This window comes from Erpetoichthys calabaricus, chromosome 10 (genome assembly GCF_900747795.2).
Source record: "Erpetoichthys calabaricus chromosome 10, fErpCal1.3, whole genome shotgun sequence".
NCBI lineage: Eukaryota > Metazoa > Chordata > Cladistia > Polypteriformes > Polypteridae > Erpetoichthys > Erpetoichthys calabaricus.
The window spans coordinates 36,582,973-36,704,868 of NC_041403.2; the positions used below are offsets into that span (position 1 = coordinate 36,582,973).

Sequence of the window (121,896 nt, forward strand, 5' to 3'; positions counted from 1 at the left end):
TCCTGTTGGGTCCCACAGGCACCGCCAGGGGGTGCTGTGTTTGGGACTCCTGAGCCCATGTGGGCAGCATATGCATCACACCCGAAAGTGCAGCTGGAACTCAGCGATCAAACACCTCGAGCACTTCCAGGTGAACGATAAAAGGAGCCAGCGACCACCACTCAGCAGCCAGAGTCGGGTGGAGGAGGACAAGGTTACCTGGGAGGAGTGGTGGTGCCAGAGTGGAAAGAGAAGTGCTTTGTTACTTGTGTGCTTGGGACTGTGTTGTGTCTGTAGGTATGGACACAGGAAAAATAATATATTGTATTAATGGATCTACTTTTTTGTGGTGTATGTATAATGTTAACCATTATGTGTGCATATGCGCATTGATATAACGAAGAAATAGACGAAGAAAAATAAAAGTCTTTATTTTACACGTGCCTCCCGTGTCCAATCTGTGTCAGGTCGGGCGCATCCATTCTTACAATACACACATAGATAGCTGCAGATACCCCATTCTCAAACCTGTCTTTAGGTCAAAATAGGATTTTATGTTAGAAACATTTATTACAGTATGTCTTTTCAATCAGCCCCTCTACCTAAGGGCTAATAATGACTCAGTTGGTTGCTCCGGTCAGAGTAAGGTGTCCTGCACCATGTTGCTACGGCCCTTACAGTACATAGGTAAATTTATGGAGTGTGAGGAGCCACCTGGTCCACCAGCAGAACATCTTCAATCAACAAATGTGAGTGAACCTGAAGAGGTATGAGGGGTTGACTTGATTGGACCACCTCCTTCTAGTAAGACCCAGAAGACCTACTAATGGTGGTAGTCAGTTACTCCTCAAAGTGGGTAGAGTTATTTACCCTGACAAATACCATCACTACTTGGACAACCTGCACCCCAAAGAATGATATAGTCACACAATAGAGAGTCCCAAGGACCATCATTTCAGAAAGGGGTCCTCAAGTCACAAGCACGAAAATGTAAAGATTCTTAAAGGACTTGGTTGAAGGGGTGTTATGTATATTGTGTTAATGGATCTACTTTTTTGTGGTGCATGAATAATGTTAATCATTATGTGTGCGTATGCGCATTGATATAAGTTCTCTTGGTAATACAACAAATTACGATAAAAAGAAGAACACTGAACGTAGTTATCACACAGTGTTTTTCAATTTCATATAAGGTAAAATGTTGTTAGACACAACAACCGGCAACGGGATTTACATGCACCTTTGTTTTCAACATACTATCGAACCAAAATTGAATTTGTACGGAGCTATTTGAGAGCTATATCAAGAAAGCAATGGGGAGAAACGAGAATCGAAAAGCAGGTGCATTCGCAGGAGTCTGTCTACCCAGGATATGCAGTGCAAAGAGTGACTGTGAGTAAAACAAATTAAACAACCGAAAAAGTGAACAGAGCAGAGAGGAAAATGTCTGGTTGTGTGGGGAAAATGGACAGTTTTGATAGTTCGGTAGAGGAGTGGGTCACATATGTTGAAAGACTAGAACAGTACTGCCTGGCGAACGAGATTAATGACGGAAAGAAAGTTGCCGTGTTACTTAACTTAATGGGAGCTAAAACACATAATTTGCTTTGCAGTTTAGTGGCACCAGCGAAACCAACCGAGAAAACATTCACCCAGATAGTAGAAGTCTTGCAAAATCATTTGAACCCTAAACTGCTTGTAATTGCAGAGCATTTTTGCTTTCATAAACGTAACCAAACAAAGACGGAGACTGTAATGAAGTACCTGAGATGGCTCGCAGAGCACTGTGAATTCGGAGAAAACTTGTCAGATTCTTTAAAAGACAGGTTTGTGTGTGGATTGCATAATGAAAATATACAAAAACGACTCTTGACTGAGCGTACGTTAATTTCTACAGTCCAAGACAAATGTTCACCCTCTGATGGGCTGGCATTTCATTCATTGCAGGTTCCTGGCCTGCTTCTGGATAGGTTTGAGCTTCCTGTGACAGAAAAGAACGCAACACTAATGATGAAAAACCCACCATTTAAGGTTCTTTGCATTATTAATTAGAGGCAAACGTGGCTCAGTACAGACTCAGTTGTCTGTGTGTTTTAGAAAACACAGCCCCTGCAGTGAAAAATGATAAGAACCTTTTGGGCTACGGGAAAGGTCATTTAGTAGGTCCAGTACGTCCACAGAGAGTACTGCAAACACAAGTGTAAGTTCAAACCCTGGAAGGTAAACAACTTGCGGAAGTGTTTTAAGTGCTGTGGCATTCTTTTAAAGGAATATTTTTTACATTACCTCATATAGTTTGTAGTGATGGCTGAGACAAAGAAAATGAATATCAGATTTTTGTACAGAACGGACAAACCAAAGTTTTCTGATAGAACAGGAGCCAACAGTGACCAATGCTGGACAACAGCAAACGGTATGAAAAAAAATCCATGAAAAAATGTAATGTTTCTTGTATCGTATAATCCACATGTAATGTCATTCAGTCGTATGCTCACAACAGGGAAATCACATGTATTTTTTTTTTATTTAGTTAAATAAATAACTCCAGAAAATGAAAGTAGTCTAGAAACAGGAAGCCCCTTCACAACTGAATTGAGGACAAGATTCTTGACCAATGAATGAGAGGGAGAGGCGGATCTTCAATTCACAAAGTCAATCCCATGTGATTTGCATTATCTGTGCACTTATGATGTGCACTTACTTTTCTGGAAATATCTATTTAACAGTATTTTAGCAAAAAATTCACGTTTTGTTAGCTATGAGCATATACAGGTAGTCCCCAGGTTACGGACATCTGACCTACGACTTACGAACGAGGACGCAGCTGCGATGCATGCACCTCAGTAACTGCCGCTCCATCATCTTCGGCCTGGGGATGCTGCAAGCGGTGGCAATTTCGCTGCTCATGCAGTGTAGTGTCCTTCGGGTGGCTCCTGGCGGCAAGCGGTGACCCGTGGTCCATAGTCACCAGGGCCACAGCTATCAGTCGTGTGCAGGATGATGTTTCACTGCCCGCCCACTACGCCGCCACAGCTACTGCTTCTGGATGGAGCGGAGGGGGGCGTTTCACTACCCGCCCAGCACACATGGCTGGTAATGCTGCAAGCAGTGACCCGGTTGTGGCTGAACGGGGCGGCGGGGGTAGCATTGTAGTGTGCCTCGGATGGCTTCCTGTTAAATTGGAGTTGGGCGATTCACTACTCGCCTTTGGCCGCACCGTGTTCGTTCTACAGCATACTGTAGTGGAGGTGACTGTGATGTGGGCTGGTGGTGAACCGCCCCTCGCTGCCACCATTCATTCTCAATAGCAATCCTGCTTGTACTGTTATGCACATAGCAGGAAGTTGTCTCTTGTCAGTACATCAGACGTGCTGACGACTGGTGCCTTCCTGCTGTGATAGCTGTACAGTGCTGTGCAGAAGAGCTCATCTTAACCTTTTGTCTTCACCATGTCTGTGAAACACAAATCTGATGCAAGTGCTGGTGATACAGTAAAGAAGAGAAAAACCATCACCATAGAAAATAAAGTAGAAATAATAAAAAGGTCAGAGAGAGGTGAAACTCCATCATTCATTGGCAGAGCACTTGGTTACAGTCGGTCAACAATAGCATTTATTAAAATAATGTACCTCTTCCAACTTACATACAAATTCAACTTAAGTACAAACCTACAGTCCCTATCTTGTACGTAACCCGGGGACTGCCTGTAATTCAATAACTGACATGTGGATTATGTGGCACAAGAAATGTGAGATTTTTAAAAACTTTTTCCTTGGATGTTTTCACTTTGTTTGCCACTGTACAGTCTTGGATGCCACTGGCTTATATAATAAACTTTTTTTTTTATCTCTGTTCAGCATTAAAATATGAGGTTAAATGTTTTTCTCAGCCATCACTACAAACTATTTGGGGTAAGTAATATATTAAAAAAAGATCATTTTTGGATGGAGTATTCCTTTAAGGATTGAAAATATTGGGCTTTTTTCTGTGGTTTGAGTAGTCTCTTTTCTTTGGCCTAGAATTGAACCTTAAATTCTGAATCCAAACACTGGACTCTGCTAACCACACTGTCTCCATGTAACCTTAAAAGAGATTTTGCTTTGAAAAATTAATAAAATAAAATAACCAGGGATTGAGGAGTAAAAGGATAACTTAATATGGTAAATAACAGACTTGCCCCTTCTCCCACGTGGAATCTCCTCTTTACTTTCTCAAATAACACAAAAATGATCTCCCACTTGTCTCCACTTTTTCAGGTCTCTTTCTTTGTGTCTGCCCACTCTATGTTTTAGCCAAAGATACCTTTGTCAGGAACTCAAACTTGACTCCTTACTCAATTTGGCACGTATGGGTAACATCTGTGGCTACAGGTGCCCTAAAAACCCAAATGACCACAAGATGGTCTCTGCTGTCACCTTTTATCCTCTGTGACTTAAAAAATAAGTACTGGTAACAGCTTTCAGGCTGCTTGACGTCAACTAGTATCACCTTGATGACTCTTACATATGCCTGCTTTCACTTTAGCACAATGATTAATAATTTTGGCTTCCTTTCAGTCCAGTTTTCTCTGTCTCAGTCCAAGGCTCCTAGAAGAGCTGCTTTTTTGAAATCTTTTATATCCACATGGCTCCCCCTGGTCTTTGTCTTATGCGTATGCCATACAGCAATGTTTCCCGTTTGCAAATGCAGGTTCCCAAATATCAAGTCCTTGCTCTGTACTGTGCCATATCCATGCCCTTTTTGCACTGGGCAAATATTTACATTAGGCACAAGAATGACATACCTTAGTTGTATCTAAAGTCTCTGCCAATCACAAAAATCATCATAAACAAAATCAGTAAAAGTATATTATATCTGGTAGAGATTTCAACTACATGTACACCTGGCTAACATATATACTGAAATTTCTGCAAACATCCATCTATCCATCCATCCTCTTCCGCTTATCTGAGATTGGGTCGCGGGGGCAGCAGCTTGAGCAGAGATGCCCAGACTTCCCTCTCCCCAGCCTCTTCTTCTAGCTCTTCTGGGAGAATCCCAGGCCAGCCAGGAGACATAGTCCCTCCAGCGTGTCCTGGGTCTTCCCCGGGGCCTCCTCCCGGTTAGACGTGCCTGGAACACCTCACCAGGGAGGCGTCCAGGAGGCATCCTGCTCAGATGCCCGAGCCACCTCATCTGACTCCTCTCGATGCGGAGGAGCAGCGGCTCTACTCTGAGCCCCTTCTGGATGACTGAACTTCTCACCCTATCTTTTAAGGGAGAGCCCAGACACCCTGCGGAGGAAACTCATTTCAGCCGCTTGTATTCGCGATCTCGTTCTTTCGGTCACTACCCATAGCTCATGACCATAGGTGAGGGTAGGAACATAGATCGACTGGTAAATTGAGAGCTTTGCCTTGTGGCTATGTTTCTGCAAACATATTTGGGGCTTTTACTTGATTTTACAAAAATTAAGATAAAGATGTTGGTAGTTTCTTAAAAGACAATTCAATCAATTCCAAGTAATTGACCCATGACTGGTATATTTTCCACGGTTGGTCCCTTGCTCGCCCATAGCTGTCACTAGGATTTTTGACTCCTTTCAACTCATAAATGGAAAAAGTACTTCAGTAAATTGACGGATGGTTGACATTTATCACTTAATAATATTGCTTATACATATGACTGCAGTACATTTCTTACAATAACGAGAAAGCTGAATGTTTAACTATCTATACTGTAGTGATAAATGTGTGTCTTGTTATAAACAATTGCTAAGATACTGCAATGCTGATAAAACTGCAGTGTTATCTATACTTAAACCAAAGTGCATTAGAAACAGGAAATATAAGAATTTTGCAATGGGAAGCTTAACACGTCAGAAATATTATATTCTGTAGCTTAAAAAGAACCTAATATTGTGAAAGAGATTCATACCGTTACACAGTTGAAAATGATCTAAATGAAATTATTTGTGATGTATACCATATGAATTTATTTATACTGTAAAGATTTACCAAGCTGGGAAAGAGATGCCAGAATAGAATTGGTAATAAATAAGCATAAGATGAAAAATCTGTCAGAGGTATTTAGAAGAGAGAAAATGTACAGCGGTGACTGCAGGGCCCCTGTACAGCAGGAAGGTAAGCCATGTAGGTATAGAAGCTGTCATACAGAGCATTTACATGCTGTCACAAAAGCCACAAAGAGCCATAGCAAGGTTTGGGGCAGCCACCCGTATATTTGGTTTCCTGGCTGCAAATTGTTGTTTAAAGGATAGCACTGCTGTGTACAAAACCGAGTCCAAAACAGAACTGAGGGAACAGGGAGAAGGTGGAGGCTTTTAAAGGGGAAGACAGGAAGTGAGGTCAAGGGGTTGGGCTCATGAAGGTCTTCAGCCATAGGGTCGAGCCCGGACGTGACATCACAGGGGCCGGAGCCTGCAAGGTCTCTTTCCATTGGCTCAGTCCCGGAAGTGACGTCAAGAGGACCAGGTGGAATCTCCCGTGAATGGTCTGCAGACAAGGGAGAAAAAGAGTCAGTGCACTCTGCCACATCCCAGTATGACTCGGATTTGCCCTCACTCAAGCCGTTTAGCTGCCTTCCATGCGCACGTGTGTGACAATGTACAACAAATAATCGTGCTAAGGTGAATAACTTGGTTAAGGTAGAAACCTGTTTTTTTTTAAATTCGTATTTACATGTGCAAATAATCCTCTGGAGTTCTCCTTTGCCAAAAACACTCCAACGTCATTAAAATGCACAAAAAATATTTAAATATCATCAACAGCCACCATGAATCAGAAAATAAGCATTATGTCTGTGGTCATTTTCTTGTGTTTTATAAATATGTTTAGTTTGAATTGATGCCTTATTTGTAGGTTTCTGCCTCTTATCTTGTAAACACTCTTATCTTGATTGGCTGTGGTATTGCGCCCTGAAGAAGACCCAGTGCATGTGCTTCTTGTCTTAATCCCTTTGCTGCTGGAATTATAATAATGCAGGTATTTTTACTTCAGTAAGGTATGAATTGGGTTACTTGTTGCTTTAAAAAGTAATTGGACTATGTAATGCTTGTTACTTAACACATTTACCCTACTGGTCTTGGGTGGAGTGGTTTCTCTGAGGCTAGGGATCTGCGCCAGAAATCAGAGGGTTGCCAGTTTGAATCCTGTAAATGCCAGAAGTGAGCAGGGCCCTTAACCTGCAAATGCTTTGTCCTGGGTATGATGTTAACCTGCAAGCAGGTCCTCCAGCTTACAGGGAGAACTGAGGGTTTGGTGGCAGTGTTGGCACTCCAGACACTAAAAACCTGTTCTAGTGTGGTGCTGAGGTGTTACCCAATGCACTTGGGTCCCAGTCCAAGTGGTTCGTCAGGTGGTGGGTGCGACAATGCATTCTCAATGCATGCTCCCAACCTCTCTACCAGTCATGAAATTGTTTCCAGCTCATCAACATAAATTCAGCAATTTCTGAAATAGGTTTTATTCAACCAATAGAAAGAATAATGTGATGAACATTTGACTACATAATCAGATCATCTGAGGAGAAATCTACCTAGTCAGGTTTCTCAGAAGCCAATGACCCGATTGCTTTAATTGGAATAAAGGTTTGTTTACATGGCATTTGAAAAATCAGGTTTCTGCGAATATTCAGGTTGTAGAATAATCAGAGAATGTAAATGTGCTAATTGTAGAAGCCCCTACTAGGACACCAGATTGAAAATGTCCTTGAGGGACTGGAATAAAACCAGCTGGTAAAGGGACAGGGATGTTTATGTGGAAAGATCTCTTTATACAGTGTAATATAGACGCTATATAGCGCCTGACCCAGCACAGACTACTCAGAGGCACGTACTTAAACAAAGCAGGTTTTTTATTTTTCTTCAGCCGTGGGGCACGCCTTCCCCGTGTCCCACAGGCCCAACACAGTCCCAAAACACTCTCAAACTAACCACAACACTCTTCTCTTCTCTTCCTTTACCACCACTCCTCCTCAGGCTTAGTCCTCCCCCTCCCGACTCTGGCTCTCCCAGTGGTGGTGGCTGGCCTTTTTTATACCCCACCCGGAAGCGTTCCAGGTGCTTGACCACCTGGTCCTAATTGCATTTCCGGGTGGGGCTGAAGATTCGACCAGCCGGGCTGCAAACTCCATGCAGCTCCCCCTAGTGGCCATCCGAGCCCCCAACCAGGCTGTGGAGGACTCCATCTCCCATGGAGCCATGCGCCAGGTTGGGGAATCATCGTCCGCCAGGGAGGCTGCCACCAAGCGTCCTGGGAGAGGTATTCAAGTGTCCATGGCTGCTCCCCCGGAACAGATGCAGCAGGGGCGTCCCTGCCGGGCATGGAACCCGGCTGTCCTTTACAACAGACAACAGACAGCACAGACGATTCCAAGGATATTGTGCCCTTTATGAAGGCTAGGGGACTTACACATTCAGCATTTTAAAGAGTTGAATTGTGTAGGGATGCATGATGACCACACATGCCATACTTCTTGGGACAGTCATCAATGTCAGACCTAACTTTAAGCAAACTGACTTATCTTATTAAATAATCTTGTTTTATCCAATATTTTAGACATGACTAAATTTGTCAACTAGATTACTTATGAAGACATTACACTTTGCTCAATGTTATCCACAGATCCTTGCTGATTACGTGGTTCACTCACTATATTTAATCAACAACCTAAGACGATCACACTTCAGGTGTTAAATATGGCCTTTATGCAAAACCACCATCCTGGCAACTCTAACTATGAAAGAATATTTTGAAATTCTGAGTTTGTTAATTAAAATGCAAGTTTCTGTGATAGCAAATGTAACATTCCTGACTGATTTTGATGTCAAGTTGTTGGTCAGCATTTGTGTGCATAACATGCTATTTACAGTGCACTAATACAGTATATAATTTGAAAAATTATGGAGGACTACATGATATTTCTTAGCAGTGGTTGTAAGTGTAAGCAGTATTAATGCAACTGGAACATATTGGTATAAAATGCATTATAACTAAGAGTATCAAAATATAAAAAAATAAAATTAATTGTATAAATCATTATAGGCTAATCAACTGATGAACATCTCCACCCTTCTTGATCTTTAAGTAATCTCTGGATGAGAATTAAAACTTCTCCCTGACTCTGCCTAGCAGAGTTGGAGGTTAAGAAGCAGGAACTAGAATGGAGAACACGAATGGGAGATGAATGAGAGAGATATAAGTGTGGTTGATTAGTTAGGTTTTTAGATGGGCAAGTGTGAGATCCACCTCACAAAGTAGAGAGGGACTGGAAGCAGCATATTACCTACTGCGTTCATGGCTTTATGGATTATTATAATGCTGGCTCTGTCAAACACTCATTAATTTCACAAACAGGGTCACCTTCACTTTGACACTATTTAATGTCTGGATCTGAACCTGCAGTCTTGGTGTCATGATCCTCCTTGCACAGTAGACATGACATTTTACTCATTCCAGCAGATGATTCAGTCTGTCAAGATTATGTCACCCTATTATCCCATCTCATTTTTTTTTCTGGAAAATGTCATTTATTCCTATGTTGCAATTAGTAGTATTTCTCTGTACGTTTTAGAGAGTCACACAAAGATTTAAAACTCAAAATGTAATTGCATTAACACAGTATTTTGTGGGGTTTCAGCAGAGCCACCCATAATTTACATCAGCTTATTGTATAATTGATTCATTATGCAGATCATAACTCAAGAAATATTTATCCAAGACATATAGCTGCAGCTACTTCTGCTTGACAATTTTCCATTAACATTAAAATTTTTGCTGTGTCTGTTCTACCAGATTTTCAAACCCAGTGGTAAGAATTGCCTAAAGTGTTTTAGCCTTTTCATTTCAATGCTGCTCCAGAGCATTCTTCTAGCTTCATACAGGTGGACAAAAGTTTGATATATGGCACCTTTACATTGTGTGCTCCATGCTAGGGTACCTTCTATGTCCTCAATCAGACAACTCCTTCCATGTGAAGTTAGCACTACTTAACAGTCAAATTTCCATGTACCTTCAGTGTTTAAAAATGAAAGCACACTCCTGTCTGAAAATGATTTTATAATGGCAACCATTAACCAATAATAACACTAGCAAAAGAATATATTTATTGTACTTTTGTATTCAATAAAACAATCTACAATTACAGTACATCATCATCTTCTTCTTTTGGCTGTTCCTGTTAGGGGTTGCCACAGCAGATCATCTTCTTCCATATCTTTCTGTCCTCTGCATCTTGTTCTGTTACACCCATCACCTGCATGTCCTCTCTCACCACATCCATAAACCTTCTCTTAGGCCTTCCTCTTTTCCTCTTGCCTGGCAGCTCTATCTTTAATATCCTTCTCCCAATATACTCAGCATCTCTCCTCTGCACATGTCCAAACCAACGCAATCTTGCCTCTCTGACTTTGTCCAACTTGAGCTGACCCTCTAATGTCCTCATTTCTAATCCTATCCATCCTCATCACACCCAGTGCAAATCTTAGCATCTTTAACTCTGCCACCTCCAGCTCTGTCTCCTGCTTTCTGGTCAGTGCCACCGTCTCCAACCCATATAACATAGCTGGTCTCACTACCATCCTGTAGACCTTCCCTTTCACTCTTGCTGATATCTGTCTGTCACAAATTACTCCTGACACTCTTCTCCACCCATTCCACCCTGCCTGCACTCTCTTCTTCACCTCTCTTCCACAATCCCCACTACTCTGTACTGCTGATCCCAAGTATTTAAACTCCTCCACCTTCGCCAACTCTCCTCCCTGCATCCTCACCATTCCACTGACCTCCCTCTCATTTACACACATGTATTCTGTCTTGTTCCTACTGACCTTCATTCCTGCTCCCTACTCTCATTACAGTACATCATACTTCCCTAAAATATTATATATATGAGCTTTCTTTTTGTGCATAACTAATTTCTCTTTACATTTAGGGTTGAACAATTTGAAAGTTTTTTTAAACTTTGTAGATATATTTATCATTGTCACTCTCATTAAATTTACTAGATTCATTTTACAAGCTCTTTTGCTTTAAAATATATATACAAAGCGTGCTTTTCCAGTTAGCTGAACAGCAGGCTACACTATATTATAACAATTTCTATTGCCTTTCTCAGTACAATAAGGTATTTGGGAATTACAATTCAACTGTAAATGAAAGATTTTTTTTTATGCTTAATTTTCTTGCTTGATAGAAAGCATTAAACATGATGTTAATAGGAGGTCAACACTTCAGCCCTCTCTAGTGGGCAGAATTAATATTGTTAAAATGAATAATCCTTATTTCCTTTTCTTAGTGTTTCAGTATTTATTAACAAATCATTTTTTTTAATACTCAAATGTTTTGTACTCTATTAAAAATAAAAGTCCTAAAGTGGTTCTTCAGAGTGGTGCTGTTTCCAAAAAGCATCCACATGAAGATTCCAGAAAGAACCTTTATTTATATCCATAACAGGCTCTCACTACATTAAACAACACAGAATAAGATCATATTTTTATAATTTGTTCTTATCCTGCAAAGTAGTCTGCTATATATATATTAAATATTTCTGATTTTTCCACAGATTAGGAATCTTTTCAAAGCCGAACGAATCCATTTCATATGAAAAAGAACACTTAACAGGGGTGGCACGGTGGCGCAGTGGGTAGCGCTGCTGCCTCACAGGAGACCTGGGTTCACTTCCCGGGTCCTCCCTTCATGGAGTTTGCATGTTCTCCCCGTGTCTGTGTGGGTTTCCTCCCACAGTCCAAAGACATGCAGGTTAGGTGGATTGGTGATCCTAAATTGTCCCTAGCGTGTGTGTGTGCTCTGCGGTGGGCTGGCACCCTGCCCGGGGTTTGTTTCCTGCCTTGCGCCCTGTGTTGGCTGGGATTGGCTCCGGCAGACCCCCGTAACCCTGTAGTTAGTATATAGCGGGTTAGATAATGGATGGATGGAAGAACAATTAACAGAATGAAATGGTTCTGTCAAGCAATGGCTCAAAGAGGACCCACACTACCCAGTAAAGTGCCATTAAAGAACAATTATTATTAAGAGTGTAATAATATGAAAAGCAAATAGGCCACAAACTGCAAACATCAAAACAGCATGTGGCAAAGTGCTACCTGACTGCTAATTTTACTACTAGGTTGTGAATATTCCTAATTTTAAACAGCCGAAGGAGAAAGAACTGACTGAGAACTGTTTGGTTGGTTCTCGGAACACAATCTTGTACAAAGTCCCCCTTTAATGCCTTGCTTTGTGAGCCAGTCATCAATAATTATCGTTAATTTACTTAGAATCAGATCAATTACTGTTAATTTCTAGAAAACACTTTAAGACAGAGCTGCTGGTCTCTGCAGACTCATTACAGGATAATATTGTGTTCTAGGCCTCCTTTAATTACATAATAGTCAATTTATGGAAATCATTAGATACCACGACGTTTAGAGATCTTTATATAAATAATATGTTTTTGCTTTTTAATCAATTTTTGTTGTAAATATGGAATTCCCTCCACACGTTCATTTTTGTACTTACAAGTCAGAAACCTTGTAAAAAGATTTTTCTTAGCTTCTCTAATTCTCCATTTAGTGTGCACACTTGAAAATGTTTTAGCTACTACTGGGGAGAATATTGGTAGTTTTTCTAGACTTGATCAAATATTGTCACTGTGCACACCGCTAAATGAAGTTAAGTTTGCCTGAAAGAGACCTCTTCATTAATATCTCAGGAAAGGAGAGAAATTCAGTTATCCATAACATACAGTTTTCATCAGCCTGTATAAAACTGGCTGCAATTCTTCTTAAATTTTACATTGGATACATCTCTCCAGATTAAAATGATCTAAAATATTTCAGGGGTCGGGCCCTAATAGTGAATGATGGTGTATAACTCTGACCTTGCTAGGTCCTAATGCTTCAGAATTGTCCTAAATTAAGACCTTTTAGAAAAAGGCATTTGCTTATCGGTAAGACATCTTCAGATTTACAGGTAGCCTAAATCCTTTTAAAGCAGTGTTTGGACGTGATTAGACTATTTACCAATAAAATTACTGCAATTTCCTACACTGCACTGTTGGCACATCAGCTAATTTTGCTCAACTGGAAGAATCCTAATGCACCCTCCATAACTCACTGGGAAAATAATCATTTTAAAACTAGAGGAAAAGCTAATTCTGCTTGTGTGCAACTGAGCAGAGCTTCTGACAAGAACTCATTAAAGTTATTCTGGAATAAGCCTTCTAGGCTTCTGTCAATGTCTCTGTTGTATTAATCAATGTAAGGAAGTATAATATAATGGGCCTTTCATTACTAATTAGCTCTCTGTGTTGTGTAAGGTTGGAGCTTTTACTGCTCTTTATCTTTTGTTTAAAGCAACATGGGGTTTGTTTGTTCGATTAAAGCTCTGTTATTGTAGTGCATATACAGTATATGGAAATCAATGCAATTTAATAAAAAATATAATTATAGTTTGTTTAATAAATGGACTCTGCTTTTGTATTCCTGCAGGTGAGGGGACGCTGGCGCACGCATGTTGTTGCAGCTCCTCCCTGTTAACAACACTTTCCGCAAAATTCGCCTTAATTCTACACTTTCTTACGCTTGTTTTATTTCTTTTATTGTTGGCCCCTATGTATAGTTCGTGGATACAGCTGACTCGAATTGTATGGATTCGGTTTAATATTTACAGATTTTATGGACTCTACTTTGACTGGGAACAGCTGAGTCTGTGGATCAAGGGACGAGAACCTACGAACATTTCTTTGTACCTGGCAATCTAGGACCTCAGGATGATCTGTCTCCGTGATTATATTAAATTCGCTATGCTGATCTGCTCCCATTTCATCTTACAGTACTCTACGACTGGGAACTGATCTGATGTTCATACTAATCTGGCTTTTGGCTCCGGGGCGATCACGCCTGAAACTACCAAGCGTTACTGTTTGTGGCTGTGTATTGGAACCTCCAAATCCTGCTACCTCCTCCTGCTGTGCTTTCTGCTGCTTGCTATTGCCACTCACCTACTCTACCACAACCGCCTGTCCTACCGGTTCCGCTGTGCTGTGCTGCTTCTCCACTGCTATTCAGATAAGTATTGCCCAGTATCATGCTAAAACACTCTCATGACAAACTCCTTCTTATTAAACAGTTTGTCGAGAGCAAATGGTCTGACTGGCACATCCTAAAGGACGCCGGTATTTTGCAGCGCCCGAAATATATACATTGTGGGTCAGGTCGCCGCCACTGCCGGGCTGCGAATGAAAAGACCACCGGCAGCATTTGCTCAGGAATACGCCGTCCTTCTCATGAACCTGGAAATAGAAGTGTCAGTGTGCCAAATTTGCATTATGTGGAAATAAACTGTGCAAAAAGTAGCCTCATTAACTAATATTGCACTGTTTAACTCGAGGCCTCTTAATGGCAAAGCATTGGTGCTGTCAGAACTCATCACTGACACCAAACTTGATATACTGTATTAAGTCACTTTGCCATTCGTGTTCTTGGTAGTTGATAGAATTGCAGGACACATCTTTAATAAGATGGTTTGGTGTTATTAGAGGTCAGCTCTTTTTGCTGTATCCATTGCAGATAGATAGATAGATAGATAGATAGATAGATAGATAGATAGATAGATAGATAGATAGATAGATAGATAGATAGATAGATAGATAGATAGATAGATAGATAGATAGACGAACAAACATACAAACGAATGAATTAACTTTATTTATCCCCAGGGGAAATTCGGCTCTTTAAATAAAAAAATACATAAATAAATCTATTTATATATATATATACTCATATACCTGTAGTATGGTCTGAATGCAGACTAGAATGACGAAAAAGGAAAAACATTTAAAAAGAAATGAAACCTCTGATTTGGCAGTCCCAGTCACAGTGGGTCATTATGCAGACATAATACTGTTGTTATAAAGGAGCCCCCATAGCGTTTCCTGACGTGCTTCTGCTGGTTCACTGAAAGTCCTCAGTGTTAGTGTGTCACAGAGAGAATGTGTAGCTTTGATCATAAAGCACTCAGTTTTTTTGCTACAACCTCCAGGGGGTCCAGCGTGTGTCTTATAACTGAGCCTGCACTTTTAATTAGCTTGTTGATTCATTGGGCCTCTCTTGAAGTGATGTAACCAGCACTGCACACCACCACATTGCAATGGTCATCACAGAGCTACAGAAGATGTGAAGGATGTCACATCCCACATTAAAGGAACACAGAGTCTGCTCTGCACTTTCTTATATAGTACCTCTGGGTTCCAAGACCAGACCAACCAGTCATTGATGTGGACCCCCAAGCACTTGGAGTGCACCATCACCACATCCACTCTTTGAATGGTGAGCAGATGTAGAGGATCTTTAGTGAGGTGAAAGTCAATAACCGTTGCCTTGATTTTGCTGATGTTAAGACGCAGACAATTCTTTCTGCGCGAAGAAACAAAGTTCTCCACCTGACTCCTCTGCTCTGCCTCATCCCCCTTATCAATACACCTCATAAGTGCAGAATCATCTGAGAATTTCCACAAGTGACATGACTGGGTGTTGTATTTATAGTCTGAGGTATACAGAGTGAAGTCGCACAGTCCTTGAGTCTCATGAAGTGTGATCTACCCAATAGACAGTCCAATATCCTGGACACCATGGGCTCATCCACCTTCAAATCTCTGAGTTTACCCCTCAGTGGGGATGGCTGGATGGTACTAAAGGCACTAGAGACCGAAAGGCAAGCTGCAGCTGTCCAGGTGGTCTTCCACAAGAGGACTCATATAGTCCAGGGCCAGGTCTTCATGATGTGACGTGTAAGTGCCACTGATCTGTCATCCTTAGGTGAAGAGGCACCTGCTTTCTTTGGAACATGAACAATGCAGGATGTTTTCCACATTGGCGATACTTTCTGGAGCCTTAGAGACAGACTGAACAGGTGACAGAGGATTTATAGCCTAATAGAATTTAATATGGTCATGAATATGTAACATACTCTAAAGGGATGTTTGCAAATACAGACATAGAATTTATTTTATATGTACAGTATCATATGCACAAAGTAAGTAGATATACAGAGATTTTAAGTATTTCATTGATTTAAAGTGATTAAGTTACAGTTGGTGATTGGTATAACTCTAATGGGCTATGAGATAAGAGTCCCCCAGTGAATTTATATATTTGTATATGCCTCGAGAATGTTTATTTTTTAAATTGTGGGTTTTATGATGTTCAGTATTTGCAATGTAAGTACCCTTGGTGAACATATGGTATAGTATATCTTCTTGTTCTTCTTTTGGCTGCTCCCGTTAGGGGTTGCCACAGCGGATCATCTTCTTCCATATCGTCCTGTCTTCTGCATCTTGCTCTGTCACACCCATCACCATCATGTCCTCTCTCAGCATATCCATAAACCTTCTCTTAGGCCTTCCTCTTGCCTGGCAGCTCCATCTTTAGCATCCTTCTCCCAATATACCCAGCATCTCTCATCTGCACATGGCCAAACCAACGCAATCTTGCCTCTCTGACTTTGCCTCCAAACCGTCCAGCTTGAGCTGACCCTCTAATGTCCTCATTTCTAATCCTGTCCATCCTCGTCACACCCAATGCAAATCTTAACATCTTTAACTGTGCCACCTCCAGCTTTGTCTCCTGCTTTCTGGTCAGTGCCACCGTCTCCAACCCATATAACATAGCTGGTCTCACTACTGTCCTGTAGACCTTCCATTTCACTCTTGCTGATATGGTATAGTATATAGATCTGTCAAAAATGTTAAGATTTGTTCAAAATTATGTTTAACATGATTTAAGAGTTATCCACTACTGTAACGTTGTTTGGCCATGACAAATAAAACAAAATTTCAAAATCCCAATCAGTCTGACAGACACCTCTGAATATTAACTATTTGGACTTCATAAATTTTAATGCCTTCTTTTACATCCTATGGCTAGTACAATTAGCTCTAAATACCACAAGCACATTTCTGCTCTTTTTCCAGAATGATCCAGAAAGGCAGCACAAAGTGGCCATACCCAGGAAGGTCCTGATGACATCCTGTAAGCACACACGACCTGTGAGGTCCACAGGAAGACAATCTAGGATGACCTCTTCTGGCCACATGACCTGAGATTGAACTTTAAAAGGAGCTACAGGAAAAATGTCAGGAGTTCTTATCTGGCTGCTACCTATGGTGGAACTTCATCCTACGACAAGTATCTCATCTGCCTGCTCTTGGATTGAGTTTATAAGGAAAATAAAAGAAACCTTCCTTTCAAAAGAGATATTGAATTGCTCTATAATAACTCTAAGAAAGCCTTCTGGGCTATTAATGATAATCAGGAGTAAATAGCCCTAACCTTTATACGTTAAATGTTGAGTTTGTAGCATCCTTCCTCTGCATTAATTTGACCCAGATACTGTATAGGGTAGCTATGCTCACACTGGAATCTACTGCGGCTCAAACACGTTATGTTTTATGAAGGTTTAAGATAATTGTAGTTTGTTTGAAATGCATACTACTCTTTAATTAAATGATTCTGTTGTTATGATTGGTTGTTACTAGAATATCAATAGATGTCTTTAATAAGATGTTTTGTTATTTATGAACAACAACCATTTTACCTACCGTCATAATATCACTTAAAAGATGCTTGCTCATGGGTAACAGTGTTGCACATGACCAAGGGCTGGGCTAATGTCTTAGTAGATAGATAGATAGTAGCTGAGGTACAGCACTATAAAGCACAAGGTTGCCAGTCCAATCTGTACCTCCAACTTGCTTTGTGATGCTCAACATGGCACCTAATGTTCTTGTGCTTTAAATGCACAAGAAGGTCAAAACAATTGGAAAGCATTCTGCCAAATCATCAGTACATAGCTCTAGAATGTTTTGCCTCTGGGTTCATGAAATGACGCTTTTTTTTGTTTGTGTCTTTACTGTCCCCGACAGTTTGACTTAAACCAGGGGTGTGCAAAGTCATTCCTGGAGGGCCGCAGTGGCCGCGGGTTTTTGTTCCAACCCAGTTGCTTAATTAGAAAATAATCCTTGCCAATAATTACATTTCATGGCTTGTTAGTGCTTTAACTCTGCTATTTCAAGTCATTCTCAAATCCTAGATTTTTTTTTTTCCATTCTAAAGATATCATCCAAATATTTTGAAGTGTAAAACGGATGGGTAATTCTCAGTCCTTTTTTCTCTTCTCTTTCCTTCCAAGTATTTAATTAAACCAAATAGTGCCTGATAAATACACACAGGCGTAAAGGGTAACAAGCAAAATGGATAACTGCTGGTTTCTTTTGTCATTTGCATCTTCTTGCTAATAAGGAGCAATTAAAAACCAAGAATGCAGCTGTTTAAGACTTAAATAAGCAATAAGGGTTCAAAATCTTAACGAGGAAGATAACTAAAATGAAGCAGAAGTGTTTCTAGAGCAATTTGTGCTTCTTATTAAGCAATTGGGTTGGAGCAAAAACCTGCAGCCACTGCGGCCCTCCAGGAATGACTTTGCACACCCCTGACTTAAACTTTTCACTACAGCAGGTCTGTTAATCAGTCTCATATTAGTGAGGTTAGTTTATTTACTACTTTTTTTCTACACACATTTACATAACATAATCAGAATTTAAGCCATTATGTGAACCTACATTTTCTATTAACTAGTTGTGAAGCTCATTTTGTTTATATTCTTTCTGAAAAGTGTAATAATTCAGCCAAACAGCTGCAGGTGTAAATCTAGAAATAGAGCAGCACAATTTATAACTTTTCAACCCTACCACTGAAGATAGATAGATAGATAGATAGATAGATAGATAGATAGATAGATAGATAGATAGATAGATAGATAGATAGATAGATAGATAGATAGATAGATAGATAGATAACTTTATTAATCCCAAGGGGAAATTCACATACTTCAGCAGCAGCATACTGATACAAAAAACAATATTAAATTAAAGATTGATAATAATGCAGGTAAAAACAGACAATAACTTTGTATAATGTTAACATTTACCCTCCCCGGGTGGAATTGAAGAGTTGCATAGTTTGGGGGAGGAACGATCTCCTCAGTCTGTCAGTGGAGCAGGACAGTGACAGCAGTCTGTCGCTGAAGCTGCTCCTCTGTCTGGAGATGATACTGTTTAGTGGATGCAGTGGATTCTCCTTTACTGACAGGAGCCTGCTGAGTGCCCGTCGCTCTGCCACGGATGTCAGACTGTCCAGCTCCATGCCTACAATAGAGCCTGCCTTCCTCACCAGTTTGTCCAGGCGTGAGGCGTCCCTCTTCTTTATGCTGCCTCCCCAGCACACCACCACGTAGAAGAGGGTGCTTGCAACAACTGTCTGATAGAACATCTGCAGATGTTGAAGAACGCCAGCCTTCTAAGGAAGTATAACCGGCTCTGTCCTTTCTTACACAGAGCATCAGTATTGGCAGTCCAGTCCAATGTATCATCCAGCTGCACTCCCAGGTATTTATAGGTCTGCACCATCTGCACACAGTCACCTCTGACGATCATGGGGTCCATGAGGGGTCTGGACCTCCTAAAATCCACCATCAGCTCCTTGGTTTTGCTGGTGTTGAGGTGTAGGTGGTTTGAGTGACCTCCTTTTAAAATTCCCTTAGGTGAAAAATATAAATTGGTATTAAATAAGCATGGCAAGTTAAAGTCTTTGTAGCAAAAATAAATAAATATTGCCACATTTTACATAATGTACATTATATGCCAAACAAGAGTTGGTGAACAGGGACAGGCAGTTTGATGACACAAACAAATCTTTCTTACTCCTGTATTTAAGGGGAGTACTCAGATTTACTGTGTTTTTGCACCTGCTATACTGGATCTTTATGAATTTTCTTAACTGGATCTATTGTGCTGCATGTGGCTAAATAAAAGACTCAAGACTTTACGTATTAATACTCCTTTGATAAATGTAAATTACAATAACCTCTTGGTGAGACACCATTATTAAGCTGTATTACAATTGTTTATTGCAACATCTGAGAAATAATTGCTATTATCTATTCAATAATTTTAAACACTATCTCTCAAATAAGCTTTATTCTTACATTTTTTGGCTTAATTTTTGTACAACCATATATTATTTATTCGTTGCATGAGTAGACATACTTGCTTGAATCCAAAATTATATCTGAAAGGGAGGCTACACTCTTAAAATTGAACATGTCAGAGCAAAGCCATATGGGAGCCGTATAGTACTCAAAAGACCGGCCCACATGAAAATTCCAGAAAGAACCTTTACTTATTTATATAAGTAATAACAGGCTCAATACTACAAGGAACCACATCAGCCAGTAAAGAACCATAAAGTGACATTAAAGAACCATTATTTTTAAGAGTGTAGTGTGCTTTCCTTTTGTATTCCACATTTGTATACTGTATATATTACCCGGCTGGGACAACTCCTTAATGGAAGGACAGGGGGAGATGACTTATGAAGGGCACTATCTCCCCTGAGCTGCTATTGGGCAGCCTGCTGGGGTGCAACAATGCCTTGGATTCTCACAGGGCTATATGGAAGTTGGTATTTGTTGGCTCAGCCCTGTTAGGGTCCAGAGATGCTGCCAGGGGGTGCTGCAGGTGCTACAGAGTCCTATTTTATTGGGCTACTGCCACACCTGGGAGGACTTCTCGATATCACTAACAAGATCCAGAGCTATATATCCAAAACATATATATATATATATACAGTTAGGTCCATAAATATTTGGACAGAGACAACTTTTTCTAATTTTGGTTTTGTACATTACCACAATGAATTTTAAATGAAACAACTTCAGATGCAGTTGAAGTGCAGACTTTCAGCTTTAATTCAGTGGGGTGAACAAAACAATTGCATAAAAATGTGAGGCAACTAAAGCATTTTTTTAACACAATCCCTTCATTTAAGGGGCTCAAAAGTAACTGGATAAATTAAATAACTGGAAATAAAATGTTCATTTCTAGTACTTGGTTGAAAACCCTTTGCTGGCAATGACAGCCTGAAGTCTTGAACTCATGGACATCACCAGATGGGTTTCCTCCTTTTTAATGCTCTGCCAGGCCTTTACTGCAGCGGCTTTCAGTTGCTGTTTGTTTGTGGGCCTTTCTGTCTGAAGTTTAGTCTTCAACAAGTGAAATGCCTGCTCAATTGGGTTAAGATCAGGTGACTGACTTGGCCATTCAAGAAATTTCCACTTCTTTGCTTTAATAAACTCCTGGGTTGCTTTGGCAGTATGTTTTGGGTCATTGTCCATCTGTATCATGAAACGCCGCCCAATCAATTTGACTGCATTTAGCTGGATTTGAGCAGACAGTATGTCTCTGAACACCTCAGAATTCATTCTGCTGCTTCTGTCCTGTGTCACATTATCAATAAACACTAGTGTCCCAGTGCCACTGGCAGCCAAGCACGCCCAAGCCATCACATTGCCTCCACCGTGTTTTACAGATGATGTGGTATGCTTTGGATAATGAGCTGTTCCACGCCTTCTCCATACTTTTTTCTTGCCATCATTCTGGTAGAGGTTGATCTTGGTTTCATCTGTCCAAAGAATGTTTTTCCAGAACTGTGCTGGCTTTTTTAGATGTTCTTTAGCAAAGTCCAATCTAGCCTTTCTATTCTTGAGGCTTATGAGTGGCTTGCACCTTGCAGTGCACCCTCTGTATTTACTGTCATGCAGTCTTCTCTTTATGGTAGACTTGGATATCGATACGCCTACCCCCTGGAGAGTGTTGTTCACTTGGTTGGCTGTTGTGAAGGGGTTTCTCTTCACCATGGAAATGATTCTGCGATCATCCACCACTGTTGTCTTCCGTGGATGTCCTGGTCTTTTTGCGTTGCTGAGTCCACCAGTGCTTGATTTCTTTCTCAGGATGTACCAAACTGTAGATTTTGCCACTCGTAATATTGTAGCAATTTTTCGGATGGGTTTTTTCTGTTTTTGCAGCTTTAGGATGGCTTCTTTCACCTGCATGGAGAGCTCCTTTGACCGCTTGTTGTCTGTTCACAGCAAAATCTTCCACATGCAAGCACCACACCTCAAATCAACTCCACGCCTTTTATCTGCTTAATTGATAATGACATAACGACGGACTTGCCCACACCTGCCCATGAAATAGCCTTTGAGTCAATTGTCCAATTACTTTTGAGCCCCTGAAATGAAGGGATTGTGTTCAATACATGCTTTAGTTGCCTCACATTTTTATGCAATTGTTTTGTTCACCCCACTGAATTAAAGCTGAAAGTCTGCACTTCAACTGCATCTGAGTTGTTTCATTTAAAACTCATTGTGGTAATGTACAGAACCAAAATTAGAAAAAAGTTGCCTCTGTCCCAATATTTATGGACCTAACTGTATATATATTTTTTTTTTTCCACACTATACAATACACTATACAATTTAATTTGAAAAAGTAAAAAGTAATTGTTCCCTCTTTCACTTTGATGGTTTTGTATATCATGACATCACTAACAATAGCCTTTTACATGTTAAATGAATAATGAGAAAATAAAATCTGTTCCACTTTTATTTTTACCTCTGGATAGATTTATTTAATTGAGTGGTTTTCGGAGTAGGTAGGCAGTATGACTTAGTGGCTGAGAAACTGAATTCTAAACCATAATGCTGTGTGCTCATTATCTGCTCTTGGCTCACTGTGCAACCCTCAGCCGGTAGCTTAACCTCCAGCTGTGGGAAAAAATGCATGTAAACAGTGTAATGGATCTGTACATACAAAGTGAGTTGTCACGGTGTTTGCTATAGAAATGTGCTATGCAAAATACATTGGTTTGCTTGTTCAGATAGTTGTTAGTTATAACCTGCTTTATAAAACTATAGGACTGACAGATTGGTCGGGAGGGAGTGCTGGCACTAACCTTATCTTATTTTGTTCCCTCCACAGTGCCAAGAAGACACCCAGTGAGGGCAATTGACTCTGCTCCTTCCAGTCCTGCTGCTACATATCCCATGATTACCAGAAGAAGTTGTCAAGAGAATGCACCACAGGACAGAGCTCCTTCCCATCACGACTTTAAGAGGCTTCATCAGCCAAGAAAGTTTCCTGAACCAAGTACCTTAATTTTCCGTTTGTTTGGTGTGATTGAGCGCACATTTTTGTTTGATTTCAATTAAACAAAGACAACTGGGTTGGCGTCCCAACATTTCACCTTGTGGACCTGCAATTCCTCCCATTGACCACAATGTATGGGTATAAATATACACAACTCGTAGCTTGCTATTTTTGTTACAGTTCTGCTCCCAGTTATTTTTTTGTGATGAAATTTTTATTTATAAAATGAAAAAATAATACAGTAAAAGGAAACCAACAATAACACCCCAACCAATTTTAGTTCTAAATTTGTCTTTTAAAAATGTCTGATATACAGTGGATGATGTGATGAAACGCTGGTTCTGCTTACTGCACCAGAACAACACAGCTTCAGTTAAAGATATGAATTGTTCTTGAGAAACTGATCGGAATGAATTGTTTGACAATTTTAATGGAATGAAAAGACCGTGGTATCCCCCAAGGTGCTCTGGACTGAAGGCAGGGATGTATCTGTAGTAGGAAATATCCCCTGCCAGCAATCAATCAAGCCATCAATATTTTATTTCTGTTTACTTTAGAAATCATAGTAGCATCTGAAGGAAACATATAATGGAAACAATAGCAGAACCAGGCTTAGCTTGTTTATTAGTGCTGGCATTCAAGTGTGGCAGTCACTCATGAGCAGAATTATACCTATAAGAGGTCATTTGTCTGATCTTAATGGCTAAAGAATCCAATGGCGGAGTGGTGGCTCTGAGGCTAGGGAATCTGCACTGGCAATCGGAAGGTTGCCGGTTCGAATCCCGTAAATGCTAATAGGGACTCTGCTCTGTTGGGCACTTCAACAAGGTCCTTAACCTGCAATTGCTGAGCGCTTTGAGTAGTGAGAAAAGCACTATATAAATGCAAAGAATTATTATTATTATTATTATCCTGAGGCAATAAATCTTGGGAGAGTGGGGACAGAAGAGTCTGTTTGAGAATGACTTCCTGAAATCTGCATTTGTCTTTTTTTGTCTTCCATCACTGTATTGTAATTGACTCAGCAGAGAAGGGTTACATTTCAACATAAACTGTCACTTCATGAATAATATAGTTCCAGGACATTTGCTTTTTGGATCTCCCAGTCCACAATGTATAGTGGGCTTTTTGTAATGTAGGGCTTTAAGGGTTTATTTGAACTGCTTCTACATATCATATGAAAGGATCACTGCATTAGTAGCAAAAATCATCAACACTGAAGCCATAATCCTGCAGAACCAACTTTGGTGGACAGGACATTGCCTCAGATAGCCCACACTGGTCTCCTCAGTCAAAGCTTAAGAATTTCTACAAAAATAAAATAAAACAAAATGTTTGATGTGGCAGTATGAGAACACTAAAAAGTCCTATAATTAAATAACACGATTTATTAAAATCAAGATTTGTCTCTAGATTAAAAAAATCAGTTCAAATGAAAGCCAAGAATTGTATACAGATTAAGAAATGTTTTGAAATTAAAACAGAACAATTTACGTTAGTGAGAGTTAAGAGGTGGCAATAGAGAGGTCTACGATAAGCTAAGAAAATTTTGAAGTAATAATGGAAAAGTGAAGGGGAAAAAAATGAAGGTAGATGAAAAAGAAAGAAATAGTAAGGCAGTGCCAGAATATACTGTACAGAGAAAAACTCCAAGTGTGCCAAGAGGACATAAATGGTAGGATAAGATTAGGGGTGAAGATCATTATGTGGTGCTTACTCGGGTAAAGCCTGTGAAGGAAAAAAAACATACATTGTATAGTAAGCAAAATTTGGTGCTGCATCAACTTGTGGACGCATGTGCAACTTGAATTTTCCACTTCACAAATGGGGCCTAAATATCATTACCCGCATTAAAATGAGGACCACCTCTTGTGTTGTTTTCTGAGGACCACCTCTTGTGTTGTTTTCTGTTTTTTTTTTTTTTTGCATTGTTCACAAAACATTATGCAACAGTTTGATTTTCACCCACCGATGAGGAGGACTTTGCTAAATCTAAAAATGTGACCAAGGAAAGAGACCTAAACATGGCAGTTGTGGGATATGGCCGGGCAACACCCCCAGGCTGCCAGATGGAGCTGTCCCTGCGGCATGGAAGTGCCCCGAATACCAGCAGGGAATCATGGACGATGGAGTTTTCCTTTACAGCCCTGCTGGATACCACAGGGGCCAACAGATGATGCTGCAGGGAGGCCCAGAGAGTTGTTTGTGCCCTATAACCCAGAAGTACGTCGTAGGCAAGGCGACAAAGGAAATGACGTGCTTCCCGGATGAAGAAAAGGACTTTTTATCTGACCCGGAAGTGATAAGGAATCACATGGACTGTAGGGTTGGAACCACTTCCAGGTCAGGGAATATAAAAGGACAATGGGAAATCCCAGACGCTGAGCTGAGCTGGGTGGAAGGGTGGCAACGCGTCTGGGAGTGGAGGATTGTTTATTATTGATTATTGTTCTTGGATTTATTGGAGTAGTGTGGAGTAGTGGTGCTTTGTGCACTTATTATTATAATAAATATTCATTTTGACTTTTATCTGGTGTCTGACGTCTGGTCTGAGGGTTCAAGGGGTCACGGGGACCCTTTAAACTGTCACACAGTTTACAGATGCTTCCCATCCAATTGAATGAGTGAGGAAGAATGGGACAAACTGCCCCAATTCAGGTGTGCAAAGCTTGTAGAGACTTGCCCAAGAAAACTGGAAGCTATAATTGCTGCCATAGGGGCATCCACAAAGAACTGAATTAAGAGTCTGAATGCTTATATGATCCTGCGGTGGGTTGGCACCCTGCCCGGGATTGGTTCCTGCCTTGTGCCCTGTGTTGGCTGGGATTGGCTCCAGCAGACCCCTGTGACCCTGTTTTCGGATTCAGCGGGTTGGACAATGGATGGATGGATGCTTATATGAATGACAGATTTCAGTTTGTTATAAATTTGCAAACCCTTCTGAAAGCATACTTTCCCTTTGTCATTATTGATGTGCAAGATTGTCAAATTTACCCATTTATAATCTACAACACAATAAAGTGCACAGAACAAGTGAGGGTGTGAATACTTTCTGAATCCAGTGTCTGTTGCTATTACAGAACAAATAATTTCTTTTTAGCGTCGCCTAAAACATGACGTAGCTTTATTCATTTACATTTATTTGCTTAGAAGATTGTTTTCTACAAAGCGACTTACAAAACAAAGGTGAACATAATCGAGTCAGCATCAGGCTGGGGGGCTAATTGGGAACAAGTGCTACAGGACAAGGGTACAAAATTGACCCTTACAAGTGAAGAGCACAGAATAAAATGTAAGCAAGTTAAAATTCCTAGGTTACAAAAACTTAACAGTTAATATCACTTAGACAGAAATTCACCAAACAAGAGAGCCTTCAAATGCTTCTTAAACACATTAAGGGAGTCAGGATTTCGATTATGGGTGGGCAGCTTGTTATACCAGATAGGAACTACACATGAAAAGAGTCAGGATTGAGATTTCATGCCATGCCTTCTGCAGACCTGAGTGGACAGAAGGAGCGTGGGACCTCACAAGTTTCACTATATACAGTATAGGGGTGTTGACCCATTGACTAATCTGTAGGTAAGCATTAAGGATTTAATCTTAATACATGCCACTGCAGGGAGCCAATTGTTATCTAAAAAGACAAGTGACACCTGCCTGCCTCAAGTAATTGAATGATGTGATAAGCTGTTTACTTTGCATTTTTAACTTTCCTAGTAACTTTCCATTGTCTATAAGATGGTTTACTGCTTGTTAGCTGTCTTTCTTATTTATGTCTATATAAGCCTAGGAATGACTTTGTCTAGATAGAATGGCAAAAGTAGAACAGAGTTCACTGTTCAGAGTTCACTGATAAGAGCTGTTCAGTCCCTGTACGATCGGTGTCAGAGCTTGGTCCGCATTGCCGGCAGTAAGTCGAACCCGTTTCCAATGAGAGTTGGACTCTGCCAGGGCTGCCCTTTGTCACCAATTCTGTTCATAACTTTTATGGACAGAATTTCTAGGCGCAGCCAGGGTGTTGAGGGGGTCCAGTTTGGTGGACTCAGGATTGGGTCACTGCTTTTTGCAGATGATGTTGTCCTGTTTACTTCATCAGGCCGTGATCTTCAGCTCTCTCTGGATCGGTTTGCAGCTGAGTGTGAAGCGGCTGGGATGGGAATCAGCACCTCCAAATCTGACACCATGGTCCTCAGCTGGAAAAGGGTGGAGTGCCCTCTCAGGGTTGGGAGCGAGATCCTGCCCCAAGTGGAGGAGTTCAAGTATCTCGGGATCTTGTTCACGAGTGAGGGAAGAATGGAGCGTGAGATCGACAGGTGGATCGGTGCGGTGTCCGCAGTGATGCGGGCTCTGCATTGGTCTGTCGTGATGAAAAAGGAGCTGAGCCATAAGGCAAAGCTCTCAATTTACCAGTCGATCTTTGTTCCTACCCTCACCTATGGTCATGAACTATGGGTAGTGACCGAAAGAACGAGATCGCGAATACAAGCGGCTGAAATGAGTTTCCTCTGCAGGGTGTCTGGGCTCTCCCTTAAAGATAGGGTGAGAAGCTCAGTCATCCGGGAGGGGCTCAGAGTAGAGTCGCTGCTCCTCCGCATCGAGAGGAGTCAGATGAGGTGGCTCGGGCATCTGATCAGGATGCCTCCTGGACGCCTCCCTGGTGAGGTGTTCTGGGCACGTCCAACCGGGAGGAGGCCCTGCGGAAGACCCAGGACACGCTGGAGGGACTATGTCTCTTGACTGGCCTGGGAACGCCTTGGGATTCCCCCGGAAGAGCTAGAAGAAGTGGCCGGAGAGAGGGAAGTCTGGGCATCTCTGCTCAAGCTGCTGCCCCCGCGACCTGACCTCGGATAAGCAGAAGAGGGTGGATGGATGGATGGATGGAGTTCACTTGCCACTTTCCAATACAGTATATCTATTGAATAAAATATACACCCTTGTGCAAATTAATTGAAACAAACTCTGAAAACAACAAAATCAGTATTGCACAATTTTTTATTATGAATAATATTCACATACTCACATCAGTATATGATATGACCTCCTCGACTCTTGAGAAGCATCTGGATGCATTTGGGAATGGAATACACCAATTTTGAACAGTCTTGCAGGATTTTGGGGTCTGTCTACCAAAGTTGAATTAGGGCCTGAATCATCTTCTGCATGGTTGTGCAGTCCTTTTCATAAAGGAATTGAAAAGTCCTTTTCATTTTTGCTTTGCACTCACCCTGACCATAACCTATCATCTATGGGGTAGGAGCAAAAGCTTTACATTCATCAAAAAAGTCTGATTTCCAGTTTTCGACAGATCTTGATGTTTTAGGGTCCTCTGATACTGAAAATATTGATATCTCATGATGGGTGTGTGTCTGTCTGGGTGTCACAGTTTCTTGACGACAGTCTAGAGCTAAAATGGCTATATGGAAAAATAGCAAACTTGAAACTTAAGCCTGTTATGAGATGACAATGTGCTGATTAGTTTCTGAGCCAAATCGTGCAAAAGAAGGTGGCACTCTAGAGGAACTCTCAAATACCATAATTCTGCAGTTAATTAAGAATTATTCTCGTCAATTGCTATTGTAATGACCTATTTTATGATCAGAAAGATCAGCATCAGAGTGGTAAATAATTACATAAAAGTTATAGAAGAGTTTGGGTAACGTGGTTCTGTCGTGGTAAAGCCTACTGATGTTCATGTCTGAATTTTTGTTGTTTACAGAGTTTATTTCAATCAATTTGCACAAGGGTGTATGTACATGAAGACCTTTGCAGAATGTCTTTGGAACATTTATTAATAAGTAAAACAGATTTATTTATTAAAAAATGGAAAGATATACACAAAGACCATTGCAAAGTGAATTTGAAGCATTTATTTATAAGTAATCCGTAACACAGGCCATTCACTGGTATCCCATTGGTTGACTTATTTGCTTGTGCTGTGAAAATCATGTGAAATTGTATGTTTCGCTCAAAGCCAGTCAAACTATCAGGCGACATAGGTGATCGCTGTCATCTAAGGGGCGTCATTTATAAAAGTTAAGGAGTGCAGGGAGAACGCTCGTCCAACCCTGATAATACTGAGTGTATGCCGTTTATTAAAGCAAAAGTGCGAATGCTACGTAAACCAAGGGGCACGGGCTCCTTAAGGTCTACGGTATACACACAAAGGGGCACTGTTTGGTTGCTTAAGGAGTGCACAAAGTCCCCCGCCCCGTTCGTTGAAGTCTAATAATACTGACTATCTGTTATAGACAACTTGAGGCAGACATGAGTGTCTGCTTATAATTCTAAGGCAGCCTTCTGCTGTTATGCACCTAAAATCTGGAATAGCTTACTGATTGAAATTCGCCAGGCTTATACAGTGGAGCACTTTAAAAAACTGCTAAAAACACATTATTTTAACACGACTTTCTTATAGCTTCATTTTAGTTTAATCCTTATATTCTGTATATGCATTTAATTATTAACATTATCAATCATGGTGGCTCCGAAATCCGTACTAACCCCTACTTTTTCTGCTGCTATTTTTCCAGTTTTCTGTGGTGGCGATCTGTGCCACCACCACCTGGTCAAAGCACCGTGATGTCCCTACATTGATGGATTGAAGGCCTGGGGTCCACATGACCATCATCATCAAATTCCTCCATGTGAAGCCTGAAAACCATCACTTGGTGGTCTTTGTGGCCTCTGAAACCCTGCAGATTTTGTTTTTTTTTTTTCTCCAGCAGTCTGGAGTTTGCTTTTTCTGTCCTCCCTGGCCATTGAACTTTACTTTTATTCTATGTTATTTATCCATCCATCCATTTTCCAACCCGCTGAATCCGAACACAGCTATGTTATTTAGTATTGCTTAATTTTACTTTTTATATTTTGTCATTTTTCTCTTTCTTCATCCTGTAAAGTACTTTACGCTACATCATTTATATGAAAATGTGCTATATAAGTAAATATTATTGTTGTTGTTCTCCGTCCTCCCAGCCGAAGGCTCAGAATGGGCACTGGTTTCACTGGTCTATAGTAAAAGTGGAACAGGCGTTATGGGTAAGCTAATGCTGACAATAAACATGCTCACCGGTTTGTTATCCACAGTAACAAAATAAAGTACACTAAAGTTCGAACACATAAGTTTTGTTACGATTAATAAATGATACTGCACGTCACGAATCCCAAAAATAATAAAGCCGAATGCGCCTCGTCCGCCCGTCCGTTCGTTTTCAACTTGGCAGCTATTGCAGCACAGCGCCTCCCCCAGACTTTCGTGCCCAGGCTGTAACGGGCTCGTCGCACTTGCTAACAACATACAAAGTTCGTGTTACTTTACCGTGAAGAAGCTCCCAGTTTTAACCCCAGTAATCGAACCGGTTAATAGTTTCAGCAGTTGTCTCTTCTGCCTGCTGATACGGTGCACATTTCCGTGTCGCCGAGCCTGGCTCTATGAAGTGCGGCTGCCGAATCCAAAGAGTGAATGCCAAACTTAGACACAGAAATGCCAACGCCCATGCTGGGGGAACTGGAGGCATCGAAATACAAAGTAAAACATGTCCCGATGAATGTGTGGGTGTGGAGGTGATAGAACAGGGAGAGAGCGACAGGAACGGAAAAAGAACAAATCGGTAGACGGAGAGAGGACGCGTCACCACGCCAAATCCATAAAATAAACGGCCTAGTGAGTATTTTGGGTGCGGTACGTCACGGTTATCATTGCATCTAAATTACTTCCATTCCTTACCACAGACTCAGACCCAGGGGGGGGTAGAAAGAAAGAAAAGAAAAGCCCTCCCACCGACTGGCCGATCCAGGACGTAAGGGGAGCCGTGCTTTGGCCTTTATATTTAAGGGGAAAAGTAACCTTTCACCACATCTGTGCAGAAGCAAAGGGGCGTGTTTTAGTGTAGAAGGAGGAAAGGGAAAAAGGAGACATTATCTGTTTAATTCGTCGTTCGAGAACCGGAGAAGCCCGCGCGTCTGCACGACTTGGACGCTGCCTGCCACACGTAATTCATTTTTTTTGTTTGTTTGACAGACAGCGGCAGAATAAACGAGTTCCTCAGCAGCCACTTCAGTCCGGAGTGTGTCTTCAATCTTAGCGGGGCAAATGCTACGTTTAGCGAGGAAATGTGTGCTCAGCGACGCGGCGTGCGTAGCGGAGGAAAACAAGAAGAGCTACGAGGAGCTCTTCGCGAAGCTGGACACCAACCGAGATGGGAAGGTGGACATCAACGAGCTGCGAGAGGGCCTGCAGAAGATGGGCATGGCGGTGGGCCCGGATGCGGAAAAGGTACCTTATTCATGCGAGAGAGTGGAAAAAGTCCCTTGGCATTGCTTTTAAACATTTAACTGTTCTTACTGCATACAACGTATGATCCTTATGTGCCCTTACAGACAGTGTACCTTTGTGTTTTATCCATATTTGCTATAAACACATTTAGCAAAAGTATTCATCCAGTGCGATCTTTAAGTATCTGTACCGCCCCCCACACATTACAAAGGAATCAATCAATCAGTCAGTCATTTTCTACTGGCTTAGTCCTGAACAGGGTCGCGGGGGTCTGTTGGACCCTAACCCAGGTACCATAGAGTGCAAGGCAGGAACAAACCCCAGACAGGGCACCAGGACGAACACACAAACATCCCAATCACACACTAGGGCCATTTTAGGATCACCTAAACTGCATGTCTTTGGACTATGGGACGCAAACCCACACACAAGGAGAACATGCAAACTCCATGCTAGGTGGACCCGGGATGCGAACGTTGAACTCTTTGCTGTGGGGCAGCAACGCCATCACTGCACCACTGTGCCACCCCAAATGAATCAGAATCCCTTTTATTCACCAATACTTAAAATGTATGAGTTAAACGTGGTAGGTTTGGAGCTGCTTGTGACACAACGGCACATCCATCCATTGTCCAACCCGCTATATCCTAACTACAGGGTCACGGGGGTCTGCTGGAGCCAATCCCAGCGCGCAAGGCAGGAAACAAACCCCAGGCAGGGCGCCAGCCCACCACAGGGCACACATACACACCAAGCACAATTTAGGATCAACAATCCACCTAACCTGCATGTCCTTGGACTGTGGGAGGAAACCTGAGTACTCGGAGGAAACCCATGCAGAGAACATGCAAACTCCACGCAGTGAGGACCCGGAAAGCGAACCTGGGTCTCCTAACTGTGAGGCAGCAGCGCTACCCACTGCGCCACCGCAACACAACAGCACTTACGAGTAAAATAAGTTAAACATTAGAAACGGTGCAATCACATTAGTTGAGGAATCAAAAGTGGTCCCACATATTTAAGTGTGGCCAGTAAGACACTCACACCGGGTGCTGGGTTGGTTTCTGCCATGCCTACCCTCAGGACCCGGAAAGCGAACCTGGGTCTCCTAACTGTGAGGCAGCAGCGCTACCCACTGCGCCACCGCAACACAACAGCACTTACGAGTAAAATAAGTTAAACATTAGAAACGGTGCAATCACATTAGTTGAGGAATCAAAAGTGGTCCCATATATTTAAGTGTGGCCAGTAAGACACTCACACCGGGTGCTGGGTTGGTTTCTGCCATGCCTACCCTCACATTGCTAGGTGCACCTGCAGAACTGGGCAAGAGGGAAATGAATTGCTATAAAATAAGAGCACTAGATTTTTAAGTTGCAGGTTATGGTGGCTGATCCACTGACCAAGTGCTTTGAAATTGCAACCCTTAGAGACAGTTTAAACAATCTGAATGTAATCCTTGTGTGTTCTTCTGTAAACTGTTCCTGAGAGAGATACTGTTCAAATAAAGTGAGTCATTAAGTTTTTTTCAGCCATACTTCTGTTCACAAGGCGTTAACAGGGAGGTGCCTGGGTGTTTTTCAAAGAAGGTATGCTTCAGTGTTTCACTTTTGGTGCCCACAGTTGGATCACTATCTCTGAGTCTAACACATAATGAAGCTTTTTTTTGCCTGTCATACATCAGTTTGCCGAACGGTCTTGACTGAGTACATGCTTGTGAAGATTAGGCACATGTCTTGGCAGGTTTGGATGCTAGGCGGGAAGTACTCTGGAGTGGCTTCTGGCATATTGCAGTGTTCAGTACCGTCGCTCCCCAACTCCACACTGAACCTCTCTGAGTTGAAAGAGCAAAAACAGACTGCATTATATCAGGTTTTACAGTACTTTTATCATATAATACTTTGCAGTAGATTCAATCCAATTCAGTTGTAGTGTCCCAAGAAGGAAATTTGGGTTGAAATCATGTTTTACAAAGAGATCACAACTTAACATTAAAAATACAAAACGGACAACACAACCAACGAGTGTAAACATAGTGCAAATAAATGATGCAATGAACATGGTACTTTCGGTGACACATTACACACATGTATATATGTATTACACCGGGGTAGACAACATCGGTCCTGGAGGGCCGCAGTTGCTACAGGTTTTAGTTCCAACCTAATTACTTAATTAGAAACCAATCCTTGCCAGTGTCAGACCTTATTTAATTTTATGGCTTGTTAATCTGTAATGTAATGTTCTTACATTGTAGATTTTGTTCCTTTCCAAGGAAATCATCCAAATGATTTGAAGCCTAAAACAAATAATTTTCAGTCTGTCACATTTTTCTCTTTGTGTTTTATTAAACCAAATAGTGCATGATGAATCCACACAGGTGTAAATGGAAACAAGTTAGATGGTGAACTGCTGCCTCCTTTGTTATTTGCATCTTATTGATAATAAGAAGCTATTAAAACACTGAATAAGCAATTAAGGGTGGGGAACTTTAACAAGCGAGACCACTAAAATGAAGGAGAAAAGTGTCCCTTGAGCAATACGTGCTTCATCAGCCATAATTGACTTCTCACTAAGAAACAGTTGGAACAAAAACCTGCGGCCCTCTAGGACCAACGGTGACTACCCCATATTACACATAAAAAGTTAAACCAACAGTTAGACTTGACTCACAATTGATGCAAATGCTAATTATTTTTCCTGTAATTTAAGGCTGTGGATGTTGACATGAAAGAGTATTTGAACCTGTTGCTTTTTATCCTTGGAATCTCGATCTTGTGACCTGAAGGCAACAACTGAATTTGAGAATGTAGTGGGCAAGTCCTGTCTGATGGAATATACTCCGCTTTCCATAATACTTGCTTGTTCAACAGGTCTGTGAGATTGGACTGTTGAGACCTTGTTATTTTAGTGCTGTGTTTTCCAATTTAATTCCTTACTAGCTGATTACCCAGTGGCTTCGCTCACTAAGTGCAAGGGAAAAAAACTAAAATGTAGTATTTATAAAATAAGTCTGTTAATTACCAATGTTATTTTTGAACAAATACAGAGCATTTACAATAAATGGAAATTATATAAATATTAATTATTAAGTAGTAAAACATTTTCATAAAAGAATTTGAAGAAGATATAAGAAGCGTATAAATTATTAAACAGTCAAACATTAACATTTAAGAAGTAAAGATACATTGAGTACTACTGCAGTGGTTTCGGGCAAACTACCTGCTTGACAACCTTGCACTATGTGCCTGTGATTTAGCGAAAAATTATTGTGAGAAATGTGGACGCTGCCTTTCCGTGCTTAACGGGCAGAAGGTCCAAACAATTCCCAAGTCTAATACTTAACATGAAGAGGTCGGTACATCTTTGTAGATGTAAACCCTCCATTTTCTTAAAAGAATTCATCACCCCCTTGAATGTTGGGGGGTTTTAGTGACCCGAATTCATCTTAAGGGACAGTAAGTAGCCATGCACCACAATTTACCAAGAGAGTCCCGGTTCAGTAGCGCTGATTACACTTATTTGCAAAGATGTCCACTGTCCCAGGACCTGATGGGGCACTTGAAGTGTGACAAACAGTGCGAGAAGAGAGGACGCTGCCCGAAACTGCGAAGCTGTTGACCAGGAGGAAAAACCCGACATTCCGTGACTCCCAGCGTCCTCTTTCTTCTTACGACCACTCCCCGCTGAGGGCAGTCTCGTCTTCACATTGTTTACAGCTCGGCACAGTTAAAAAGTAGAAAGACGCAAAGCTGTTTTCCTCATCTCTCTTACTATCAAGGTGTAGTGCGTTCCTCTTAAGTTGAGTGAGGAGCCCAGCACACGCAAAAATCTTCTACTCTTAGGAAAATTATTTCTATTAAGTATGGAACCCAACTGAACCTTCGCCCCAATTTGATATCCTCATCTGGAGTTGTCTTTTATGAATTTATACAAAGGAAATAATCACCCCAAAAATTCTTTAAACAATCAAAAAAAGAATATATTATAAATCAAACAAAACAATAAACACCCTTTAAATCCTTGTCTAATCTATAATAACTACACAAACCCTAATTAATATGCCACCCCCTTAAACACTCTATAATATACTCCCAGAAAATGGCGAAACAGCAAAGAAAGAAAGCAAGCAAGGAAAGATTAACCTATTTACAAACAGCACAAATATATTCACAGTACTTAAACCTATATTACATCTACAGTATATACAAATATAAATTAGACACACACACAATCCCCACACGTTCCCCAGTCTCTTTTATATTAACTTTGTTTTAAAGTCTAAATCCACACGGCCTGAGAAATCTGCAATGAATCCAGTGATCAAGTCAGATACGTTCCACTGACTCGTATACTGAATTGAAATGTAAAAGAAGCGATCTCACGGCCTGGCGACGATTCCTTTGTTGATGGAAGAAGTCCGTCTCACCCGGGTGTCTCGGCGTTAGCGTCTGTCCATGGCCGATGCCCGCACCATAAAAGCAAAGTAAAGCCGTGTGTTACGAAGGTCCTTCGAGGTTAGCCGGCACTCCCTTCTCCGTGCACCCAACTGTCCTTATTACGGAGTCTCACTCGCTTTACCGCTGGCTTCTTCTTTACATTCACCTTCCCAGCTCCTTATTTAAACATTTTTTCTTCTTTTCAATATTAGTAAAATAACTCACACAAATAATAAGTTCCTATATTATAATATGTTCTGTGGTCATACGTAATTTCCGCTACCTGTGGTCATACGTCATTTCCGTTTCAAACACGAAAAGAATTTTATTTATATAGATTTTTTGTTGGTGACATTAAAAAATCCAAACCAGGCCAGCAGAACATAGGTAAAGACAGGCTCAATACAATGACTTAACTTCCTTAAACAGTAAAGGCTACAAGGGTCCCTTTTTACAAATTACTTCTGTATTTTCTTTAAAAGTCAGTTTTGAGTTTGTGATTATCCCCAGATTTTTATAACTTCAACAATCTCCACTGCTTGGTCCTTGATGATTGTTTGTTGGGGGAGAATGTTGTTTCTCCCTCTCCCTTTATTGATTATTTGTTTCTTAATCTTTGTAGCATTTATGTATAGAAAAGACTCATCATTCCAGTTAACAAAATCATCTACCACTGGACTATGACTGGTTTCATTAATTAAGTAGGCTTAAATCACTTGAGTCATCATTCAAATATTTTTTTTTAGAAGAAATGCTCCATAATATGAGCTACTAAAAGAAAGAAAAATGAAAAACTTCCCACAGATTACACATACATAGAAACATTATCAGAACACTGCATTTTTAATGCTAATCAGTGTTGGAAAGGAAAAAAAACATAACATTTAGCCAATTAGCAATGGAGGAAACGCAAATAAAAACTGTTATATTTGCCTAGGCACTTTGATCCTTTAAAAATGTTAACTTCAAATGTAGTAGATTTAGGCCAAGCCTCTTTCTGGGCATTCTATGGTTCACTGAGGTGCCCATGAATGTAAGAGAGTCATATGATTAACTGACGCAGGATGTGTCACTGATGGTGCCATTCCCTCCCATCCACTGTGGTTTCCTGATTAAAAAGTCAGAAAGAGTAAAATGGTTAAGGTACTAATTGCACCATCTGCTTCAGCAGACTTGTGAGATAAGTGGTAGTATTGACAATAAATGACAAACTAGATTCTTTGAATGAGCACCATGCAGCTTGATAAAATACTAATGGATCATGATTAGAATTAAATAACCCCTAGGATTACAGCAAAATAAAAAAGTTCTTTTTCAATCCAGGAAAAACTGTAATACCTCCCCCCCCCCCATGTCCACTACTTTTATTAAATGGCTGGCTGATTATTTTAGGCTTTTATTATGTTGAGAAGAATGGCAAATTTAAAATAACAGATTGTAATCTGTTGATTTGCACTTTATAATTTAACTATTGTACTTTCAATGTGTTGCATGGGAATTGTGATACTTTATTTTTGACATGGTTTAATATTTAACAAAAGGCTATGTAAAATAGATAGATACTTTATTAATCCCAAGGGAAAATTCACATACTCCAGCAGCAGCATACTGATAAAGAAAAATATTAAAGAGTGATAACAATGCAGGTATACAGACAGTAACTTTGTATTATGTTAATGTTTACCCCCCCGGGTGGAATTGAAGAGTCGCATAGTGTGGGGGAGGAACGATCTCCTCAGTCTGTCAGTGGAGCAGGACAGTGACAGCAGTCTGTCGCTGAAGCTGCTCCTCTGTCTGGAGATGATACTGTTCAGTGGATGCAGTGGATTCTCCATGATTGACAGGAGCCTGCTCAGTGCCTGTCGCTCTGCCACAGATTTCAAACTGTCCAGCTCCGTGCCTACAATAGAGCCTGCCTTCCTCACCAGTTTATCCAGGCGTGAGGCGTCCTTCTTCTTTATGCTGCTTCCCCAGCACACCACTGCGTAGAAGAGGGTGCTCGCCACAACCGTCTGATAGAACATCTGCAGCATCTTATTGCAGATGTTGAAGGACGCCAGTCTTCTAAGGAAGTATAGTCGGCTCTGTCCTTTCTTACACAGAGCATCAGTATTGGCAGTCCAGTCCAGTTTATCATCCAGCTGCACTCCCAGTTATTAGATTGTTACACAGTATTTGTAGTTGTCAAGTTGAGGCAAGGGCGAATAAATTTGCTGTTGTGATAATCAGAAATGATATATAAATGTGGTATGTAAACTACCTGTTAAATGCTAACGTGAGACAATGTTTCAGACAAAGTGATCTGTGTTAGCACCTTCAAAATGGCTTTGAAAATCTCTCTGATAGCTAATTCTGTTGAAAGCTTTGACTCATTTTTACATTAGCATGTGCCAGTCTGAACATCCAATATGACTTTCAGGTAAATGGACCCCAGATTTGAAACTGGCTGGGATGTTCATCCATCCTGTGTCCCTCCTACAAGAGATAACTGCAGTTCATCTTTACACATAGACATGTTCATAGAGGAACATTCAGTTCTCATGCTGAACTATCTGTGGAAACACAAATTTTAAATGACGAACCAAAATTATTTTCTATGTCTTGGCAGGGTAAACCAATTGATTATTTAAGTTGATTGAGTTAAATGATATTAACACTAGTTTAAATGAAGCTATTCGACATGAGCATTGTATGGTATACGTCAATATGTCTGGACAAATACTAAGAAGAATAAATAAATTACTGTATACTGATGGAAAAGAAATGTAACATTTTCTGGAATGAGAAAACTGTAGTAATTTATAGCTTGTTGTTGTTGTAGTAGTATTGTTATGTGTACAGAATACAGTAAAACTGTTATTTGCATGTCCATCCAACATGCAACACATCACCACTCTTTGCAATCATAATAAACATTGATTTAATAGACAAGAATTTATCGAATGACTTAATTTTACTTAAAACTAAATAATTTTACCTGATATTCTCCTTTCTGCAATTTTACTACCCCAAATCTTATGGAAAATCTATTAACAGTTAACTTTAACAATTTTTGCTAAATTATGTCCATTTCTTTCAAATTTACAAACACTGAGAAGCTTGTTAGGAGCACTTTTATGCAACAACATCAAGGTGGAACAATGCTGATCCAGTAACATTTCAAAAGACTTTAAATTGAGATTTCAGGTCATATAAAGACAAAGGCCATTGTGCATGAGCTGGGAGTGGGCCATTTATGTGTTGCAGTCAAGCAAGATATGCTACTGTTACCAGACAATATCAGTTGAACCACTCAATTGTTTCCCAACTACAGTCTGTTTTTCTGCAGACTGTCCGGAAAAATGATCATTCAAGATCTGGTGGTTCTTGAGTAACCAAATCAAAACCGAGCTCCTTAGTTTTGTGACGCAAAGGTGTCAAGCAGTGGTGGGTATAAGAGGTGGTCACACTGGACATTGAAGCACTGTAACATGACTGTTGTAAATGTTCAGTCGTTATTGTTTTCTTGTTGTGTTTGTTGTTGTACTTTTTAGTTTTCCTGTTATTTTTATTTGTATTTATTAGTTCCACAATGGATTTTGAAATTTCAGTCCATTCGGTGTGTGTATAGAAGAAATATATTAGGTTACCAGTAAGAAAACAGCGATGCCAGGTGGTAACCTCCCACAGATGAACTTGTAACCTTTGCTTTCTAGTTTAGCTTCAAAGCCACTAAGCCATGTGGTCAGCCACATTTTTGGTCAGGGAGATGAGATTGGGGTTTCTTAGTGTCTCTTTTCCATTAGATAATGCAGCTTACAGTTTCCTAAAAGCTGAAAAATCTTGCACTTTTAGAGTCATTAAAAACAACAGAGAATATATTATTAATGTGAAATTTAATAATTTAGCAAAATAAATCAATGCATGTTGATATTTATTACAGTTCAAAGTAATTTTTCCACATTTTGGGCAAAGATAAAAGCAAGATGACCTCTTCAGAGTGCTTACTGGAAACAAAAAGTTCCACAGTACTTTTGGCCAAAGCCAAAAATGAGGCATGTTCACAGTTTTGTAATGCATTTTGAATTTAATTAAGACTGACAATCTCACATTACATTTACGACAAAAAAAATAAGTTAATGTTATCACTTTCAGGTTGCTATCAGTTTTATTTTCAAATAACAGAAAAGACAGACTAGGAAACCACTCTTTCACATTGCTTAACAAGGGAGGTTTTATCATGTTGTTGAAGTATTTATTTAATAATTCATTAATTTTCTTTTTTATACATATTGCCCTCAGTTTTTCATGAAAGTTAATAAATTACAGATGACTAAGATATCCATTCATCCATCCATTTTCCAACACCGCTGAATCCAAACACAGGGTCACGGGGGTCTGCTGGAGCCAATCCCAGCCAGCACAGGGCACAAGGGCAGGAACCAATCCCGGGCAAGGTGCCAACCCACCACAGGACACACACAAACACACCCACACACCAAGGCCAATTTAGAATCGTCAATCCACCTAACCTGCATGTCTTTGGACTGTGGGAGAAAACTGGAGCACCCGGTGGAAACCCACGCAGACACGGGGAGAAACATGCAAACTCCACTCAGGGAGGACCCGGGAAGCGAACCCCAGGTCTCCTAACTGCGAGGCAGCAGCGCTACCACTGCGCCACTGTGCTGCCGATGACTAAGATATACATTACTAAATGTTATTTAGGTCAAATAACATTTTGCCTATCTTCTGTAAAAGAAGTAGTCTCAACACACGAAAAGGTTTGGGGCAGCCACCTGTTTATTGTCCCTGGTTGCAAAAGGGTCAAGAAAATATTCAAGATGTGTTCTTGATGAGTTCCAAAGATGAACTGATGCTGTTAAGAAAAGATGGCGGCTTTATAAGCCGAAAAGCAGAAGTGATGTCATTTGCCTGGAACCGGAAGTGGCATCAGTCTGGGTGCTGGAACCGGAAGTGATGTTAAATCAGGCAGGTTTTCCTGTATTTGGCCTGCAGAGATAATAGAGGTAGGTTTAGTGCACCCCACCACCCCCTGGCCTGGCGGGTAATTACCTCCACTTGGTCCACTCAGCTCCTTACTAGTCGCACGTGTGTGACACCACGTAGAGCAAAAAGAAGAAAAAGACTAATGAGGAAGGGTTCCACCAAACCTGTTTTACCTGGTCTGTGAGAGGTCACAACGCTTTATTAATACAGTTTATTTTGGTTGGGCAATTTTAGTTTAGAGTGGCGCAGTGGGTAGCGCAGCTGCCACGCAGTTAGGAGACCCGGGTTCACTTCCCAGGTCCTCCCTACTTGGAGTTTGCATGTTCTCCCCGTGTCTGCGTGGGTTTCCTCCCACAGTTCAGAGACATGCAGGTTAGGTGTATTGGCGATTCTAAATTGTCCCTAGTGTGTGCTTGGTCAAAATAAAGCAGTTACTCTCTTCTGTATGCAAGCTGTTGAGTCTGATTAGGAAGTGTAGCATGAAGACCCCAAGTCAGATGTAAATTAATTCAAAATACCAAGGTAAGAATAAACATTCTGAATTTGCTGATAGTAATTGAAGAGGGAAGGCTGATCTGTAGTCCTCTCTATTTGAGAAAATACTGTACTTTTTGTTAATACAGTAATCCCCCGCTATATCACGGTTCAGCTATCGCGCCCTCGCTACATCGCTGATTTATTAATATTATTATTATTATTACTAGGTGGCTGTGCCCCCTGCTCTCTTCGCTCGCCTACCCCTGGGTTTGGTTTACCGGATAAACAATTTAAAGAGATTGTTAGTTTAATGGGAATTGTAACATATGTATTATTTTCATTTTTACTTTAAAACTTTTGTAAAAACAATATTTGTCCTTTATTTCCTTCCCCGGGTGTGGTAAAATCTCTTTCTCGCGGGACTTATAACGCTGCTCGCATTGTGAAGAGGGGGTCTTAATGCACGCTAAGGAGAAGCGGTTGGTTCAGTTGCTGTCTTGCTGCTGCTGCTGGCCAGCTGTGTGTTGTGCTTGTTGCACTTTGCGTCAAACATTTAAAAGCAAGTACAGCAGCTGTCCTTTTGCCACTTCGCGTCTCTGCCATTCGCATTCTGAAGAAGGAGGAGGAGTGTGGTTGTGAGGGCTGAATGCACGTTAAGCATGAAGTGCTCAGATCATCTGCTGGCAAGCTACATGTTCTGCTTGTCGTTGTTTTAAGAGCTGGGAGCACCTGGAGTTTGTTTGCCAAAAGCATTCCTACAACTGCTAGGTTAGGGCGTGACGTGCAAAAGTTACCGTCTCACGGGTTTTGCTTCCTAAAGTTGTAATATCTAGTCTTGCGTGTCGTCAAAGTGTCTCTCTGTGATGATCTGGTCTCAATAGCTTCTCTCAAACCCAAACCCTCCCAACCCCTCTCTCGCTTCCCGGGCCCTCCCAGCGTGGAGTTTGCATGTTCTCCCCATGTCTGTGTGGGTTTCCTCCGGGCGCTCCGGTTTCCTCCCACAGTCCAAAGACATGCAGGTTAGGTGGATTGGTGATTCTAAATTGGCCCTAGTGTGTGCTTGGTGTGTGGGTGTGTTTGTGTGTGTCCTGTGGTGGGCTGGCACCCTGCCCGGGATTGGTTCCTGCCTTGTGCCCTGTGTTGGCTGGGATTGGCTGCGGCAGACCCCCGTGACCCTGTGTTCGGATTCAGCGGGTTGGAAAATGGATGGATGTTTATTTATATGGTCTTTCTATATCGCTGATTTTCACCTGTTGCTAACGTAACTTCCATGATAGGCGGGAGATCACTGTACAAGCCTTTTGAAAGGATTCAGAATCTCAAAATTTTACAATTCTTGTTCTATTCTGTAGTTGTATTGTAAAATCATGTGCAGAAGGAGAAAACATTTAAATGCAAAAATGTTTATTTTTTGGGTCTTACGGTCAGAATATGATAGATGCTGCCTGGTAAATTTTTTAAACCACCATGTCCTGGTTGCTCTTACAAGGATACAAGTACTTGATCTTTGGTTTTCTTCTGTTCACTGTTAAAGGCATTTTAACCACAATAGAAATTACTGGTCACACAGGGAATGTGAAGAAAATGTACAAATATGAGGCGTAAAAATATTGTAGGTCTGCAATAACATGTCATATTTTCCTTGATTAGGAAGAGGAAACAAAATTATATAAAGGATTTAATCTCTCTCTCTTAGCACTGTTGGGCCTAATCATAAAATGGAAGTTATGTCACACCACACTGACGCTGACAACCTTAAAAAGCATGACAGTCAAAACTTGTCATCTGAACAAAGCATCTTAATATGTAACTCACAAATGAACATGACACTGAAATAGCTGTTCACTTTCATTTGCACCTGTCTGACACTGCTCATCACTTAATTGTGTCAGTATTTGGATAAGTAGCAGACTCCACAGAGAAAGGCCAGTTATAAAGAAAATGAGAAAATAAGCTAAACGTGTAATCCTATGGAAAATACACATTTTTGAATTTTGTCTAAATGTACTGTAAATATCATATTAGGTCACTTTTCTGGATGCAAAATAAGAGAAGACAAACTCTTAGATCAATTAGAAGTATGAATGACATTGTTTTATGAAACTGCAACTGGAATAAAAGCCTGCAGCCATGGTGGTTCCTCAGGACTGAACTTGAGAACAAATGCTGTGTAAAATAAAGTTTTAAATACGAAGTTGTTCATATGTAACACGTGTATGTGTTTTGATATGAATTGTGTTGTGCCTACTGTAATGTGGCCACCCAACATTATGTTTTTTATCTGTTATGTACCATTTGTTGTTTTAATGGAGGATTTTCTGATACAGTGGGATTCAATGCAGACCAGCCAGTGGTAAAGCTGAACAGCTGCAAACAATATTAAAATGCTCATGAAAAAAAATGTCATGTTACTCATGCCACACAGTCCACATGTCATTTGTATGCTTACTGCTTAAAACTCCTTCCAGAGTACAGCACAAAAAGGGAGCAAGCCTTCTAAAACCACACAAAAGGCCATACCAGTCATGAAACTGGTCTGGACATCAAGAACAGGCCTCACCCCAGTCAGCCTCACTCCTAATCAAAAGGTTGGCTTTCTGGCCTAGACAGACCCAAATTAGGGTTAAAAGCTTTAAAGGTTCAAAATGACAAATTTCCACAAAAATAAGCAGAAGAGCAATTAAACAAAAATTGTGTTCAAGCGATAAAACAACGATTTACTAATAATTACTAAAGAATTTTCAAAGTGTCTAAAAACCAAAGCAAGAGCATAATAGGCACAAAAAAGGTCTGCCAAAAAGACAAAACCTAAAAGAAACCAAATGCAAAAAAACACAGTCCAGAAACAGTGGATTAATACCCTGACTGCCTAATCGGGTGGTCTATTTTGGTTTCCTCGCACCAAAAGCAGGGAAACCAGAAAAAACACAAAGTATAAACATAGCAACAAAATTAATAAAACACCATAAATAGGAGAATCATAATATTACTTAAATACAAAAAGTAAGCAAACCCAAAAAGTAGAATTAATAATAAGATTAAAACTTATAAAGCAACAAAATATTCAATAAACAAGAAAATAAACATAGGCTAGTGCAACAGCCCTGGCTGAATCAAAACACACCATCCAAAATTTCTCAAAAACATCTCAGGCACAAACAATTTATAGACAGAATTTTGCACCTGCAGGCCTGGAAAGATATAAAAAAATAAGAAAAGAGATTCTACTGTGTTTTGACAGGTGTGACCAAAATCATGGGGTTAAGGAAGAACAAGGCTGTTAGGTTTGAATCAGTGTGCAAGCCCCACCCAGCTGTATTGAGGGAAATAAAGAAAAACAAGCATGTAGTGTGAAGATTAGGGGCAGTGAGACTTGAATAGCCCATCATAAGAACAGTAAACACTTAATGAGCAGAGCATAGGAGTATGGACAGGTACAAAATGACAGAGACAGCATCTGAGATTAAGAACAATTTATGCATTATCTAAACCTGTTTATCCAGAGCAGTATTGCAGGAAGCTGGAGTCTACCCCAACAGGTTTGGATGCAAGGCAGGAAAAATCCCTGGTATGCAATATGTACGATATGGCTGATGTTAAGAACAAAAAAAAAATGATATTTCAGCAATCTGATTTGAGAGAGAGAGAAACATCGAGAAAATGGGGACAGATATTTTAAAGCATAAATCTGCTACTGGATTATTTTCACAATATCAGGTATTTTGAGCTGTGAATATGAATTAAAAAAGATAAATTAATAAATATAGAGTAAATACAAAAACAAATTAGTATGTTTAGCTTTTCACAACTTGGCAGACTGTCTTCCCCCACCTACCTGTAGTTCAGTAGAGACATTGCCAACTCAGGAATTTTACAAGGTTTGTATCGCTTTGTTGTTAAATGACGTTTTTAAAGCAAAACTGATTGGTCAGCAACAATATGCTGATCTTGTATGATGACCTTGTCAGTCTCTCGATCAGTGCCGTTTTATTTTCAAAAATTGGGAGTGGTCTCCCCTAGACTTTCTCGTGTACTCAGATATGGGGATGGATATTTGAGGAGTAAACCGCAAGACAATGATTATATTATACTAGCAAAATACCCGCGCTTCGCAGCGGAGAAGAAGTGTGTTTAAAGAGGTTATGTAAACATATATATATACATAAACATATATACATATATACATTTATATATACATATACACATCCACATATATAAACATATATCAACATATATATATACACATACATATACACACATACATACATACACACACATATATATATATATATATATATATATATATATATATATATATATATATATATATATATATATATATATACATACATATATATAGACACATACAGACACATATATATACATATTTGTATATCTACATATATATATATATTTGTATATCTACATATATATACACATATATACATATATATACATATACATATTTGTATATCTACATATATATACACATATATACATATATATACACATATATACATATATATACATATACATATTTGTATATCTACATATATATACACATATATACATATATATACATATACATACATATATATACATATACATATTTGTATATCTACATATATATACACATATATACATATATATACATATACATATTTGTATATCTACATACATACACATATATCTATCTATCTATCTATCTATATATATATATATATATATATATATATAGCTGATTACCCAGTGGATTCTCTCACTGAGTGCAAGAGAAAAACATAAAATGTATGTATAAAATAAGTTTAATTGCCAAATTTATTTTTCCACAAATAAACAGCACTTACAATAACATAGAAATAAATATAAACAACATTAACATCATTATCATATGAGAATATGAAGTAATATAAAAGAAGCACATTGCATATAAATATAAATTATTAAACAGTAAAATGTTCTTCTATAATACGCTACCGTGGCTATTCGTTTGTCTGTCCAGGATTTTAAATCAGCTGTAGCTCGCAAACCTATCGTTTCACCTATTGACTTGAAATTTGGTACACATATACTACGTCAAGTCAACTATTCGCTTTCCCACACATATGAACATACATATATATATATATATATATATATATATATATATATATATATATATATACATACACATACACATATATACATATACATACATACATAGTGCGTTGCAACACGAGCTGCGATTGTTACATGGGAGGGAGAGGACAAATCACAGCTTCCCGCTTTCTAATCGGGCTTGTGATTGCTGCTTTGACGGATGTCCAGATCCCACAGTATTTCCCCTTAGGAGAGGCGTTAGGCAAGTGTAATTGAATAGCGGTGCTGCAAGTTATTACTCTTTTTATCTTTATTTTATTTTATTGTAGAATCAACTCACAGCTGTGCGCACCAGTGCGTGCGTGGCGGATGCGTACAGCTGACGTTTTCATTGTCTACCACCTTCGCTAATCATTCTTGAGGCAGATTGAAGACTTAAGTGCCAGCTTAACTGAAAAATTAAAGAAAACATACTAAGTTTTAAAAAAAATCAGTTTTAACGGGAAAAGATGCCGACGAAAGAAGAAAGCAGCGGGACGCTAGGGTGAAGAGCTGCTCATTAAGCAGCAAGCGCATCAACCTCTGAGCAAACGAATGGTAAACGTACAGTGAAAGGGGATAAATACTATGAATGGTCATGTCAAGTGTATTCACTCCACGTTATCGTGCAGTGCACTGTTACTGGTATTTTGATAAAAGAATCTGAATAACATATAAGAAGCGTATAAATTATTAAACAGTAAAACATTAACATTTAAGAAGTAAAGATACATTGAGTACTACTGTAGTGCTTTCGGGTATAGTACATTTTTTGTTTGCCCATTACATGCATAAATGTATACATTTTTTGGTGTACCTACCCAAGAACACGCGACATGACCCGGCAGTTAAAAATTTATCGCTCCAGCAATTTTAACTCTGTTACAAAGTCATCTAATATGGTATTGCAAACGGCAGCGGGAGCGTTTCTATAAACTCAATTTAAACTTACTGTTTACACCGTGCTTTGAAGATGCATAGTATGCGACACGTGTTTCGCCGTAATTGTGGGCTCATCAGGAATACACAGTCACTGCACTCCCTTACAGGAATCGATCCTCGGACGTAGAGGCAAAGCCCCTAACGTTGTGCCACGGCGTGTGGTTCGTTCATTTGACAGCATGTAGATCGGGGTAATTACATTGCAGGCATTAGTAGTCTGATTCATAATCTGATTGTATGAGTGGTTACCTACCAGGTAACGCTTGTGGTTGGTGAGCAAGTCGGCTAACTTCTGCCGCGGTGCCCTCTTTCAGTTGCGAGAAGCAGATCATACAATGGTTGAAATAGTTTAATATATATAGGAAAATCACCGCGCTTCGCAGGGGCGAATATGGTATTGCACACGGCAGCGTTTCTATAAACTTAATTTAAAGTTACGGTTTATACCGTGCTTTGTTTCATATTCTTTTCCTACCTTATCAATTGTGTAATGTGTTTTTTGAACAGGTTTGATTCATGGAAGTGATCACTCCTGCTGCGTTCAGTCACTTCACGTGAGCCGCTCTCTTGTGTGATGTTGCGATGTCCACGGGTTTATTTAATGTTAGCTAAGACCCGGCAGTTAAAAGTTTCTCGCTACAGCAATTTTAACTCTGTTACAAAGTGATGCAAACTCTCGTTTATACCTCGTGTCTTCTCATTAAACTTGTATCTCGCGAATATGGCATTGCAAACGGCAGCAGAAGCGTTTCTATAAAGTTAATTTAAGGTTACGCTTTACATCGTGCTTTTTTATACCTCGTGTCTTCTCATTAAACTTGTATCTCGAGAATATGGTATTGCAAACGGCAGCGGGAGCGTTTCTATAAAGTTAATTTAGACTTACGGTTTACACCGTGCTTTTTTGTACCTCGTGTCTTATGAAGATGCTTGTATGCGTCACTCACTTGCTTCTTATTGTTTCGCTGCCTTGTCAATTGTGTAATGAATGTTTTCTTCAGCGCTATTTGGGGCTCCTCCTTCTTTTCTACGTACTGACTTCACAGTCAGTTCACGTGATTACGTGGGAGGCGTGATGACGCGACACGCAACTCAGTCTCCTACGGCCATCTTGCTGCCTTCCATTACAGTATATGGACAAAAAAGAGGTTCCAGTTATGACCATTACGCGTATAATTTTGAAATGAAACCTGCCTAACTTTTGTAAGTAAGCTGTAAGGAATGAGCCTGCCAAATTTCAGCCTTCCACCCTTCACGGGAAGTTGGACAATTAGTGATGAGTGAGTCAGTCAGTCAGTGAGTGAGTGAATCAGTCAGTGAGGGCTTTGCCTTTTATTATTATAGATACATTAAAGAACGGTCAACAACAAATCAAATTACTAATATATTGAACAATTACTATAAAAGTAAAGTTGAATAAATCGTACTCTGCAGCTGCATGAATTAAAAAAAATCAAGTGTGTTCATGTAAAATACCACTTCCGGTTAATGGATTTGGCCCAAAAGTTAATACTGATCTACAGTTTGGTGTAACAACCACATGCCAAATTTCATCCATCTATCTCCTTGCGTTTTTGAGATATCGTTTTTATACACACACACAGGCATAATTCCAAAAAATGGGATTTTCTGATTCGGGAAGTTCTAAAACTGAAATGTTACTCACTCGTGATTTTTCTGTCCATACGGTAAAGTTTTTGTTGAACAGCACATTCTGATTTCAGGCATTTGAATTACATCTTGATATACAAGTGCAAAGAAATTTGCTTTCTATTCCACATGCTTTACATGCAGTGGATGGCTTTCAGTTTTAGAGTTAAATGTAATAAAGGTTAAAAACTAACAGCAAGAAAATTAATTGAAAAAACGAAAACTATATGTTTAGTGAATTATTGTTTTATTTCAGTTAGCCTTTCCAGCTATTTTAATAGTTTCGTTTTGTTTTAGTAAATTATTATTTTATTTCAGTTAGTATTTCCAGCGACTTTAATAGTTTCGTTTAGTTTTAGTTTTTCACTTCAGTTTTGTTAATTATTTTATTTCAGTTTATGAAAATGTTTATTTAATAATAGTTTCAGTTTTGACTTTAGATTTTGTTAAGTATAATAACCTTGATATGCAGGTGTTTATGAGACATAAAATTACCAGAATTTTGACCTTACTTTCCAAAAGGATATACATATTTTAAGCAGCCCTGCGCACAATTTCACAAATTTTAGTGTGATGTCTCAAAGCACAGCAGAAGATGTGTGTGGTATAGCAGGTCCATAGCTCAAATTGAAAAGGCCAGTTTTAATAGATAATCGCCACACATGCAGCTTAGAGGGGGCATGGTAGTGTGGCCGGAGCGGATCCCGGGAACTTCGTGATGCAGGCAGATCCTTGCTTAAGTGCACAGGTGAGGAGTTGTCCGCATCCGTAATTGTTGTCGGGAGCTGCCAATCGTCACACCTGATCCATATCCCCGTAATATATAGTAGAAGCGCAAGGCGGATAGGAGGGAGAAAAAAGAAAAGAAAGGGAATGGAGGTTAATGGAGAAGAAGGCGGCAGGAAGGAGAAAGCCAGTGCGTAAACGAGTGAGAGGGAGAGTGAGAGCAGACTCGTTGAAGGTTGAATGCAGCTGGAAGGAGAGCCCAGGAGAAGTGTTTTGGCCAACTCTCAGGGGGCAGATTGAAGCGGTCACTCCAGCTGAGTTTTGGGTAGCTGGAGTGACCAGCAGAGGAGATGACTTGCCTTTGAAGGGAGAGGCAGTCGAGGAGTCTTTGGGCGTGTTGAGCCCCAGCATGAGCACGTTGGCCACTAGAGAGGGAACCCAAGTCTTGGTCCGGTTGGAGCCTTATGTAGCCGGGGATCAGAAGGTTACTGGACCAGAATAGGAGGGAGCTGCATGTGCTGGTAGGGCGACTCCCCTATTGTGGGGCCCGTATGGGAGAAGCAGGGGAGCCACCAGTAGAAAGAAGAAAGCACCTGAGTTTTAAGACAAGACTGCTTCCAGCCATTATCATTTTAACCTCGTTTTAAAAGGATGTATTTATTGGATTTTAACCTCCACAGTTTACCTGTTTGAACGGCTTATTTATTTAAGAACTACCTGAGACGCAGCACTTATTGATTTGAACTCTAGGTTTTGTTTTTAATAAAAGCACTTTGCACTTTTTGCACTATCCCCTTGCTTCGTTGTTGATGTCTTCACTGTCATTGGTGACATTACTGACGGTGTTGAGTTTGAGAGCTCCCCAGAAGCCAAGATGGGAGCATGGAGTAGAACCTGCATCGTCACAATGTGAGGGTGTCTAGTTGGAGAGGCTTATAGCACAGCATCATTGCTTTGTGCAGATGATGCTATCCTCTTTGCCTCATTAGTCTATAATTTTCTGCATGCACGCACAGATAATATGTCTATCTGCGTGTATAAGTGTGTCAGGATGTACGATTATGGATGTAATAACTCAGAAACAAATCACTTAATCTACATAAAACTTGGCATAGTTATTAGCACTGTAATATGCTAGAAGATTTTGAGTAAAATTCTTTTAGCAGATTTTGGTCTATAGATACTTACATGCATCACAGGTTTTTATGAGGCTTGTGTATTTTCATGACAGCTATACATGTGACAGGCTGTAGGTGGAGCTGTTGACTCAACAGTCAACTAACCAGAAGCATTTCTACAAAATCTCTTCCATCTGTGCTGTATGTGTAGTAGTTCTCTTGTCTTGTATACAGATAATTAAGCAGCTTCCTTGAAGAAAAAAATAGCCTGTTATTTATTACAAGCATGTCAGTCCATCTTGGGACAGTGTCACTTGAAAATTTTAAGTCATTATAAAATGAATTTTACACCAGTGACAATATATGGGATCCTGGGATCTTGGTTCACATGTCTGATACTATTCACCAAACAGCAGCTCACAAGATGCACAACCTGATCAAAGTTTTATAAAAGATTAAAGTCAGAGGGAATGAACTGTAGATTGTTTAGGTTATACTGTAGGTTATTTATTGTGAAGTGAAAACAAATAATAAAAGGTGTCATTTTGCTTGGCTTTTCTCTGTAATACATGGAAAACTTTTACTGAAACATATATTAAGGATGGAAGCATTTAATAATAAAAGAATTGAAAAAGTGTCATGGCTTTGACAAAGAAGATACTATATGTGTGTATGACATTCCTTATTTTACCTTATATCAGAGAAATATTTTTTTTTCTGTTGCTTATGAAAGAACCTTTTACAGTAGAAGCTTTATGGGATAAAGTCCACTCAAATTGTCAGAGTATGACACATGCTTTGCCTTGAAAAAGTATTTAACACCTTCTTCATTTCCTCTAACTTTAAATTTTTGGCAGGTCTTCAGCAAAAATTTAATATTAGATAAGGGGTACTTGAATTGAATTAAATCCAATTAAAGGGATAGTTCTTTTCAGCTGATTGAACACTGCAAGGCTTGATTACAGCTAACCATGCATATTATAAACCTCTTCATTCTATCCTTACCATCAAAATTAAGTTGCCAGCACATCGAATCAGCAAACATGTGATGCTATGATTTAAGGAAATGCCTAAAGTGATCAGAAGTAGTATGTTAATGTCTACTGTATCATCTGGAACGAACTACAAAATTTTTTTTAAAGGGTTTATTTAGCTCTCCACTGAAACATGTGACAATGGAAAACACTTGAATACAGTAGCATATCTACTAAGAAGTAGTTCACTTGCCAAAAATTACAGTGCTGCCTTAAATTATCCAGGAAATCGCAAAGAATCTAAAGGAACATCCAAAGAACTGCAGGCTTTTTCTGCCTCAAAAGCCAATGGGCCTTGGGAAGGCATTGGGCAGAAAAGGGCTTCATTGAAGAGTGACAAGATGGGAAACATTTCTAATTAGGAAAGAACATAAATGCTCATCTCTCATTTATCAGGAAGCATCTTGTTGATCCCCAAGCAATTTTGGAGATGGTTTAATGGACAGATGAGACAGATATAGATCTTTTTGGTCCCATCAACATTGTACTAACAATGAAAAATAGTTGTGGTAATGTTTTAATGTAAGATGCTTTACTGACACAGGACTTGGATGAGATGCCGTAACTAAAGAAACCACAAATTCTGATCTCTTCCTAAGCTGAAGCAGTTAGGTCATGTGGACGATGATCCAATCTTACATTAGGATGTCCATAAAGAAGCAAAGTTAAATATTTTGGTCCAAGTCGTGGCCTAATCCCAATAGAAGTACTATGGCAGGAAATGAAAAAATTAATTTCATACTCAAATATTTAGCCATGTTTCTGAATTAAAGCAGTTCTATGAAAAAAGTAGCCTAAATTTGCCAATCAGTGCTCTGAACAGTTAATCTTGAATTATAAAAAGCGTTTTGTTGAAGTCATTGTAGGTGAAGAGTGCACAACCAGTTACTGAATGTATGGAGATTGTTCATTTATCATATAGTATCAACTGGCATTGGATAACTTTGTCAATTTAAAATAAGGAATACATAAAGAAAACTGTTATTTTATTAATATTATGTATTGCTAGAAGACCTGAAAATGTAAAAAACAAACAAAAAAAAAGTTGGCAATAATAGAGGAGAATGGGAGGGGGCAAACTCTTTTTCACTGCACTGCAAATGAAATGCATTACTTCTAGTACTTTTTTGAACATTTTAAGCAATGCTTCCTATCAATATATTTTTAGCAATTGAAATTGTAGGAAACCAGCCATTTGCCAGGGCACTAGCACTAGCCACCTGTTACACCCTAGTGATGCTGTTATCTGGACTAAGCTAGTAGGAAAATAAATTCCAGCTCAAAGGTTGCACACTGTGACAACAAATGTTATCAAATCTGTGTATGCTTGGCACGTTTGTTTTTTCCTAGTTACTGTTGAATCCAAGTAATATATTAAAAAAAAAATCACAAAATGTATTTTCAAGCCAAACTCTATAAACATTTAGTGAGGAATCATGTTTAGAAGTGTAAAATCATAAAATAAGTGCCAAATTCTATTACTGAACAGTTACTGGCATGAGATATATTTAAACATTTGAAATTGAGCTGTTTGTATTTTGTAAAATTCATATCATGACGTATATTCTCATAAAGCCTGTCACTATAAGGTATTTCAGGGTAGTCCAAGGAATAAAAACTGGCATATACTGTAAATAGTTATTGCTTTACAAAGTAATGCTTACTGCAGCGTTACTTATTAAAATTAGAGAAGGAGCTGCAGTTTTCAAAAGTGCCTTTCATCATGGTTACCATTCTACACTTCTTTACAAGTACAGTATAAATGTTTGACAAATGGCTGGGGCAGTTGCTAACTATGCTGACTTTTAGTACCAGAAGGCTGGTTTTGAATCCTGTTCCTATAACACTTTATATGAAGGTTTAGATGTCCTTGTGTCTTGGCAGGTTTTTCTTTAGGCTCTGGGGATGTGAAAGCCGGATATGTGCAGCTTAGTTAATTAGCATCTCTGCATTTGTAAAACATTTGCAAAAGAGGAGGTGTATATACAGCAAGTTTGACCTTTCCAAATTTGATCCCCCCTGCTTTGCACTCATTTCTTCTAAGATGAGCTGTAGGTCCCTGCAATCATAAAATTTGATAATCTGGTTTTCAGTAAATGGATGAATGTTTCACACATTTGTCTATATGGAGACATGCTTGGTTTAACAATTTGCACAAAGTCATGTGGGAAGTTAATTATGGGGACTTAACCTGTGGACTTGTGATTTAGGTTGTACTCACACTGGTAGTTCATTTCGTGCCTAAGCACATTTGTCCACATGTAACCCCGCAAAGTCTAGTTTGTTTGACTAGTGTGATCGCTCTGTGCCAGGCCAACTGTACCGTGCTCTGGCCCTGCTTGGAAGATGTGGGTCCGAGCACGGTTTAGTAGCATTTGGGAACAGTGTGTTCTCTAAACGTGCCGAAGCACAGAAAACAGACATGACGTCGATGACGAAACAAGTCAGATATTGCAATTCCCACTTCATTCAATACCATTTGAGTTAAAAACAGGTTTTTATTTTTACTTTACACTTGAATGTGAATTGTAGTTGGCAAGAAAAGCTGCAAATTCCTTCCTTAACATCATTTGTCTCTGTAAAAATCCTCTCATATACTGTACATATGCAGCATGATTAACAGCAAAACGCTGTGTTGCATACTCAATAAATCTGTAAGAGGGCAGAGCGTTATCTGCCCTACAGAACTCCAAAACAACCACAAAATAAGTAAAATCATTTTGATATGCATGCTGTCACAATGTGTTTGGATCTTGTTTTGGCTTTACATGAAGTGTCATGGTCATGATGAAAGCGTGCCCGGGCCCAGAACGTTAAGCACAGCGTGAGTGCAGGGCAGGAGGGGAGTAGGGAGCAGGGACAATCACGCTTGGACATGGTATGGAACAAATGGGCCTAGAGTACACCCTTACATTTTAGCCCTTTAAAAACTGGAGCATTTGCCAAGAACAGGCAGTGGTCTATAACAATAGTATTGTCACAAGTACAGAGTACAGTAAAATTTCATGTCTAACCCATTAGTTGTAATTTTTGAGATTGTTGTTATAAAGCCGCAGTAATCATGTACCGGTATCTAAGCAACTTGTTATTTTAAGAGTAAAAAGCTTGGAAAACATGTAACCTTCTGGGTTTGATACAGTTGATCCAATCCAACAACATTGAGCAAATGGACCATTTTCCATGTGTTCAGGAACATGAGGTAACATCTCAGTGCTGTACAGTATATTAAGGAAGGGAAACTGCACATTACCAATTTAAATACAATAAGACACATAATCTAAACATATCAAACATTAATATGGTGCATTTTTATTTTGAAAAAAACTTTACTGAACACTGCTGATTTCAAGTTGTAATCTAATCTGCAGTACATACTTCCCCTTTTTAAACGCATGGGTAAATACCAGAAACCAAAGAAAATAATAAAAACTTGCAGAATTTAAAGAAAAGCACTGTTTAATCAGACTAGAACTAGAACGAATCAGATTACACAACACAGATTATGATATTTTGTAATGTATCTTTCTTTCTTTTCATTGTATATTTTCTTTCATGTTAATTAATTACCTTTATTTTTTTTTCTGCCCAGAAAATTGTTTCAGCCGGTGACAGCAATAAGGATGGACAGTTGGACTTTGAAGAATTTTCAGAGTATCTTAAGGATCATGAGAAGAAACTGATGTTGACCTTCAAGAGCCTGGACAAAAATAATGATGGTATAGTATAGTCATAGTTTCTTCCATTATTTATGCATTTATTAAAACAGAGTAGGAAAAATTACATGACATGGAAAACACTTTTTTTTTACAGGATAAAATATTTATATTTATATGTTACTCTATACTCTTCATAAGTTTTCATAAGAAAATTTACGTTGTAATAAAACTTACATAAATAATGCTTAGAATGTCATAGGAATACAGTATGTATGGTTTACTGGTTCAAATATATAAAATAATGATTAAAAGTAATTGGAATCCAAAATTTTTTTAGGATAGTGATTAAAGCATGTCTTTTATTTTAATTTTAAATTTTATTTTAAGCCTAGGGCACAGACCTGCATTATTATCATTCTTTAATTTAATATTATTTATTGTATCAGTATGCTGCTGCTGAAGAATGTGAATTTCCCATTGGGATTAATAAAGTATCTATCTATCTAGGAACCTGCTTCAAAGTAGATGTCATTGAATTGCTGAGCACGTATTAGAGGTCTATCTTTGACTTTTTCAGTTTTCAGAAACCAAATCACAAAATTTAAAATTGTAAGAGTTTATAAAATAAGGAAAGTTGCAAAGTAAATACATTCAGAGGATATAGGGGTTATTGTTTTTTTTTATTGTGATGTTGTATTTACATATTATATACAGTGCATCTGGAAAGTATTCACAGCGCATCACTTTTTCCACATTTTGTTATGTTACAGCCTTATTCCAAAATGGATTAAATTCATTTTTTGCTCTGAATTCTGCACACAACACCCCATAATGACAACGTGAAAAAAGTTTACTTGAGATTTTTGCAAATTTATTAAAAATAAAAAAACTTGAGAAATCCCATGTACATGAGTATTCACAGCCTTTGCTCAATACTTTGTCAATGCACCTTTGGCAGCAATTACAGCCTCAAGTCTTTTTGAATATGATGCCACAAGCTTGGCACACCTATCCTTGGCCAGTTTCGCCCATTCCTCTTTGCAGCACCTCTCAAGCTCAATCAGGTTGGATGGGAAGCATCAGTGCACAGCCATTTTAAGATCTCTCCAGAGATGTTCAATCGAAGTCAAGTCTGGGCTCTGGCTGGGCCACTCAGGGACATTCACAGAGTTGTCCTGAAGCCACTCCTTTGATATCTTGGCTGTGTGCTTAGGGTCATTGTCCTGCTGAAAGATGAACCGTCGCCCCAGTCTGAGGTCAAGAGCGCTGTGGAGCAGGTTTTCATCCAGGATGTCTCTGTACATTGCTGCAGTCATCTTTCCCTTTGTCCTGACTAGTCTCCCAGTTCCTGCCGCTGAAAAACATCCCCACAGCATGATGCTGCTTCACTGCTTCACTGTAGGGATGGTATTGGCCTGGTGATGAGTGGTGCCTGGTTTCCACCAAAGAGTTCCATCTTTGTCTCATCAAACCAGAGAATTTTCTTTCTCATGGTCTGAGAGTTCTTCGGGTGCTTTTTGGCAAACTCCAGGCAGGCTGCCATGTGCCTTTTACTAAGGAGTGGCTTCCGTCTGGCCACTCTACCATACAGGCCTGATTGGTGGATTGCTGCAGAGATGGTTGTCCTTCTGGAAGGTTCTTCTCTCTCCACAGAGGACCTCTGGAGCTCTGACAGAGTGACCATCGGGTTCTTTGTCACCTCCCTGACTAAGGCCCTTCTCCCCCGATCGCTCAGTTTAGATGGCCGGCCAGCTCTAGGAAGAGTCCTGGTGGTTTCGAACTTCTTCCACTTACGGATGATGGAGGCCACTGTGCTCATTGGGACCTTCAAAGCAGCAAAAATTTTTCTGTAACCTTCCCCAGATATGTGCCTCGAGACAATCCTGTCTCAGAGGTCTACAGACAATTCCTTTGACTTCATGCTTGGTTTGTGCTCTGACATGAACTGTCAACTGTGGGACCTTATATAGACAGGTGTGTGCCTTTCCAAATCATGTCCAATCGACTGAATTTACCACAGGTGGACTTCAATTAAGCTGCAGAAACATCTCAAGGATGATCAGGGGAAACAGGATGCACCTGAGCTCAATTTTGAGCTTCATGGCTAAGGCTGTGAATACTTATGTACATGTGCTTTCTCAATTTTTTTATTTTTAATAAATTTGCAAAAACCTCAAGTAAACTTTTTTCACATTGTCATTATGGGGTGTTGTGTGTAGAATTTTGATGAAAAAAATGAATTTAATCAATTTTGGAATAAGGCTGTAACATAACAAAATGTGGAAAAAGTGATGCGCTGTGAATACTTTCTGGATGCACTGCAACATATATATATATATATATATATATATACAGGTAGTCCCCAGGTTACGGACATCTGACCTACGACTTATGAACGAGGCCGCAGCTGTGACGTATGTGCCTCATTAACTGCCGCTCCGTCATCTTTGGCCTGTGGACGCTGCAAGCAGTGGCTGGAGGGGGACGATTGGTCCATAGTCACCGGGGCCACAGCTATCGCTCGTGTGCAGGATGGAGGCTTAATGGGGCAGTTCGCTGTCCGTCCACTACACCACTGCAGCTACTACTCCTGACTGGACGCAGCGTGGATGGAGCGTTGGGGGGCGTTTCACTGCCCGCACACTACACATGGCTGCCCATTTTCAGTGGGCGGCTGGTAATGCTGCAAGCGGTGACCTGGTTGTGGCTGAACGGAGGCCATTGAGGATGAATGGGGCAGTGGGGGGTAGCATTGTAGTGTGCTTCGGGTGGCTGCCTGTTGAATGGGGATGGTGCTGGGCGATTCACTACACACCTTTGGCCGCACCGTGTTCATTCTCGGTGGGCGGACGCACGCTGCAGGCTGCATACTGTAGTGGAGGTGACTGTGTGGTTGGTGGGTGGTGAACCGCCCCTCGCTACTTCCATTCATTCTCAATAGCAAGCCTGCTTGTACTTTTACGTACATAGCAGGAAGTTGTCTCTTGTCAGTACACCAGACATGCTGACGAGGGATGCCTGCCTGCTGTGATAGCTGTACAGTGCTGTACAGAAGAGCTCATCTTAACCTTTTGTCTTCACCCTTCAAGAATGTCTGTGAAACACAAATCTGATGCAAGTGCTGGTGATACAGTAAAGAAGAGAAAAACCATCACCATTGAAAATATAGTAGAAATAATAAAAAGGTCAGAGAGAGGTGAAACTCCATCATTCACTGGCAGAGCACTTGGTTACAGTCGGTCAACAATAGCATTTATTAAAATAATGTACCTGTTCCGACTTACATACAAATTCAACTTAAGTACAAATCTACAGTCCCTATCTTGTACGTAACCCGGGGACTACCTCCTCAGGCGTACACACTCTACTGCTCCCCTTGCAGGTATTGAACCTCGGACATCAGCGTCAGAGACAAGGTCCCTTTACGCTGTGCCACGGCGTGTAGCTTGTTTATTTGACAGCCTGTAGATCAGAGTAATTACATTCATTGCATACATAGTCTGAGTCCTGACCTGATTGTATGGGTGGTTACCTACCAGGTAACGCATGTGGTTGGTCTGCCATTTGGCAAACATCCGCCACGGGGCCCTCTTCAGTTGCGAGAAGCAGATCATGGAATGTTGCATAGTTTACTGTCAAATAATGCAAAGAGTATGCAATGAATGTAATTACTCCAATCTTTTTTTATATATGTATGTGTGTGTGTGTGTGTACATATATATATATAAAGTGCTCAAAAAAAGTGAAGGAACACTTTTTAATCCGAGTATAGCATCAAGTCAATAAAACTTCTGGGCTATTGATCTGGTCAGTTAAGTAGCAGAGGGGGTTGTTGATCAGTTTCAGCTGCTTTGGTGTTAATGAAATTAACAAACAGGTGCACTAGAGGGGCAACTATGAGATGACCCCCAAAACAGGACTGGTTTAACAGGTAGAGGCCACTGACATTTTTCCCTCCTCATCTTCTCTGACTGTTTTTTCACTAGTTATACATTTGGCTACGGTCAGTGTCACTACTGGTAGCATGAGGCAATACCTGGACCCTACAGAGATTGCACAGGTAGTCCAACTTGTCCAGGATGGCACATCAATATGTGGCATTGCCAGAAAGTTTGCTGTGTCTCCCAGCACAGTCTCAAGGGCATGGAGGAGATTCCAGGCAGTTAGTCTAGAAGAGCTGGACAGGGCCGTAGAAGGGTCTGAAGAAGCCTTGGAGAATGTTATACTGCCTGTAAATAGTTCAGCAAGACCGATTTGGTGGGGGGGTCAGTGATGGTCTTGTGAGGCATATCCGTGGAGGGACGCACATTCCTCTACACTGTCTACAGGCTAGACAATGGCACCTTGACTGCCATTAGGTATCGGGATGAAATCCTTGGACCCATTGTCAGACCTTATGCTGGTGTAGTGGGTCCTGGCTTCCTCCTGGTGCACGACAATGGCCGGCCTTATATAGTGAGAGTATGCAGGCAGTTACTGGAGGATGAAGGAATTGATACCATTGACTGGCCCCCACGCTCACCTGACCTAAATCCAATAGAACACCTTTGGGACATTATTTTTCGGTCCATCTGATGCCACCAGGTTGCACCTCAAACTGTCCAGTAGCTCAGTGATGCCCTGGTCCAGATCTGGGAGGAGATCCCCCAGGACACCATCCATCGTCTCATTAGGAGCATGACCCCCCAACGATGTCAGGCATGCATTAAAGCGCATGGGAGCCATACAAACTACTGAGTACGATTTGGAGTTACTGCAATGAAATTTCGGCAAAATGGACTACCCTGCCGCCTAATTTTTTCACTTTGATTTTTGGGGTGTCTTTGAATTCAGCTCTCTGTAGGTTGATAATTTCCAACAAACAATATGGCATCCTTTTGTTCCTAACACTTTACCCAGTCCATATCATCATAAATAACCAGCATGATTTTTTTTCCATTGAAATATGATGTGTTTTCAAAGTGTTACTTTAATTTTTTTGAGCAGTATATATATATATATATATATATATATACTGCTCCAAATTATTATTATTATTATTATTATTATTATACATACATATATATTTTGTAATCTATATAATGTTAATTTCTCCTTGGGGACAAATAAAGTTATCTGTCTGTCTGTCTGTCTGCCTTGCTGCAAAATAAATGACTATATTGAACCCATCTTTTGAATGACCTTTGACTTCCCTAGTAACACCTCCATCATTTTATTTTAGAACTTTTGGTTTTGACAACATATATGCAAAAGAGTAGTGCACTAGAAATTGAGAAGACATTGGAACAAAATTTCACAGATTTATTAATCACACAGTCATATATGTGCAACTATCTTAATTCTGCCTGCAGGGTGACTTGTGGAAATGGCAGCATATTATATACAGGATAGTTATACAAGATATACAGGATACTTTTCCTTGTAGTACGTTTGAACCACAGTGACAAACTGCAAAAGCAGTGAAGAGATCAGGTGTCTTTATAGTATTAAATTAGGCTGAGTCCTTTTCAAAAACCTGGACTAAATACTTCTTATTCTGACACAGTCAATTAAAAGTCAGTACCACATTGTCTATGTGCCTATCCAGTCTGGTGTTTTCAGCCTAGTCAAGCAAAGTTATGAAAGGTAATGCTATTTATTTGTAATGTGTGAATGTATGCAAGTAGTTAACATTATGTGGGTGATTATATTTGTCCACTAATTTTACAGACTTGCCTACAGTATATAGCTCAGGATCACAGGGATAGATAGCCTTGCTGCCATAATGTTACTCTAAATTACAGTTTACCTGATATATTATTGCTGGTGTTTTTAATACCATTAACATGTAAAATATACTCATAGCCAGTGTAATCTAGTCACCTTTCTTCTGCATCTTTGAAATCAATAAAACTTAGTAAACAACATCTAGAATCTGTAGGTATGGGGTGTCTTTCACCCACATCATCAGCTAAAATGCAGGAAAATAAATATTTGCATTTTGAGGATTGCAGTGTAATACTGATATGACAAAATGATTACTTACAGCAGTTGATTCACCTAAAAAGACCAAAAAGCAGAACACAGGTATGCTGACACATTCTCTTGGTATATATATGAGGAGAGACCCAAAAATTCAAGGAATCAGTCACTAGCACGGAAGTAGGGTGATTTACTAACTGTGCCACTAGGTAACATATGCCTTTCGTTTTATTGATTAGTTTGCCAAGTGGCATTGTGTTGAGTAGTGTTAATCGGCAAAATTCCCCAAAGCGTTGTTCACAACGGATATGCCAGGTTCACCAGAGAACTTTTTAGCTGAATGTTTTCCTGGAAATAAGGCATGTAGCTGATTTAAGTGAATATTTTTTTCCAAGTGCCCCGTGTAGCTTAGCAAGGTCAGCATCACATCACAAAGCTGTAGCAGCCAAGTGCACAAGTTTCACGCATGCCTACTGTAAAAACATTACTGACGTGACCATTGGTGGGTCTCAAGCACGAGAGAAAAAAAAGAAAACGTTCTCAGTTAATAAGATGCGCTGAAACTGTCCACCGAAGCACTTCACAGTGCTGTGTGATAGTTTTCAGTCTCTAACTGCGCTCATTTTCTTGAGCTCGCAGTTGATTCAACCTCAGGGGCTCTTCGATTGCAGTATGTGGATCGTCTCTGAACTTAACAAGGTAAAAATAGGATCCGAAGTCATAAAGGTTGAGAAACACTGGCAGATTTCCATCCCTAATGCATTTAAAAATAAACAACAAAAAACTTACAGTATTATGAGTAGTATTTGTAATACTGATCCTTGTGCTGGCAGCCCAGCACTGCATGGCTAATTATGCATGCATATTAGCCATGTGCCAAGCAAAGTGATGCCTTTCCCTCCCCTCCTCTCATCAGAAAACATACGACAATTTGTGAAGTAATAAAAACAAAAGATTTATTACTATTTATGAGGTGTTTGTTTCTTCTTGATAGGAGAAAAAAATGTGAAGCAGCTGCACAGACGCATGAGAAATAAAAAGAATTTCTTTCAGCGCCCTGTGTCACAGTTTCAGATAGTTAAAGCACACCAGTACCACGCTGCTGCTTCATTTAACAACCAGTGTGTTCTGTGAGATTGGAACTCTGTGAGTGCAATGATCTATATATTATTTACTTATTGCTAGTTTTTGGCTGTTTGTTGCATTTTGTTTTTGGTATTCATTCCATCTGCATCTCTTATTATTTGTGCGCAGTGGTTAGCACTGCTGCCTCACAGTTTTTTTTTTTAATTCACCTTTATGTTGAGTATTTAATATATTGATAGGCTTGGTATCAAGAACATCCAGTTCAATGTTAGTTTTTCCCCCTTTTTCTTTTTAGGGACCATTGATGCTTCTGAAATTAAAGAGTCTCTTGCTAAATTGGGAGTCTCCATAACAGAAGAGAGCGCACAGAAGATTTTGAAAAGGTTCATGGTGATTTTGTGTTTAATAACTTTAAAGTGGTTTCATTACTCACAAAGATTAAAGTTTAAAATTAGATTTTGTGGAAAACTCATCAGTGATCTTCATTTTTAATTCTTGTTATTGTAATAATGATAGAAAGCGTAGCAATTTAGTTTATTTCCCACAAGATAAACACACAATGTTTGTTAGTAGAATATTGTACAAGAGTTGTAGCAGAATAGCAAGTAAAACTAATCGTTTAGTGCATATAAGTAAAACACTATTGGGCTGTTTGGTTTGCAATTTTAAAACACTCACTTGCATCAGCAGGCAAACATTATGTTTTATGTACATCTCAATAAAAACTTTACAGATGGTTGAGAAATGCTTCAAAAAGGTAATGATTGGAAGCTTACTTGACTTAAAAGCACATTAAAGAAGAAAGCAAATTTTTTTATATTTGCTTTGAAATGATTTTGATATACTTTTGTGTACAAGGGAATAGTTTAAATACCACATGTGACCAAATCACCAAGGGATGCACCTCAGACCTATTTTCTGTAAGGGAAAATACTATTAATAAAATAATAATAATTATTAATATAATAATAATTATTATTAATTATTTTATCTCATAAATAAGGGCTCCAATTTGGAATGAAACAGGCATAGAAAAAAACATGACATGACTGAGTTTTGAAAAAGAGACCCAAATTCTTGCAAAGTGTGCACTGTAGGCTGGATTTGCAACTGTACATTTTACATTTTCCTTGCTTTGTTTCAGTAATCGTTTTTTGCACATTTCACAGTGGCATTCATGAAACATGATTTTTTGTCTTCATAAAGGGTATTGAATACAAACTGTGAACCAACTTTTTAATGTTCATGAAGCCATCTAATTTGATTTATATAGTGTAACTTTATGTTGTTAATTTTAAAAAATTGCCTGTAGGTATAAAGCTCTTACAAAGAATCAAGAATAGCATAAATTTGGAATTTTAGGTTTGACTATGCATTAAATTTACCAAGTATCCAGCCACCTGTCTATCCATCCATCTATGTCTTTATGTTTTTTATTTCTAGTATTGATGCTGATGGGACCCTGAGTGTTGACTGGAATGAATGGCGGGAGCACTTTCTCTTTAACCCAGCCACAAACATTCAAGAGATTATCCGATTCTGGAAGCATTCAACTGTGAGTATGTAGGGCCATTCTCTACTATAAACTGAAGTGAAAGTAAACTTGTTCAGGTGTAAAAGACATGAAACAGCCTTTTGAAACAGAGCTATGCCTGAGTGAAATACATCGTCCTCCTTGTAGGTGGCATAAAACAGCCACCTACTGTAAGCCAGTCAAGCCAATGAGAAATAACTGTTTGGGCCTTTGTACAGCATGTTCTTGGCTTGCAACAGGCTTACTTCACTTAATTACTGATATGTATATAATGCAGCTACAATTGTAGACAAAATATTGACTTCAGAATTTAACATGTTAGAAATGATTGGAAATTAAGAGTTAAAAGTAACAAAGAAAAATGTGTGATATGTCAACTAAATTTTCAAACATATATAGTAAAATATATGATGGATGGTATTAAAAACTAAATGTAAAGTAAAAATGTATTACAATGATTCCTCTTGAATTCGAGGAAATGCAGTTACATTTTAAAACATTAGTGTATGTCATTTCTCTACTGTGACCAGGGCTAATGCCACAGTGAAGTTTGATGTTACTTTTGTGCTTTTAAGATAAAATTTAATTGTAATATTACAAGTTTGTCTAAAGCTTTAGGGCAAAAGGTCAATTTATAGTTAATAGTATGGATTCAGAATATTTAGACCCCTTCAATTTTTACATTTTTCTATATTGCAGCATTATACTAAAATTATTTCAATTTTTTCCCCACATCAAGCAACACTCAATACTTCAGAATGTTAAAGTGGAAGAAGGATTTTAGAAATTCTTGCATATTTCATTAAAGTAAAAAACTGAAACATCATGTTCATACAAGTATTTTGACCCCTTACTGTTGAAGCATCTTTGGTAGCAATTGTAGCGTGAAGTCTTCTTGGGTATGATGCAACAAACTTTGCACACCTGGATTTGAGGATTTTCTGTCATTCTTCTCCGCATATCCTCTCACGCTCTATCAGTTTAGATGGAGACAGTCGGTGAACAGCTGTTTTCAGGTCTCTCCAGAGATGTTCAGTTGGGTCCAAACTCTGGCTAGGCAACTTAAGGGGATTCTCAGAGTTGTCCCTAAGGCATTCCTGTGTTGTCTTTGCCTATTGCTTAGGGTAATTGTCTTACTGGAAGGTGAACCTTTGCTCTGAGGTCCAGAATGCTTTGGAGCAGGTCTTCATTAAGGATATTCCTGTACTTTCCTCCATTCAGCACTCCCTCAGCTCTGACTAATCTTCCTGTCCCTGCTGATGAAAACAACTCCACAGCATGATGCTGCTACCATGTTTCCCCATTGGAATGGTACTGCACAGGTGATGAGCAGTTCCTGGTTTTCTTCAGACATGACACTGGTCTTGGTTTCATCAGTCTAAAAAGTACAGTATATGCACATACAGTACATTATACTGTGATATCACTGTAACTGATCATTTTTTGTGATATTGTGATACACATTTTTGGCCATAACTCCCACGTCTATGGTTGTCCTTATGGAAGTTTCTTCCATCTCCTCACAGGTTCTGTGGAGCTTAGCCAGAATGACCATCGACTTCTTTGTCACCTCTCGGACCATTTTTTAGAATAATTAGAAAGCCTTTATTGTTATTGTACCAGTACAATGAAGTTGTAAAAGCTACATCTGTAAATGGTGCATGTACAACAAACAACGACAAACGTATAATGTATCACGTATAACTAAACAAGGGGCGGAAATTCTTATTCACTAAAGTAATCAATGTACAGTACATACAGGAAGTAAAAATTATAAACATTCTAGGAGTTTTTAAAATTTAAAGTTCTGATGACCTAAGGATAAAAACTTATCTTCAGATTGTTTTGTTTTACTTTTAATTCTCTTGTACCACCTGCTGGAGGGCAGTATCTTGAACAATGAGTGACCAGGATGGGTTGGTCATTAATGATTTTCCTGGCTCTGTGTTGGCAGTGGGGTCTGGAGGTGCAGTATCTTCCAGGGCAGGCAGAGAGCAGCCAATTGTTTTCTCTGCCATGGATGCTTTACAGCCAACATACCATGATGAAATACAGTATGCTAAAACACTCTTGATGGTTGAGTGGTAGAAGGTCAACAGCAGCTTCCCCTTTGTTTCTGCTTTCTGGAGATGTCTCAGAAAATGCACTCACTGTTGGGATGTTTTGACCAGAGAGAGTTTGCTGTCCAGGACAGGTCCTCAGAGATGTAAGTTCCCAGAAACTTACGGGAAGTGACCCTTTCCACCAGTTCCCTATTGATGTTGAGTAGGGCTAGCTCTGCTCTGTGTCTCCTTAAGTCAATGACCATCTCTTCAGTTTTGCTACAAACAAGGTGTACGAACATTGCTGATAAGAATGGAATGCAACCGAGCCACTCTTCAAGTGTCATAACAGAAGGTCTGACTGCTTGTGTCAATGTGATTTTTCAGTTCTTTACTTTAATAAACTTGCAAAAATGCCTAAAATCCTGTTTTCATCCTGGCATTCTGGGGAACTGAGTGTTGTTTGATGCTGGGAAAAAAATGAAATGATTTTAGCACAAGGTTACCTGGATCAGTAGATTGAAAAATGGGGTAATTTAGTCCAAAGTTAAAAAATATTTGTATGCTACTTTAGCTGAACTAAGTATTTTAATATGTAATATTAAATAATGTGTAATAGTTTTTTAATAAATGAAACCTTAATTTTGTTATGAATGTAACTCAGGTTTCAGTGTAAACTCTTTATTTTACATGTTTACTGAAAAGTTGCAGTCTACATAGACTCCAAAAAAACATAAACCTTCTAGTGATGAAAAGTTTGGAAAAAATGTGAAAGTCTTTACAATATTTAGTAATTTTATGCAGTTTCCATTAATGAATAAGGCATAATAATTAGTGGTCCGAATTCAGTTTAGGAAAGTGCTTTTGTATTAGAAATGAAAATGCAGACTTGTAGCCCTGTCATTCCTCTGCAGTGGTGTGCTATGCATAAAGCAGGGATCTTGAAAATCAATGTTGTTCCTTGTTTCAGTATGCCAGACATCAAAAGTATCATACCACCTTTTGCATTCTTTATTATTTCTTTTACTTAACTACATTTTACTTTTAAGTGGTAATTTTTCCAAACTCTGCATTAGGTAGTAGATGGAGTGCATAAATATTTTTGAAGGTCTTGAAATTTGTACAAAAGAGAATTCTAATAAGATTTATATAAAAATTAACAAAACACTAAACAGCATTATGAAAACATGTTATAAACAATACAATAATTTTAGATTGATGTACTGTATGTGCTTGCTACACAATCCTGGCATAATAGACAATGGTTTCTAATTATTTGTCTGATTATCATGTGTAAATAGTTAATGTAGATGATCCAGTAGGGAGAGAATATGACTGAATAAGATATGTTCTGTGTGAGCTGAGGCAGCCATTCTCTAAAGTATTTTTCTAGGCAGATGAATGGGTTTTGAGCACACGGAGTTGTCCTTGCTGTATGTCTAATAAAAGCAAACAGAAGGTTCACTTGTGTGCTGATGAGAATGTACAAGGATTGATTTACTAGTTAGCTTTAATGTAATTTAAACCTTGGGCAGATATTACTCAGAATGCTAAAACATACCAGGTAATACTGAGCTTATTTTCAAGATGACTGCTAACACTGTCAAACTTGATTTGCCTTAGTATTTGTTACTTTAGCTTACTTTCCCTTAATTTTTTATTTATTTAATACATTTTAATGAGTGTATGCTGATTTATTTAGAGAGATCATGTCACATGCCTTGTTGTCACACTCCACCTATATAAGATGGTGGTGACATACAGCAATTTATAAAACTAATTCTTACTAGACCACTTAGGGGTAATACAAATCAATTTAGTGCCGCACCTTTTAGCAATGTTATTTTTGAGTAAAAGTTTTGTTTTGGCTTTGATTGTTGGTTCAGTTAGCTTTTGGGTCCTCAGACCCAAGCCTCTATTTTGACTGTGTTTTTTGCCAGTCCATTTAGTGTTTTTATCCCCTGGTTGTACATGTGTTAATTATTCTTGATATTAACATTGGTAGAATACCCTGTATAAACAAAAGTCACCCTTATAACTTCTTAACCTTTGAGGAAGCATGATGAACACTAGTGATTAAACCAGGTTATACAGTAATCCCTCCTCCATCGCGGGGGTTGCGTTCCAGAGCCACCCGCGAAATAAGAAAATCCGCGAAGTAGAAACCATATGTTTATATGGTTATTTTTATATTGTCATGCTTGGGTCACAGATTTGCACAGAAACACAGGAGGTTGTAGAGAGACAGGAACGTTATTCAAACACTGCAAACAAACATTTGTCTCTTTTTCAAAAGTTTAAACTGTGCTCCATGACAAGACAGAGATGACAGTTCAGTCTCACAATTAAAAGAATGCAAACATATTTTCCTCTTCAAAGGAGTGCGCGTCAGGAGCAGAGTCTGTCAGAAAGACAGAGGAAAGCAAACAAATCAATAGGGCTGTTTGCTTTTAAGTATGCGAAGCACTGCGGCACAAAGCTGTTGAAGGCGGCAGCTCACACCCCCTCCGTCAGGAGCAGACAAAGAGAGAGAGAGAGAGACAGAGTTTGTTTTTCAGTCAAAAATCAATACGTGCCCTTCGAGCTTTTAAGTATGCGAAGCACCGTGCAGCATGTCGCTTCAGGAAGCAGCTGCACAAAAGATAGCAACGTGAAGATAATCTTTTAGCATTTTTAGACGAGCGTCCTTATCGTCTAGGTGTGCGAACAGCCCCCCTGCTCAATCCCCCTACGTCAGGATCAGAGAATGTCAGCGCAAGAGAGACAGAAAAGTAAGCCGGGTAGCTTCTCAGCCATCTGCCAATAGCGTCCCTTGTATGAAATCAACTGGGCAAACCAACTGAGGAAGCATGTACCAGAAATTAAAAGACCCATTGTCCGCAGAAATCCGCGAACCAGCAAAAAATCCGCGATATATATTTAAATATGCTTACATATAAAATCCGCGATGGAGTGAAGCCGCGAAAGGCGAAGCGCGATATAGTGAGGGATTACTGTATTTAACTTAATTAATGATATGGTTAATGTATATTCAGCTATAGGATTATTTTACCACAATAATTTACTGTGACATTAGAAGAACTATGTGATGGCATTAAACACAAAGTACATAAGAACTGAGTACTTGTTAACTAGTGGGTCTGTACAAAAAAGACATTTTATTGCAAGCTGTCCAGTTTTGTTTGCAGTACAAAAAATTATTAAAATGCTCTTCACATGCATTTTATTTGGTGATTTTTTGATAATTTTGGTTTTAAATGTGGCCATTGTAATAAGGTAGATGGAGACCACTAAATTTTTTTCTTGCTTACAGTAAGTAAATAAAATTAAATAAATGTTTTTGATATTTACTCCTCATTTTGAAGTAAACAAATGTTACAGTTTGCTTCTACAAGAATTAGGCAAATTAAGTAAATTATTTCTATGTTCCTCAGTGTAAATAATCTTTCTGTTGGATTCAGGTTCTAGATATTGGAGACAGCCTAACCATTCCTGATGAATTCACAGAAGAGGAAAAGAAGACAGGAATGTGGTGGAAGCAGCTTGTGGCTGGAGGGATGGCAGGAGCTGTTTCAAGAACTGGGACTGCCCCTCTTGATCGAATTAAAGTCTTTATGCAGGTAAAAGTTTTGAGCTCACAATGTTTTTGTATTCAACTGCCAAGAGGGGTTTTTGCATTTCGGTAAAATATGAACTGCCTGTACTCTACAACCCTCCCTACCCACCTTTGGCCAAAGATTAAAAGAAACCTAAAAATTCAAAATGCTTAATGACTTAAATAAAGGTTCTAGAGGTATTTATGTCTTTGTCTGAAGCTGAAAATTAACAAAAATTAAAGCCTGGTTTTCTACACAATAGAATGAAATGGAGAATAGAATTTCTGAAAGATTATTAACAGATACACATTATTTTCAAAATATATATTTGCACTTGGGGTGTTAAAATGCAATAAAGTTGTTCAAACATTTTGTACAATGAATCACAAATGTATAGATGTTTACGTCGCATTTGTAATTTAATGTCAAATTACAGCAGCTCAGAACTAGTAGGTTTAATTTTCAGCGTATTTTTATGCATTCTGCTAAGCACTGGAAAGTCATGTGGACCACACTGTACACTGGCATGATAAGGGTATAGGCTTTACCATTTATTTAATGCTTTAGGCTTGCAAATATTTATCATTGTAAAGCTAATCCACAGGGGAAAAAGATACATAGATTCCGGACACAGGATTTACTTATGTATTTTGGGAACGAAAACACTGTCTCATAAAAGTAGGTATAAAAAAGTTGAGGACCTTTAAGTAAAAGAAACTGAAACACACTGAACCAGTCTTGTGACTGCTTGCTTTCTTAATGCTTTTCTTAAATTCCTAAAAATCAACTGCCACAGCAGAGAGTTTTTCTATAGTAAGGTAATTTCTTTCTCCTCTGTATTCTTCCAAAATGTCTTTTGAGGAAGATGCTAAACAGACAGGTTCTTATTTTGACCCAGTGCAAAAGTTGGGAGAGGACTGAAACAACTCCTATAGAAAAACCTGTCTGACATTCTCCTCTACTAAGGGATTTCACATACTTTGAAATTTTCGACACTCTTGTACACCATTAAAAGGCATTTAAAGCAGCACTGGTGTCGGTAACCAGAAAAGAATGTGGAGGTTTTGACTGTGGTCACATTAAGTCACTAGAATATGAAAGTGTATATTCAGATTAATCTATTAAAGAAATAACAGTGCTAAAACTGCATGAAAGCAATCATGGGCTCCTGGATACGTAGAGTCAGAGAGCTGCAACATTTCCTTTGTTAATGTGACAGGTTAACACTCACACTTTTCCTGCAGACAAGTTGAAAACAATGTACTTTCTATTGTTATGTTTCGTTTGCATTGCTTTTATTGTCATTGTCGTTTCACCAGGCATATTTCCTTTGAATAATCATTTTTTGAAACCAATTATAAAATATTTTTAATTTTTACTATTGTAGGTGCATGCATCAAAATCGAATAAAATGAGCATATCCAGTGGCCTCAAACAAATGGTTAAAGAAGGTGGAGTAACATCACTGTGGCGTGGTAATGGAGTTAATGTTATTAAGATTGCTCCTGAGACTGCCATTAAATTTTGGGCTTATGAACAGGTAACGTTTTCATTATTTCTTGATTATCCTTTTAATAAATGTTAGTCTTAGAAGTATTCAGCAGAATGTAGCTGAGCATCTTTAGTAGCCTTTTAAAGGAAATGCTAAATCGAGAAACTGAGGGATCTTTATCTGATCACCATTACATTCTAAGGAAGCTACGCATAAATGGGATGTGATGGTGCTTCATTTCAGGAGGCAATATTCTGGGCATCTAACAACATGCATAGACGTTGCCTGTGTATAATTGTTTTTGATGAGTGCATTCAACTGACCCATAATTAATTCCTGTAATGTTTTGGCATCTCACTTACTGTCAGCATTCAGCTGCTCATTGCAGTTAGGTTCACAGTACCATCATTTCCTTCTGTCACCTATGTTGGCCTTGGTTCAACTTTTAGAAACTGTCATTCCATGATGGAATTTTGTAGACCATCTTGACTGTGGCATACAAAAGGGGACTGTTCCTGGTAAACATTGACTAGGTGACAATGAAATCTCCAAAGGTGTTTTGCTGTCAATTTAATGATGTAACACTGGAATTTTTTAATTTTGGGCATCTCTGATGACATGGTTCTGAATGTAAGATGCATTCAATACCCATCTATCCATGCTGACATCTTCTAAAGCCAGAGCAGGTTTGCAGAGAAGCTGGAGCCTATCCCAGCAAACACTGAGCATAAGGTAGGACAATCCTTTGACAAGATTCCAGCCCATTGATGGATGTACACACACACATATATCCAGGGCCAGCTTAGCACATCAAGTCCATCCAGCCAGCATGTCTTCAGACTGTGGAAGGAAACCCATGACACAAGGAGAACATATACACTCCATGCAAGGAGCACCCAGGTCAGCAGCACTACGTAGAGTAATGTTTTATTTTATTTATTATTTAGCCATAATTTAAACTTATAAGTAACTGGAAATAGAAAGGCCTAGCAGTCATGCCAAGACAAAAACTAATAATAGATGTAATATAGTATAGTTTTCACTTTTAAGTTTTTGAGTCCTCTATTTGTCCATTTGTAACATCAAGTATGTACAGGTTATGTTCCTGAACATCATAGATTTACATTATCTATTTACTTATATTGAAGGTTCAAGTCTTTTAGTTGTGTTTTGGTATTGTCTCTTTCTGTTATAAAAAGCCACATATACAGTAGATGCTATCTATGGAGACACATTTGCTCTGCTGACTTATGATCTCTATACATTTAGTTAAATAAATGTGCATGGATGAACTGCAGGTCTTTTCGTGATTCTTCTTTATTTTGAAGAGCCTTCTGTTTTAGTGAACACTTATAGTAATAAAACTTCTTATAAGACCACTAATTGTGTTGCCTCTAGCTATAATTATTTTTATGTAATCACATTATACCTCAGATGTTGTTAATATTTCTATTGTCTTTTGAACTGATGTGTAGGATTCTTTGCTTTCTATTTTTCATAATTGTAGTACATTTCTTTACTTTCCTGTAGTACAAAAAGCTGATTACATCAGGTGATGGGAAGATCAAGCCCCATGAGAGGTTTATTGCTGGTTCCTTAGCTGGGGCCACTGCACAAACTATTATTTATCCTATGGAGGTAAGGCTTATTTAATCATTCTAAATTTACCCTTGATAATCTGCTGCATAGATCAATGTCCAAATACCCCAAATATTTTATTTAACTTTTTTTATATTGTTTAATTTTTTTGAATATCTTTTTTTCAGTGTTTTATATGTATTGGCATAGCAATGGAAGCATTATGGCACATTCAGTTTAAGCTCAGGAGTTTTTTATATTTAGGGATTTTTCTCTGTTATGCCTTAATTTAGTGCTGGGTGGTATGACCAAAATTCTATATCACGGTATTTTTCAAAATTATACCGGTTTCACGGTATTGGACGGTATTTTTTTCCCCATGCATGAGTGGATGTTAACCACATTTTCCATTGCAGTTCCTGGCTAAGAATAACCTATTCCACTGGCATGAGAATTATACATTGTACAAAAAAACATTTTAATGTGCACACAAGTATTAATGCAGGTTTGCTTGGCCCCGTAAAGTGATAGTTTTCAAGGGGGTGGCACTAATGAAGAGAAGGAATCACATTGCATGACAGATGCAGTCAAAATATAAAGCCTTTTTATGCAAATAACTTACATTAAAATTTTGACAACATATTTTCAACCATCCAAAGAGGCATTTAGACTTAGTAAAATATCCAGAGGTGCTTGTCAAAAGTTGTATTGCACTGAACATGTCTTAGAAAAGGAATAAAGAGTAAATATTTTTGTAAACCAACTACACTTAGTTAATGTTAACAATCTCTGTCCACTGACATGTTAAAGTGACTTTTTAAACAACTTTACCATCATTAAACTGCATAATTTTTAAACTAATAAATAATAACAATACAATACTGTAAATAAAAGTGCAACTTCCAGTAATAATACTATTACTTCCAAGACTTCAAAGCCCAGGTGCATTACACAGTACTCATCAAATTAAAATAAAATAAAACAAGTACAACTTGGTGATAACATCTTTACCAACTGAGCCATCATTAAGGCAAACTGCATTAATATCGACCTTGCTTCAAGCTAAGCTATATACATAAATAATAAAACTGCAACTTCCATTTATAATGCTATTTGTGGTATAGCCCTACGGAAGCGTATTTAGGGCCGCGGTGAAGAAAAAAAAAAACTATGTCGAGATTAAAGTCAACAATTCCACTTTATTCTCAGTTTATTTTGTCATTAAAGTAGAATATCATAAACTAAACTTCATCCTAAAATCAATGTTTAATTTACTAGATTTTCTCAAATCCCGTTATAAGTTAATGTAGCACATTACATGCTTTGTGTTAAGTGTTCCACGACCCAGTTGTTAATCGCTACGTGCTTCTTAAACCGACTTCCTCTGCACTAAGAGGAGGCGCAGGCAGCAATCGCCGCACAGAATACTTTCACTTCATGATATTCCTGCTCTCTGAAAATGTAGAATGCTAAGATAAATTTTCATGATGAAATGCATTAAAGCAGGTATTAAACATGCACGGTAGTGCTCCTCCCTCACAGTAAGGGGTCCCCATGTGTACGTTCAGTGTAGAGAACTTTATGGCAGGTGTGACGAGGTTCCAAAAAACTGGATGTATGAATGGGTATCACACAGGTTTAACCTAAATATTATGTAAATATTGGGTTTGTGATCTGGTGGTCGGAGACACGAACACAAATTCAATGGATGTTCTTCTGAGCGGGCTTTCTTTATTGCATGTGTGCTGTCTCTGTCTGACGTTCCAAAGCCGCAGTTCCTATCTTTCCTTTTTCTTTCTCCACATAACCAATCACCACACGATAAACGTCTTTGTGAAATTAAAACTAGTTATAAACTGAGACCACGGAGTGTTCAGAACTTCAAAAAAATCTTTGTTATATATACATGTTTAATAATGACATCCATTCAGGGTTGCACCCATCCCAGCAAGCATTGTGTGCGAGGCAGGAGCAAATTCTGAATGTGGCGCCAGCACATCGCAGGGTGAATACGAGCAATACATACACTAGCAGGGTCAATATAGCATAACAAAACCCCACATCCTACATGACATTAAAGAAAACTGAAGCACGCTGAGTAAACCCACCAGAAATACATGCAAATTCAAGGCAGGAAACACCCGGGACCCCCTTGCTGCGACGCAGCAGTGCACCCTCAACGCCACCATGCCCCAACATGATTAATACATGCTTTAATGCATTTCATCATGAAAATGATATCAAGTATTTATCTTAGTATTCTAAATGTTCAGGGAGCAGGAATATCATGAAAGTAATGCATTCTGTGTGGTGATCACTGCCTGCACCTCCTCTTAGTGCAAGAAGAAGTCAGTTTAAGAAGCACGTAGTGATTAACATGGCTCGGGGAACACAACACAAAGCATTTAATGTGCTACATAACTTGTGACGGGGTTTGAGAAAATCTAGTAAATTAAATATTCATTTTAAGATGAAGTTTAGTTTACAATGTTCTACTTTAATGACAATTTACGAGACTAAAGTCAAAATGTCGACTTTAATCTTGACATAAACGGCAAGAATAAAGTAGAAATGTCAAGAATAATGTCAACATGTCGACTTTTTTCTCGTCATCATTCAACATGTCGTCACACTATTACACAGTACCCAGGTACATTACACAGTATTGAAAATAAAATAAAACAAGTACAGCTTGGCTTGCAGTATTATCCAGTGGTATAGAAACAGTATTCACACATTTGAACATAATGGTCCACATCCGACCTTTTAAAACCAAAGTACTTACAGACAACAGACATGGCTCCTTCTGTGTCATGTTCAACTTTATCGTCTGCTACAGTTTCAGAATGTTCTCTGTCCATTTTCACTGTTCAATACCTTCACTAATGCATGTACTCCGTTGCATGCGTGTTTAGCGGTGCAGCAGTGAAAAAGGTCCCCCCTTAAACAGTTTTCTGCTGCGCCACGTTCCGAACGTTGTTTAGGCTATTTAAACCGGTCTTACGGTATAAAAAAAATCCATATCATAACAAAAATAAAAAACGGTTTTTGGTATGAACTGGTATACTGCCCAGCACTACCTTAATTACAAAATGACAACAAATGTATTCATTTATTTTTCTGAACCTAATAATTCCATTACATGGCATCAGGGAGCTAAGGACTATTCTAGTAGCAATATGCACAAGGGAGAACTCAGTTTTGGATGGCCAAATAAAAACTTGTTCCCATACTCTCTAATGCCAGGCCAGCTTAAAAACACCAGTTAACTTAGCAAATAACAGCAGTTTTAAGTAGTCATAATGTCTATTCTGTTCTATATATTGAAGCCTCTTGTAAGCAAATTGTACAAAATCCCAATTACTTATAATACATTTTAATGTAAACATGCTCAGAGAATCTTGGTATTGTTTGGGTTCTACTTGCACATATGTTGTAAACGTCATCCTGAAAAACAAAAAATACTAATGACGTCATGTAAGCACCTAAGCACTTGTACTGGGCTCTGCTGAATCAATTTGCTCGTGCTGACAAATCAACAGATAGGACTCACTGAAAAAAAGTCATTCAAACAAGAAAGATAAGTTTGTGAATCACCCGTCATTAACCCTCATTTGATGTACACTGTATATTGGGGTGGAGTGTTGGCTCTGAGGCTAAGGATCTGTGCTGGTAATCAGAAGGTTGTCGGTTCGAATCCCCGTCACTGCCAAAAGAGATCCTACTCTGCTGGGTACTTGAGCAAGACCCTTAACCTGAAATTGCTCCAGGGGCGCTGTACAATGGCTGACCCTGCGCTCTGACCCCAAGGGGTATGCGAAAACTAACAAATTCCTAATACAAGAAACTGTATAAGGCGAAATAAAGAACAAAAAAAAAATCATTCACCAACCAATCATTACAGAATAGAAGTCTGGTGTAAAAGCTACAGTTAGACACTTGTCTTATGGTAAAAGCTGGAGTTGAACTTCTTAAAATTTCTGAATCGGAGTAAGATGCTTCTGTCCACCAGATGACCGCTAACCCTGGTGACAGCATAGGAAAGCCTGAATATGAAACTTGCAGTTTGCAAGTGTGTTATCTTAAAGTCAACTACTCCAGCAAACTTAAACTACGATTGCCTGTTTAAATTTAACTGACAAGAGTAGAGAAGCAAGAAACTGAAGACAAAACAACGTCACTTTTCAAATATTCACAAGCTCGTCTCTGTGTGCGCTATACCAACGATTTTCAAGCAAAACAAAAGAAAGCTAATTTGCTCTTTTTTTAATCACAGGTTTTACACTCACCATGATTAACTTTTATCAGTATTAGAGAACCGAACAGTGCTCAGCACATTTTACATGTATTTTAAAAAATAAATTTTAAATAAACTTTATATAATATACTTAATATTCATATATAATTTTAAATATTAAATATTCTGTATAATTATTGGTTAAAAGCCATTTTTACAAACATCAGTCATGATTTCAGAAAGCCCCAGTGTAACTGTTAGATCATATACCTGTGTGTCTATGTGCTATATACTGTAACTTGGCATTCCCAAAGTTAGTTTGGAGAGTGCCAGGACACTTGAAATCCATTTCCACTATTAAAAAAGTAGCATGGATTGACTTAACTGTTTCTCTTATTTTGTATTACTGATTGACATTTTTGCCTATAAGGATATGATTTCAATTTTAAATTCAGTCAGATTAAAAAGGGAATCGACTTTCGGCCCATATTATCCTTTTATCCCAGTGAGCCATAATGGGCAGGTCTAGTGAACAGGAGGAAGTGACATCATTTGTTGTCAACCGATGTCTTCTTATCCTGTCTAGGAAGAAAAGTGGAAAAGCATTTATAGATCATGTCATTTTCTCCCCTTCCTCTTGCTTTGTGCCTTTATAAGAGATGCTGCAAAACCTTTACAAGGCTTACATGTGAGATATTATGTAATGTGCATTTTGTTTAATTGTAACTAATGTATGGATTTTGAGGGCAAAATGATTTTTATTAACATTCTAAAAGTGAAACATAAGCATACTTTACATACACATACACGTTAGGTGTTTTGCTTTCAGTGTATTTTTGTCAATAATTAACCCTGTTAAATGTTCTGTACTGAACCTTCTAAACAGGAACATCAGAAAATGTATTTTAAAATGTGTTTTTCCATAATTTAGCATGTTTTGAAAGGATAGATGGATCCATATTTATACTGACTTGACACAATGTGGATTTTTGAAAACAATTCTTTTGTCTTTCTCTTATAGGTCATGAAGACTAGATTAACTCTCAGGAAAACTGGCCAGTATTCAGGCATGTTTGACTGTGCTAAAAAGATTCTGAGGAGAGAGGGTGTAAAGGCCTTTTATAAAGGCTACATTCCCAACATTCTGGGCATTATACCTTATGCAGGCATCGATCTGGCAATTTATGAGGTATTTATTATATCTTGTCCAGTCTGATTTACATTATATAAGAATACATCTATTGATTCTTTGTAGCTAATACCTTTCAGTTGTTTTAAAATTTATAGTACATCTTAGTTTTACTACATGTAATTTATCCATTTTACTGTGAAGTTTTTCTCTTCAGGGTTTGAAGAATAAATGGCTGACACATTACGCTAAAGATTCTGCAAATCCTGGTGTTTTAGTTCTTCTGGGTTGTGGTACTATTTCTAGCACTTGTGGCCAGCTTGCTAGTTATCCCCTGGCTTTGATCAGAACTCGTATGCAAGCACAAGGTAAGCTTCAAAATCTAAACTGCCATCTTTTTTTTCTGCTGTCTTTAAGAATGCTTTGTTTTTGAAGATCAACACTTAATCACCCCTTAAATCGAACCATATATGTATAACCAGTTACATGTACAATGGTGCTCCCAGTCACAGTACAACTTGGGCAGTCAAAAAATATCATTTGCTGTTATGTGCATTTCAGGAATCTGACTTTTAATGACATTTGAAAAGATATTGTGTACAGGTTCAGAATTCGTCGGCCCTATTCCAAACAAGACAGGCACTAATAGCCACATGAAATGTCTTTCTTGGTGTCACTTTCTTATCATGTCTGCTTGTACTGATCAACTTGACTTTGCAGCACTCTTATAGTTATTGTAAAATTTTTACATGATAAAGGCTCCAAACAAGCAGCTGAAGACTAATTGACGCTTCCTGTGTTTATGATATACTATTATTAAGGTCTCTGTTGCCGGTAGTAATTATCTTGGCTGTATATTTGGAGCAGATTATTACAAAGGTTGTCCGAAATAAAAGGGGAAAAAAAGTACCAGATTTTATTTTCCTTCAGGTTATATACATTAAAAGCTTAATGAGCTGTAAAACCTATTGAGCTTAGCACCTAGTAGTCATCGTAGTAGTAGTAGTAGTATTGTCACATGTACTGAATATAGTTAAGTTCTTACTAGCACGTCTGATCACCTTTTAATAGATACAGTGGGGCAAAAAAGTATTTAGTTAGCCACCAATTGTGCAAGTTCTCCCACTTAAAAAGATGAGAGAGGCCTGTACTTTTCATCATAGGCATACCTCAACTATGAGAGACAAAATGAGAAAAAAAATCCAGAAAATCACATTGTCTGATTTTTGAAGAATTTATGTGTAAATTATGGTGGAAAAAAAGTATTTGGTCAATAACAAATGTTCATCTCAATACTTTGTTATATACCCTTTGTTGGCAATGACCGATGTCAAACATTTTCTGGAAGTCTCCACAAGGTTTTCACACACTGTTGCTGGTATTTTGGCCCATTCCTCCATGCAGATCTCATCTAGAGCAGTGATGTTTTGGGGCTGTCGCTGGGCAACACGGACTTTCAACTCCCTCCAAAGATTTTCTATGGGGTTGAGATCTGGAGACTGGCTAGGCCACTCCAGGACCTTGAAATGCTTCTTACGAAGCCACTCCTTCGTTATCTGGGCGGTGTGTTTGGGATCATTGTCATGCTGAAAGACCCAGCCACGTTTCATCTTCAATGCCCTTGCTGATGGAAGGAGGTTTTCACTCAAAATCTGACGATACATGGCCCCATTCATTCTTTCCTTTACACAGATCAGTCGTCCTGGTCCCTTTGCAGAAAAACAGCCCCAAAGCATGATGTTTCCACCCCCATGCTTTACAGTAGGTATGGTGTTCTTTGGATGCAACTCAGCATTCTTTCTCCTCCAAACACGACGAGTAGAGTTTTTTCATCTGACCATATGACATTCTCCCAATCCTCTTCTGGATCATCCAAATGCTCTCTAGCAAACTTCAGACGGGCCTGCACATGTACTGGCTTAAGCAGGGGGACACGTCTGGCACTGCAGGATTTGAGTCCCTGGCAGCGTAGTGTGTTACTGATGGTAGCCTTTGTTACTTTGGTCCCAGCTCTCTGCAGGTCATTCACTAGGTCCCCCCGTGTGGTTCTGGGATTTTTGCTCACCGTTCTTGTGATCATTTTGACCCCACGAGGTGAGATCTTGCGTGGAGCCCCAGATCGAGGGAGATTATCAGTGGTCTTGTATGTTTTCCATTTTTTAATAATTGCTCCCACAGTTGATTTCTTCACACCAACCTGCTTACCTATTGCAGATTCAGTCTTCCCAGCCTGGTGCAGGTCTACAATTTTGTTTCTGGTGACCTTTGACAGCTCTTTGGTCTTGGCCATAGTGGAGTTTGGAGTGTGACTGTTTGAGGTTGTGGACAGGTGTCTTTTATATTGATAACGAGTTCAAACAGGTGCCATTAATACAGGTAACGAGTGGAGGACAGAGGAGCCTCTTACAGAAGAAGTTACAGGTCTGTGAGAGCCAGAAATCTTGCTTGTTTGTACTTATTTTCCACCATAATTTGCAAATAAATTCTTTAAAAATCAGACAATGTGATTTTCTGGATTTTTCTTCTCATTTTGTCTCTCATAGTTGAGGTATACCTATGATGAAAATTACAGGCCTCTCATCTTTTTAAGTGGGAGAACTTGCACATTTGGTGGCTGACTGAATACTTTTTTGCCCCACTGTATACTGTATACAGGTCAAATACCTAAGTAACACATTTTTCAGAGTAACAAACACTTATTGTAATCGAACAAACATTCATACATCATGTTAAACAGATTTTGTTTAACCAAAAATGTCCACCGAAGATAATAACGCAATGCAAAAAATACTTAATCCCGCACCTACACTTTCTCAGAATGTTGGAAAACCTGCAACAGGCTGTGCCTTTCTCGTTGGACCAAAGGAAAGTAACAGCCTGTTGTGAAACTTGTGGTCTTTGGCAGTCTTGGGGAGGCCTGGCATGAGTGTAGACGAGGCTGTACCTGAAGAGTGTAGCAGATATAGAAGGAGATTGTGTGTTTTCTTGAAGTTTAGTGTTGTACTTTTTTGTTTTCTTTTTTGGGGGGAGCACAGTGGCTATGCTGCTGTTTTGAGTGAATATTTCACTGGATTATCTGTTATTATGTAGCTTTTATGCTCTTAAATATTATTTTAGAATGGAAAAAGACAGTGTATAGAAGTAATTAAAAAGGCAGTTAGGTTATATACCCCAATACAGGGCACATGAGTTTAGGGCGATTCTTCTTATACCGTACATACCAGTGAGCTCTCACCTGCTGCTAGTACTCTCTCCATGTTACAATAGCAGCGCTAAAGAGAGTCCAGTGCCAAGGCATGAGCTATGAGGAGAGATTGAAGGAGTTGGGTCTTTATAAGTTAGCAAATGGAGATTAAGAGGGCACACGACTGAAGTGTTTAAAAGAGAAGGGAATTAGTATAGTGGATCCAAGCTGTTACTTTAATATGAGTTCTTCCTTAAGAACATGGTGAAAATTTTCTATGGGTAGATTTCTTTTTGTTTTTTTATTTTATATGAAGAAAGTAACATTGCATAGAATCAAGTTAAACTTAGACAACAAATGACTTTATAGTCAAACTAGAAAAAGAAAGAAGATAAGGGGAAAAAGTTAAAAAAGAAAGAGAGGAGAGCCAGCAGCATGGGCAAAATTAGTTAGAAAAAAAAGGGAAAATGTCCTTTTTCTCCCCAATATAAATGCTTATTTTAGAATTGAATTAATTAAATTTTGCCATATTTTTAAAAAGTTTTGAATTTCATTTTTTTTTCAATTTCAAATACAATAGAACAGGGTGGGCAGAGTCAGTCCTGGAGGGCCACAGTGGCTGCAGGTTTTTGTTCCCACCCATTTGCTTAATAAGAAGCCCTTATTGCTCACGTAACACTTCTGCTTCATTTTAGTGGTCTCGCTCGTTAAGATTTTGAACCCTCTCTGCTCATTTTAGTCTTAAACAGCCGTATTTGTGGTTTTTAATTAGCAGAAAGATGCAAATGACAAAAGAAACTAGCATTTCTCCATTTAGCACTAACAAGCCATGAAATTAAATTATTGTCAAGGAATGTTTTCTAATTAAGAAGCTTGGTTGGAACAAAAACCTGCAGCCACTGCGGCCCTCCAGGACTGACTCTGCCCACCCCTGGGTCACATCAGTTACTCGCTGACTTATAAAGGGTGGGTTGGGATTTTTCCAGTTAAGCAAGGCAAGTCTGCGTGCTAGTAGTGCGGTAAAAGCCATTACAATCAGTTTGACCTTCTCCACTTCAAGCCCATCTGGGAGTACACCAACCTATGGGTAGATTTCACACAAAGGTTAGAAAGTTTCTTTTCACCCAGAGAAGAGTAGACACCATGGGATACGTTACCAGCTAGTATGGTGGACAGTTGGACTTTCAGAAGTTGACTTGATGTTATTTTGGATTGACCAGCTTTGTTGGCGTCTTCTCATGCAGGTGTCTGTAATGCTTTAAGGCCATGAGACATGAAGGAAAATTCCAGACATGGGTCACAAGTGATGTCAAATGTTAACGAAAAACACTGTGCCTTGTCCTGCTTCTTTTAAAGCGCAGGGAATTAGGAAGCATCTTTGTTTCAACGGTGCCACAGGGAAAATACGACTTGTTACAAGTTTCTAATTACTATCTAAACAAATAATGGCCAGTGAAGTAGTCCTTCTCTCCATAAAAGCATTCCTGTTTTTTCTGTGTTCGACTTTGAAAACACTGAATGTGGAATTAAATAAACAGCGATAACTGTACAAAGGCTTTGCCTTTTTCTATGATATTTTAAATTAAAAAAAATTGAAATTTGTTTTTTGTTTTTTTTTCAGCATCCGTAGAAGGAGCACCTCAACTTTCCATGGTCAGCCTCACAAAGAAAATCATAGTAAAGGAAGGCTTTTTTGGACTTTACCGAGGCATAGCTCCCAATTTTCTGAAAGTTATTCCTGCAGTCAGCATTAGTTATGTCGTGTATGAATACATGAAGACTGGTTTGGGGATTTCAAAATAAAGCCCAAGAATACTGTAGTTTACAAACAGACAAACACTTGCAAGAAGATCAGCAGAATGTTGGTTTTATGTCTGAAATAATTAGTTTTATTTTGTGCCATTGATTATTTTGAAAGACAGTTGACATCTTGGCAAGCTGACTTATTTTTTTACAGAAGTAAACTGTTTTTAGGTTATAATCATAAAACAATACCTCGGTGCTGTGCTAGACACTCTGTAAAGAGCTCGGGTATATATTTTATATGTTATTTTTTATACCATTTATGTGAACTTGAGTATGCTTAGGTTTGTTATCAGTTTCAGGGTTGATTTCTATAGCGAGGCACTATATGAACTTACAGAAACGGCATCTCTAGCTTTCAGTCCTCACAGTGCATGCTTGTGCTCTTTTACTTTATTTCTTAACTAATCACACCATTTGTTTCATTAAAATGACAGTTTTTGGGATTCAGACATGTCCCCTGTCCTATTTCTGAACCAGTAGCATTGGCTGCAGGGTAGGAACAGACCTCAGCCATTACAGACACCCTCATAAGCAAAACTCACTTGCTCAAACTTTGAATTTCCAGTTCCCCAAACACACAAAAGAAACAACACAAGGATACTAGGAAAACGAAACCAAATCCACAGAAATACAAATCTGGGTCTTTACAGGTGTGAGGCTGCCGTGCTAACCGCTGTACTGTCCTCTGCCTGTTCCGTTACTCTTCACCGTCTGCGAAGCCCACCATTTGAGCCAGCGGCTCTGATCAGACGTTTAAGGCAAATAAACCTGTTGAGTGATAGGAAGCAGGCCTTGAAGTAAGAAAGAAAAATCTTCATTTATTAGCCAACCTTTATTCTATATAGTGCCATCCTAGATACCTAGGATAATTTATACATATATATATATAGTGTGTATGTGGGTGTGTGTGTGTATATATATATATATATATATATATATTTTAGAAAAACTGAAAGTGGGTTACTTGGAGGGATTGGACAAGCAACCTTGTGGTTTTTGGTTCAGTACTTTCTAAAAGAAGTTAATGTTGGGCTTGACCAGAACCCGGACTGGGAAATGCTTCTGTAAAATCATCCTTAGCTCTCTTTTAAGTGTCTGCATACTTAGAAAACACTGGAAAAAAGTAACTCTTTATTGTCTAATGGAGACTATGAAGGCTTTCCTAATCAGTGCCACACACATTAACTTCAGCTGTGTATGCGAACAAGTGACTGAAATGGCTATTTTACGTTTTTTGGTTACTAGATAACAACAATATTAGAAAAGAGTTATTCTTGCAAAAATCTGTGAAGTAGGATTGTTTTTTGATGTGACTTTTTTTATTTTAGACATTGTTTTGTAAATTTTCTTCAAATCCTGCAAAATACTGAAGAATGGTAGTTTATTCTAGGGAAATTAGAGATAGCTGTACCATCAAGTTAAGGGTAGTGGAAAGAACAAGTTATCAAAATTCACCATACTTTGGTGTTGTCTCTGCCAGTCTTTTAGGTCTGCATTGTTTTAATAGCCCTCTATTAATTATGAATCCTAATACAATGGAGGAAAAAGAAGTCAGAGCCAAATCTTAGCTACAGCACATATAAAATCTGCTTTATTAGTGTGTGCCTGTGCATCTTCTGAGGGCTTCACTGTTTATACTGTGTGGATGTGTTTATGGATAGATGTATAAAACTTAGAATTTCTATTACGTCGTGCATACTCCGCTTCTTGCTAAACTCAGGATAAATATGCCAAAAATATGTATGCTGCATGTGTCATTTTTATCAAATTATATTTGGGAAGACACTGAAAAAACTGCTGTGGGGTTGGATACTCGGAATTAAATGGAAGTAACAATTGTAATGATATCCATGTAGTCTGAGGCCTGCTATGCACAACAGTTGCCTTAACATTTTCCATCCTAATTAAACACATTTTATACCATACCAAAGATCTGCCTTTTCTTGAGGTGAACACAAGGATGCCTTACTTCAGATTTCTAGTAGTACTTCACATTTTTAATATCTATCAGCATAAATCTGTCCACGGTTCAATTTAGGTTTTATTTAGATAGATAGATAGATAGATAGATAGATAGATAGATAGATAGATAGATAGATAGATAGATAGATAGATACTTTATTAATCCCAATGGGAAATTCACATTTATTTATTTATTTTGTGAAACCGTATCCAGTGATAAGCACTGTACGCTACCTATAAGTACACTGTTAAAAACACAAGAGAAAATGACCTACCTACAACAGAAAACATCCTCTCTCACTCTCTCTCATTATATACTGTATATATATATATATATATATTTGTGTATATATATGTCCAATGAACATGGCTTCGATTGTCATGCTGTCCAAAGTATTCACTGAGGGCTTGTGCCCTGTGCAGTACATAATAAGCATTTTCATCCTTCAGCCTTCATGTGCACAAACTGTTGGTTACAAATGCTTCACAATCTCATCTATATATCTGTATGTATACTGTATATAATATACTATATACACCTATATTATACATATATATAAAATATACATTTATTAGGCCTGGGAAAGTTGACACGTTCATTTTGCAATTAATATGGCCTGTTTAATGCGTTAAAAAATACTGTTGCATTCAGGGCCGGCCACGAGACAAATGCCTCAGGCAGTGCTTTGGTCAGGGTGGCATTTTCATTTAATTTTTTTTTATTTTACATTCCAAAACAATAGTAAGTTTGATCTAAAGAATTATATACACACCCAGTGCCATATTTATATACTACTGTACCTTTAAAAATGTCGTGAAGTAAAATGTTCATTTACAGGTTTCAAGTTTTGCCCTGCGGTGGGCTGGCGCCCTGCCCAGGGTTTGTTCCCTGCCTTGCACCCTGTATTGGCTGGGATTGGCTCCAGCAGACCCCAGTGACCCTGTAGTTAGGATATACCGGGTTGGATAATGGATGGATGGATGAGTTTCAATTTTCTTGATTTTCTGCATACTAACGTAAGTGCAGGGGGTCACAGCAGTCCTGGTGCAATGCTACAGAAAAGTTGTGAAGGTAAAAATTACGCTTTTTTTTTCTTGTTTCTGTAAGAAGGTCGAATCAATGTCATATTACGTATGTGCCAAATAAGTTAACTATGAGTGACACTAAAACCAAAGTAAGTCTCTAGAACTTCCATATTTAACTCGCTGTCTGCCAGGTACCTTACAGTGCTGAATGCCCCAATATAATGAAAACATCTGACGAAACAGATTTGTAATGATTATCTCTACCCATTGTTCCAGTTTGCAGGATCTTCTCTAATTTATGCAAAGAACACAATATAACCATCCAAGTAATGCACGGTGTCAGTTTTTACGTGAGGCAGCAGCTACGGAGATCTTTTTTAGCGTGCTAGGAGCAAAGGTGTAAGTAGAGCAGGGTTTTCCAGCCATTTTTCTGTGGGGGCACACTTTTTGTAACCTAAAAAATCCTAAAGTGGAGGGATGAGGGGGCAAAAAAAAAGCAGCTTGGAGATTGGCGTTTGCAGACACAGCACTTTGGACGGTGTGGCGACGTCCTGCAATCAGCGCAGGGAGCCTCCCCACCTCCCACCCTCTCTCTTTAGGAATGTATTCAGATTCAGGTTGTACTTCCTCACGTAGCATTTTGTTAAAAGTTCAGTTCTAAGGTCACTGTTTTAAGTTCAAACTATGCCATTAATATTTTTTATTTCCTTTGTGTTGATTCTACATTAGTTTTGTGATTCAGTGTTTATTTACTTCATTTTATGTATTCATTTTCTAATTACATTTTAATGTTAGATGTGATTAATTATATACATGTATGAGTTTTTTTTTTTAATCTGTTCCAAGCCCTAAAAATATATATATTTTAAATATATATATATGTCTGTCTAGATAGATATAGATACATGGTTGTGCCCCATCTATCTTGCAATTCCTCATGAACCACTGGGTCTTGGTCTTATGGAAAGCTGATGACGTGGTAGGCACTGGTGAAGCATGAAGTGTGGTTCATGGCAACCTTCGAGAAGTAATGGTGGTTCACCTTTTTTGTTTTCTTATGGCAATCTTATGAAAAGGTGACATAGCAGGGAGGAAAGGAAGAGCAGCAACATCTGCTAAACATGACGCAAACTGCCAAAGCCGATTACGTGTTAGCATGTGCAGTGCGGCAACCTGCTGGTACTGAGGGAGCTACAGGGTGTGGAACCTCGATCTTGAGGGGACTGGAGGTCCGCATGTTGTTTATTATATACACCCAGATGTCGTATGCAGGTAAATAGGTGTGTAGGATCAGTACTGTCACATACACAGAGTCCGGTAATTCGTATGCTAATCAGCATGTAACGTCATCACTCTCCAGCTCTCTCTGTTTAGACAGATAGATAAAAATGTCTGTTGGATCCATTTAACAGATTGTCCAGTCTAACACGATGGCCTTTTATCCGATTCCCGTTTCTGCTTTATCATGATGAAACTGGACAACACAACACCAGGTTTTCTGGCCCAAAAAACAGAAGAAAGGAAATGTAATCATTGGCAATCAGAAAAGCTGTTTCAGTCTCTGGAGGAGGAATTGATCTTTTCCTTTGGCACTTTCTAATTTTTTTCTTATATTATTTTGTGGTAAGGGCAGTAATCGGTGTAAAGGTAATATTGCATAATCAATCTGTAATATAATTAAGTCTTAACATCAAATTAAATGTTATGCCACATTTACAATTGTTTAATTCAAGCAGTGGATTTACTGTGTTCTTTAATGGTTGCATTGAGTTTGTAACCAGTGAAGAATTATCCATAAATGTGACATGAATGGCCCCGAGTTTGATATCCTTCTCAGTAGGTTTTTGATTTAGTCAATTTAAATATGAACCCCTTTTTAAGGAGGTATGGTACCTGCCTGGATTTAATTTTGGTTTTATAACTTTTGCGGAAGTTGAAGATACCACTCAGTGTAAAATGACATTTTATGGATTAAATGGAATTTGAAACTTTTTACAGTGCATCCTTTGCTTTATATGGATTGTAAACTCTGCTTATGTTATGTTTTAAGGAACTGCACTCTCCAATTGCCTTTTTATGCAATAGCATGTATGTCTAAATCATTAAACGGTTTTCTTGTCATGCGACCTCTAGTGTTGTTGTATTTCCACCATCAACTCATCTTGTTGAACTCTTTTACAGGAAGTTTCAAGAGTTGTAGAACAGTCGATTTCCGTGTTCTGAGATTTTAGTAGATTCTGTACCATCTAAAAGCTACCAGTTCTTGAGGGTTGCCATCTTTACTGTATACTTAACTGTTAAAAGCTGTGCACTGCAGCGTAGGGCCAACCTTCCAGCAAGCGTCTTTGTGCCATTTGAGAAGCTGTGATCATTCTACTGACTAAGATAAATATTCTTTTCAGTGTTCTTGATATTCTTGCCATTTTTTTTATTTTAGCATGCAAAATGTGTCAACGTACCATTGGTACAAAATAAAAGATGCTCCCCAGTAAGACACATTCTAGTCAGTTTTATTGTTGCACTCCCAGGGATAGAGCCACCATCACCGTACAGTTCACAAGATAACAGACAGGAAGGTCACACGCCTGGTGTTTGCACCATCATATTAAAAAGTGTTACATAGAAGTAAGCCGCCTTAAATGTAATGATAGGTAAAACACAAATTTGCTAAATGTTACCAGAAAAGGAGGACAATGAAGCTCACCTGCTGCCTGACAGAATAAGAATTGTACATCACGTTCTCACCAGAAGACCTTTAACTGAGAACCTTCATTGGCTATTCTTGTCAAAGTCACCAGCAGCTTTAGAGAATCTGACGTGCAGTGTATTCACAATTCACAGGCCTGCTTTTATTTTTAAAGCCAAATTAAACTTTAAAAGAACATGCAACTAGGTTAATGACATTGAGCTTCACAAACAATATGTAGGCCAGAATGATTTCTAGAAATGTGCTCCTATCTTAGTGATCTAAATACTAATATATTATTCATGACAGCACAGTGGAGAATTACGCGGTTTCTTTTGCAAAGATCTTCTTGGCAAGTCCGAGGAATGCTGGATATCGATCAGTTTTGCTCTTCCATGAATCTGGAATTCCACTCAAACCACACTAGAACACAAAAAAAAAATAGCATTGTGATTATCAGGCTGAATCCATTTGAATGACGTGTGCGTATCGGACTGCTATGGTGGTGTTAACAAAGAAACGGACTGATGACAAGAAACCATGAAAATGTGCACAAGTACCATCATTTCTACTGAAAGGAGTGAGATACGGTATACAGTAAGTAACCGACACCTGCCCGGATATCAACATATACAGTAGTAGCTTAAAGCTTCTTTGTTTTATTTTTTTGATTGACATTTTCAAATTTATTGATGGTTAAGAGAGCCTCCATGGTTGATTAACACACACTGTATGCATGTCTGCTAAACGTTCCTTTAGTAACCTGCACATTGATTTCAGAGGTGCAGTGCTCTTTTTTATTTATTTTTTTGGTACCATTGTTTCCCCGTTTTTTTTGTTTTTGGGAATCAAGGGTAGGGGGGTGGCTGTCAAAAACACAGGGCTTGTTTAAACCCATTGAGGCATCCCTTGTGTGCTTGTACTTAGCCTCGCTATATTATCAAAGGCCTTGCCACATTACACAACTTTCTTTTCAAGTGATTTTTAGTCGCAGACTTCATTTAAATAGTGTTGGCACGTCAGAGGAAGTCGCTGTGCACTCCTGTGACTCCCAGTTGTGTAGTTTAACGTTCCCAGTAACTCACCCAGATAAAGTCATTGGGCTGGTGTGTGTGAAAGCGGACATCGAATAGCGCTCATCTGGAAGCATAATGTAGCTACAAGGAATAAGCAACAGACGTTTTGGACTTGACAAAAGAGAAGCTTGTCTTTCTGATGCTGCAAGTTTTGCGTACCACGACTTATAAATGTGGGGGGGGGAAACGGGGGCTGAGATTGCAGCTGAACTTGCTATGCCTAGAAAAAAATTTATAGAGCGCCTGCTCCGACAGCCTCTATAGATGTGAGACTGTGCTAGAGAGGCGTCATGGTGTTGGCACAAGTTGTCATGCCCTGTGATTATCAGCCATGTAGTGTGACATGTTCAGGTAACGAGATCAGCAACTTTAGTGGTCAAGTTTGACATCTGCTCTGAGTGGAAGTCATGTAATGCCACATTGGCTCAAGAAAGACTAAACTGGTGGCTCTGAGGCTAAGGATCTGTGCTGGTATCCAGAAGGTTGTTGGTTTGAATCCCCGTCACTGCCAAAAGAGATCCTACTCTGCTGGGCCCTTGAGCAAAGGCCCTTAACCTTCAATTGCTCCAGGGGTGCTGTACAATGGCAGAGCCTGCGCTCTGACCCCAAGGGGTATGCGAAAACTAACAAATTCCTAATACAAGTAATTGTATAAGGCGAAATAAGCAAAAAAAAAAAAAGTTATGCTAAATGTTTCGTTTGCACTCTTGCATGCCTTTGTCCTCTGGTTTCTGTTACATGCCGAGTGCATTTCATTAGTTTTAATTTTCAGTAGTTAACTTTTTCTGTTACAAAAAATCTTACGAGAACAGCAGGCAATTGTGCTTTTTTACCATGTCGGTAAAGAGACGGCCGCCTTGATGATCTCAGATTTTTGTACTCGTGGGCCTCTTCTGTTCACTGCATGTGATTATCTGAAATTCTACAGGAGTCCTTTTTATTACCACCTCTACCAGGTCCCTGCACCTTCAGCAAAGACCGAGACAAAGGCAGGTGTGCTTACCTGTAGACCGCTTCATTTTAATTCCCATGAGTCTTGTGTTAACCCTGCAGCCCTCATGATCCACTCTCAGTTGGCTTTACAGAGCAGATAAAAAGAGAGCTGCGTTAAAGTAAACCTTAAATGTGCTGAGCAAGACAGCAAGATCTCTCTCCTCCCAGCTGACTAAAGCTGGTGGCACATTACATGACTTGTCGGAGGGGATGTCAAATTTGATGACTGCAGCATCTGATTTCATTGCGTAAGGGATGTCTGCCTTGATGACTAGAAATCACAGGGCTTAACTAATTACCCAGCTTTTGTGACAATTTTCCAGCACAGTTTCATACTTCCTATGTATCACGAGCTTGTCTCCATTTCTGACAGCCAATAATATGGTATTATTAAAATAAAGCTGCTGCTGCTGCCATATGGTTGCTTTTCGGGTCCGGAGAGTTCAGACACAAATCTCCTTTTCTTTTTTTTTCCCCAATCTGTTGAGGTAGGAAAAAAAAAAAAAACACAAGACATCAGCCAGACGAGCCCCTCTGCTGCTTGCTGTGCTCCTGATTCCTTGTAGCGTTATTATATGCATTGTACTTCTGGATAAGTTCTAACTGCTCTTCAGCTCTTACACACGTACACCCCTATGATGCAAGACTAATTTTGTCTGGGTGAGCTGCAGCCTGGTTGGACTGAGTCTCTAGGGAGGTCCGACGACATGAGTGGGAATCGCAGGAGCACACGGCAGCAGCCTCTGACTCACTTTTATATGGCACATGTAAATGAAGTCTTCAATAGGTTAAGTTACTTGTGTAAGATGGATACCACTGTGATAGCAATACAAGTCACTTTACAGTGCATTTTGGGTAGTGGGGTCACTTGCTTGGATTAATAATTAAAGCTACCTGCCGCTAACTATATTTTTACCTTACCATAAAAGAGCCTCATTTGTGTCAAACACAACAAACACGCTAATCAATCAAACTGACCTCAACACTTTATTCTGCATACATTGTTTAAATTTTCTTTAGAGATCGATAGATACTTTATTAATCCCCAAGGGGGAATATTACATAGAATGTTATTTCTGCCATTAAAGTGCATACACTTTTCCAGTACACAGAACATTTCTCTCTATTCCTTCTTTTTTATGAGCATTAAGAAGTTCATGGAAAATAATAACCCAAAAAAGAACAGTAAACTCGGGTGTACCTGAGCACCAAGACAGGCCCCAATGAATGAGCCTCGGCTACAGGAGCACCCCCCACAGCGCATGGTGTTTCGAATGCCCTCTTCAAAAGCGTTTGCCGTCAAAACTCCATGGACTGCTGCCTGGAATGCTCCAGGTAAGGCTGTAATGAAGGAAACAACTGATGTCATCACAAACATGCACAATCTCCCATTGCTCAACCTGGAGGGGTCATGAGGCTGGAGGTTTCCATTTCAGCCAAACATAATGTCCATTCAATGGGTTGGTGGAGCTGGAGGCTATTGTGGCGTCATTGGATGTATAGCAGAAGCCAACCACACTTACAACAGACCAGTGTACAGCTTCCTCTTAATATTATGTCTGTGACTTGGCATGCAGAGTATCTTGGGAAAGCCCACAGGGAAAACATGCAAAGGCCACACGGAGCAATGAGACTTCAGCACTTCTCACTGCGTTGGTAAGCACAGAACGATCGTTAGAACCTCGGATTTTGATTTGTACTATGTGTCGCTGATTTTCATAGTACTGCAAAAAATAGACTTCCAAACCTTTAGAAAATTGTTGACATTTCAGCTTATAAGCATTCCAACCAGTTGATCAGCCTCTCATGGCTATCTGAGCAAGTTGCTTTTGTAAGTATTTACTAATTTTTCAAGTAAGATTTGTCCATTCCTCATTGCAACACAGTTAAGGCTGTGCCAGGTTAGTTGGAAATTGGTGGAGGACTGCAGGTTTTAGGTTTCACCACAGATGATCGACTAAGACTCTGACTGGGCCACTCAAAGACATCCATTTTCTTCATTTTACACTTATGCCCTGTTCCTCTGGCAGTGTGTTTTGGGTCTTTAGTTGAAAACAAACTTCCTCCCCAGTTTAAGCTTTCTGGCAGAGGGTCCAGGATCTGTCTGTGCAGTGCAGCATTCACCTTGCCATCGATCTTGACCAGACAGTCAGTCCTAGATGGAGGAAAGTATCCCCACAACAAGAAGCCAGGTCTTCTTCCCTTTCACATAAAAGCCTTGTCTGTGCAGTGCCATGGAGATTATCGAGTCCTGAACCCCCTTGCCACATGGCAGTCACGGACTTCTGCTGCCCAGTCAGACTGACAGCTGGCATCACAGAGGCCTCTATGACAAGTGCCAGTCTTGTTTAGCATGGAGCAGTGTGGCTATAGTTTTGTCATTTTTTTCCATTTCTGCATGATGGGCTTCACTGAACTCTCTTTGGTGCCTTTGAGGTGGTCTTGTCCCTGTCCCCAGATCTGTGCTTCTTTAGGATTATTTGTTTTAAAAGCTTTTGCCTTAATTTTCAATAGCCTTACTATTGGACCTTTGTGGGGACAATTTATCCTCATAAATTCCTTGAGCACATGTGATACACCAGGTGCAGACCACCAACAAACTTGCCTCTGAGTAAATTTGGCTTTATACTGTATTTACAGAGCGTATTATTTATTTATTTTTAATTCTCACACTTGTTTATCTTTTTTTTTCAAATTATTGAAAGGTGTTTAATTTGTTCCTTTTGATTTAATATAATGTACATGGCTATGCAGATTAACTGGAAAAATAATTTCATATATTGCAAATTTATAATCTGGGCCAATGAATTAAGGGGGTCTGAATATTTTCTAAATGCATTGTATAGTATGAAAGAGGGCAAAGTTTGCAGAGGATTAGCAGCTGGTCACAATGGAAACCTTCAAAACAAAGAGAGGCCACAAGAGGAGGGGAAAAATCTCATACGGGGTGGGTTTGGGTTGGGGTCAGAAAGGCAAGGGAACTATTAGGGGTCTGTACATTTGACAGGCTTGGCACCATGATGGGGGAAACGGCCATCGTCTTTGGAGCTGGAAAGAGCCGAAGCAGATTCCTCATGGATTCTATAAGACAGATACCCCGACTGTTCGCATGGATGCCAGAAACCTCAACATAGTGGCTACTGATGGTTGACTAGTGGATAGAAAAGCCTTTCGCCATGGAGGACTGCAAATAATCCAAACCTGTGTGAAATGGGATCATGTTATACTTTAAAGGCTGAGGTCTGACAGGAGACGGACTCGCTATCGTCCAGCCAGGCAGGTGGCCGCATGGTTCATCAGGCAGACAAACGGGACTTTGTCTCTCTTTAATATGGATCTGGAAGTTGCCAGAGAGTCTCTGCCTATTGAAGTCTACTAAGGAGCAGGGACCTCGGGAACTGCAAAAGGGAGACATAGCTTGACATTTCCTGCAGAAGTGACCCTGGGAGTTTAACTGTAATTCAGAGCAGAGTTGAACTGGTGGGGATAAAAACTGGTCAAGGCTTGTGACATGAATAGAAGACTGGAGAGACGGGCACGCTGGCTAGCTACTCTAGCTGATAACCAAGGATGAAAGACCTTCTGTTTATGGACGAGCCGCATGCAGAGCTGAACATGGCTTCAGCTGTCATGCTCTTCAGAGTATTCACTAAGCACTTGTGCCCTTTGCTGTACATAATAAGCATTTTCATCCTACAAACTTTAACTAAACAAACCGCTGGTTATAAATGCTTCACAATTTAGACCACTCAATACAGTGTCTGCTTATTGCTATTAGCTCACCCTCTAAAGGAATCATACCAATGCTACCTCTTAAGTTCTTTCTATTAAGCTTGTGTCTAATGTACACATATAATAAATGAGCCCTCCAACAACATTAATTTTTCTGCTACGTCTTTGCAGAACCCAATGTGTAATTTTAGCAGTAATAGAAATGGCTTGTGACAACCCAACCACAGATCTTAGCAGACCACACATAATGAAACTTTGTTTCCAATTTAGATTCATATTTGCAGCCATATGTTACGGAGTTGCTTATCCGTTTTTCCTTTCACTAGGATCAATACCCAACATCACAGTTAAGAAGCTTTAATCCACAGGTATCTATAGATGATGTCTTTTTCTTCATGTTCAATTTGACATCATAGTGGGACTCGCTTAAAATTACTGAGAAATCTTCAAAAAGTCAGTAACCAGCGGGTTACTTTATACTGTACATGACTTTGCACACCACAGTAACCACTCAGTTTCATCAGTGCTCACCGCTGTGTACACCTGCACTGCTAACGTGATCCTCACAAGAAGGATGAATTGTCACCTGCATTGGACTGCTTTGTGAAGTACTGCTTGCACAAGAAACAGTTGGCAGTTTCATTATGAAGAACTGCAGCTGGAATAAATACACTTGATGTTTATCTTCGTTAAATGTATCACATGAGGCGTCTTACTTCTCTTTGATTCTCAGGAAAAAAAAAAACTTGCAACTACACAACAATTTTTGTAGAGAGGCTTGCAACAACTGTGGCCATCCAATAGGTTTCACTCCTCTGAGTTAAGGCAACTCCTGGAGTTATGAAAGGTAAGACAAACGGCCGTCTTCTCAGCAGACTCTGCACTGTAACAAAGGAGACATGGTGTCACAGTGGTTCATTTCACTCCATGGCAGAGTTTGAATTCTGGTCTTCTTGAGGGTCTTTGCATTCTCTCCATATGTACCGTATATACTCACGTATAAGTCGAGTCTTGAAACCCGAAAAATCGATCCTAAAATCAGACCCCGAATTATATGCCTGTTCAAAAATATGACAGTTAAATGTATTTATTTTTTTTACATCTTCTTGCTTCCTCCAATCTCACATCAGTTTCTCAGACACAACGAATTGTGTTGCAGCAGCGCAGTTACCAGTTTCTTTCGCCATGTCAATGACTCTTCTGCTCGAACGCTCCATAGTAGATTACGAAAAAGGTGCATGAGATACAAAAAACAGTGCAAACATCGCTTTGGAATAGTTTGGGTATTACTGTGTGGTTACGTAGGCACAATACATAGAAAAAAGAAAAAGTCAGTGTGCTCTGTGGTTAATCTCTCACGTGGGTGTTAGCATATCATAATCTCTTAGACCAATAGCGTGAGTTTTACGTATTTGACTTATAAGACCGACATTATAAAATACCAGAAATTATACGGTAAAATCAAGCCCTGACTTATCTGCGGGAGAACTTAAACGCAAGTATATATAGTAAGTGGGCTGTCCTCTCACACGCCAAAGCATACATGTTTGGATTAAAACTGCACACTGAGTATGCATTGGTGTGGTGACCCATGCAGGACTTGCTGTTGCTGATTTGTACCCAAAGCTATGCCTTGGATTGGATTAAAAAATTCAGAAAATCATTGGTTGTTAAAATAGGATATTTTGTGTTTAGGCAGATTGATAAAAATTGATAAAAAGTCAGGTTACTGTTTGCCAGAATGACAACTAGTGATGGCATTGAGTTTCCTAAAGTGATATACTATAAATATAATATGTTAAGTATTACTGCAGTCTTGCTGATCAAAAGTTTATTGCAAAAATGTGTCTACTCTTAATCTGTGGCTTATAAAGGTGGTCAGAATTCGGCAACTTTTTATAAAAAGGCAGCACTTAAAAAAGCTCCCTCTGCCCACCATAGCCTGGTCTACTCTGGATAGATAACGACATCTGCCCAGCCTCTCTTACCTCATGTGTTGGTGAAAACTGCAGGTGTGACATCTTCTGGTGGCTTCGACAGGAAGGCTTTGACCTGCTGCAAATGGCCTGCAGTATTCAGAAAGGAAACAAAAATTAAAAGCAAAAAAAAATAAATACATAAATTATACGATTAATGGTTTTATGCATAAATAGACTAGGCTACATTAGTAATATTTTTTAAACACGTGCTTAATTGATGCAACCTTTGAGAATGGTAAAAACAAAATGCTTTCTTTCCTTTCATTTCAATTACTTCAAAAGAAAAATTTTAAAGGGCAATGCAGTTTTTTTTTTTACTCTCAAAAACATTGTTTAATGGCATTTCAATTCTAAATTTAAACAGTGCACAATTATAAAGAGTGTCTCTGGACCCCACTGCACCAGGTAAAAAATAAAGGACGCAAGAGGAACATTCTGTCACTCATCACTTTGGGGTCAGTTCTGGGTGGTTTTGGGGCGGCAAACAAACAAATAGTTGCTGTCTTGATTAGCACTTGATGTACTTGCTTAGTAAATGGCAACAAATACACAAATATATTTTGCCCCAGAAATTAATGAGCATGATAATAAAGAGGCTGTTTCCTGTCAGAGGTGTTTAAGAGGCCATATCACAATATATGACTTTTTTTCAGCAATTTTTAGTCATAAACTTCATTTACATAATCTGACACCCAGTGACTCGGTCCAAATACTCGGCAACTCGATCAGACAAATCTGATTTTGTGTTAAGTTGTGGAGCGCATATAATGCAGCTGCATGGTGTTTTAGTCCTCGCAAACGGAAAAGATGTTTATCTGTCTGATGTCTACAGTTTTACATACCAACACAGAATGAAAAGAATAAAAAAATGGGGGAGGGGGAGGAGTTGCAGCTGAACTTTCTATGCCTGGAAAGTATACAAGCAGCACTGACTGTCGCACAACGTGCTACTGGCTATAAGAAAAAGGAGGGAGCATGCATTACTTTGAAGATGGAAAACTAGTACGTAAAGTCAACACAAAAGTCATGTAGTTTTGATACTCCCAGCAATTTCTAGTCATGTAATCAGACATTGTCAGGTGACGACATCAGCAACTGCAGTCTTCAAGTCTGACATCCCTTCAGATTAGAATTTGTATAACGTAAAGCTGGCTTTTGGGCTCTTCTTCAGGGCATCAAGAATTATGTATTGGGATGTTCTGTAAAAAAAACAAAACTGACTGCTGGACAGTTATGACTTGGTCAGAGGTGAACCCTCTAAGCTTGACAAAAACCCTAGATGTAACTCAACAATGGATAGAGTCATAAATCTTTCAAAAGATGTTAATTTTAATATAATTATCTTAGCAAACAAGCCTGTGGTCTTTCTATATGTGGAAATAATTATCATAAGCTATGTCTATTTTATTCTATAAGCCTTTATCTTTTCATTCTTATTAAATATACAAATTGTTTCACCCACTTTACATTTGATGTCTTCAGCTGTAAATGGAGAATGACTACATTTATTACACAATACCACCAATACTGAGAATTTCAAAGAAAGTTTGAAGACTCCTTCATCTAGTTCCTATGTCTATTGGTTGTGAATTAAAGATGCTGCTAAAATCCAGCCTTATACTTCACCTTTCATTAATGAACATAATCTCAAGATGCCTTAGATGTTTAAAGCTATAGTGTAACTGTTAATGTTATAGGCAGCTGAGACTCTGTTCTCAGGTCTACAGATATGGCGGTGGGCACTGAATGAGTAACCTTTGAATTTACAGTCTGATGCTTTAGCCGCTCTGCCAAATATCCTGCCTTTTGGCTGCTGAGGTTTGTGTTTTTTTGGGGATTTTTTTGTTGATGTTGCAGTCATAGCTTCCAATTACTATTAAACTGTTGCCATCATATTCTTATCTTGTTACTGGGATTGTCTTCACTGTTGGACCAGATTTATGTTTAAATTCTCCATAAGATACCTTCTGAATTTTGGGACAACTTCCTTGTCTGGCTATATACACCTTAAGAGTTCCAAAAGTGTTTCTGTATGTGCAGCTGGCATTAATTTGCAAGACATTCCTTTGCTATCCAGATTCTGGAGACCACAGGTTTCAGGTCAACCAAATTTATAATATAATGGCCTAAGTTCCTCACTATTTAATCTTACTCAATCTTTCTTCTCAGTTATGTGTTTATTGACCTGTTTTGTTTTTTTGTTTTGTTTTTTAAACCATCTTGATAATCTGTTCACTTTTGTAAAGAATACCTGGCCCTTCACCACTATAACATATGGCTGATGCATTCTCCACATTAACATTCACAGGATCTCAACTTCACAGCACTGCAAGAATTGGACATGTACTGTATGTTGCTCTCCTCTAGAGGGCAGCAGGTTTTCAGTTTTACTTGTGATTGAGAGCTTTTTTATTGTGCAGCTGGAGACTAATTTCACCAGTCCTACCATAAGAAACTGGATTTCACATTACTTAACACTTAGCATTTAACTCATAACTTGCCATTTGATCATTTCATATCTTGCAGTTAAAGAAAGCTGTAATCATAGTACATTGAGCAATTAATTGCAAGACTATGCAGTTTACAGAAAATATGGCAAAATAAAACAGCCGAGCATGACAAATCAGAAAATACAATTCAAGGAAATTAGAAATGAGTGCCACTTCAGCTGCAATATAAATAAAGACTAACCAGCCACCACTTGGTCAAGGCCTTCTGGATGTTTTTGGTGCTCATCCTGCAGTTGTTCCAGTACACAATCCAAGGCTTTCTCACTGCTACCATGAAGCACATAATACTCAAGCAGTCTGAAATAAAATTTAGCAAACCTTGAGCATAAAAGGTAAATGATTGGCTACAGCTCTTAAATCGTCATATATTCATTTTTCAAACCCATGTTTTCAATGTTTTTGTATTCTGCTTTGTGCTTATGTTCCAAAGTCTAAACTAATTGAACATGAGGAAGAATTCAAATGTGTCCTAGATTGAAATGGTGGCCTGAGAAAGATTCGTTGCCGTGAAGGTGCTGAGCCTTCCCATGAGCCTGTACTGGAATAAACAGAATCGGAGTCTTATTTGTTTGGGGGAAAATTTAAATCTATAATAATACCTGATCTTAAACAGCATGATCCAGGTCAGTGGTTCTCAACCTTTTTGACTTCTGGACATGCGGAAGATGACACAATCTCCATGGATGGGTAGGTGGACAAGATAATATATTTATTTACTCTCTAGTCCAATCAGTGTCTGAACTTGAAATATTGTATATCTAACTGTAATTCCCCTGGAGTTATGAGTGTCCAGATTTAATATGAATCGAATATGTGGAATGGTGGGAGAATGGCCTTTGGGATTTAAACTCTACAGAATGCTTTTCAAAACATTCTAAGACAGATAGAAGATCCAACAGGGCATCATTTTGATCTGAGAATCACTTTTCACAGTCAGGAAAAAATATTCTGTGGACTAGTGCCGGACTGTGCACCAGTAGCTGGGAAACACTGGCCAAGATCACATCATAACTAGAACCAAGCAAACATTTTTACCATACATTGTGCAAATTATATTTATCAATGCAAGATGATACTGTTATTAATTTAAATACCTCAATATTGAATTACCTGAATTTTTTTTTTAAATGAATTGGACAATAATATTTGCTTAGTAGTGTATGCAAAGTAAGAAAAGAAATGCCATCCCCAGAACGAATAAATCCTGATCATGTATTAATAAAATTAAAATTCTGAACAGAAATGTGCACAGAAATGCTAACCTAGTCAGGGGTGTGTGAGCCCAATGATGCCACAACATTGACACACTTTCTGTCTAGGGATAGTTAATGTCCAGTATCCAATGCTGCAAACATTTTTTCAAACACATGTTTGAAAAACAAATTTTATGATAAAAAGTACATTAATTCAATATATTTACACTGTTCTTTTCAGTTATATTAAAATATACAATAGTATAACTTCACATAGGTCAATATAAGGCCCTTTATAGGTTCAGAACAGGTCATCGTTTCTATGTCCTTGTAACTATACAAATTGAAATTTGTCCCCCCCCCCCCTCCAATTTTTTTACTGTGTAGCTTTTGTTAGTAATCTTTAAGAAAGTATATAATTAATAGAACATTTTTTTTAAAGTGAGAGTTATAGTGAGAATCCAAAATATTTTAGAGCCTATGTCAGACAGGGAATGCTAGCCTAAGAAAACATACCCTATATACTTCCAACCTGTATGCTGATTTTTGACATACTAGTAAAATATACTTATTGCCTCCTGGTCTGCCAGTTGCCCTAAAAGCTTTATGTTGTACACTTTCCATTGTATTCTAGAAGTTTAGGAGGGACTCCTTGTTCAATTAAAATTTCTGCTGTAACCAAGACTTCCTAGAAGTGGCAAGAATTTGGTTAGATTGACGGGAACTGGAAGGAAACATTGGACAGAAGATTTAACACTAGTGGACACCACCACAAAAGGAATCAATCTGTTCAACTCTCCAGATTATGTCTCTCTCTTGTATTAATGTAATGGTAACAGTCTCTCCTATCACCACCCACCTATCCTACACACACATCTTGGCCACAGTTTCCTTCATAATTCAGGTACATTTTTTCCACATGCTACATTCTGTTGAAACAGAAGCTGCTCCATCAACCACAGGCACTTTAAGACTCCAGTAATACTGCAATATGGCCATATCATGTTTCTCAAAATATACTGCTATTACAGTGGGCTTCCAGCTGAGCCTCTTGCAGAAAGTTTCACTTAATTAGATCTCTGCTTGTGCCATTGAGCCGCAACTAAGCACATTCCTCTTAGCAGTCAATGATAAATTATCCTTTTTGATTTTTCTTTTTCTTCTTTAATGGATGTTTTTTGCTCCCTTTTCCTATCACTTTATCTTTGTTCTTCCCTTACCTCCACCTGTATACCTTACCTGTTTCTAATCTTATTTTGATTGCAGGTCTCTGCTAATTTGTTTAATTACTCTGTATGGTGTGGTAGATGTATATAATTTCAAGCAAAATGTGGTTTGATTTTACATAACTTTATTGAGCCAAAACCAAGCATCTAATAGTCCAGAATACAGTATTTAGTCAAGTTTTAGAAAATAGTGAAATCAGCATAATAGTATAACTTCACAAACTGACTATATTTCACCATATTACTTGGGCAATAAATGATGACATGTTTGGTAAACTGTGGACATCTCACTTTTGACACTATTGTGATAATTATTGTGCAAAGGCTTAAGATTCAAAGTCGGAGAAAGCATTATTGTATTTAAGAATTTATTCATTAGGGGAAAAAAAAAAGCATACTGTTTAGCCTTGGTCAAGAAGCACTACAAAAAATGAAGACTGACCTTGCACCTGCCAGTGTTAGACTAACACACACATCATCATTTTGAGTGACTCGAGTTGCTTGTTCAACTTTTTCCAACAGCTCTGGTTTTCCGGCATACATTGCTACGATAGGAGCCAGTTTTGAAATGCCATCAATCTGTCTATCGATGTCACAACCTGCAAATGATTTCATAAATTCTCGGTAAATGCAAGTTTAAACTTTTTCATAAGTCAGTAGCAGTTCAAACTGAGTAATCAATATCACATCAACAGGAACTAACACAAAAAAGACAAAATAAAGACATTAGAATCGGTAAAATTCTTGATTTGACTTTTTGCAGCATTTGCTACATTGGTCCTTTTAAGAGCATACTGAAGTTTTAACACAAAACAATAAATATTTAAGTAAAGGGCTGACATAAGAATACTATAGGCTGTTGAAAGAATATATTTTGTTTTCTTTCAAGCTCTGTACCTCCGGCAATGCAGCTGTCAGATACAACAGTTTACATTGTGTACTCACAAATTTCCTGTTCCATCAGAAGTTTTAAGTGGAAAGAAAAGCTTCTGGAAAATGTATGATAGCTATGAGTGGTAGGGTAATTCTTTAATTTAACACATAAAGACTGAACAACATTTTCAAAAATGATGGGTAACCTTGACAAAAAATGCAACAACGAAAAGTGAAAGTGGTACAAAGCTCAGAACCTGGAGTATAACAAGTTGCCTAGCAAGCCTTAAAAAAACAGACCAAGCTGCTTGGAGAAAAAGCATTTGATAAATCTGTCAAAAGTGGGTCCCTGAAAATTTCTTTGACTATCTGGTAGACTTTAGTTTCAGGGTTTTTGATTTTCTTTTAGTTTTTGTGTTTTTGCACTAGGCAATATTTCTTATACCATCCCTGCCACTAAAACATTTTCTAGCCACATATGCTGGTAACTTTTCAGTCTGGTGTGTAATTGTCTATCCAGACCAAGGTATTTTTACATAGCCAGCATAAAATTTATATGAATTTTGTCACTCACCAATCAGCAACAAGGAACAGAGCCCTAAAAGCTACATTTATTCCATGTAGTCCATGAATTCCAATATTCAAATGAGAATAGTGTCTTCACAAATGCTCTTATCTCTCTATTATAAAAAAAAATCCTGGGAGAGAAAGACTAGGGAGACGAGATGTGATCTTGACGTGAAGATCACGGAAAACACTTAAAAGACCCACAAGACGAAAGAGATGGGTCCCTGCGAGACGCTCTGTGGCCAAAGACTTTGTGCCAAGAGATTGACCCAGGACCGTCTCTCGGGGACGTATAACATGAGATTCTTGCAAGACACGCCCTACTTACAACCAATATCAAAGAAGACCATGGGCAGCAAAACATTCAGTCGTGTAAAGGCTTTGAGCACACATAGATCCAGGGCTCTCAGCGCATATAAAGCGTATAAAGACAATAAGTTATAGATGAAACGTCAACGACTAAGCAAAGAAGAAAGAGCAGCGCGGAGAAAAGACTCAAAAATGTTGGGAGAGAAAAAAATGCAAAAAAAGAAAAAAGAATAATCTAGGTGCAAATTCAGAAAATAAGGAAAGTAAAGTAATTATCAGCCTGGAACATGTGGAATTGAAAAAAAAAAAAGCACATCCAATCGGGCTCAGAATTAAAAGACAAAAAGAGTAAAAGACAAAGTAGAACTTCATAAAGACGTTCAAAAACGTTGGCACTATACACATGCAGAGCAGGTTAGAGATTATGAAAGCAGAGGAAATTGAAAGGCTCAAAAAAAAAAAAATAAATAAATGGTGCGATACACATGTAGAGAAAGTTAAAGAATATGAAAGCAGGAAAATTAGAACGTCATAAAGAGGTTAAAAAACAAGGGGGCCAAACACATACAGAGCAGGTTAGAGATAATGAAACCAGTGGAATTCAAAAGACTCAAAAAAAAAAAAAAAAAAAAAAAAAAAACGTAGGCATGAAACACATGCAGAGCAAGATACAAAATATGAAAGCAGAAAAAAATGAAAGTGTCAAAACAAAAAGTAAACATTGCATTAGCGCTAACAGAGAAATTATTACTCGGAAAAATAACGAAAACGCAAATAGAGATCGAATATATGGACATAGGTGATATGTCAGAAGTATGTAAATATTGTAAAGCTTTGAAGTTTAAGTCAGAGAATTTCAAAAACGGGGTTTACAACACATGCATTTATTGGTTACTTTGCAAATAACAATGATTAACTGCTGATGATGTCGATCGCTTTGTCTGTGCTGAAATTCCAAACAGAGAAATCTATCCTGAATTATAGTACAAAGTCATTAGGTCTCACGGACCTCATTTAAAAGATTCAGCATGGTGGGACTCGAAAGATTCCAAATATTGTTTTTACCGAAGTTCTGAAATAAAAGTGAAAACTAATGAAATAGCAACAATTCAAAGAAAAAAAAAATCTTAAAAGTGCGTATGCGGAAAACCAAACACAGGGGTTGGCGAGTGAAGCGAGCAGGGGGCGAAGCCCCCTAGTAGTGAATACATTTTCCAACTGACCTTGGGGCTATCCACTAACATCTGCAGTGAATTACACGTTTATTTTTGCCACATGGTAACTGAAATGCAAGTCATTCGCACCATGTAACTACCTTACCATTATTCCATAACCAAATGTGAATATCCACTGCGTTGTGTTTAAACTTTTCATGCAGCAGCACACATTGGTCTGCTTTTTCTGTTTTCTGCATCAGCATGGTCGCAAAATATGGCACACTTCTGTTTCAAGAATGGTATGTGCATTTTCGTTCTCTATGTGAGAAAATGTTGCAATCTCGCAATCAGAAGATGTGCAAAAATGTCAATGGGCTGTTTCAGCACTAGCCATATGTTTATCAGCCATATTTAAGAACCATAAATTTTCAGATTTTAGAATGTCCGTTTTGGAAATGAAAGAAATAAGTCTATAGAGGGGGAGATACTAGGTGTGGGGTTATCCACTGCACTGCCTGTAACCCTATGCGTGCTGCTGCCTATGGGTGAGAGAGGCCTGGACGATAACCCAGAGAAGCTTTTTGCATCAAACTGCTGGCTTGCCTTGTGAGGGCAGCTTTACCCGTGTTACAGATAGCAAACTTTTTCTTGCAATACATTTCTTGGTTTTGTCTTCCTGAAGTCAGATGTAACTTTTGGTTTTCCAGACAATTTAAATCAAAGAAGCACTTGCCTGGCATCTCTTTTACTACATTAAGACTTAAAAAGCAGATTTTATATATTGCTTATGCTGATGTGGAAAGAGCTTTTGCTCATTAAAGAGAACGGCACCTTTACATTAGACTTCCCTCCCCAATCCAATATACAGCACAAGTGAAGATGATTTTTGCGCAAAATTTAAATATTTTCCATAAAAAGATTGTTTTTAATGTTGGTAAGTACATTTTAAAAATGATAAATTAAAAAAAATAATGTTTTTCAAGCATGTTTAAAAAAAATGTAATTTTCATGGATATTTCAGGACTGGATTTTACCAATGCGTGATTCCATGTACTTCCAGGATTTCAAGCACCCAAATAACCATTGTTCCTCTAGCATTAGTAAAAAATGTTGAAAAATTTCGAAGTCTCAACTTTAAAGAGGAGGAAACCCGTCATTTTTTGTGCTGCATAAACATTTTGCAATGTGCAATTGGATGTACCAGTATTAAAGGTTTATACCAACCAAATCTTATGCCTGTTTGTTGAATAGTTTCATGATCACAGCATCCTTGCATCCGATATAGATACAAAAATGAAGAACTGGTGAGTATGCTACAACTATCTGTTCTACCAAACAATAAAACTTCACAGAAACATTAGAAATACATGACCTTTCTCACTAACAGCAGTCTACATATGCTCGGTAGCTCTTTTAGGCCTTTCTGATGTCTTAAACATTTTTTTCATGAATGCCTTGAGCATTACCTCATTCTAAATGGGCACCGATTTCTCTTTCAAATGCTTTTAAGCTTTTTCAAATAAATATTCACCCAGGCTTTTTAACTTTCTGCTTTGAACTAAAAATCATACCAACTAAAAGTTCCCACGGATTAAAAATTTAAAAGCAAATGAAATTTTAATGAAGGCTAATGCTTCAACAACATTTCTATACTCATTTTACCTGGAAGGCACCTTTTTTGTTTATTCCAAGACCGTTCTATTAATATCTATGCTTTTATACAGGAGAGTTTTGTGGAAATTGTTATGAATACACAGTAACTCTTTCTCTGTGTCTCTCTAAATCTAACTGGCTTTTCATTACTGTACATGTGATAACAGTCTCAGGCAATATGGGCTGTGTCGAACAGCCTGACAATGAGCACATATTCTCATACTCTCATCCCAAGCCACAATTTAAACTGAGATGCATGTCTTTAGGATGAAATAGGAAACTGCTATACACCAACACAAAATACACGAAGAATATGCCGTGGCGGACGCCTCTTCACTATATATTCAGGGGGAGAAGCCCTGGACGCTGAATGGCTGCCCCCTTGAGTTGGAGTGGTGCCTCAGCCTCCCGCAGGGCTCCATGGGAGATGGAGTTCTCCACAGCCCTGTTGGGATCTGGGGTGGCTGCTGCATGGGGCCCTGAGCCTGGCTGGATGAATCTTCAGCCCCACCCAGAAATACAACTGGAAACAGGTGATCAAGCACCTGGAGCACTTCCGGCTGGGCCATAAAAGGAGCCTGCAACCACTCAACAGCCAGAGTCAGGAGAAGGAGGAGGACAAAGCTTGGAGGAGTGATGGTAGAAGAGAGGAGTGTGGTGATTTACATTTGTGTGTTTGGGATTGTGTTATGCCTGTGGGGATTACGGAGAAGACGTGCCCCACAGGTGAAGAGAAATAAAAAGTCTTTTGCTATTATATGTGCCTCCCGTGTCCAATCTGTGTCGGGTCGAGCGCTTATAAAGCGCCTTATAACAATGCAAAATCCACACAATGTGTTGCCATGAGGTCTGTTAACTTCAGAAGCCTTTAAAACATTTATATTATATATAAGTGGCACAGGTAAGATGTAGTCATCCAAAACTATTACATTAAGGTTTTGTTGGTAATCAAAAATAGCATTTGCAGCAGAAAAAAAAGTTAAAAAAAAAAAAAAAAATAGTATTTGAAATTGAAAGCTTCTGGCCGAATATCTGTTTTCCTTTTAACTCTAAAGAAGGGCATCTGAATTATATAAAAATGACTGCTTTAGTGTGTAAGTTATAACCTCTAAACCACTTGCCCATCTTGCAAAGACATTTCAATGAGCAGGAGATGAGGCACTTGTGCACAATAATTAGCACTGCTCCCTCACTGATCCATAATTATTGGCTCCAATTCTGTATTTGTGTGAGTTTTCCTCCCACATCCAAAAGGATGTATGTCAGGATCATTAGCAATTTTAAACTGACCCACTGTGCATTTGAATGACCGGGCTTTATAATGGACTGTTGTTCTACCAATGGCTTGGTGTCAGCCTTATACCCAGTGCTGCATAGATAGGCTCTGTATCTTAGCAATCCTGAATTGTTATTTTTAAAATAGGCACAGAAGAAAAAGCTCCATTAACTTATTTAATATCTGTGAATAACAGTACGCCATCTGGCTGCCAAATAGCCCAAACCATTGTACTATAGCTTCCATGCTTCACAGTTAAATTGAGTGCTACACTGTTTATTACTGTCCTGCATAATGTTTAATTATGCCAACAAGTTTCAATGTGATCATCCTGTATCAAACACATTATTCCACTAGGCCGCTGATATATAAAGTTAGTCAGTGGAAATGTCAAGATGAATGACAGTGTCCTTTATGGAGGGTAAGGGTTTCCTTCTTTGTACCTTCCTGTAACAGCACTGGGGTCTTTTCAGGTCTTTTTTAATGGTGATCCATAAACACCAACAATGACCACTGCAAGAATGGCTTGTTACATTAGACGTTTAGCTGTTGTCCAGAGGTTCTGCATGACTGTCCTGTATTACTCCTGTTTTACTGCAGACTAATGAAGATCAGTCTTTAGACGTAATTTTACATCTATTTCACATTCTTAATGAGCACTGACAATCAGATTACTGATGTCCTCAGAATTCTCTTTTTATTGAATTATTCTTCTTCTTCTCCTCTGCAAAGGAAAGGGAAATAAATCCACCAGGAAGGTGAATTACCACCAAAATAGAGGAGAATATCTAAAAGTATTCATATATTTTTCTAAACAGATTGAGCATGATGGATAAATGTATTTAGTAGGGATAGGAAATTGTGTAATTTGTGCTAGATTCTTTTTATATGTTACTAAAGCTCACAGGCCAACCTTTTCAAATTTTACTCCAAATTAGTGCAAGAATATACATATTTCTAAAGAACTTTTTATCACCTCTTCCAGTTACAGAACTTGAGTTTTATAAACAGGTGCTTCTAGACTGGAGCTTAACACTGCTAGCCTTAAGCTGGCAGACAAGACTATGGCATGGCAAAAAGTAACAATGGGAAAAACTGAAAGCAAGATAAACCCAATGGGTTAAATTAGATTTTCTTTCACTGTCCTTATTTTCTTCTTCATTTTATATACTGGAGCCCAGCATTACACTCTTTAGCTCTTACTTAAAAAAATAAATTTATGTGGTTACCACTATATACAACACTCACAGTTTCTTGAATTTAGAGCTCAGACAGGTTACACAAATTACTCAGTAAGGTAGAGGAGGGCTGTTCCTTCAAATTTAAAAGTTTCAAGTACACCATCATGCACGTATGCTTGAAAATATAAAAAAGTATGTTCGCTCAGAAGTAATAAATGACCTTCCAATTACAGTATAGCCTGGAAAGAAAACCTACTGCCACTGCATCCCTCCAGGAATTGAGCAAGAGGCCTACCTATATGTTATTAGAGACATACTGACGAACAGTGAAATAGTGACACGATATAGCACAGCTCTTTTTCTGGCAGTCTACCTGCACTGACCGTACTGCCAATGACTGTTTTGACAAGTATTTCTGCTGCAAAGTTATCATTTCAGCATATGACACCCACTTGTTTTTAACTGGTGGGGACTTTTATTTAAGTCTTACTGAGCTTCTAACAATTACAGACTAAAAAAATCATAAATATTTTTGTGTGATGCATGGATAAAGAAGTATCCTGGACACAAACACTGAAACATGAGCAGAACAGTTGGTTTCATGATTACTAACTAGGAACATAAGTGGTTAAGAGTAATTACTTCAACACAAGTATCTAAAAGACAATTTGTCAACACTGTTCACAGGAATTAATTCAAGCATCAGCCCTTCCTGTAAAATGTATTTATAGCTACGTAATGCACATGCACTGGCATATTTAGGGGTAACAAGGGCAGTATTTATTTTTTCATTTGAAAAATTAATGCCAGTTGACCCGAGTTGAGTTGAACACTACCTGCAAGCGAGATAAGATCAGAGTTTGTGTATGTATACAGCACTACGTTCCAAACAAACATGCTAGCTGCCTGCAGGCAAAGTGAAGACAGTGTTAAAATAGGAAATCCTCATGTAAGGGTAGCAGGAGTCAGGTAAGACAGGAGCTTCTAGGCAGTTCTCCTCACTGCAAGAAAGGATGTGACAGGGTGCAGCTGCATAGCCAACTACTTACAGATATCATGGAAATGACTGCAAGCAAATTCAGATTAAATGTCTTATTTTGTATTTTGAATTCAAAGTATATTCCATTACACACTTTTAAAAATAAAAGTATGTCCAAATATTTTTGTTATTTTTCATTTTGAATTTAAAGTGGATGCAGATTAAACAAATAATAATTCACAACTACACCCAACATTTCATTATGGAAGTATGTAATGAACCTCTGAATTTGAGACTAAATATTGCACTGCTTATAGTAATACTATACAGCTTCACTAGAGAGGTTTTTTATAAATACAAAATGTGCAGGATTATTCACCTTTGTGGTGTTACTACTGGCATTTGATGAACACTGAAATCAAAATAGTCCATAATACAGAAAATAAATTTACACATTAACTCCAAGAGATGAGATGATTGTAGACTACCACCTCACACTGTATTAACATCACTAAGATGGACAGTTGAAGATACTCAGCGTCCACATCAGAGAATCTGACCTGGTCCAAACACAGACACCTTGGTGAAGACAGCACAGTAACATCTTTACTATCTGTAATCCCCGAGCCATCAGATTTGATAAAGAAATTGTACATGTCCACCACCAAAAGTATTTTGGCAGAAGTATACAGACCACAAGACTCTGGACAGAGTGGTGCTGTCAGCTGAACACATCACTTTGTGTGTACCTCATAGCTTCCAGGACGTTTACACCAAATGATGCTGGACAAGGGTAAAGGAAATTGTCCATGACACCAGTCCATCCCAACAACCATCTCTTTTCTGTCAGATAAACAGTATCACTGCCTAAAATCCAGTTCAGACAGAGTAAGGAGGAACTTTTTCCCCCCACACTCCATCTGCATGTTGCATAAAGAAAAGTATCTAGAAATGTATGATGCCATAGTATTACTCTCTTACATTAATTATTATGTACAAATTCTATTAATACTTTTTGAATATTTATAAAATAATGTATTATTGTTATTGGTCCTTTATATTCTTCTTAAAGGCGCAGTCATTGAAATTGCGCAACATAGAACAACATATTATACTGTATGTATAATATGTAACAAATAAAATTTGATCTTATTTTTTGAGAGATCACCTTACTGTCATGTGACAAAAATAACTTGTCAGCCTCAGAATTGGACACACGACAATGAGAATCAATTTTTCTTCAGAATTTCCATTAAAATTGAGTTTCTGTTTTCTTCTCTCTCTCACTGTGAAGACTTTGACACATGTGGTATGATTGTAACCTTAATAAATTTGCAATATATTTGTGGTTATGTGTACTGTGACTTGAATTGACCGTTTGTGTTCATCCCTCTCAGCCCAGTAATAATGTAAAGAGTTGTTCTTAAAAAAAAAAAAAAAAAAAGATTCTTGAACAGAGAAAAAAAACAACAATTATTTTTAAGATGGACAAAACATTTTTTAATAAAACAGGAACAAGCAGTTCTTATAAACTGGTACTTACCAGTTTCTTTCTTCTTGTTTTCATAATTTTTTAAAAAACTTTTAAGGCTTGCATGTCTCCATGGCCCTTCAATAGGCAACTGTGGTCTGGGACCTTAAAGTCAGAAAAATGCTATACATGAGTCTTGACATGAATCTTACTTTGTTATGATTAATACTTTCTAATATTTCAATGGTACATTTTACACTTTGCATCTAAAATTACATATATGCAAATGCAAAGGGAAGCCATTTATGGCAAGTAAAGAGTTATTACTTGAATAAGGCACAAAGATAATTTTTAAGCAGTGTGAAGCTAACAGTTCTAGCAAACCATTTACATGTGGTTAAATCACAAAATTATAAAAATGCATAAATAAATAACCTTGATCCTCAAGCATTTACTCAGATATAGTTTGTCTTCTAAGCTCCACAAAAAACATCAAATATATCAGCATATTCCATTTTTTCCTGAAATCAAATGGTATTTTCTATATTTTACAGTAAACATTAAATAATCAACATTATATATGTTGCCGTCCACTATTATGGGCACCCCTTGTAAAAATTAGTAAGAAGGGTTTTAAAAAAAAAAAAAAAAAAAAAAATCACTGTTTGCTGAAGAACTGTCATCTTGCACTGCAAAAAATTAAACATCCGACATTTAATTGAAACCATTTTAACAAGGAGTGCCAATAATAGTGGAGGATAATATAGTCACAGACGGCCAGGATGCCTCTTCGCTGAGAGGACCAAGGGAGCAGAACACTACCTCCCCTGGGTCACTAGATAGTACCTCCCATGGGTTGCAGTGATGCCTCAGACTCCCACAGGGCTATATGGGAGATGGAGTGGTCTACAGCCCTGTTGGGTTTCAAGGGAACCACCAAAGGGCGCTGTAGCTGCCGCAGAGATCCTGATCCTTGCACCACACCCAGAACTGCGGCCGGAAGTAGGTCATCAAGCACTTAGAGCACTCCCAGGTAATATATGAAAGAAGCCAGCAGACAATACTCGGTGACCCAGATTCGGGAGGAGGGAGACTAAGCTTGCCGAGAAGTGGAGGAGAAAAGTGAGAATAAAGAAGATGGAAAAGGAATTGATTTATTGTGTTTGTGCTTGGGACTGGCCTATACTTGTGGGCAATGCCTTCCCCATTCCCACAAGTCAAGAAAAGAAATAAAATCACTTGTGCTTTTTTCAGTGTGCCTCCTGCATCTGTCTGTGTCGGGTTAGGTGGCTCCTATATTGTATATAGGAGAAAATTCTAGAATAATATCCTCAAACTTTATACTATGTTTAAGAACAGTTATATAGGTCTAATCCAAATCTCATGCTCACATTGAGTCTCTCAACATTTTTGGTAATTTTGTTTGGTTAAGAAACCATGTTAGACAGAAATAAATCCGTAGTAGGGTTGCATGGTATACCAGTACTGGAAAACAGCTTTCATCTCACCCCCATCCACAACCCCCTAACCACTTCATTCTACAGTCCGTAGTGTATATGTGGAAATACATCCATTCATGTCTTGGATGCAATAGATACTTGGAGTTTTCTGCTATTTGTTTCAGAACCATTTTGGTACTGGTTCTGGGGCTTGAAAGTTGGTATTGATATCGAAGTCAAAATATTAGTACCAATCCAATACTAATCCCTAAAATCTTTAAGCACAATAAGCATTCAAATTCAACAATGCAAAGAGGTTTCTGACTGGCAAAATGTTACCAGAGGCAGACATCCAGTACAAGAAGAAACCTACTCTGTCATAGACAGAGTCCACACTGAGAAGGCACAGCCCACTAAGGGTGTTGTAGAACTGTATGTGCCCAAAAAAGAAGTCTAACTGCATCCTCGCACCATTGCTCGCGTACTGAAGTGTTAGCGTGCACTTTTCGTGGCATTACACATGTATTTCTTGTGCATGTCCATGTCGATCAAACACAGGAAGCTCTGCAGTCTACTTGTGACTATTAGGTACAGCGACAGCAAAAGTGCGACGTGCATTCTTTCTCCGATGTAGAACCGTCATCATCATCTGAGTTCACCTGTTATAGCACGTCTTTATGTGAAAACAGCAGTGTCAGATTATTTTGGGGGGAGGTGGGGAGAATGGGATTGTGAACGCGACAGAGAATTAAACTGAATAAAATTAAAAAACAAAAAAAAAACAAAACAATCCTTTACAAGCATCATAAATTTACACCAGCTGTTACAGTCTCAAATCAAATGTATGTTTTTATTCTAAAATAGTAAGAATAACAGCAGCTCACTTCTCAAAACGGACTCATCTGGGGTCAAACCCGTGAAGTTTTGATTACCAGTCAACAGTTGATACTGTTGCGTCACTGAAGCAGTCGTATCAAAGGGGTGTGAATGTCGCACCCTAACGCGGGTTCTTTTTCTGCAGTTATATTCTTGAATAGAAGTGCACTTGTTCTGTTTTATTTGTGCCTTTTGTAAAAGTGTTTATTTGATATTTGGACTTCAGGCTTCACACATTATACACTTCATGTCGACATTTTGTCAATTATTACTAAAACATGAAAAACGTTTCTGTTTTAACAATGTGTTTACATAGATTATTGTAGACATGGAACACACATGCAATGCATGTGTTCCAAATAATGATATAGTATTTATAAAAGGTGTAATTTTTCTTGACTTCTCACTCTATACAACAATAAGCAACTGACACGCAGGTAAACAGACTTGAGCTGAGAAAACTGCGGCGGTGGGGGGGATGTGATAGTAGGCTGCATATTGACACATTTACAGGACAAAAGATGCTGGCGGAGAGGTGTGAAGGGACTTAAGGTGGGACGGATTTACAAGTTTTTTCGTAGGCTTTGGTAATTCTAGTGTTAAACATGTTCACTTTAATTCTACATACTTTTTCCATTGTGAACAACACTGTTAAATGCTTTATAATTATGGAGCTATGCTATCATTGCTGACATTTTCTTTTTATTTGAGGTACAGACGGATCATGTGACTCACAGGTTGTAGGTGGAGACACCCTTGTGGTTTAGAGCATAATGCCTTATCCACCAGACTACAGTACCTACAATATTGGTTATGAAGCAAAAATAAGTTCAGAGTGGATTTTTAACCTTACTATTAAAACATATTTGTATTCTGTCACTATTGCTATCTCTTCTTACAGAACCATGAAAGTACAAATGTATATCTTGAAGTTAAATACCACTGCTGTGAGGAAAGAAGCATTGCACCACAATGCTCTATTTTCATAATATTTTTCCAATGGCGTTATTGGTACACAGGTTTGTGTTTCTAATCTGTAGTCATTTATGCTGCAGAGTTTACAAATCTGGAACAGTAATAGGTCAGTGACCAGTTCAAAAGGAAATGAAAGACGGCAGAAAGGTGTTCCGAACGTGAATTCATCAGCCTCCCTGAAACAAGACAGAATTCTTTTCTTCTGGTGCAACTGTTGAAATGTATTACTAAATTCATCCATTTCCTGAAATTGCTAAATCCAACTTCATGGCCAAGGAGTTAACCGAGTAACCATAATGATACACCCCCATGACAGTAAAGAACAATTAGCCAATGGTTATTTTGGAGTGTTCACATGAAGTGTGAAACACACATTCTTTTGTTGTCACATCTGTCTGCATGTCCCACAAGAAACAAACTAACTCCCAGTGGACCAACTTAATTGAAATTTGGAAATTTAAAAGAAATTTGTTGGGATTTCAATGGGATATCCCAAACAGGGCAAGCTAAGAAAATTTTTGAAATTTTAAAAACTAATTTAAAAGCATTGGTATATTTACAAAATAACGTCTTAAAAACAGAAACACTGTAAGGGATTCTGATTAGTGAATAATCTTTAGAGAGATTATTTCAACTTGTGTGTTTTATACTGTACACATCTTACTCTTTCACCTGTTCAAAGCCACTCCCAATGGCTACACCAAATCTACGATCCCAGATATTCAAAACATCTGCAGAGTCACATGTACAGACAAACGTTGGGGAAATGCTGTCAGCAGCTTACGTGAACCAACTCACACCCACTAAGCGCTCCTGCAAGATAATCTTTGGAACCATAAAAGCAAAAAATGTAAGAAAGGAAAGTAAAAAGTCATTTAACTCATTTAGAAGTCAACCAAAAATGACGACAAAATAATGTTCGTGCACACACCGGTGTTGGCTAGTTCTTTTGCACTGATTTATTGCTGTTATTTTCAATTGTTTTCCATTTTAGTAATAGTAGTAGCACTTTTTCCCCCAGAATATTTACGGTTTGTTTGGTTGTTTTAAAAAAAACAAAAAAAAACAAAAACAAAACACCACACACACACACACAACTTATTAATTTATAGCCTCCCAACCTCCATTCAATCTAACTGTGGTTATTTTACAAAGTTAGCCAAGTAGGCACAATCTTTTGACTGGCACAGAACTACATAGAGTGACAGAACATACACCAACAATACTGTCCACTGTAAGGTACACCCTTATACACAACCACCAACATTCATTTATACTGGGCCAATATAATGTCACAAAATGACTAAACATGCATTGGGGTATCAGAGGAAAAAAAATATTTAAAAATACATGTACAAACCTCAAGTCACCCACCACCCCTCCTAAAAAATGTATATCAGAGAAATGTACCTCCTTTGGGACGGTCTACTTGGTTCACTGGGGAATCATATTCTGAGCCTGGGCCAAAGAATGTGTACGTTCGTTCTTTTAAGTCTTCAATATTAAGCACTAGTGGAAAAAGGTACAAGACAAATTTAAACTACTATCAGAGAAAATCAGGAATATTCTATGTACTTTGCTTCACTGTAAATGTAGTTGAAGTGTATCCAGTGAGAAATATTCATTATTTAAAAGAGAAACATGCTAGAAGTACTTTTGTATTCACATGCCATGTCAGTTTTCACAGTTGCCATACCACCTTTCTACTTCATTCTTTTCACATGGATTTTTAGCCAGAACCACAAGGCTACTATTGGTTTGTTACATGATCTGCACAAATGTCATCAAAAAAAAAAAGTTACTCTTTTTTGTGAAAATGGTCACACATTAAGCGGGAACCGTTCAAATGCAACAATTGCTACAATGGCAATTTCTGCTTCAGACATTTATTGAAAAAAAATGAATAAATTTAGCAGTGCATCTTGGGAATTCATGTAACAAAGGTATCTTCAAATTCTCCCACTATAAGCTACCACAGAGTAGGGCATTCACTATCAATTTCCATTTAGGAAGCTTGTATTTCCTACAGTACCTGAATGGGAAACACATCTCGATATGTTAGATGATTTATAAGAACATAATAAAATCCCAGCAAAAATCATTCATATTCATCTTGTTACCTCCACATTCAGCTAAGGACTCTAGTAAAACAAAGGCCTGATCTCCATAACAGCTCTGCTGACCAGTTTTTCTCCGATAAAATGGATTTGCAGATTGGACTCGAAATTCAGGAAAAGGAGTCTCTGACAAAATATTCTGAAGCTTCTTCAAGTCATATATCCAATGCAGAGGCTGAGCTGGATGAACAGGGAAAACAGTAAATTCATAAGCTATGCCAGCAATGTATAAAATGACAATTTGAATTTTGAAGTCAAGGCTACTGCTATATCATATAAGGATTGTCTACTTGCAGTTGCCAGTGAACACTCAGATTTCTGGTATCTGCTACTCGTTCCTCAAGTCTACTGGTGATGCTCCATCAACTAGATTATTTTTGTCTTTTCATATCTACTACGCTTTTTGTTAATTAAGCCTGCTGCAACCATAGTGTTGCTTTCTCCACTATGTTCACCAACACTTCTTCCATTCACATTCTGCTCACTTTCTATTTAACCTGTGCCCATCCATTTGAAGGCTTTCTCCATTCTCTGGAGGTGTTGGTCTCCTTTGCTCCCTCAATAACTATAGCCGTATCTAAAATTTGGCAAAAAAATTAAAATGTGTGGTGGGAGGTGTATTAAACAAACTGAGAAGCACAATGAAAAACACCACCACAACAACAAATACATAAAATGCACTTCTGGCAGAAATCTACATGGTAGATTTTTAAAAAGCAAGTATTGGTTGGAGCTATTAAAAAACACACACAACACAGTATGAGAATGTTGAAGTACATGCAACTACTTTAAATGGGATTTTCTAGGATTCTCAATAATGGCTATGAAGAAATTTGAATTTTCTTGTTGGCTGTCAAAAGACAGCGCAATTCTCCAGTTATATTATCCACTACTAGCAGTACATTGTTTAGCTTAGAATTTGATATTTTTCAAATTGAAGTTTTTCTTCTTCACAAACAAGGTATATATGCATTTGGCATGCAAAATTGCGTTCTAAAGTTATTAAGATTTCTGTAAATTTTAAAAAATACAGTTCAGCGATTTTAACAATGCACCCTATTGGGCACGACGCACCATTGGAAAATAAAGGCATAAAAACCTACTGAATAAGTCCTCTTTGAGTTTTGATAAAAGAAAACATGCCTTGCATGTTTCCAACGCAAGCTGGTGACAACAAAAGGGATCTTAAAATAATCTTCATCACATATTCCTGGTACTATTTTTCCTCGAGGTGAGGATACACTTTCTTTGCTTGTGCGAGTCCTCACATAAATACATAAGTAAATCAAAACAAAACAACCAACCACGTGGAATGAACAATTTACTGTGATTTTATGTTTTGTGAGGAAAATACGTCCCAAGGGGGTGAAAGGTTTTACGGGAGAAGACAAGCCTAGCTGGTCTTCTTTTAAAATGGCTTTTTCTCATACTTCAGAATTGCCACTTCAAAAAAATCACAAAGTATATTCCATTGTATAATGTGTATATAACGTAAGGCACTGATTATTTTTGTTAAACTTGACTTGTTTATATGGAATGTTATTTGACTTTAATAAAATCAATTAAATGCAAAAAAAAACAACAATTGAATATCGGACAACTGTCTTGGCTTGGAAAAATGGACGCATTTGGTAAGCTTTTATGCTTTGTGCCCCGTGTCAATAGGGGTTAATGTAAAATGCCAGGACTGGCTATGTACGTTTTAAAATTTATAGGGAACGTTTTTAACATTTAACACAATTTTGCACTGCATATTGCTGTATACTTGAAAAAATTATGAAATTATCCTTTAATATAGCAGGAAAATCCTGCCATGCTTCCAATGCAAAAAGGCTTTCATTATTGTCACTTTTATTTAATCAGTTGTGAAATAAGAACACACAATTTGTGCAAGTTTTGACATTACAGTGTTGTGGACAATCAGCTGTCAGTTACATGGCTTTAGCAAGTGGCAAGTTTATTCACTTTGTAATGAAGTGCCACACACAGCCACAATAAAGGAACGACAGATTACCATTTATCCTGATTGTTGCTAACACAGTTACAATTGTTTGTTCAACCATCCATTTCTGACCAGCGTATTTAGTTCTGGGTTACCGTGGGCTATTCACACTGCACTGAACCCAAGGCACAATCAAACCTTGGACAGGGAACCGATCTCTCACACAATCCACTACAAATCATTCCAAAGCATAAGGCAAATTTTTCCATTCATATGACATGCAATGTATTAACAAAAGCACATTTCAGAGACACACAATTAGCAGGGCTACCGAAAATGCATACTTTATTCCTGAAAGCAAATTGTCAAAAACAAAATTCATACAGTTTGTTGCATCTTTTAAAACAAAAGTTTTATTAGTAGAACAAATAAAATTTGACTAAAGCCCTAATATTTAAAGGACATATTTAAATAGTACTGGGGCAAATGTGATGCCACCTCCAGTTACAACTAATTTCTGTACTTACAGTTTGTTCAGTTCAATGACTAATTCTGCTTTAATACACAGGAATAAAACAGGTGGGAAAATGAAAGCATCAGATTTGTGACATTTGAAATCTGAATTAATTTGACTTGTGCAAGAAATATTGTTCTTCATAAGTGGTATTAAACAGCTGATGTCTCATTTATATACTGGCGTAAATATAAATCTCACATAACTGACAAAGTGATTTATCTAACAAACCTTTACGAAAAGTGCACTGTCAAAAGAGTTTGTGTAAATGAAAGCATTCCGAGTTATCTTGGTATTCAGTATTTATTGTGAGAATGATATAACAATGCCTGACGTTTTATTTTTGGCATTGTTTTAGGCAGCATGTCTTTTTCAGTTCCTGGAGTGTAAATGTCAGCTTGTTCTGATATATTCTATCTCTTACAAGCTCAGAGAACTACACACAATTTCAAAACATAATATAGTTAAACCAAAACACAAAACTACAGTTCTAATTAATTAATTAAATAAAGAATAATAAGGACACTTAGGCATGTCCAGATAGCACAGCAGAAAGTAGAATCACAAGCCAACACAGACATCAGCTCCACTTATCTAAGATGTAAACAGTCAATAGCTTGTTGCTCAGAAGAAGGGGCCCAAGCTGCCTTGAAAGCTTGCTTATTGCAGTCCGTTTAGTTAACCAATAACAGGTGTCATTTGGCTTCACTTCTCATTGCATCCATAATGGCTAACACGGTACAACACCCTACTATTACATGATCTGAGCACCGTAACATTATTACTGGATTATGACAATGGTTAAACGAATGGTGTTAGGTGAAGGACATTTTAATAATGAGCATTTACCAAGGTAACTGGGTGACTGTCCTTTGCAGGGCACACAATTTAAAGTCATCAATTACCTTATATAACAGCATAAAAAAAGTCAATAAACTGGTTAGGTTTGCAGTAATGCCAAACTAGATGTTAGGACAGATAATGTAGAATCTACTAAATTGTTAAAGAGGCACTTGAACATGCATACAGACTTGGAAGATTTGAGCCTGATGTAATTAGATGTAAGTAAATGTAAAGTATTACATGTAGGAAGTAGAAATGATAGATTTGAATGAACAATGGGAGGTCTGGAAATTGAAAGTACACCTTATCACTATCAACTTCCAGACAGAGTTCAGAAGCCATTAAGAAGACTAACAGAATATTAGGATATATAGTAGGTTACAAGACAAGGAGGTTATGCTCAAGCTTTACAACAGTCTAGTGGGACTTCATCTGAAGTGCTCTTTACTGTTTTGGTGTCCAGGCTACAAAAAAGACAGTCTTCTCAGGACTTGAGAGGGCCCTGTAATGTCTTGTCCATAATTCTTTCTTACCTTGCATATAATGCTATCAGGTTATATTCTGACACCTCATTACCTCAAAATGGATTAAGCCAATTCCAGAATATTTATATTGTGCATTTATGTTTATTGTTACATCTAATATCAACTAATTATTGTTAAAAGGCCTTTAAAATTTGAGATAAACCTGACAAAAATATAGTTTGTTTATAGAATTAAGTTTTTTTTAACTGTATGGTCCTATTCTAAGTTGCTTTAAAGCTCCTCGTGTTGTATCCCACTTTATGTTACACAAACACAATTACAATTCTCATGATAAAAGTCTCTGGAACTTTTCTTTACTCCAGATGCTCCAAACCCTGGTTAGGCTCCATATAAACTAAACGATTAATGCAGGCATTCTAACCGGAGACGTCAAATTTCAGTGTTAAGCTTTTAGTGTGTATATTTCAGTGCACGTACCTGCTGCGTCTGCAACGGCCGCTCCAATTATGGCACCGAGAGCGCGGTCTTCTATACCAACGGACATACCTGTGTTAACAGACAAGGAGTCGTGTGACAAGCTGGACTCGTGTCTACAGGTGAGCTAAGGCAGTATTGTCATTTTTTTAAGCTGTTCTCTTAGCTGTCACTGTACAAGAAGCAGGCACAGCTGTGCAAATATCGAGCAGCAAGAATTGCAACCTGTCAGCTCCTCCTGCATTTTCAAAAAGTAAACAAAACTCCCTAGTCAATCCTCTCCGCGCCCGCGTACATTTTGGCATTTATACTAGAACCAATTACTCAAACCTGTACGTTTGCAGTCAAGAACAGTGGCGTCCCATGCATAGACCCTCAATTAGAGTTCTGCTCAACAATAACGTCTTCTTTTTCTAAAACACCCACGCGCATGCGGTCTTTCCGCCGCTGTATATAAGGCCACTTTTGTTATGTGTGCCTAATTCGATTTAGCCAACCGCGAAAATACTTGGCCCCGCCTTCGTGGCTGTTACGTACTGTAGAATCGCTCAATCACAGAAGAGAACAGCATAATTGATGTCTCGTCGCACCAATTGACAAACACCTGTCATTAAAACGTGTTTATTTCGAGACTGCTGGTTATACTTTAACTTCGTTTCCTTTAGGTCTAAATATATATTGCACAGAACTGTACAGTTATATATGACTATAGTATATCCGTCGTATCGGTTCACTATCGAGGTAAGACAGATTTGAAATGTAAAAAAATAAGTAACGTTTATTTCCATGCTAAAAATGAAACAATTCGTTTAGAGAAAGACTTTTTCGGCTGTGTAGCCACATCAAAAGCTCTTATCTTGTTTAACTTGGCAGCACCTGTCAATTTCGACACACCCTGTTGGACTTAAAGGCGGTGTGGCCAGAACAGATAACATAGGCACAAACCCCCTTTGAAATGTGTCAGCGAAATTTGAGTTATGTGGAGTCAATTGTGAATGCAAAAATAAAAACTGGGTATAATTTGTATATACTGTATATTGTAAAGGACGGCAAACATGGGTTGACTTCCCAGCTAGGATGGGAATTCAAATGTGGCACTCTGTGCCACGACTTATCTGCCAAGTTGTTTTGCCTGCCTAAAGTAAAGTCATCCCTGATGGAGGATCGCAGGAATCGTGGGAAAGAGGGGTCCTTTCATCGATTTGGCTGGCCCAGCGCTGTTTCAGCCGTGAAATGGCCAAATGGGGGAGGCAGCTTAATGGATGAGGTCTCCAGGACTCTAAAC

At 38.6% G+C, this 121,896-nt stretch overlaps 2 protein-coding genes across 5 annotated transcripts; one reads left to right on the top strand and one right to left on the bottom strand.

The window, feature by feature from the left end:
• The first annotated feature begins 30,337 nt into the window (after positions 1 to 30,337).
• Positions 30,338 to 88,209, top strand: slc25a24 (solute carrier family 25 member 24). 4 transcript variants are annotated; one of them, XM_051933099.1, is made up of 12 exons: positions 30,338 to 30,691; positions 31,049 to 31,303; positions 55,386 to 55,512; positions 62,795 to 62,882; positions 63,943 to 64,054; positions 69,537 to 69,695; positions 71,059 to 71,211; positions 72,694 to 72,801; positions 78,000 to 78,167; positions 78,325 to 78,475; positions 82,913 to 83,986; positions 84,042 to 88,209. In XM_051933099.1, the coding sequence occupies exons 2-11, from the start codon at positions 31,121 to 31,123 to the stop codon at positions 83,092 to 83,094; spliced, it is 1,431 nt and encodes a 476-aa protein (XP_051789059.1). In that variant the 5' UTR covers positions 30,338 to 30,691; positions 31,049 to 31,120; the 3' UTR covers positions 83,095 to 83,986; positions 84,042 to 88,209. The 4 variants fall into 4 exon arrangements, with proteins under 4 accessions (XP_051789059.1, XP_051789060.1, XP_051789058.1 ...); XM_051933100.1 differs by lacking the exon at positions 30,338 to 30,691 and adding an exon at positions 30,698 to 30,827; XM_051933098.1 differs by lacking the exon at positions 30,338 to 30,691 and adding an exon at positions 30,708 to 30,869.
• Positions 88,210 to 88,579: 370 nt separating this feature from the next.
• selenoj (selenoprotein J) lies at positions 88,580 to 121,108 on the bottom strand. The gene is made up of 10 exons (XM_028811097.2): positions 120,942 to 121,108; positions 120,615 to 120,683; positions 116,357 to 116,533; positions 115,647 to 115,745; positions 111,019 to 111,111; positions 101,923 to 102,079; positions 99,243 to 99,358; positions 96,561 to 96,638; positions 92,042 to 92,181; positions 88,580 to 89,194 (listed from the first exon to the last, which is right to left on the bottom strand). The coding sequence occupies exons 2-10, from the start codon at positions 120,679 to 120,681 to the stop codon at positions 89,093 to 89,095; spliced, it is 1,029 nt and encodes a 342-aa protein (XP_028666930.1). The 5' UTR covers positions 120,682 to 120,683; positions 120,942 to 121,108; the 3' UTR covers positions 88,580 to 89,092.
• Between the last annotated feature and the right edge of the window lie 788 nt (positions 121,109 to 121,896).

What these genes read in the sequence shown, in the direction of transcription:
- slc25a24 (XM_051933099.1), top strand. Translation starts at nt 31,121, where the DNA reads ATGCTACGTTTAGCGAGGAAATGTGTGCTCAGCGACGCGGCGTGCGTA. An exon ending in GCACAGAAGATTTTGAAAAG is followed by an intron (nt 62,883 to 63,942) that starts GTTCATGGTGAT and finishes TTTTATTTCTAG; the next exon opens with TATTGATGCTGATGGGACCC. An exon ending in AACTCGTATGCAAGCACAAG is followed by an intron (nt 78,476 to 82,912) that starts GTAAGCTTCAAA and finishes TTTTTTTTTCAG; the next exon opens with CATCCGTAGAAGGAGCACCT.